The sequence below is a fragment of the Quercus lobata genome, chromosome 2 (genome assembly GCF_001633185.2).
Source record: "Quercus lobata isolate SW786 chromosome 2, ValleyOak3.0 Primary Assembly, whole genome shotgun sequence".
In the NCBI taxonomy this organism is placed as follows: Eukaryota; Viridiplantae; Streptophyta; class Magnoliopsida; order Fagales; family Fagaceae; genus Quercus; species Quercus lobata.
The window spans coordinates 99,285,827-99,416,043 of NC_044905.1; the positions used below are offsets into that span (position 1 = coordinate 99,285,827).

The following is a 130,217-nucleotide window of genomic DNA, read 5'->3' on the forward strand; positions in this document are numbered from 1 at the left end:
TTCTGAAAATTTTGCAAAGATATAAGAAAAAAATGTAATTTAATTGTAGATTTGTCAAACTCACATCTAGTAAAAGAGATATTGGGTGTATTTGTAGTTTTTTTGGTTTCCCAAGGTATCCCTAGGCTTCGCCTGGGACTAATCCTCCAAGGTACTGTCGGGTACCAAAGGTGGGGACTTCTCCCAAGAAAGTTTATTGCATCCACAAGGGCTCGAACTAGAGACCACTTGCTTAAGCGATCAAAGCCCCTTCCACTCATGCCAACCTTTGCTTGTAGTTTGTACTTTGTAGTATCTTTTAATTTCCAACTTCCGAGGAAATGTATATCAATGACCAAACAAAACAAAGTCCACTCGCATGTCCCTCTTCATCCACAAAAACCCTTCCACATGTTACAAAACTCATTCAATCAAACACAGCCACGTCAGCTAATGACGTGGTGTTCCCAATTTACATAAACACCCTCCACATACCAAGCAAAATACCATAAACCCTTCATTCACTCACTCACACAGAGTCTTCTCAGTCTTCTTCTTCCTCTGTTTCTCCAAAATACCTCTCAGCCTCTCTGATCCATTTCTCTCTTCTCCAATTCTCAATGTTGAATCCCTCTCAACCTTCACATTCCTCAAAGCTCTAGTCTTTTGACCCATCTCTTTGCTCTCTCTCTCAAATGGGGACGCTTCGTTGTAGATCTGGGTTATGGGTTTTGATCCTTGTGGTTGTTCTTCTGGGAATTTGTGAGATTGGCTCGGTTGTTGCTCAGAATCGAAGACCCAAAAACGTGCAAGTCGCGGTTCGGGCGAAGTGGTCTGGTACTCCTCTGCTTTTGGAAGCTGGGTATGTATACGTTACCAGTTTTTGTAGTTCTTGTTCTATTGTTTTTGGTTGTTGAATTTTGTTTTTGCTTTCATTTCTTGTTGTTTTTAGCAAAATCATGAAATGGGTATTGATGAATGTGACATCAATCACCAAAAAAAAGTAATCTTTACAAAAAAAAAAAAAAATTTACTCACATATTACAACAAAATGTAATTCAAACATTCATTGCTGTGGTGGTGAATATTTTTTTTACGTGAAAATTTGCTTAAAATTTGATATGGGATATGCTAGGAGGTGTGTTGAAAAGTTTTTGTTGGAATTTGTTTGTTTCAAAGTTGTGAACATGGCTGCACATTTTGAATTCCTAGCAATTCGTGCTAGCGCGTCCTTTCAAGACGGGTATTTGACCATATGGGATGTGTCGCGACCTGTTTGCTAACCTGATGGCAGTTTTGAAGAAGATGAAGCTCAGCTCAAAGCTTCATTTGACCATTTCATTGTGGCAATTTTGTAAACAGAACGTGTATTGGTTGCTAGTTCATCTCCAACTCTAAATGAGTAAAACAGGCAAATTTTTTTCCAACCATTTCTGATGTGTTTCCACAAATCAACCCCATAAGTAGCTCTAACAACACTAGAGCACCAATCACCCCAGCTAGCGCCATATTTGCTATTAATCAGCTTCTTCTGTAGTGAGTCGCTTTATATCATATAATGCCACAGCCATTAACCCAAAAAAAAAAAAAGTTGGGTTAAAGATCAAAACTTTTCTAACTCCCTGACCCCATTTTGAATTTATGCTCACCACCAATGCCACTCAGAGGATACCCAATGCCTGCTCAGTGGGGATGAGTCGGCTTCCGGGGTTTGCCCCTCAGGAGTGGTCCCACTGGCCCATACCTTGAGGGGGTTCCTCATCATTATAAAAAAGAAAAAAACCCACCTGAAAGGAAATCCAGTTGTAGCTGCTTCAATTTTTGTCAGGTAGTGGAAACAAAGACAAGAAAAAAGTAGGAAGACTAGAGAGCATACTCTTTATTAATGTGAGAACTCCCTTTGATGGATAAAGTCCTTCCACCCCAATAGTATCCTTTCCATTTTCTTTAAATGCTGTCCCATATGCTGCTTGCTTTGAAGTGAGCCCCAAGAGGGAGTCCTAAATATTTCATTGGGAGAATAGATGCCTTACATCCTAAGGTATGAGCCAAAGCTTTCATATATGTAACCATCCCCATTGTCATCATATAAGATTTAATCAAGTTTATCTTGAGACCAGTAATAGCAGTAAAACACAACAAAACACATCTTAAATGACAAATCTGATTGGCATCTGTATAAAAAATAATAATAAAATCAAAATATCATCGGCAAATAACAAATGCCGATATCACCAAAGTCTCATTATTGCGATTATATATGGAGAAACTATCTATACAACCTCCCACTATCAATCTACTAAAGGCCTCCATAACCATAACAAAAAACAATGGGGGAGGATCACCTTGACATGGTCCTCTGCCACTGTCAAAGAAACCATTTGGAGTTCCATTGATAAATACTGAAAAGCGGATGGTAGAGATGCAAAACTGAATCCATTGCCTCCATATTTCTCCAAACCCACATATTTGCCATATGTATAACATATTCTTCCAATTAATTGCCAAAGAATTCCAAGGATTCTGGATTGTTGGCAACTATCCAAACATTCATTAGCTATCAAAACTGAATCCATAATGCATATTGAGTCTTAGAAATGACCTTCCCTAACACGTGTTTGTCTATTTGTCAAAATTTTTAGCAAGAATTTTGTAGACACTACCAAGGAGATTGATAGGCCTGAAATCCCTCATATCAATAGCACCGATCTTCTTTGTAATGCGAGCTGTAAAAGAGTAAATTGATGCTTCCACCCCCCCTCTCCAAAAGTACCTTTTTTTGATAGGTAATCAAAGATTTATTGCATAAAAAAGGACATCATGTTCACGATGGTGAACACTCTAAACTTAAAACAGATACAAGTAACTCAAGTAGAGATACAAACTTAAAGGAGAAAATCAAAAATGGAAATACATTGTGTAAAACCCCAAATTCTGCCCCACCGAAATAAAGTCCCAACTAAAGTACCCGTCTCATGGAAGTAAAAGAAAAAAAAAAAACTTGTGATGTCTTCTTTCATTGCATTCCAACACTTCTGAAAAAAAAGTTATAGTGAAGCTGAAGCTGTCTGGGCTTGATGGTTTATCTTCATCTATTGATTTTAGTGCTTGAAGTACTTCTTCCTCCGTGAAATTACTTTTCAAATTTCCTGCATCATCTTCCTCTAGCATATCAAATAATAGCCCACCCATCTTTGGATGTCAACTACAAGGTTCTTGATAAAGATTTCTATAAAACTATAAAAAAACTTTCTTGTATTGCATCTTAATTATCTATGACCGTATCCCCATATTTTATGCTACTAACAAATTGTTTGTCCTATACGAGTTAGCTGGTAGCTGAAAGAATTTCATATTTTTATCTCCCTCTGTTAGCCATAGAGCTTGTGATTTTTTTCTTTAGCTTGTCTGGAACAAGAAAATTTTCTGAACCTAACATGACATGTCATTTCTACTGTATAAATTTATGCAAATGTAATATAGAAAGCACAACCAAAAATCATGCATTCAAAAGAGAATGAAAAAGCAATTAGAACAGTTCAGATATACAATGAAAGAAACCAAATATAGATTACATTTTTTTTTTTTTGGATAAGTAAATAGAGATTATGCTATTAAAGTAGTAAAGAACTTGACATAGCAATATCAGACAGATAATATTAAAGATCACCTATCTAATCAAGTGCATCAAAGTAACAAAAAACCAGGCAACGTCATATGGGTACTCGAAAAAAATCAGAATGGCCAATGAGCTTTAACTCAGCTGACAGCTCCTCCCCTTATAAGTGCTAGGTGGAGGGTGGGGTCATGGGCTGAAGGTCCAACAGGCGCGTTTGGGACTGAACATAGAAGTTATCATTAGTAACATCAGAAAACAACCAAATAGTCATATTAAAAAAAAAAACCCATTTAGACAACTCCTTTAAAAAAAGACCCATTTAATCCACTGCTTAATTTTAAAGAAACACTAGTATAGAATCAAGCATAACAAGGAAGCATGAAATGCACAGCAATAACATCATACAAACAGAAATATAAGATAAACTATAAATCAGATTAAATTATGTAGCCTAAGAATTAAAATAAATTGCCCTTCAACTCCAAGAAGAGCCAGGAGTTCCTTAGATGGGTTCTGGTTGTTAGTGTTGGAAGGTGAGCAGAAAGAAATGAACAGATTGCATTTTTTATCCTTTTTTTTTTTTTTGGGGGGGGGGTGGGTGGTGGTTTAGAATTTCCCAATTGGAAACAGAAAATAAATGTTTATCTATTGTTTGTTCACTTGGTTTAGATTCAGTAAAGATATTTCCTTTCCTAAGCCTGTAATGACTTTCATTTTTTTTTTTATATACAGTGAATTATTATCTAAAGAATGGAAAGACCTTTTTTGGGACTTCATTGAGGTCTGGCTTCATACTGAGGACAGCCTTGATTCTTCTACAGCGAAAGGCTGCCTTAAGAAAATATTAGAACATGGGCACTCTCTTTTAAGTGAACCATTGGCATCATTATTTGAATTCTCTCTTATGATGAGATCATCATCACCTAGATTGGTGCTTTATCAGCAACTAGCGGAGGAGTCTCTTTCTTCTTTTCCACTGGCTGATGAGGGTATCTCAAACAATGTCGGGGCGGAAGCTTTAGAAACAAATGCAAAGATGGAGAATAAAAAATCAGATCTCTTGCTTGTTGGTGTAAACCCGAAGAGCCCTGGTGGAAAATGTTGTTGGGTGGATACTGGTGGCTCTCTGTTCTTTGATGTTTCAGAAATGTTGTTGTGGCTTCATAATCCTACTGAACCGTAAGTTCTGCTCTGTCATTTTTTAATATGTGTTGTCCTTGTTTTTATTTATCTGATAATTATTGTTATTATCTGATAATTGGCATATATTGCTGTCTTCCCCATAATTATTTGCTCATTTCATGGTTGCCAGTGCTGGAGATTCGTTTCAGCAGCCTGAGCTATTTGATTTTGATCACATCCATTTTGGTTCAAGTGCTGGAAGCCCAGTTGCCATCCTTTATGGTGCTCTTGGAACTGATTGCTTCAAGAAATTTCATGTCACACTAGTTGAAGCAGCCAAAGAGGTCTATTACTTGTGTTTAAAAGTTTGTCACTATATTTTATGTTAAAGCAGTAGTCAATTAGTGTTGTTGGTTCTGTAGTTGGAATGACTTCTTATAATGGATTTGCAAAGGATTGTAACATAGGAAGCAGATGAAAAGCAGGGGCATGGGTGGCTTTTCCCATGAGCTTAAAGATGTCTTGGTTTTGTGTTACTGATCATCATTAGGAGATTCCATATTCTTTGATGACTATATCCCATTTATCTAGCAACACATTATAGATTTTGGAAGCTCAAAATTTTAGAATTTTGTGAAGGAATTTCCCAATTTGTCCCAATCAAAGGCAAAGAATTTCGGCTACTGGCAACTGCATTAACTAGAATTTATGGTCTTAGATGCCAATGAGCTATAACTCAACTAGCACCTCCTCTCCTTATAACTTACCAATCAAAGAATTTTTGGTCTTAAGACTTTCTATTACTTTCTACTTGCTACTTCTTTGTAAAGGAGGTTTTTAAAGATTGTCTACTGTTGATTGGTGTTGTATGTGCAAAAAGAAGGGGAAGACTATTAACCATCTTTACCTTCATTATGACATTGCATGCAATCTTGGTCTATGGTTTCTCTTTATTTGTAAATTTCTTACTCAGTGAGAGACTGCCTAGCTTGTTGGAGAGGTGGTATTAAGGGCCACAACACGGACATGCGGAACATCATTCCTCATTGTCTTGTGAGGTGCATTTGGACGGAGCATAATTCTTGGTCATTTGAAGGGATTGAATCCCTGTTGCTTCAACTGAAGTTTTTTTTTCATAGATCTCTTTATTATGATGAGTTGGATTAAGAACATTAGTAATAGTAGTTCTTCTTTTTTGGATTTTGTAGTTCTTTGTAATTTTTAGGTTTTAGTTGTATAGCTCTTGTATATTCCTTGAGTACTAGGGCTGCCTTTTTCTCCCTTCTCCCTTTAATAAAGTTTATTACTTATGCTTTTGTTTTGTTTTCCTAGGTTAGTGTGTCGGACTAAATTGATTTGTTTTTGATAATGGTATTTCCTTAAATACATACAGCCCAAATACGATTCTAGAAAGCCTTAAAACAGAGGAAGAAGATTGACTAACTTTTGTTTTTTTTGGATAAGCTAGTTTTGGCCTCAAGGGAACCTCCATTTTATGAGACATGGTCCCCTGCAGATTGTGCTACCCCTTAGGGTTAGATTGACTTTCTTATCAATCTCAAAGTCTGCTTATGAATTAGAAGTGCTAAGAAAGTTTTATTATAATTTAGTTTTTTTATTTAAATTTGAAGGTCAATTGTATTTTTATTGGTCAGTTGGATTTTATTTTAGGTCTTATTGGTTAATGAGGAAAATAATGCGAGAAGCACTAAGAAAATTTTATTATATTTTAGTTTTTTTATTTTTGGAAGTTGTTTGTATTTTTATTTGGATTTTATATCAGGTCTTATTGGTTAAATAGGTTGTTTGTATTTGTATTTAATTTCCTAGAGTCAAGGTTATTTTTGTAATTCAATAATTGGCTTTCTTAAGTCAACTAGAATGAGGGTTTAGTTCTAGTAGTCTATATAAGTGTGCTATTATACTCCCATGGAGACAAGGTTGATTGATTTATCAAATTTTTGTTGGAATGTTTCCATTGGTTTGGTGCTGAGTCCATCCTACCCCTGATATTAACTCATAGGTTTGTTCTCTCTTGCTCGGTGTTGGCTCATAGGTTATGTATATTTTTATTTTTCTGTTTTTCAATTTTTTCGTTTCATCATTTTGGTTTTGTTCGGCATCATTGTATTAGCTTATTTTCTAGTTTATTGTTTATTTGGTTACGTATAATTTTTTAAAGCCTCACTTTTATTTATTTATTTTTTTTTAAGGTATAGCTAAATTTCTGTATAATCCATCTCCTAGATTCTTCACTTCTGCTACATACTTGTATATTTGCAAGATGATTGCTGATAGATTGTCTCAATAACTTCCAGGGAAAAGTAAAGTATGTTGTTAGACCTGTTTTACCTTCTGGCTGTGAAACAAAAACTGGCCATTGTGGTGCTGTTGGTACAAGAGATTCCTTGAACTTGGGCGGTTATGGTGTAGAACTTGCTTTGAAGAATATGGAATATAAGGCTATGGATGACAGTGCAGTAAAGAAAGGTTAGAATGGTTGATTTATGTCATAGCCCCACTTTCATTCAACTTATGCTCAAACTTTAAAAGCTGGAGTTTTTTTGTCCAAGGCAAGCTGTATTGGGGAATGCTATCTTCTATTGTGATACTGATTGTGCTTTATTCCTTCCCCTTAAATTATATAATAATTCTTTTTGGTTTTCCTTTCAGTGTTTGTGTTAAGTCAATTCATGAAAGTCAATAATATCTGACCAGTTTCTGATTCAATTCATTCAAAGAAGCTGTTAGTTTTGGCATCTGTGAATATTAAAGTTACTCTTTCACTTTGCTGCTTCCTTCCTTCAAAGTTGTATTTGATACGGTTCTTGTTTTTTGATAGATATTTATATGCACACATGTTCCTTGTCTTTTTGGCCCACACCTCTACAGATATGTCCACTATCCAATTATTCTGAGTTAGGAGGAGATCTGAAATAACATTATTAGATGTGGTGAAGAATATGTTGGATAAGAAGGTGACACAGAGTGTGACTTTAGAAATTGCAGAATGATGGAAGGAATACATGTAATTGATCTTGATTAGTTGATAAGTATCCATAACTGATCCCAATTTACTTGAGATTAAGGTGTAGTTGAGTTGAATTCAGTTAAGTCTTTTTATCTTTGAAAAGATTGCCAACGATGAACGAATTGCTTTAGGATATATAAATATGTTAAGTCTTGCACACAGACACACACTTATAAATAGAATATAAAATCCTTATAACAATTTTTGACAGGATATTGATGCCTATAATAGTAATAAAAAGGTTTTATTTTGTGTATGTATTACCATGTTTTGGTACTAAGATTTTATTGGTTTATAATGTATGTGTTAAAAATGTATGGTTTGAGTTGCAGGTGTCACTCTAGAGGATCCTCGGACTGAAGATCTCAGCCAAGAAGTTAGAGGGTTCATATTCTCTAAAATTCTGGTTGGTTATCCTTTGATGTTACAAAATTGTTCAGATTATTTTTCATGTTAGAAATTATAACCACTTTCAGGACCCTTTGCCTTATCCTGAATACAATGGGTGTGTGGGGGTGGTTTGACAATATACGCTAGGATAGTATATTCATGAACAGTATGCTGTTATCTATTTTTATGGAGTATTATCTATGTTTCAACTGAAGTTGAACCTGGGAATTGGCCTTATGCTCATGGTGCTCAAGAGTTATCATGATTGTGAATTCTTGTTTTTGCATTTTATCATTTCTTTTTTCTTTTTCTTTTTGATGGCATACATCGTTTTTTTTTTTTTTTGATAGGTAATAAGACTTTTGTTGAAAAAATTGAACATCATGTTCATGATAGTGAACACTATAAACAAGAAACAGATACAATATAATCAAGAACTAAAGGAAATAGAGACTAAAAAATCAGATAAAGAAATACAATTTGTACACCCCCAAATGCAAGCCCAAAGAAACTAAGTACCAAAGAGGAGAGATTTTAGATGATCTAATATTCTCTCCTTGTCTTCAAAAGTGTGAGTATTGCGTTCTTGCCAAACTAACCACATTAAACATGCTGGGACCATATACCTACCTATCAAAAAAAAACATGCTGGGACCATATTCCAAATGGTTGAACGATGCTTTCCAAACCAGTTTCTACACATAAAGAAAAAAGAGCTGATTGACCTTGGCATTACCCATTGGATCCCAAACATTGCAAAAGCTTCGCACCATAAGGCGTGAGAAAACTTACAGTGAAGAAGAAGGTGATCTATTGATTCCCCATCACAGTAGCATAAATAGCACCTATTAACCAGAAACCTACCTCTCTTGACAAGATTGTCAATGGTGAGTATCCCATCATTAGCTGCTGTCCATAAGAAGAAAGACACCTATTTAGGCACCTTTGCACACCAAATGCACTCCCAAGGAAATTCATTGGTGTTAGGACTAGATAATAGCTTATAAAAAGAGCGCACATCAAATACCCCAGATGTAGTCAATCTCCAAACTAGGTGATCATCCCCCTCACCCCTCGACATAGAGGAATAAATAAGCTCAAAAGAGGAGTAAACAGTGTCTGCCTCCCAATCCTGAGGACCATGACGGAAAAGTAAATTGAAACTCCTTCTACCTCCTTTAGAAGTAGATATTACCAAGTCAGAGACCCATGCTTCTTTAGATAGAGAGCAAGCAAACATAGTAGGAAAGAGTTCCTTCAAAGGAATAGGCCCACACCAAGGATCATGCCAAAAACTAACACTGCAACCCTCCCCCACATTATATAGAATTTGGCTAAACAACTTCTTTGTTCCTTCCTTAATACTCCTCCACATCCCACACCCATAAGAACCTCTTACCCCTCATAGTACACCAGCCTCCTCTCCCCTCACCATATTTGACTGCTATAACCTGACGCCATACATCATGTACCTGTAAATAATTCTAGATGCATTTTTTTGCTCTATGAAATTAGAAGAGTAAGTTTGGTTTTTAAAAATAGGACAATTGATGTAGTAATTTAAAAAAAAAAAAAAAAAAATAATCCTTCTGTTTTTCTATGGAAGCACTCTTGGATGACACATACTAGGATATTTAAAGCTACTAGCACTTGCTTGTGCCACTAACCTTTTGAGGTGGGCTCAAAAGGAAGCTTATAGTGAGATTTTCTTAGTTATCAAGGTAGACAAGCATCAAGAAGATTCAAAATTCTAGAATTCGATGATAAGCTTGTAAACACACACACACACACAAAAAGAAAAAAACAAAGAAAGAAAGAAAGATTCTTCTTCTAAAAAAAATATCGAAAAAGAAAGAAAGAAATAAATTCTTTCTTTTATAATTATGTAAACCTTGACAAAGGCTTTGTTGAATCTAAGATACTAATGTTTGAATTACAATTTTGGATTTGAATTTCATAGCCTTGAGAGTTTCCTTGCCTTAGGTTAATAAGCAAAAGAAGTCTACAGAAAATAAAAGTAGGGAAGGTTGTATGGCTCAACTGAAGTTCCTGTGGGAACTTGGGAATCTGTGGATGATGATGACATAATGTGGTTTCTTAATTTAGCACAATTTTTACTTTAAAAATAAAAGAAAAAAGAAAAAGAAAAAGAAAAGAAAATAATGTTTAGCAAGATTTTAAGCATTAGAAGATGCTTTATGACTGGAAGAAAAATCATTTTGTTACTTATGAGGATAAATATTTTTGGTATCTATGAGAGAATACAAGTGATATTCTTATAAAAAAAAAGAAAAAAAGAATACAAGTGATATTCAAATATGCATCTATCATTGCACTAAGCCTTTATAATTATGCCCTACGATGAAACTCTTTGAGATAGTGATTGAGGAAAGGATATGATGTCAGGACGTTAAGTGCAAGATTAGCATCTTGTGCTTGGAATCCTGGGTGATGACAAGAATTTTTTTATTTTATTTTAAGGATGTTTGGAATTAGGAATTCATTAAGCTGAGTTGATTTCAAGCTGTATTTTCTTTTGATGTGGTGCATTTGCAAACAATTGCTGTTACGATAACACCACTTTCATAATACTTTAGTCTTTATTAATTTATTTAGTTTAGATGATTTTGATAACACCAATTTTATAATACTGTTATCTTTATTAATTTATTTAGTTTAGATGATTTTGAAGTTCCAATGTCCGCACACTCAATATAGTACTAAAGATGCATTTTGGTTTGTCCACTTGCAGGAACGCAAACCTGAACTAACGTCTGAGATAATGGCTTTCAGGGATTATCTATTGTCATCAACAGTATCAGATACTCTTGATGTTTGGGAACTGAAGGGTATTTACAATTTATGGTTTTTCTTTTGTTAATTTCATACACTGCAATTATTATAATGGTCTTTTCCCCTTGAACAGATTTAGGACATCAAACTGCCCAGAGAATAGTTCATGCCTCTGATCCTCTGCAGTCAATGCAGGAGATTAGTCAAAATTTTCCAAGCATAGTTTCTTCCCTATCTCGCATGAAGGTACATACTTTGTCACAGATTATCAGGTTGGATAGGTAAAATAGAAAGTAGCTGTTTGTTGGACAAAATATTTGCTGAAAGGATATCGCAAGCCATGTGTTTTCCTGATTAAACTGTGTAAATGTTTGGCAGCTCAATGATTCTGTTAAGGATGAAATTACTGCAAACCAGCGAATGATCCCACCTGGCAAGTCCTTAATGGCTCTCAATGGTGCTTTGATCAATATCGAAGATATTGACCTCTATCTGTAATGCTTTTGCTCTCACTGATATCTTTTTCTCTTTTCATGCTGAAGATCATGGCCATTCCCAAAGTTTTCATCTTTATTCAACCTACAATGCATCTTGTTGTCTTCTATTGCTCATTTTAGACTTTCATGTTTTTTCTGGTTGACATATTTGTTTAATTGAAAGGGTTTATAACCATTTATCAGGAGCATTATACTTCTATTAGTTCTATATAATTTTGGGTAGTTTTTGCTTTGATATCTGTTTATTATTCTTTTCAAGAAAATATACACGTATGACATTTATAAAACTGCTAAGAAGGCCATACAATATTATTATAGGCATGATTGAAGTTTGATAAATCCAGAAAATGGAAAACCTAATGTCCAAACTAAGGTTGCTAAGTAGACACTAGAAATTCCTTTTAAGTTTTCCCTGTGCATGTTCTTTTGTGTGTGTGTAAGTGTCATATGTTAACAGTTTACTCTGCACATGGGAAAAAAAGGAGGTTTTATTATTTTTAGGCCAGAATAGGACCTTCAGTTGAGGAATCTTGTCCATCTAACATTATGCCTATGCTATATGCACCCCCCTCCCTTCCCTAATTAAAAAAAGGAAATAAAATCTGCCTACGGGTAATTTGAATATGGCTTCAGTTGGTTGCACTATTTTTGCATCACATGAATTCTTTGAAATCCATACATTGGTGCAACATTGAATGTGATTTATTAAAGTTAACCTAATTAGGAAGCAAGGACACTTTATTTAGGGTCTCGTATCCGTGTCGTACCCATGTCAAAATAGTGTTGTACTGGCCGTTTCACGTTATAATTTTTCAAAAATTGCTCGTGTCACCATATCGTATCCGTGTCTGCGCTTCCTAGTAACCTTAGATGTGCTATGTTAACAACAAAGCATATATGGTAAGTTATTATTGGTTTTACTTGAATCTATCACTGAAATTATTTTTTTGCCAACCAATAACAACCTGTAACAACTTGCCACTTAGGATTTATTGTGAAAGTGTTGTGAAAATATTGTGGACATAGCATTTCTCTTATATATTAGGTTATAAATTTAGCATTAAGTCTTTTTTAGTATAAAATGTAATAATATCTCTTTACTGTGAACCATTTCTTATTTTACCATGTAGTTTTCAATTATTTTTTAGTGAATCTACAATTTATAATTGATTTAATCACAATCTTGGCAAATGGATGAACAGATGTTTCATTAATATTCATATGGCTTATAAATCATAGGGTACATGATATGTAATTTAAAAAAGAAGAAAAAATATTTATACTTATATAATATTCTTTTACATCTAAAAACAATTCAAAATAAAAAATAACATATAAAAAGAATTCTTCAAAGTATATACTTATGAATGATAACGACATAAACTTTTTCCTTATGTTTGTAGTTTTGTGCTGTTTAGATGCAATATATATAATTTATTACATAACATTATATATATATATATATATATATAAAATATGTAATTGATCTAAAACTTCTATTTTTTAAAACGCTATTAGATTGGATGTCTAGTGTAGAAAGCCATTCTATCTCTTCGATTTATGATTTGATGGATGCTTTTAATTTGTGTTCTTGATTGTATTGATCCCCAGCTGGCTGTATACGTTGTGTATACTTGGATGACTCTTCTTTTAATGTTTGGATAAAATAATTTTTTTATTTTTTTATTATTTTATTATTTTTTTACATATATATGAGATTAGGATTAATCGGGGTTCAAGCGATAGCCTAGTGGTAATGGCATCCTTTGTGGTGCCTAAGGTTTGTGTTTCGACCTTCCCCCACTATTTATCTATTAAAAAAAAGATTAAGATTAATCGTGCCCCCCCCCCCACCAAAAAAAAACCAAATTTTCTAACGTTGCCACTGAGTGTGACTTTGTTTCATTTTTAAGTTTGCTCAATAGATATTTATTTGCTTTTGTTGGAATGCCTACAGCTTCAAAGATTCAATAAATTTTTGGCTCACTCTCTGTTATTATGTCTTATCCTATTTCAGGTTGCTTGACATGGTCCATCAGGATTTATTGTTGGCTGATCAATATTCAAAGTTGAAGGTAAAATGTTTTAAAAATTTTCTTTGCTCAGCTGCATTGGCATTGATGATGAACTAATGTTGTGGTTAAATCATTCATAAGATGTAATAGTTGTGGTTGGACAAAAAATGCTCATTTTCTACATTTTTATACCTGATAATCTGTATTGTATATAAAAGTCTGAATAAGTTTGGAACTTTTTTTGGACAGAAATTCCTTAATATTTAGTTAAAATCCCAATATATCCAACTTCTAATAGATTGCATGCTATCAAATTTCCAATGAATCCTGTGTGAAGTTCTAGGTTAGCCACTGAAATACTGATTTCATGGTGACGCAGGACAGATAAAGTAGAAATAGAAATGACTGAAAAGATAAAGGATAGAACAAACCCTAGGCTTCACCACCAAACGGTTCTTGGAATCACCATCAAGTTTAGAGAAACATCTCTTAATCAAATTATTTGGTTGGCATCTTAAGGCGGATTTTTTGAGTCAAGTTTAGAGTCCTCCCTTTGTTTTTTAATTCTGATGGATTCAACTAACAAATGTATTTAAACCTCGTTATCCCTAGACTTGCACAGTCATTTCGAAGCTTTAAGTTTATACCTTACAAATTCAGTTAATGTGTTCTAGGCTATGTTTCAGTTGATTTTTTTTTTTTCTTTGGTATTACATATGTATTGTTTTTCATAAGTAAAACTTTTTTTTTGTAAGTATGAAAATTTAATTGAAAAGAGACTACTTCATGCAAAACGGCATAAAGTGGCCTTAAGAATTACTAACAAATATAAAAATTATATACAATGAAATAGATACTCAATAAACATGTGAACATAATCTCTATTCGTGCGTCCCCAAGCTTGTGACCAATCAAACAAAGTTCCAACAAAATGAGCTAGAAGCTAGTCTCTTGTACTTTCCATATCCTCAAATGTTCTCTTATTCCGTTGTCGCCAAAGAATCCACATCAAACAAAGTGGAACCAAATTCCAAATATTCAATGAATTTTTGCCAAACCAATTCCTCCAATCAAACAAAATATCTTTCACACTCCCTAGCAAAACCCAGGAAATACAAACAAATCGAAATACAAAACACCCAATTGATAAGCCTCCTATCCTTACAATGAATGAAAAGGTGATTTTCCCCCTCCCCACTATCCTGACATACAACACCAATCCAAAGAGATAAATAGGACGTGTACAAACCCTTTTCAAGAATACAATCACAAATAAAGTGTCAATAAAATCAGCAAATGACATTGAAGGGATGCTGGCTGCCGCCTAGAGCACGCATCCAATCGAACAAAGTCTGTATTGAGTTCAATTAATCGATAATTGCCTAAATTCATGTGCAGGGAAAATTAGTTTTTCTTGTTTTCTTTCAACGACCAAACTGAAAGTTATGAAAAAAACTTCAACTACAATAGGTGAAATATTTTTTCTAATCAATGTACAAAGAAACAAAAAACAGCTAAAAATTGAAACACAAGAAGATTAACATGTAAATAAAAAAAAAATATTGATCAAAGTCATAGTGATCCATAACAATCAGCGATGTTACAAAATGGACATATATACACTACCTTATATTTATGATTTGGTTATCATGTTTACATGGGCTATAATGAAACTAGAATGATATAAACAATATGCCAATTCCATTGTAACTATAGCAGAAAAAAGTTCTCTTCTTCTTCTTTTTGTAAAATTTTCTTTGCAAGAGCAAAGAATAAATTTAGGTTTCATTTGTCCTGAATTCTCTTTTACTTTGTTTAGATTATTTTAAAAATTGTTTACAATCTTATGTAAAGACACTATCTGAGTTTATATAAGGCTTTTTTCAATTTGTTATCCTCGTACTTTTCACTTATTTGCCTTCTCAAATCTTTAGAATTTTCAGTTATTTTTTTAACCCCATTAGAAATAAGGCCATTGCAAAGCATGCATGTCTTAGTTAGTATGTCAAAACCTCTACCTATCAAAAAAAAAAAAAAAAGTTAGTATGCATGAAATGAATATATTGTGTAAAATAGAAAATCAAGAAGCTGTGAGTAAAGGGGTATGATCTTCATGAAAATCAAATATTGGCATTATTCTAATTTCTATTTCTCATATATGCTTCACAAAGGAGAATCAATTTGTTGAAAATTGGCAGAAATTTTTATACTTCTAAAAATCTGTAGTTGTGTTCCTTTCAAATTTCCGCACAATTTTTTATAGTTAGCTTCTGACCAAGCCTGAATTATGTTAACTTATTGATGTCATTTATCACAGATTCCTCATCCCACCATTCGGAAACTCCTATCATCTTTGCCTCCTCAAGAGTCCAGTATGTTCCGTGTTGATTTTCGTTCAATGCATGTTCATTATCTCAATAACTTGGAGGAAGATGCTATGTATAAGCGATGGCGGAACAATCTAAATGAGGTAGTTCAATCCTTCTTTATGTCTCTCATCTTTGATACTGGGATGGTTTTGTAAGATTAGGTTGTGGATAACATGGCTTCTAAAATTTTAACTTTTGCAGATTTTGATGCCAGTATTCCCTGGACAACTACGTTATATTCGTAAGAACCTTTACCATGCAGTTTATGTTCTTGATCCAGCTACCGTTTGTGGTCTTGAGGCAAGTTTTATCTGCCAGTCAAATAATTGGATTTCTGTTGTGCATTGCATTGCTGGTGAGATTTTTAATATATTTTTTAATAATTATTGGAATCTTGCAGTCAATTGACACGATTACATCTCTATATGAGAATAATTTTCCTATGAGATTTGGGGTTATATTGTATTCTACAAAGTTTGTCAAGCATATGGAATTGACTGGTGGTGGGATTTATTCCTCTGTGAAGGAGAATGACAGTCAAAATGAGGATGACATATCTAGTTTGGTAATTTTCTCTTTCTTTTGTTCATTTTTCTATTTGTCTTGCATTTCCACTGAGAGTAAGCTTTTTTCCACTTTCATATTGTCTGTGCTGTCTGCACATGACATGTTATAATTTTTGTGGCAGATATGAACATTTTTTGTTTTGTTTGTGTGGCAGATAATACGTCTCTTTATTTATATCAAGGAGAACCACGGAGTTAAAACAGCTTTCCAGTTTTTGGCCAATGTATGGATTTGACTCTTAGCATGTATTATTTAACATTTATTCGTTACTGCAATTGACATGTAAACTTGATTATTTCTGCTTCTTTGTAAATTTTATGCCATTATTTTGCTCTCTTTTCTTTACTAATAATAGATAACTTACTAAAGAAAAGCAGTTGTACAATTAGTAGATAACTTAAAAATGGAAAGAGTACAAGCCATTCAGATAAGTAGCAGGATCGAAATAATTTTGCTAATTGTGTTGGTCAGTTCCAAATTTTCATGTGTTGAGGGTCTATACCTGACTCCAAAATTTTGGGACCAGGGCTTGGTTGCTATTGTTGTTGCCTGTTACTAAACCATTTGAAATTTGCAGATAGACAATCACATTTATTATAAGATGAGAGTAGATACATCATGAATGAAGTGAAATAGTTTTTCTTTGGTTAAATAACCCTTTTCTTGTGCATCTGTAATTACTGTTTTATGATGTTTTGTAATCTTAAGTAGGCCTTGCATAAATTAGCATATTAGGAGGTAATACATGTGGAGAGAATTTAAAGAATTAAAGAAGTGAAAAGATGCCTCTCCTTTTTTATTTTTTTTGAAAAATTCTTTATATCTTATTTGTAATTATAGTGGGTTCAAATGATCTGTTCCCTTAACTTGCTTCTTGTTTAATGGCAGCATGACATATTTAACATAACAAAATCTTTCCATGCAATGTTTTGACTTTTCATATACTGCACATTTAATGCTTTGGTGGTATCATATGATGAACTGTTTTTTTATATCTCGATAGTGATTTTGAACATATTTGGCAGGTCAATAAGTTACGGATTGAGGGAGATGGTTCTTTAGATGATGTGCCTGAAATGCACCATGTTGAAGGGGCATTTGTAGAAACAGTATTGTAAGTTAAAAGGATTTCTTAGGTTGATTTCACAACTTGTATGATTATGAGGAATGGTGTTTTCTCTGTTCTGCTTCTCTCCTCTCCACAATATGGGTTATCTTTATCAAATCTACTGAGCTTATATTAAGTGTAGTCATTCTGTTTCTGCAGACCAAAGGTAAAATCTCCTCCTCAAGATATATTACTAAAGCTGGAGAGGGAGCAAACCTTTAAGGAACTGTCACAAGAGGGCTCCATGTTTGTTTTCAAGTTGGGTCTTGCTAAGCTGCAGTGCTGCCTTTTGATGAATGGACTTGTCTTTGATTCTAATCAGGTATTGCTGAAGGTTCCCCTTCCCCAATATATGTGTCCCTTATAATTGTAAGTTGTCTCATTTCCCATTGATAGTAGTACATAAGGCCGGCTAGTTTCCTTGGCTCTTCAGTCATTAGCTTGGATTCCCTCTTTTATCCAGTCAACTAAAGTCTGATACATGTTACTTTTATATTATTCTTATTTCACTAGGTTTATTAAAAAACTTTTCTTTTTTCACTATAATTATGGAGACATCATTGTTTACCATGTGGTGTATAAACTCTTTCCTGTCACTGTATAATTCTTTTTCAATTACTTTGAACAGGATGCTCTTATAAATGCCATGAATGATGAGCTTCCCAGAATACAGGAACAAGTTTATTATGGGCATATAAATTCTCACACTGATGTGCTGGACAAATTCCTATCAGAAAATGGTATTAGTCGCTATAATCCACAGGTAAAGCATTTGAAAGACTAGTGTGAGAGGATAAATCTGTTTATTCGTATTATCTTTCTGGCGATATTTATGTAATAATGTTGCAATACTCAGTTAAATACTTCATGCTAATTTGTTGATGTAGATTATTGCTAATGGCAAGCCAAGGTTCATATCTCTGTCTACATCCATTCTTGGAGGAGAATCCGTGTTAAATGATATTAACTATTTGCATTCTCCTGAAAGTAAGCTGTATTAAAGATGGAATCTTTAGCTTCATGCTTAGAATCTCGCTGAGTCATTGTAGTCCTGACATTTGATTTCTTTGCCCAGCTATCAATGATTTGAAGCCTGTGACACATCTTCTTGCTGTTGATGTTGCAACAAAGAAAGGAATGAAGTTGCTACATGAAGGCCTACGCTACCTGGTTATTCTTCTTGACCAAGATGCTAGTCTTTTTTATGTTTTCTTAATTTATCATCATTTATCTCTGCTATGACTAATCATAATCAGTATCACTAACATTATCATCATTGATATTTTTGCAATTTGTGCATTATGATGCAGATAGAAGGTTCTAAAGGTGCTCGAGTAGGCATGCTATTTAGTGTGAATCAGGATGCTGATTTATATAGTCTCCTTTTTGTGAATGTGTTTGAAATCACTGCATCCTCATTTAGGTTCGTTAAATATATTAATGTTGGTTATTTGTAAATAAATCTTGTAAAATTGTTTTTATAAGTTATATGGTTTTGGATGCAAACTCAAGTACAAGTTTCATGTTAAATGTGTATGCCTGACTTATATGTTATCATGCAGTCATAAGAAGAATGCGTTGAACTTTTTGGATAACTTTTGCTCATTCTATGAGCAAAAGTACATCTTTGCATCTTCCAAAGCAGCTGACAACACACAAGCATTTCTGGATACGGTCTATGAGCTTGCTGAGGCCAATGGGTTACCGTCCAACACTTTTAAATCTGCTCTTACTGAAGTTTCCATCGACCAATTGAGAAAACACTTAAATAAGGTGTGTTATTGTTGCTATTTGGCTTCTAGATGTTTCTATTCTAGTGTATTAGCCACGGGTTTATTTATTTATTTATTTTTGGATGTATTCTTTTTTCTTGATTATAATTGGTCTCCTATGGGTCATAGCAAATGGCTGTTCAAGAGATGATTCTATCTTCCACTTCTTTTTCCTTTATTCTATTTTGGAATAGTATTGAGGTTGTATACATTAGTTTAAGGGTTCTTGAAAGTCTATTGCCACTGGGAAATTTAACCACTTATCACGGAATACAGGTGTCACATTTTTTGTATAGGCAACTTGGACAGGAATTTGGTGTCAATGCAGTCATTACTAATGGAAGGGTGAGCATTATGATCTCTCTTTCTTCCCTCCCATTTGATAGAAGTTGTTTATAAATCCTAGATTAGTTTCTGTGGGATGATTTTAAATAGCTGGATTTGTTGAATTTCTCATTTTACGTAATAATAGTGGTATTTTTTTTATAGCTTATCATCTTGATTTTATTTCTTTAAGAGATAGCTTGTAAATGGTGCTATAATAATTTCCCATATCCATTACGCAATTTCATCTTTTTAATATTATAGTTCGGTATTGGATAGGTTATGTTTCCCATTGATGAAAGCACCTTTTTGAGCCATGATCTACATCTTCTAGAGTCTGTGGAGCTTAAGCAGAGAATAAAGCACATTGTGGAAATTATTGAAGAAGTAAATTGGCAGGACATAGATCCTGACACTATTACAAGGTATGTTGGTTCTCTGCTCCTTGTTGATGATGATCTCCTCCATACTTCTCTCTCTATCTCTCTCTTGGGTGGGGAGGTTTTTGCTGGGTTTTCTGGTTTTCATGAAGCTTATTAAACCTGCTTTTTCTTTTTGGCTCAAATACACTATTAGCCCCTAAACTTTAGCCCTTGAGCGATTTTAACCCTGAAGTTTAAATTGATTACTTTTAGTCCCTTAGATGGCCAAATTAAAAACTAACACATCATCTCTTTGTTAGACACATTAGGGACTAAACACGACCACTTCTGGTTTAGGGACTAAAAGCAACCACTTTAAGTTTGTTAGGGACTAAAAATGATCACCTTAAACTTCAGGAACTAAAGTCACTCATGGGCTAATGTTTAGGGACTAACAATATAATGCAACTATCACAGAATAGTAATCTATATGTCCACTCTTGTAATACAACTCTCTCTTCACAACCTATTAGCATCTTCATCTAAGTCCCATTTGTTGTCTTTTACCATAATATTATTGAACAAAATGTTTTTCTCTCCCATCCCCTTCCAGCATCTTATTCTTGGTCTTGTCCTCGATGCCTTCTTTTACATCTCTTATTTAATTGTCTATACTACCATTTTATGTCATGTAGTTACGCTTTCTCTTGCTATAAATTTACAATCTTTTTTTTTTTTTGATAGGTAATATATATATATATATGTGTGTGTGTGTGTGTGTAAAAATCAACAATAGAAAATTTAGAAAGATTCCTCAAGGCTGATAGCCAGTCCAATAATGTTCTAAAAAAGAACAAAGTGAGGTCAGACATAGAAGTCTCGGTATCTTCAGAACTTCCTTTCCCTCCAAATGCACCACATCAAGTGTAACACCCCAAACCCATACCAAGGATTAAGATGCACGACCTGTCTTATAAATAATTAACAATAATATAATGGAACAGAGCGTAATTAAATATTCACAAATAAACTTCCAACCATCAAAATCTTTCCTATGAAATCCATATTATATAAAAACAAAAACTTTAACAATAAGTCTCCAAATACAATCTCAACGAGTTCCACAAATGCCAAACTCACTATCCTAATAAAATATACTAAAACAGTCCATCAACTAACATAGCTCCAAAAGAAGTCTTCAATATATGACTCCAATGATCTACCACCAAAAGATATTCCACTGCTCTAATCTGAAAGGGTGGAAAAAGGGGGGTGAGTTAGAAGCTCAATAAGAAACTACATAACATGAGGATGTCTTTCAAAACAAAATAATAGTATCATTGACAAAATATAATCTTTACAAAACATTTACAAATAGTTTTAACGGTAATATAATATATTCTATAAAACTGTTAGAAAGAAAACATTTACTATAACATTGTAATCAGTAAATAAAATAGTAACTACTTTAATAGGCCAAAATATACTAAATAGGTAGAAACAATATAATATAGTAATAAACAATTTTTCCACTTATAAAGGCCAATAACAATAAAATAATAGTTAGATATGGAAAACACTAAACATTAGCCAAACAAAGACATAAGCTGCTAAACACTCGATGGGTGATTCCCATGGGGAACAATAACACTAACCTCAAAGAGGCAACACTGGCTCTAAAGAGCAAACAATAACACCGCACCACACCACAGTAACACTACTTCGGCCGAAGACCAACACTTAACCCTGTGTTGGCAAAGGTTGCAGACTATCTAGCTGACCGTTCGAAAACATTCTTACTTTATTACAATATTGTCAATACCAATCATATGTCATATAACAAATACTTTTCTCAAAAATATAGTTTTGAGTCATTCTTAACATATATAGTTTCAAAGTAACATACAAGAAATAATAAAATTTAGGTATGTATAAAGCATTGACAATGGTATAAGTTTTTGAAATTTCACTTTTACAATTATGTATATATAAATATATTTTTATCAAAAATATATATAAATATACACGTCTTGAGAGACGTCATGTTCTGAAGTCCACTTACCTCTAGTGGCTAAACTAAGCTTCACCTCAACTGTTTGAATCAATGTCAACTAGAACCTAAATAAGGACAAGATGACTGGATAAGAATGGTTACACTAAGGCAGCAATGAAAATATAGATTTCTCTCTTAAAATTCGTATCTCACTACTTATTCTGAAACTACAGCTAATTTAGTACTCAATTGCTTTATCAAGTACTCCAAAAATCAATTCTAATGAGCCAAATATGTAGATCTCTTTGTTATTTAATTCTCCCAGCACAAGTTGACTTCCAAATAATCATAGGCTTGTAGATCATATTAACACAAAATAAATATATAGCATCCATAAAAACTCTAACCATAGGACTTAGTATTCTATAGCATGTATTGACAAAAATTTAGGAACTCGAAACCATGTTATAGATTACCAGGTTCATAAAGTCAGCACCACTAGTAATTAAGCTATGTAAATCCCAAATAACAAATCATCTAAAAGCTTAAGTCATGAGTTCGTATGGAAAAGTTCATGCAAGTCTAATATACTACACTAGCTTTATAGGTTATTCCCATAGATCTTTGAGAGAGAGGCATACCTGAACACACGGATGCATAAAGTTTCTTGTAATTTTGCAGTCTCTCTCTACCTTTCACATGATTGACTTAAAAGACCCAGTATATGTACCTCTAAAATAACACTCCAATTCAGCCTAGGGAGATCAATCCCACTCCAATTAGTACTCTTAAATAACACTCCTACTTGGACTAGAGCTTAAGACCCACTAAAACTTAAATAAGCTTCCAAGACTTTAATTCCCAAGTAAACTCAAATTAAGGTTGTTTAGATAGGCCAGAACTCTAAAGAATTCTAATAACACTTAAACTCCTAATCCAAATAGGTTTTTATCTCTTATCCTTTTCCTTAACTGATTAGGAGACTAAAAGTTTAATATGAATAATTCACAAAACAACTCTCACGTAACATCTTCTTTTATTTATTTTCTTTGTAGATACCATAATATAAAATAATTTCACCTTCAAAATAAATTAAATAATTCATCAATTTCATTCTAGAAGCAATTAAATTAAATTTAAGTGAGGCGAGTTTTACATCAAGTAATGAGGGATAACCATTTAAACATGACCATTCTGATGACGACCAAATTGACCTTGCCAGCAAGTTGATTTTGGCATCACCTAGTAAACTCCAAACAAACCCAAAATCATGGACCACAAGTGTGAAGGAATAAGGCAATGTAGCAATAGGTGATCTACCGTTCCATAAATGGTATCCATGAAGGTTGTCAAGGATTCTAATTCCCAGTTTTGTATGACCTGTACCACCTAAGAATGTGGATCACAACCAATTGCCCATTTAACAAGAGGGAATTTAGTCTCTTCCTCATACAACCCCGTAAAAATTTCCCCTGGAGTTTTTCAATTTGGCTATCCACATCTGAAAGGATAGGAAATAAAGAGAGAAAGTAGGTAGGCAAATTCAATAGAGTACTCTTAATTAAGGTGACTCTACCTCCCTTGGATAAATATAAATGTTTCCATCCTGTAAGTCTCCTTTCCACCACCTCTAAAATTGGATTCTATATCGTCCTCTCTTCGAAATTAGCACCCATAGGAAGCAAACCTTGCTTGCATTTTTGCACATCCACCAATTATTCCATATCAATTTACAATCTTTACAACGACCTGTATAGTCTAACAAAAATTCAACCCACTCTAAAAGGTTATCAAGGATGAACCCTTTTTCTTAAATCAAGCATTTGTCGATATCATGAACCTTGCTTGCATTTTAGCACATCCACCAATTATTCCATATCAATTTACAATCTTTACAACGACCTCTATAGTCTAACAAAAATTCAACCCACTCTAAAAGGTTATCAAGGATGAACCCTTTTTCTTAAATCAAGTATTTGTCAATATCATTTCATGTGCCATTGCTAAATTTAAGATAGTATCACCTATTGCGTTTGCTTCTCAATATGTCTGACCTCCATCTCCATGTACCCTCTCAAGTCTTTGGTTTTTCTCAACATAGCCATTTAGTCCTTGATTAAATGTGTTTTCTGTTTGATATTTTCCGAAAGAATGAAGTAATTTATCTGTATCTCCCCTGAAATTGTTGCTTAATGGATTCTTCTAAACGTGTTTGTGGAGCATAAGCACTCACTATGATAACCATCTCTTCTCCTAATACAGACAGGTCTTATCAACAATCCTATCTCCTGTCTTCTGTGACTTTAATCTACAACAGACTTATCTGCTTATCCATTTTTCTTTTAGTTTTATATGGATGTTATTAATTTGGTTAGCATTTTCTAGTTCTTCAGCATCTTGCCTTCTTTAGCGTGTATAACATTCCATGGTGATTTTCTAAATGTTACTTGCAGCAAATTCATTAGTGATGCTATTATGGTCGTGTCATCTTCAATGGCTATGAGAGATCGAAGTTCTGAAAGTGCACGTTTTGAGGTTTTGAATGCTGAATATAGGTGAAAGACTCTACTGCAACTTTGAGTTGGCACATTTTCTCTATTGTTTTATTCTCATCGCATACAAGAGTGATCATACTATGTTCTTTAAGGTATGAAATAAGGATAAATAGTGAATGAGCTCTAGCTCAAATGGCACCTCATCCCCTTCTAAGAGCAGGTAGAGGGTGAAAGTATAAGTTCAAGACCCATTGGGTGCATGTGTAATTACCAATAGAAAGATAAACAGACAAGTACATGGTTTTTAATGAAATAAGCATTTATTGGCTATAGATTTATAGAATCTAACAATTCTTTTGTACCCTAAATTCTTACCTTTTTCTTTTTATTCTTAACTGTGCAGTGCTGTTGTTTTTGATAATGAAAATTCAACTATTCATATCGACGCAGTTGTTGATCCTTTAAGTCCATCTGGCCAGAAGTTGTCTTCAATTCTTAGGGTTCTGCAGAAATACATTCAGCCTAGCATGAGGATTGTACTAAATCCATTGGTGAGTTAATGGTCACTTCTACTTGAATTTTTTTTTGGATAGGTGAAAAAAAGTTTGATTAAAACAATAGGATGGCCAAGTGTGAAGTACATTGATTATTTGAGATGTCTTGATTATCCCTTGCGTAATGCGTAATTCTTGTTTTAAACTCTTCTTACATTGGTGATATTTGAAACATGTTGCATGGTCGAATTCCCCTGTCCTTAGGCTTTGGGTTTTTTTTATAGAGGAGCCATCCTTCTCATCCAGTGTGCTGCAAGGGAAGGAGTTGACAGCTGCATATTTATAAAAAATGAAATGCAGTCCTTCCTTATAGATATTATACTCCCATTTTACCTTAAATGTCCTGACAGATTCACTCAGCTGTGCATGTTTCTTCCTGTACTTATATCAAATAATTGGGTAAAGTTGTATCTACTTTTTGAGGGACTAACATATTTATATTTTTATATCCTTGCAGAGCTCGCTTGTTGATCTTCCTCTCAAGAATTACTACAGATATGTAGTACCAACTATGGTATAGCCAAGGCTTGTGATTCTAAAAAATATCCTGATTTGAGTACCCATGCTTGGTGTCTTAGTTCTGTTCTGATTTGCAGGATGATTTCAGCAGTACTGACCATACAATAAATGGCCCTAAAGCATTTTTTGCTAACATGCCATTGTCCAAAACCCTCACCATGAACCTTGATGTTCCTGAGCCTTGGCTTGTTGAGCCTGTTATTGCTGTGTATGTTTCATACTTTTTATAAGTTATTGTTATCATTTCTTTGTTCTGTACAAATGTAGAAGGCTTTCATTTCTCCAACACAAGTTTTATCTATGACATTTCTTGACATTTTCCCTTTCTTATGTCGGTTTTAAATCTTCAGCCATGACCTGGATAATATTTTGCTTGAAAACCTCGGTGACACAAGGACATTGCAAGCTGTGTTTGATCTTGAAGCTCTTGTCCTCACTGGTAAGGTTGTTTTTGTTCAACTGAACTGAAATATGGTGATTTATGACTGAATAATGAGATGAAGGGTATGCTACCAGTTCTGTAATAGTCAAATTAATGAGCCACCTTTACCAGGTCATTGTTCTGAGAAAGATCATGATCCTCCTCGAGGCCTTCAGTTGATTCTTGGAACTAAGAGTACACCCCACTTGGTTGATACTATTGTGATGGCCAATCTGGGTTATTGGCAAATGAAAGTCTCTCCTGGAGTCTGGTATTTGCAACTTGCTCCAGGTAGGAGTTCTGAGCTTTATGTACTGAAGGATGATGGTGATGGAAGTCAGGAGAACCAATTTTCAAAACGTATCACTATTAGTGATTTGCGGGGTAAAGTGGTTCATTTGGAAGTAGTGAAAAAAAAGGGAAAGGAGCATGACAAATTGCTGCTTCCTGATGATGATGACAATTCAGAAGACGAGAAAGTGAGTCCTTGTTATCTTGGCTGAAAGTTGTCCACATCATATTAGTGAATAAGGTTTGCCAGAGAATTGTGTACTATTTTGTGTTGGTGTAGCCTTATAAAATTCCTTTATCAAATTTTTTTAGGGAAATGGCTGGAACTCCAATTTCTTGAAATGGGCTTCTGGATTTATTGGTGGCAGTGAGCAATCAAGAAAGAGTGAGAGCACTTCAGTGGTGAGGAATTTTTTTTTTCATCCTCCCCATCCTCATTTTATGTGAACTCACTTACTCTTATTTGGTTTGTATTCAAGCCGTCTACTGAATCATACAGATCTAACTATAAATCATATAATTCACCATTAGCTTTTTCTGATCTACAATTCTCATGGTAGCATTAGAACTTATTACCTCACCGTCCGCCCCTTATTAGAAGGAGATGCCACTTGGTAAAAGATCATTGACAAATTATGATATTGATCTGTCTTTTATTTATTTATTTATTTTAGTAGTGATAATCTTACCTTTTTCACTTCAGGAGCAAGGAAAGGGTGGGCGACATGGAAAAACAATTAATATTTTTTCTATCGCTTCTGGACACCTGTGAGTGTTTGTGTTCCTTTATCTTTCACTCTAATTGTATATAATTCTCTAAATAATTTTCTGCCTTATCAGTTTATTATTTTGACCTTATGTTTGAAATATACATACTTATGTATATGGAAGTATACATTTACATCGGGTTTCAACTTTAGTTAATAACTTTACTCTTATCAGTCTCATGTCTTTACATGGTAGAGAATACTATATGTGGCCAATCCCGATTAGTTTGTAGAGGATCCACAGCTGATCCCAAAAGTGATGGGATTAAGGATCTGCTTGATACAATTTATTTTGGAAGGTTTTATGAAAATGGGCTATTTGGAAAAGATGTGCCTAGGAAAAAGTGGGGTTAAGAGCTGTGCATTGCCGCCCTCTCAAATGGGCACTAATGCATTGTTGTTATATTCAAACTAACAATATTTGACTTATAAAAAAAATCAGATTGTTTCATTACCTAGTTTGGTTTAAAAGAGTCGGTATTTATTCAAGGGGAGCCTTAGTGCATTTATATTCCAAAAATGCACCTACACCTTTCAATTTATTTTTTTGGTATATTTTTCCAAAAAAATTTTGTGTGAGAGAGGAGGAGCCCTAGTGCATTTATACTCCAAAAATGCACCTACACCTTTTGATTTATTTTTTTGGTAGAGTTTTCCAATAACTTTTTGTGTGAGAGAGATGGAGAGAGAGAGGGCTCTATACCTCTGCTGATATTGATAGTTAATGATTTGAGGAGATGCAATTGTTAGAATGTTTGGCTTGTGATAATTTTCAGACCATGTGATTGTGTCTGAACAAACACACACACACACAGAAACCCACCCATTGCCAATGCAAATTTCTATGTGGCAGAGAAACCTACTTATCCTCCACAAAGATGACTGCACGCTTGTACAAATATTGAAATTCATACTTTATTTTATAAACTAATTTTTATGGTTTGACCAAGTGGTACTGTGTGTGTGTGTGAGAAATATGCATTGTTTTTGGGGATAACATTCTAATGATATGTTCTTGCAGGTATGAACGATTTCTGAAAATCATGATTCTAAGTGTCCTAAAGAACACACGACGTCCTGTTAAATTTTGGTTCATAAAGAACTACCTCTCTCCTCAGTTTAAGGTTGTGTATATCTAAGCTATATATATTGAAGGTGTCTTATGGTCATTCAATTTAATAAAGAAAAAATAAATCTTTCTTTCTCTCTCTTCGTTATTGATATACAATGCAGGATGTGATTCCACATATGGCACAAGAATATGGTTTTGATTATGAGTTAATCACCTACAAGTGGCCCACATGGTTGCATAAGCAGAAGGAGAAGCAGCGAATTATTTGGGCCTATAAGATCTTGTTCCTTGATGTTATCTTCCCTATTTCTTTGGAAAAGGTGTGAATTTTTCTTAGTTCTACTTTAGAATAGTATGCTTCATTGTTGCTTCTTTATCTTCTATCGCTTGCCAGCTTAACGCATATGGTATGCTAAAAAAATAATCAATATCTGCAGGTCATTTTTGTTGATGCGGATCAAATTGTCAGGGCAGACATGGGAGAACTCTATGACATGGATATAAAAGGAAGACCTCTTGCTTATACTCCTTTTTGTGACAACAACAAGGATATGGATGGATATCGATTTTGGAGACAAGTAGATTCCACTTTCTATATTAATTTTAATTCTTATGTAGATCTTAATTGTAGGTGTTTGGTCATTACACATAATTGTCTGTTAATAAACCTCAGTGTATTTATATTCCTTTATTTTCTGTGGAACAGGGTTTCTGGAAAGAGCATTTACGGGGAAGACCATATCATATCAGGTATGTTGCTACTTTTGTTTATTTTGTTGCTAAAATGATGGATCCTCAAAAATTCAGTTGGGCTTAACAATCCGCTATGCTTTTTCCAGTGCTTTATATGTTGTTGATCTAAAGAAATTCCGAGAGACTGCAGCAGGAGATAATCTAAGAGTTTTCTATGAAAGCCTTAGCAAGGATCCCAACAGTTTATCTAATCTGGATCAGGCAAGTGGTTAAGTTCAAGATGTTTTCTGTCTTCTTTTCATTTGAGTTCATTTTGTGTGCCTTAACAACCCAGTTCCTCATGCATCAGCAATATCATGTTTCCCATCATTATTGAACAATTACTAAATATTAGAATTAGTTCCCTCGTCTGGATGACTTGTGAAAATGATTAGTTCCGTTTTGTTTCAGTACCTTTTGAGTCATCTTGTATGCATCCTATAAATTAGTAGTTCCTCACATGTCAGCAATATCGTGCTTAAGTGGTTATTTTGAAGTAAAGCTCAATTAAAAAGGACTTATACACATGGGACCGATAAGCAGTTGTATAAGTAAGGGATTCACCTCTATATAACCACAATTTAAAGTGTCTGCAAACATGATGCCATAGTATAAACCACTTGTTTTAGGTCATAAGCAAAAAGAGTACTTGAAAGTACTGATAACAAATGGGGGCTAAATAATGCTTTAGAATAACTCTTGATTTTGGCTTTGCTTTTTCATTTTTTTTTTCCTGCCTCTGTTCAAAGTTCCTTTGCTGAATACCTATATTCTTATTTCAGGATCTTCCAAACTATGCTCAGCATACAGTACCCATTTTCTCATTACCGCAAGAATGGCTATGGTGTGAGTCATGGTGTGGTAATGCCACAAAATCGAAAGCAAAAACCATCGATCTTTGCAACAACCCCATGACAAAGGAACCGAAGCTTCAGGTAAATGTTTGTTCCTTTGAGTTATTTTCCTTCTTCCTTAAATGCTTGCACCATGGAATAATCAATGTGGTCATCTTTTCCCCCCAGAGATTGAGCATTTACTAACTTTTGTTCTGAATCTCACAGGGTGCTAGAAGAATAGTTTCCGAGTGGCCTGATCTCGACTTGGAAGCAAGAGGATTCACTGCAAAATTCTTAGGTGATGAAGTGGAACTCCAAGAACCATCTCCTAACCAATCGCAGACTTCTACAAGTAAAACTTTTTCTGAGGTAGACTTAGAATCAAAGGCAGAGAGTTCTTCCAAGGTAGACTTGGAATCAAAGGAAGAGAGTTCTTCTGAGGTTGACTTGGAAACAAAGGCAGAGTTGTGAATATAATATACAAACAATATCAGTTCAAAGTTAATTGAACCTTTTAGTGAGATCTGGAGGCATTCAGTAAACTTTGCCATCCTTGTACTCGACTTCAAGGTAGTGTTTCTTTCCACCAGGAGCTTAGATGGCAAAGGAGAGATTTTGAGCTCAGCAGCTATTGCCTTCAAATAAGCTGTGGAGATGTGCCATCCCCAGCTGATTTTTGCATAGGTTTGCCTCAGTAGTTACTTCCTAGAAAACAATAGTTCATAAATGAAGAATTTAGTAGAACTAGTAACTTGCTCATTTTATCATCTGCCCTTGGGCATATGATTCTTATTTGAGGTACTCGAAAGGCTCTCAGGAAACTCTTTGGAGTTAGTATAATGTGGGAGACATGGGAAAAATACAAGAAAATAGTTTCCATGTACAATTTGGAGGCAATTATTGTTGTATGCATCAAGCTAGCACATTTCCTAACCAAAATTAATTCTCAGTAGCGTGTTTCATTGGATTTCAGTTGGATTTTTGTTTCATCGCTAACTTTTTTTTTTCTTTTTTGAGAAGGATTTCTAAATGGCACATCCAAATGAGTTATAACTCAAATAACACATCATTACCTTATAATAGTAGGGCGCATGTGAGGTCGTAGGTTCAAGACTCACTGATATGTGTATCTTGCTGAGAGTATGTGTGCTTTTAGCCTTTCACATATTCCACCAGTGGGGGGTGAGTGAGAAGGAATCAGTCAGCCTAATGCAACAGGGACTCCTGCTACATTGAACTTCTCTCTGGCTCCTCACCCATCCAACGTAGCCCCGGGGCTTGCGATCTAACCTATAATCTCAGTTGCTCTTCAACTGAGGTTTAAACTTTAAAGAGCCTGGTGGCCTGGATTTTATCTTATGGAATGCCTGGATTTTGATTAGGCCTACTTTATTTTTTGGCGACCTGGGATGGGATGACTTTTTTAAGTTATGGTACCCACAAATATAGTAGTGGTTACCTCACTACCCTATCCAAACAAAGCATGCTTCAATTGCCCTCAAGAAGTGTCCAATGTTCATAAATTATCTCCCCTCAAATCACACTTCAGAGTGTTGTCACTTAAAATTTTATTTCATATATAAGAAAACTGATTTTAAATAATGGGGTATAAATATAATATGTATTTTTAGATTCATAAAAAACTAAATTTTCAGTGTGTTTAATGCCCATTTCAAAGACAAATGGAGATATAAATCAACCTCTCCCCCTAAAAAAACAGGAGAGAAAAGGGTATAGCTACACTAGATATTTGAAACATAAAGTTGTTAAAAGTAAATGATAGATTACAAAAGGTAATGGTGGGCTTCAAACAACTAAAATCTTTAACAAAATAGCTCTTCCATTCCATTTCCGGACTTGTCTTTCATCCTGTTTTGCGATTAAGATTATGCATGCATCTAAAATGTGTGAGTGACACTGATTATTTTTGTGTTGGCAAAAAGCTGAAAACCAATATTGCACAGGCCTGTTTGCTGCAATCATGACTTTCCCCTTGATATAAAGCTGCACGTGAGGTGAGGCACAGTTAAATTGCTCCTCATTATAAAGCATGATTATGAGAAAGGGTTAACTTCTTCTGTTTGATTCAATGTTCATAGAGCCAAGAAGCTCTCTTCTCTGATGATGGAGCCAAGTCCTTGTGATTACCACTCAAATGAATAATACACGGAAGTTTTTATTTGTGGCATCAAGGTCTTCACTGCTTGCATGCTTAATAATTGCTCTCAATTCCTCAATGTCATCAATGTATTGCCCCGGTGTCGCAAGAGTCAGATGCTACCAACTGGATATTTTAACCCTTTTTTTTTTTTTTTTTTTGAGGAAAAACTAGATATTTTAACCTAAGCTGATTCCTAGCACATTTGTCATTCCACAATATGCATCAAAAAATATTTATTGGCATGTTGATATGAAAAACAATTTGTCCCAACCTAAGAAAAAGTTAACCACATATGCGATATATCCCAAAACACGTAAGCATGAATTAATCAAGTTGTAATTGAGGCTCACCATAATCACCTTTATATATAGTCCAATCCGACCTACTAAACACCAGATCTAGGACTCCGCATGCGTCCATATAACACACACTTATCTAATCCAATTCACATAATTCCAGTATTTCATTGCCCACCATTTGTTGCTTGCCAACATGCTTGTGGGATTTTGACATTGTGCATACATGGTGGAAACATATACTTCAATCAAATGAGAGACAGCCAAAGACGTGTTGGGATCAATCTGCTCCTCGGCCACGATTTACCACTCTTGTATATGCAAGTCCAATGCCTTGTGTCTAATCAAACTACCTGAGGTTAGTGCACTTAAGAGTCAGCCACTTTGCCAAGAGGTACAAATATACAATCTGAATTATACCTTACAGGATTTGAAATCAGGAAATAAGAGCCAATTATTGATTGTCCAATCTTCTGTGTCATCCCAGATTACCAGAGTTTCAATGGTTCACTTGAATTGTTAATTGAGTTTTCAGCTGAATTTGCGGTAACAATGATTTGATATCTAATCTTTTTTTAGATATGGTAGAATTTATGATTGTTTATCATCAGGTTAAGACATTAGTTAGTTTTTGGTGTAGGCGGAATTTAAAATTTAGATCTCTTAATTCGATGACAAGAGACTTTACCAAGTGAACTAACTGATAATTGATATATTTGTACTAAATCATGATGTATTACAATTTAGAAACTTTATAAGGTCCCATATATGACAACAAAAGACTTTATCATAATTAATTATGATGGGTTTATACTAAATAGAAATAGACAAATAGAACATAATAGTACACGATACACAAAAATTTATACGATTCAGCCTTATAACCATATTTAGGGAAGTAGCACAACATTCTCACAAAACTCACTCTAAGTAAACTCTAATAGCTTTATTCATTAGAGGGCAAAGCTAAATGAATTGCAAGCTTTTGGAGGGGAGGTTGGTCAGGTTGGTTGGACTCAGTTTTTCATGCAAAGACCCGTCAATTGACCCACTAATTTCGGTTCCTGGACATGGAGATCCACTATCGACCTTCACCGACATCGAGTCAGACACTTTCGATTTGGGCTAGGCGGTTTGGGCAGGTAGGTCAGTTGCAGGTCAGACTTGGACACCACTATCTCTTTGGATAAACAAAAAATTATGATATATACTCTTATTTTTTGGCTAAAATATTATTTTCATTCCTAAACTTTATCAAAAGTTAATTTTTCATTCCTATACTAAACTTTATAAAGAAAATTTTCAATAGTTTAGAAGTGAAATATATATATATATATATATATATATATATATATATATATAAAGTTTAAGAACGGAAAGTGAAATGTTTTGATAGTTTATGGACGACCAACGAATTTTTTAAAAGTTTAAACACGAAAAACGAACTTCATGAAAATTTTAGGAACGAAAATAATATTTTAACCTTTTTTGTGATACAATAAGTGTATGTATATACAATACACTCTCACATGTGGGATTTCAGATGTGTAAGAGCATCTCCAATAGATGAACTAAAACCAAAATCCGCTCTATTTTTGAGAGTAAAACCTAAAAACACAACTCCAACAATCTCTTTAAAGTTCAAAAAGTGTTTTGCTAAAGAACCATCACTCTCTTTGTCTAGAGTGCTACTATTCATTGGCAAAAGAATTTATTTGAATAAAATATTCATTGGCAAAACAAATAAAAATTATTATTTTAAATGGAATAGAGAAATGAGAGAAAATTTGTTAGAAAATGTATTTAGAAAAGTAAGTAGGTAAAAAGTAAAAATTACTATTTACTCCTCAAACAATACAAAAATATAAAGAATATGTCAGAGATGCCTTAATATGTGGACTCCGCGTCTTACCTGCTTTTCAGGGATCCAAATGTGAACTCATATCCGTCATTGTAATCGACTCATGAGTCTAATCATCGGTAAGAATAGTAGCTCCCCTCCAAAGTCCAAAGCTTTCAATATTGAGGTCTTTATCCTTGTCCATGTCCACGAAGAAATGCATGGAGGTAATTGGCAAATGTATTGTTTTAGGCAAATAAAGTTTGTACTAAAATCATAACAAGGGGGTCCACTAGAGATCGATAATAAAATTTGTATGGATACATTTTTTTTGGATTTGTGAAAAATGGGGTAATTTGAATTTGACCTGTTAAAATGAAAGGTTGACATTTTTTAGGGGGGAAATTTTTTTATTTTCCTAACTTGGTTTTAAATTTGTTTTTTTCACAAATTTTCACTTGCTAATCTTTTTCTATATGCTTCACTTTCTCGGTTTCTTCTATTCACTATTCTTAATCTTTCTCTTTTTCTTTTTATCCGATGAGGGTTGATCTTTGTCTGCTAGCATTGACATTTATTTTATTTTTTTAATTCTCTTAAAAAAAATCTTTAATTACTCTTTTTTATTTTATTCTGAATTCTCATATTGAATTTTCTTTTGTTATCTATACTGCATAAAAACCTCTAATAAGTTCATTATGTAAATTCTCTATTTAAAAAAATATAGTAAATATGTTTTTTTAATAAAATTTGTGAAATTTCTTTGCTGTTGCTTATTTTCTATAAGATATTAGTTTCTTTTAAAAACTCTTTTTAAACATGTAAGGACACAATTCGGGGCGGACCGTAACAGTGTTGGGTTCGCACGTAAAAAGGCCCAAACAACATCATTTGTAGAGCGTGGGTTTGAAAGGTTAGGCCTTGATCGCCAAACGGTGGGTTTACGTGATATGCATACATGGTTAGGTTGTCTTCGCCTTAGGAGTCTTTCTCCTGGAGGCGGGCTAGGAGGCTCTGGTTTTTGGCAATTTTTCCCAGCCAGCCCTCTAGATTACTCACCTTTCCTTTTATACTAGCCTGCGTTCACTGTCCTTCGTTCACGTGTAGGGCCAAACTTTCCAAGACTGATACTTGTCCCATCAGCCCATACCCAAAGTCGTTGGGGGTGGTTGTAAAAGCCGAAGAATATGGCTCTGTCAGGTGCAGAGTATTGAATGGCAGTAAGGGCAGCTTTCCCTGGATATTTTAGATTTTCTTTCAAGCTTAGTCCTATACCGTTTTTGCCTCTCTTTCCGGTGGGACCTTGGGTCTGCCAAGGACTGCTCTGTCAGGTGCAGAGTATTAAATGGCAGTAAGGGCAGCTTTCCCTGAATATTTTAGATTTTCTTTCAAGCTTAGTCCTATACCGTTTTTGCCCCTCTTTCCGGTGGGACCTTGGGTCTGCCGAGGACTGAACGGTCCTCGGCTGTACCCCAAGGCTATCTTGTGCCTTATATTGTTGAGTTTGGGCCATAACTTTTCTCAGCTTGGGCTTTTGGACTCCCCACGAGTAAATGGGCCTGACCCGTTAACTATTGGGCCCCACAATAGCGCCTCAAAACCCTGCTGTCCGACCTCTTGGTTGGAAAGGGGGGTTTTGTAATACCGAACCTTTATTATGGCTCATTTAATTCAGCCTTTCATTGATGTTGGCGGTTCTCCACCTGCCCAGGAAATGTACCGGTCTACGAGATGTTCCTCTTAATTTATTCACGGCGCGCTCATGCCGTTTGGCTATCCAAAGCGTGTCTTTAATAGTTTCCCTTTACGAGACCTTTCAGATTTAATGGTTATTGATGATGTGGGGAAGCGGAACGGGCATATCCTTGTTTGCAGATTTCCTTGGAGATCTGAACATATTAAGTTCCTTCCGCTTCGCCCCTCATATAAAAAGAAAAGGCGAGAGTTGTTTCTCCCACACATGAACCCCTTTAATCCCCCCAAAATCTGAAACCCTTAGACTCCTCCCAGAGTTTACTTTTATCCTCTGGTGATACCTTAAACTGTGATACGTTCACCATAGTAATAAGCAATGAATGAACCATACCCCTCCCAAAAGCACCATGTTCCAGTAAAGCTCGAGATGGCTCGGTCAGGGCAAGGATGGCGGAGACTCAAGAGTTGTCTCACCTTCCTTTCAGCCAAAATCCGAAACAGGGACTCGTCACGTCAAACTTTCGGCGTGACTGAGTCGAAGACACCCATTATCAGTACCAACCGCTCTCTCATGAGCATACCTAACATGGCACCGGTGTGTTAGGAGTCAGGACTGAGGCAGGGACCAAGTGCCCCTGCTTCTTCCTCTCTTCGTTCACTGGTGCCTCCTTTTGCCTCTCTTTCTTCTTCTTTCCACCACCAGATCCATCCTGGTGCTTTTCCTTCTCCCTCTTTTGCTCATTTTTCTTTCTTTTTATCTCTTCTCTCTTCTTCTCCTCCTTCTTTTCATTCATCTCCTCCATCTTCTTCCGAAGAAGGCCCTTCTCTCGATATGGGCGTTACTGAGGCAGAGTTTGGAAGGACTTTGGAGACGAGTTTAAAAGAGATTTGATTGTTTACTTAATGTATTGCTTTTTTTTTTTTTTTTTTTTTTATTGTTTTGGCAATCTACTTTTTGTATAGGCTTGTCTAAGCCCCTCTTTGTACGTTGTAATACATCTTTATATTAATAAAAATTGTTATCACTTTACTTCACATGTTCTTTCTCTATATTTTTGAAATGATAGCGCAATGCATAGACATACAATCTTATGAATTCTTTTTATTTTTAAACCGTGGTTGACATCTAGGACCAAAGTCCCAGTTAATAAAAAGATCTCGCTCTGTGTTTATAAAAACAATCCGGCTTAATAATAATGATTTGAACAAGTGATACTTAGGGGTGAAACTCCCATTAGCCAGGAAAAGAAAGAACATTATGATGAGCTTACTGAGTCGGCCTGGCGCAATACCGCCGACCTTAGAGTTCAATACTTGGGGTCCTAATCCTTTATCAAAGAGAAAGGCGCTATTATGAATTTGTAAGTGTTGTTCGGCACAATAATATAGCATTTGAATCAATGACACCTAGGGCCAAAATGCTTGCTAAGAAAAAGATACCACCACAACTTTAATAGAGTTGTTTGGCACAACAATGCCGACCTGTGAAAAACGATACTTACCCCAAAACTAGCCGAGATGATAGCTCAATGCCCGATGCAGTGTAGGAAGTAACCATCCGAGGACATATCACCCGCAAAATGAACTGCCCCCCTATGCCACTGAATAATGGGGTGTTTCACCATCTTCTTAACACTCCTATTGGCACTAACCTTTTACAGTATTTGAGCCGAGGATTGAGTAACTTAGAATTATTATTAAGTAGCCATCCTTACAAAACTCAATCTTTTTCTCACCCAAGTAGTTGGTTTCCCCATAGGCTTGAGTCCGAGGACCATGCAATGCCTTGATTCTGTCCAAAACTTAGTTTTCTCATCCAAGTAGTTGGTTTCCCCATAGGCTTGAGTCCGAGGACCATGCAATGCCTTGGTTCTGTCCAAAACCCAGTTTTTTCATCCAAGTAGTTGGTTTCCCCATAGGCTTGAGTCCGAGGACCATGCAATGCCTTGGTTCTGTCTAAAACCCAGTTTTGATAAGTAGTTGGGGGAGTTATCCCCTCGGCTATGGCGTAGGATCTTGGTTTAAAGGGACCAGCCCCTCGGCCAAGCCCCTGGAACCAATCGTGCTATTGACGCTACAAAGCGTAGCCCCTAGTGAAGAAACGTAGCCCCTGGTGGGACTTTACTCTAAAACACTATATCCGACTACTGAAAATGACGTGAAGGACGGTATCAACCCACCACCAGTGCCAAGACACAAACCTTCCCACAGACGGCGCCAATTGTAAGGACACGATTCGGGGCGGACCGTAACAGTGTTGGGTTCGCACGTAAAAAGGCCCAAACAACATCATTTGTAGAGCGTGGGTTTGAAAGGTTAGGCCTTGATCGCCAAACGGTGGGTTTACGTGATATGCATACATGGTTAGGTTGTCTTCGCCTTAGGAGTCTTTCTCCTGGAGGCGGGCTGGGAGGCTCTGGTTTTTGGCAATTTTTCCCAGCCAGCCCTCTAGATTACTCACCTTTCCTTTTATACTAGCCTGCGTTCACTGTCCTTCGTCCACGTGTAGGGCCAAACTTTCCAAGATTGATACTTGTCCCATCAGCCCATACCCAAAGTCGTTGGGGGGTGGTTGTAAAAGTCGAAGAATACGACTCTGTCAGGTGCAGAGTATTGAATGGCAGTAACGGCAGCTTTCCCTAGATATTTTAGATTTTCTTTCAAGCTTAGTCCTATACCGTTTTTGCCCCTCTTTCCGGTGGGACCTTGGGTCTGCCGAGGACTGAACGGTCCTCGGCTGTACCCCAAGGCTATCTTGTGCTTTATATTGTTGAGCTTGGGCCATAACCCTCCTCGACTTGGGCTTTTGGACTCCCCACGAGTAAATGGGCCTGGCCCGTTAACTATTGGGCCCCACAAAACATATTTAAATTATTTGGGCTAAACAAACACTGTCCAACGTAACCTTTGTATGATCCTACCATGATTTCATTTTCTAAGAAAAATTTGAAATATTATCATTCTATTAACTTTACTTCACACTTTATACTATAACATTGTAAAATTTTATATATTATTTAACTTTTATATTTGAGTGTTTTTATCTTTATTTTTTCTCCTTTTTTTGTATTGAAAAAACAAAACAAAATATTATGCTCAAGTTTCTTTTTATTTATTTTATGTGAAAATATATGAATCATAACGGGTTGAACCAACTTGTCAAAAATCTTGAAAGGGTCATAAGATATGCGACCCATTTTAGTTTACTCAAACCCAATTTGACCCATTTGTATGCAAATAAGTCAAAACTGAATCCAACTAACTTGACCCATTTTTCAGGGCTACTACACACAAAGTGATCAAAATAACCTGGGAATCTCAAAAATGAACAAAATACCTTCAAAATTTTTAATATGATTGAAATGCATGTCATTAAAACCACCAAAGTGACAAATATATGCCCCAAAACCATTGACAATTTGATATCATGAAAATACCCCCTTGAAACCTCCAAAATGACAACCTTATACCTTAGAACTTTAGGAATCATCTCCAAACTTTTAAAAGTCACACACACACCAAAAAAAAAAAACTTTCAAGTTTCATATGGAGGGTTCAAGTGTTTGTAGTTATGCATATGAATATGTAAGTTTAGTTAAATAATTTTTGTTAAGTATTTTATTTATTTATGCTACTGCACTATTATTTTAATTGTGCTTATTAGTGTAATTTTCAATAATTTACCTTGATTTTACTTATTTATTAAGTTAATTTTGTTGTAATATATAAAATATGGGAACATTTGTGATTTTTCATAGAAGCCAAATGCCAAAAAAAAAAAAAAAATCTAGATAATTTGCATGAACACAGCCTAACTCCATGAAACAAACAATTTTTCCATTCAACTGAAAAATATTTCCTTAGAAAAAAAAATTATGGCAAAATAAACAAAACCTAAATCTTGTTGTGTGTGCTAGTATGACCAGCTTCTTTACTCAAAAGTGAAGTAAAAAGTGATTTTATTGGAATAAAATCACTTTTTGCCTAACTTTTGAGCAAATAAACTGACAATAAATAGGCTGATTAAATGCAACATTAATGATAGGAACATGACAATCCCTTTACATCCACAAGGTTCGGTTGCAACTTGCAAGTGTATTAATTTTTTCAAAAGTATTTTATATCCAAATCTGTTCGAATATCCGATCAATCTTTTGAGATTCCTATATTCTGATCTTATTCGTATTGGGGAATTACATGAACAAATCTCTAGATGACAAAGACAGCATGCATCTATGGTAGAATTGTACCAATCTCCACAAACACACACAAACAAAAAAAAAATGTGGTAGAACTGTACCATAAAAGGATTTTTTTTTTTTTTCCATGTCCTATAAAAGCTATAAAATAAAATAAACAAAATTAAAGAGCATGGGCCCTTTTCATATCAACTTGGGTGCATTTGTCAATTTTTAAAGTGAGCTTCCCGGCAGGTTCAACTAGAGAGTGGAGAATTTTAGTTGTCACCATCATTGCATTTTTAGATGTGGTAGTCATTACAATCAAAGCTGTCCGGCAACACCTTTTTTTTTCTTTTTTCTTTTTTTTTTTTATGTAAATCTCAACGCCCATGGCTTTAACCACTCCCTCTTTGATGCAATATTGCAATGGTATTATGCAAACTTTATAAGCTATTTTGAATCTTTACTGTAAGCTATAATATCAAATTGGCTTGGAAAGCCATTACTTAGCATTTAAATTAGTGATTGTATAATAGAAAAATGTGTCAAATGTAAATATTTAAGTTTCAAAATCACCATCATTAGTTAAGCTAAAGATCTGTAAATTTACAAAATTATTACAGTAACTATATAAATAACTGTATATACGGTTATTCTAGCTTTATATATCATTATTTTAATTTTTTTTTTCTCACCTTTTGTCTCATCAAATTTCTCTCTCTATCTCTCTATGAAGATAATAATAAGCAAATAATGAAAAATGATTATTTAAATAAAATAAAATATATAATATATAATCTGACGTAGGTGTTTTTGAAAAATGTTTGTTTAAAATAGAAAAATTATATAGTATTTTTATGCTAAAATAGATAGAGAATTTTACACGAGCCAATGCGAATGCTCTTAAGTTAATGTAATTACAAACTTTGGAATGCTAAAATAGATAGAGATTTTGATGTAAATAGTTTTAGTTTCTTAATAAATTTCCAGGCGTCTCGGTTCTCAAAAAAAAAAAAAAAAAAAGGTAATTACAAACTTTGGATTATACTATGATTATTACTATGATTAGGGGAAAATATACAAGAAAGTTTAACCTTTCTTTTTTACTGGTTAAGGCCTGTGATAAGTCTCGGATTTAGATAAACACTTTAAAGGCAGGGAATCTTATTTGTAAAAGTATTAGCCGACCAGTTTATAAAGGAAAAGATACCTTACTTTGGATAGATAATTGGGTTTTTGATAACTATCTGCACCTTTACAATAGTAACGAAAATATGAGGAATATTGATAGGGAATTTAAAAGTTAGTGATACTATTGAAATTGAAGACAACAAAGGGTGGAATGTGAATAAAATCAAGAGTATCAAAAGTAATTTGGTTAGAAGTAACTTTTTTGATTAGATCAAATTTATTCCCAACAAAATTTTCCTCCAAACGATGCTTCTATTCTTTATATATATGACGGCTTGAATGACTGTTCTTGTATAGTTTTAATCACGTCATCTATTTAAAAGTTATGTAACTTGTTCATTAAATGATTTAGAAGAAATAAACATGAATGATCATTTGAATTGTTCCATAATTCTCCAATATAGGTTGGAGAGTAGAGACCAAAAATCACACGATTCATGTCTTTATACATTGTGCTAGCTAATGGTACTGGTCAAAGATGCCACAGTTGTCCATGTAAGAAAAATAATTCAAATTTGTTGATTTGTTTTTGACTGTTTAAATCTATAAATAAATAATATGATAATTATAAATAAAAGAGGTCGGCGTAGGTGTATCTGTCAATTTTGAGGGGACGCCGACCATAATAGTTTCTTCTGGATAGTGAAATATAATAGTATTGTTTGTATATGATTGGAAAAGATTGTGGGAGAAAATATAGTCAATATTTATGGCAATTTCAGTTTAATATATATATATATTTTGAGGGAGAGAAAAATAAAAGTGATAATCAATTACCCTCTTTTTGGGTGGGAGAGAAAAAGGAGAGAAAGGAAAGTTTTTGGCATTTCTTGGTTGCTAAATGAACATTATTTTACTGTTACCATAACATTGAATGGACCATACGTGCATAACTAGCTTTCAATCTAGCCACCAACTTAGAAAGCTCAGAGATGGAAATAGGTTCAACCTTTATTACAAGAAAGGCCCATTGGACAGAATAAATTTTTTTTTTTTAATTTTATTTAAGAAATGGACAAGATAAAAGTTAAAACTTAAAAATACTTCCTTCAACATTTGAGGAAAAAAAAAAAAACCCATGTGTTACCTTTAACATTTTGTCTTCTGACTATTCCTTGATTTTATGCCTCATTGGATATAGTATAGATCAAATTAATATGCCAACACTACAACTCTACGAGTTAAAAGGTTAATTTGTTTTATCATGGTCTATGTTGGGCGGAATGGTAGCTCCCCTTGCCATGAGGACTTGAGGTTATTTATGTGCTTGTTAGTTTGAGTCTCGAGAGATGAGTTTGGGGTGGGAATTAGGTATAAGGATTTCTAAACTAAAAAAGTAAAAAATAAAAAGGTTAATTTGTTCCACAAGTTAAGGCTTCAAAATAAGAATTTGGAATCAGTAAGTAATCGCAAACATGATGTGTTATACGGTGTGGAGTTTGTTTTGGTGCATAAAAATGAGAATAGAGTAGCTAGGTTAATAGCTTCATATGCTAGGTTTTGTTGTAATGTTAATGTTTGGTTAGAGGATCTACTCTCTTGTTTTGTTGCTGCTTTGGCAATTGGTTGTACAAACTTAAGTTTATAAATAATGTTTCTAATCTTTTCTCAAAAAAAAAAAAAAAGAAGAAGCATTTAATTCATGAATATTATCAAAACTAAGTTTTGTAACAAAATGAGTAATGATATTTAACAGACTCTTTGATATTGTTTATCAAAAGAAAAAATATTCTGAAATTTAGTACATAATCAATTATAAAATTTCTTTTGGGATTTTAAAGAATGTCAAGTTCGATTTTGATATATTTGCCAAATCCAACTACTAAGGAGAAATGAAAATCAATCAATAACTTAATATGTTTCAATTGGCACTAGTTGCTAACATCCCAGCCTAACATGATTGGTTTAGATAGCAGATTAGTAGGTTCAAATAAAACCAAACTATACTCAATCCAGAATTAGCTATATAGTACACGTTTGATGGGGATCCAATGTCCCTATATCATGTGTTTTATAATTCAGTGACATTTTCCGATTTTTGTAATGATTAAAACCATGATTTGAATTCCTCTCTTCCACTTGATGCAACAAATGAATTTAACTTCAAAAAAAAAAAAAAGTGTTTCATTAACACAAAAAGACATCCCTACAATGAAACTTTACCAAATTTGTTTGTTCTTTTTTTTTTTTTTTTAATTTTATTTTATTGTAGGTCCATTAATCCAATAATAAGTCTTAAGTCACAAAGGGAGGCATTCCATCTCAATTATCTTAAGAGACCATATGAGTAACCTACCATTCCTAATTTCTTGTCATCCTCCTTCACAAACTTGACAGTAACATTGAACCAAGTCTCTTGACAATGGTCTCTCAATTATTATGCACATGTTTTGCTCAAATTATATTATCCTACCGACCGCGTAATAAGAGCTTTAATAATAGAGCTTTAGGGGTCAAAAAGTGCTTTAAGCCTATTAAAACTCTTTTAATTAAAATGTTGACAATTTCAATAAAGAGTTTTAAGTTAAAAAATTGAGATTTGGAGCTTTTTGAAAGAAAAAAAAATATATCTACATTTCATGGTTCACAAGGATGGAGCCAAGATTTTTCTTTGGAGGGGCCAAAGCATGAAATAATTTTTTTAATTTAAAATTAAGAAATATATTAAATTTTAATACTAAATTAATATATAAAAATAAAATTAGAATTCATTCAATATTAACAAAATATATATATATATATATATATATAATAAAAGTCTAAGTTCAAAGAAAATTCAAATTGATTTCAATTAGATTCTCAATTACACGCCATGTGTCCCATCTAATTTTAAATTTTTGTGTCAAGTGAATTATTGAGTGTAAAAATTGAAGAGTTCAAATCAAATTAGATTCTAAATTGGATTTTAGTGGGAGTCCAATTTTGCGCAACGTATCCATCTAATTTTTGTGACAAATTATTAGGTGTAAAAACTGAAAAGTCTAAATTCAATTAAATATATGTATATGTGTGTGTTTGTGCGCGCGCACGCGTGTGTATATATATAATAAGAAACCATTATATATTTAAGAAATGAATGGTTTAAAAAAGGTGTAAGTTAACACCATTTATAATTTAAACCTTTATTATAAAAAAATGAATAATTTGAACCATATAATTGTGATTATTTTTAATTATACTCATGCATATGCACAAGATTATACATTAGCATAAATAAAATCAAAATATATAATGATCGACTCTTTATTAATGCATTTGTACTCAATTATTTGTGATCTATCAAAATAGAATTCGATGTTATTTTAATTGCAAAAATCATTTATTTGTAATTTCTATACCAAATGCTGTATAATTTTAATGCACAAAATAAAAGAATTCTTTAGAAAACTATATTTTATTGCAAAACTTACTTTTGACAATATTCATAAAAAAAAGTACTAATGTCATCATTGCATTAGAAAGTAAGAGTAAGTAGAAGTAAAAGTATTCTACAAAGAAAATGCAACCATGAAAATTGTGTTCACAATGCATAAAACACACATTTTTTTTCTTAAAAACACATGCTTATACCAAACATTCAATTGTGTGTGTGTGTTTTTTTTTTATAAATATATATTATTAGAGGCATAATATCAAAACGACAAGTTCAAACCATTTTAAAAACTAATATTGAAACTCTTTTGCCAAACTGCCCAAGCTCCCACTGCTAAGATCTACAGTTAAAGAAGCCGTTTGGATTCAGCGTTTAACGCGTTGCGTTTTTAGTTTCGCAATTTTTTTTTTTTTTTTTGCATGCGTTTAAGTTGAGAGTGCGGCTACTGTTCATAAACAGTAGCTGCAAATGATGACTATTCCACGATGAATAGTGTATCCGTGTATTATTTATGGACCCACAAATTTCACTTTTCAGCAACTTTTTCATTAAAAATGAGTCCTACAATACTAATCATACATTTAAAAATTATTTTGCTATAATATTTTTAATTTCAACAAAAATAAACTCAATCCAAACGAATCCAAAAGCTCTATTTTTTTAAGAGCAATATCATATTGAACACTTCAACTAATTAAGCAACTGTGCAGAACTGCAAAACAGGCTGCCCCCACTAAAACGCGTTTTGCAGTGACTCGAATTAAAACGTGAATAAAGTATTTGTTACACTGACAATAACATTTATTGCAGGAGTTGGAGTTTCATGGAAACTAACCTAACTGAAAGCCTAAAATTTGGTGTGGGTCAGAAGCACCAAGATAGTCATAGAGCTGTCGGTGTAAATTAGCTTCTGTTTGTTTTAATTTAAAATTATCAAATATATTTTTGTCATTTTTTATGTAAATTAGCTTCTCATTTTTACACAATTGAATTTTTAAACAAAATAAAAATAAGTTCATACAAACCCTTTCTAATTCTATAAGACCCTAAGAGCACCCACACTAGATGTGGGATATGTGCCAAATGCTAAATATTTGGCACATATCCCACACCAAACCCAATTTTAGCCCATTTAGTAGATGTGGTATATTGTTTTTTTTTTGCAACATTGAACAGTACCGTGACAAATTTGCCACGGTACAGAAGAGATGTTGTATATTATTTGTGGTTTGTTAATTGTGTTGATGAGTAATAAATATTATTTTAATGTATAGAATTGAATTATAAAACATTTGATAAATGGGATGTTGTAAAATAATGTGGTAAAATAATAAAGTAGGCATTTGATGTGGTAAAATGACATAATTTTTGAAACATCTGCTACGGATGCTCTAACAACATAACAAATTAACAACTAAAGAGAAAAATATCCTGTTGATAATAGCATGGAAAGCAATTTTTTTTTTTTTTTTTTTTCTGGATGAACAAAAAAATGAGTAGAAGGACAACTTCAATTAGCGTATTTCACCTAAGCATAGCTATAATGACGTCTTATTCACTAGACCCGGGTCTGTGGGAGAAGAATAAGCAATTTTATCTTAATAGAGAAATTTTCATTTCATTTTTAATGTCAAAATTAAATAAAGTGAAGCTTATTACTTGCTGACATGCTGTGATGGCCATGAAAGGATGAATCTTCACCTTGGTGGCCATATTTCTAGTGGGGACTCATATCTCTTCCAATTAATTGTGGCCATGCAACATACACATTAAAAAAAAAAGGTTTTCTGGCACATCACACAATAAAGTTGGAATTATATTGAGAGAGAAAGAGATAGAGAGAGGGCCCTTATTGTCCTTACGCATGAACAAGGCCAAAAATTTCACACCCCCACCATTTCTATTTGAAATCTTATCACAATCACAAAGCAAATATTGATCAAATGCATGTTTTCCCATGAGGACTATTTTCTCTACACCTCAACTTTTTTCAGCTAAATAGTACTACTTGAGACTTGGGAGGGCCACAACCTACTCTTCCACACACAACAATACCATCACCATTCATCACAAACCTCTTTTGTTTCCCTCCTTCTTGGCCTTTTTCTCTTTCAAAACGATTCTTTAGAGTCCATTCCTATACATATTTGTCTTCAAAAACACACCAAGACTAGTTGTTTTGGAAAATGGAGATGAAGTTCAGTCCAAATGATCTTCACTTAGCCTCCTCTAACATGAAGAGGGGTAACCAGAAAGACCAACACAACGAGCTGGAAACTTCACAACATGAAGAAAATGATATTTCATCACCTCTCAATATGCGTAACTTGTCCAAGATCATCCTTCCTCCATTGGGTGCTTCTAGTTATAATCAAAATCAAATAAAGTCAAAAGGGCGGATTATTTCGCCAATGGATTCAAGATATAGGTACGTAGTTCAAGAAATTACCAACATAACAAAAAATGATTTCTTTTTCTTCTTCGTTTTGGATGAATGAAAAACTAAGAAAATTCCATTCTTGTTTGTTGGTTTTTCTGGGCTCATGTACATTTTTCATGTCATGGCCATATATTTTACATTTATATATATTAAACTGTTTTGAACAATTACATTTTATATACGTACGTACGTTTGTGTATATATATGTCACGTGACATAGATTTAAACATGTGAATTTAAACGAGAGTTATGTAATTTAATGACATTATCTGATTCTTTCGATGAAATTTGCCGTAAACTTGTAATTAATTGTAAAAAGAAAAAAGCATTCGCTTTGTTTAGGTAGGTAGAGTTAAACATGCTTAGCTAACTTGGCTACCGAGTACTGAGTAATCATGTTCAACAAAACTCATCAGCTTTTGTTGGACTGAGGACTAGAGTCATAGGATTATAATAAATGGAGTGAACTAAGTTATAATCACTGATAATTATTTTTGTTGATAATAAAATGGTAAGTAATAAATTAGCAAAAGGGTCACCTTTTTGTGGGAGAGAAATATAAGTTATATTACCTTCAATCCACTTTTAGTAACGTAAATAAAATAGCTACGTATACTAGCTTAATGTTCAAGTCTGAAAATGACGAATTTTTTGGTTTTATTATGTTTTTTAAGGATTTCTTGGAAGAGTGTAATAATGCTGCACTTTTTCAAAGTATAATTTTTTTAAATCCGATTTTTTTCAAAGATACATTTTTTTTCAAACAGCTTTTAAAAAAAAAAATTTTAAAAAAAAACTGTACTAATTTGAACTAGAGGTTAAGGTTGATTATTATTTTTTAATAAAATAATTTTTATTTAAAAAAAAAAAAAAGTAAAAGGCAAGCTAATACTATGGATAGTGGGTTTCATAAAAGTGGTATTCACATGTGTGCAGGATTTGGGAGGCATTTATGGTGCTTTTGGTTGCTTACTCAGCATGGGTTTACCCATTTGAGGTTGCATTTCTCAATTTCTCTCCCGAGAGAGGACTGTGGATTGCAGACAATATTGTCGATCTATTTTTTGGGGTTGATATTGTCTTGACATTTTTCGTTGCATATATTGATTCAAGAACTCAGCTTCTAGTTCGTGACTCTGGAAAGATTGCCAAGAGGTTAGTGTACAATATTAATTATTTTTCAAATCAAAATTAATTTGGCAGAAAATTTATTGGCCCTTACATATTTTATATATTGAGTAATGTATGCTTGGTTTTAAAAGGGAAACATGGAATAAGATTTTTTTTTTCTTTGTGGCCAATATTGAGTCTCTATTAATAGACTAATAGAGACTCAATATTGGCCAATCATCTCAAACAAAGAAAAATTGACTCAATATTGGCCAATCATCTCAAACAAAGAAAAAAAAAATCTTAGCCAAAAGTTTCAAAACTTTAATAAAAATGTAGTGTACAATTAAAAAATAAATAATTTTTTTGACCACTTTTGAGTTTTGAGTCTTTGACTGATTTCCCATCCATAAAGCTGTCTAGGCACTATTCTTATTATAAAATAAAGTGAAATAAAGTTTGATTTTGACATTTTTACTTTTTTGATTATGTGCTTGTTATATTGATGATTGGAAATTTGGAATAAGAATACCTTTTAGTTGGTAACGGGAGAAGCTTAAATTGGCTTTCTGACATGTGTAATTATTTTCATAGATTTTTGCTATAAAAAAAATAATTTTATTACAAACTCATTATTATATAGAAAAGATGATAGTGACAAAATTCGCATTCACTAACCTATTAAATGCGAGCTTTGAATGTAAAATAGATATATTAAATTTTTTTTTATAGGATTAATTTTATTATTTGATCCACCACATTTAGTAGGTTATTTTTTATTATTATTTTTGTTATGTGGCATGCAGGGTAATAGTTTGAGAAATAATTTTTATTTTTATTTTATAATTTAATAATTAATGAAAATCTGAACCTTAGATATTTTCGTTAAAAATAATAAAGAGTGATTGAGTTGAGCTATGTACAAGTCTATAATGCTTAACAAGAAATAAAATTATTAAGTTTATCAAAAGTTCAACACATGAGCCCTTAATAACACCATTATAAAATTATTAAGTTCACAAAACTAAGTTTATAATTTTGATTGTGTAAGTTTACATTTGATTGGATTTTTGCTTTTGAGGAAAATTTGAGAGGAATTTATTTATTTATTTTTTTGAATATAAAGTGTTTGTAATGTTTTATTTTGAAATATGCTTTAGCCTTCATATATATTTTAACAGTTGTTTTGACCAAGTATGATCATATGATCTATTGATCTGAATCGCGATTCTGTGACCATAATTAACATGAGGTAGTCTCATGTTTCATGTTAATTAACATAAGATAGTCTCAAATCTCAACAGTATTCATCAAAAAAAATAAAATAATTAACATGAGACAGTCAATGATTTTTTGTCCTTAATTACAAAGACAAACCGTTTGAGGCATTAATGGCCTCAACAAGGAAGTCAGGAAGATAGTATGTTCCTTTACTTGTAAAGGTAATATTGAATTTTTTTTAGAAAGAAGATAATATTGAATATGATTATTAAAGAGGAGTTTTATTCTTTACGTTATTCTACCATTATGAATTCATAGACAAACATTAATTAAAAAAAAAAAAATTATAGACAAAAACTAGATCAAATCTCATCACTCCCAATCATCAAATAATCAAAAAAAGACAAAATGTTTGAAATAACTCTACTTTTTTTTTTGGAGATAATTATAATATACATATACTGCTAATTTGGTAGCTCAAATATTTTTCCTACTTAAATTTTCAAGAACTTTATATACGGAGAGGTATCAATTAAGTTAAAAGGCTCTCGCCAAATAACTCCACTTTTAGTCAATAAAAACAAGAAAAAAAAAATTCTATATATATCTACAATGTTTCGAAAAAAAAAAAAAAAAAAAGGTTTGGTTCTACGAATCTACTTCCCTTTAATTAGCTTAGGATATAGCAACAGCCACTATTATTTTATATGTAAGTGGTATACTATCTTAATTTTGACACGGAAAAATTACACGTTAAATTGTACTGCATGTTGGGAAAACTTTCATAATATTCGATTTTTATTTTTAGTTATCTTTTTTTTTTTGGGGTACAATAATCAAGAACTTGATCGAACATAATTTTAACGAAAGAGTGACGCTCACTGCATTGGACCCCTTTTCTAAAGTACTTTTCTCATTATAAATCCTAACCTAGATCATGACCCACATGTAAAGTAAGTACAATCATTGCAAACAAGGTACAATTAATTGAAAATATAAGGTGGATACAAAATTACAATTCTTTTCGAAAATTCGCAATGGCAATCATGGTGTTGAGCCCTCAAGCAACTCTTGACTTGTGTTAAAGAATATCATAACTATGAAGAAAATAATGATCTTTTAAGGTGGTTTAACATGGTTTTTTTTTTTTTTTTTTTTTTGGTCCAGTTTGCTCAATTGGTAAAATTTTTGATAGTGGAATAAGAAATTTAAGATTCAATTTCCACCTACACCAAATACCGATTGGTGTCTTGGTCTGATAATAAAGAACTATCATCAGAAGCGGACGTCATAAGTTAAAATTCTAAAAAAAAAAAACATGGCTTTTTTAAAGATATATTTTTAAATTTTTTTGAATTTTTAGATATATATATTAAATAGTTAATTAATTACTTAATTGTCAAGAGGTTGTATTAGATATAAATTTTTAATGGGCAATTAGCATGCAAAACAAAAGATAACATGAGAGTAGAGTAGACACTAGTCCAGGGCATTTCGTGTGTGCTTATAGAAAAAGAAAATGTTAATAGTGTAAAGTGACTTAGATATGTAAACTTAGTATTAGTAAGGGACTAATAATCGGGTTGATTTAACTAAAATTTGACAGCCCAATCCAATTAAGGAATTAATATTGGGTTAGCTTGTAGCTAGACGAAAAAAAAAAAAAACCATTAGTTATAGTACAAACAACCAAACCAAAACTAACCATTTGTGGATGTGTTTTTTAATCTTTGATAATCCAACTTATATTTTTCCCCATTTTGTTCTCTCTCTCACTCTAAACACAAGGATCGCTAATTATTGTCTTCACCATGTGGTTGAGGTTAGCCATGGGGTAGCCGATCATGACTATTGAGTGGTTGATTTAGGCTGTGGAGTAGCCGATCATGACTATTGAATGGTTGATTTAGGCCGTGAGGTGACCAATCTTCAATGTGATATGACCAATGTTGGCCAATTGAGTTTTATAAATGATGTGTCTATTTTTAAATTTAATAATAAAAAAACTATAATTTAAGCATAGATTTATTTTATTATTAACGTGACATCAATTATATTAATTATCACATCAGTTTATTTACATTTCATTTACCAGCAGTATATATATCATAATATTAATGGGGACAACCTATGTTCCTAAAGTATTGGAGGTTCAAATTCATCTACCAAAGGAAGGATTGAAAAAATTTAGGTCTTAAGTCTAATAAACCATTTGCTCACCAACAATCCAATGGTTAAAATCAGTGGAACCCCAATAATTAAATTGTGTTGAAGATGATGATCACTAGGACTAACTGATTGACACCCTTGATATATATCCTAGGTATCTATCAACATGGTTCTTGATGGATGTGGCATCAACAGTCCCATTTGAGTTAGTGGGATACCTAATCACAGGCAACAGAGAAATGGGTCTCTCTTATTCACTCTTGGGCATGCTAAGATTTTGGAGACTCCGACGGGTTAAGCAACTCTTCACCAGGTAATTAGTGTTGTCCTAAAAATCACAATTAGACACGCATATTCTAAAATTAACTTGCTTTGGCTCTTTAATCTTGATAGGCTTGAGAAGGACATCAGGTTCAGTTATTTCTGGGTCCGATGTGCTAGGCTACTATCTGTAAGTTACATATATGATATATTTGCAAGCCTGAATCATTAATCTAAACCTACAAGATTTGCCTACTATAACAATTTAAGGATTGTTTTTCCCTCATTTTCCACATATTACATCATTTAGGTGTTAAAAAAATGTTAAACTGTGTATATAATTATATATGGAACATATTCTATTGGATATCATAAATGTTGTTGTTAGACATACATTAGTATGTTTCTCAAAAAAGAAGACATATTAGTATTAATGATCAAGTGATCCATGCCAATTGTTAGTCCATGTACTTGTAGGACAAGTAAATTGATCTTGGGTAAATCTATGGTTAAGCTAGGATTAGTCTAGTATTTTTTAGTATATTAACCCTTTATTGGGTTCATTGTTATAGTGGTTAATAGATAACAGTAATCATTGAGGGCATTTCACTGCAGATATAAGTTATCAGATTGAGCTATATAAACCTTTATGTTCCTTTTTTTCTCACTTTCGAATCTCTGTACAATTTTTGCTACAATATTTTTCCGTGAATGCTAATAACCTAATAAGAACAACAGAAACAACAAAAATGACATTAGATAGTCAAGCACAAGAACATTTGGTGGCTTTTTTATTTCTGGTGTAGTAAGCATAATTGTTGGCTTCAGGTGACACTATTTACGATGCACTGTGCTGGGTGTTTCTACTACAAGCTAGCTGACATGTACCCTCACAAAGGAAAGACATGGATTGGAGTTCTGAACCCGAATTTTCAAGAAACAAGCCTTTGGATTCGATACATTTCAGCCATGTATTGGTCCATCACCACCATGACCACAGTTGGCTATGGAGACCTCCATGCACAAAACACTGTGGAAATGGTCTTTATTATTTTCTACATGCTTTTCAACCTTGGCCTAACAGCTTACATAATTGGTAACATGACAAATTTAGTGGTTGAAGGAACTCGTCGTACTATGGAATTTGTAAGTACTATTATTTCACACCTCCTATGCTTTCATTCTTCAAATTTATTTGTCCTACTTTATCGTGCCGGAATAAGTTTATCTCCATTTCATTAAAAGTGCGAGAAAAGTTCATTTCATATTTAAAATTTTATTTCTTAAATCTAATAGTATACAAAGAAACGTATTATTTAAAATTTTAATGACATAACACTAAATATACTTGGAAAATTATTGTGTACTTCCGGAATACTAAAAATGCGTACTCCTTCCTCTCACATAAATGATAGTACTCTGAGAGTACTTAATAATTTTTCAATATACTTTCAGATTTTTAATACTTAATTTGTATCACAACTGAGGAAAATTATTAGGTACCCGGAGTACTATGAATGCGTACTCCCTCCTCTCACATGGATGGTAGGTCCCACCATGAATAAAATCTTTTCCTCATAAAAAAATAAAATAAAAACCCAAAAAATAGAAAAATGAAAAAACACATTACATATCGGAATTTGTGAGGTATGAAGTGAAATACTTAGAGTGAAACAGAGGATTTTTGTTCCTTTTCAAATTCACTATACATTTTACATAATTTATTGGTTTGTGTTTCTCGGTGGTGGTGGTGAATTTGACTGGCTTATATTGCAGAGAAATAGCATTGAAGCAGCATCAAATTTTGGATGCCGAAATCGTTTGCCTGCAAAGTTAAAAGTACAAATACTGGCTTATATGTGCTTGAGGTTTAAGGCTGAGAGCCTAAACCAGCAACACCTACTTGAACAGCTACCAAAGTCTATCTGCAAAAGCATTTACCAGCATTTATTTTTACCTACCGTGGAGAAGGTCTATCTCTTTAAGGGCATCTCCAAGGAAAACTTGTTGATCATGGTACGAAAATATAGTTTGATGCTGTTAAAAAATAAAAAATAAAAAATCAGTACAAGTCTAAACTAATTAAACTTAGTTAAAATATCTTCCATCTAAAGAAATTTTTTGCATGTACATTGTAGACCTTTCTATGTGTGAGAAGTGTTAGGGCCCATTGGGCCCAAATGTGCTGTTATAACCCTGATATTTGCAAGCTTGTACTTAGGATCAAAATAGGGTTAGACTAACTCCTCTATAAATATTCTCTAATATGTTGTATAGTATAGTGAAATCGATTTAATTTTCTCTCCTCACACACTATGCCTATGTTTGACCTATATATTTGTTTTACTTCCTAACAATATCTCAAATATAGTAATAGTAGTACTATAATAAATAAATAAAAATTTATCGATTATGTTATTGAAGTGACATTAATTATATTCATTGTCACGTCAATTTACGAACTTTTATTTGTAGTAAAATTGATAATAGTTTTAGTATTTTCCAAACAAACATACAAGCCAATCCTAATAAAATCTCAAAGTATACAAGATTTTGGTTGATTTTTCTTGCCAATCGTGCTCTGTTGACTAACATGTGGTATGATGAAATTGAATAGGTTGCCAAAATGAAAGCTGAGTACATACCACCTAGAGAGGATGTTATAATGCAAAATGAAGCACCAGATGATGTTTACATAATTGTATCAGGTGAAGTTGAAATTATCAATTGTAAGAATGACAAAGAACAAGTGGTTGGGACTTTGCATTCTGGAGACATGTTTGGAGAAGCTGGTGCTCTTTATTGTAGACCTCAAAGCCATACATATCGAACCAAGACACTTTCACAACTCTTGAGTCTCAAAACCTCTGCTCTATTAGATGCAACCCATACTAAACTAGAAGACTATAAGAGAATGTTGAAGAACATCCTTCAGGTCAGTAACTAGATAGAACATGTGTTAATGCTCTTTTCTCTTTCAACATTTCGATTTTTTTCCCCTTTAGAAGGTCTTATCCATAAGACTCTGTTTATATAAATGGGTTATTTCTTATCAAGCTTAAACAACATGATTATCAAAAAAGCTTAAACAACATTTATTAATTATTATGCCTCTTCAATTAGCTTCGCCTAGAACTATATTTTCAATTGTAGAAATCAACTTTTTCCTAGAAATATATATTCGGAGAAATCATAATTTTCCACCTTTTAAAAAAAAAAAGGAACTTTAAAAACTCTTGGAAATAATTAAGTCAACCAGTTTAGGAACACACTTGCAAGCACTAATAGACACTTTTCAGGTTACTAATGTGCTTTGAAATGTTTTGGTAAACAAAACTTCTATACATGGAGGGTTTTATTGCCTTTATTATCTAGAGTTCTTTTCTTCCCTAAATTTTCACATAAAAATTATTCAAACACATTGAAAACTAAGAAAATATAAAATGACTAAATTACAAATTACACCCTAACTTTGACCTATTTTAAATTTGGTCCTTTAAGTTTTTTTTAATCCTATAACTTTAATATATTTTCAATTTAGTTTTTTCATCTACCTTCATCTAATCTTGCCGTTAGTTTTAGTATTTTTCCACATTTCAAAACATCTCAGTTAATGCTGCAAATTGGATGGCAAAACTACAAGTCTACAACGGAAGTGAATATAATCAGTTAAATTAAGGATAGGAAAAAAAAAGTATCGTTTTCAAAAAAAAAAAGGATAGGAAAAAAAAAAAAAAGGTGAAACTTAAAGGACTAGTTGCATTGAAAACATATCAAAGTTAAATGGTATAATATATAATTTAATCTATAAAATTTACCGAAATATACATTTAAAGAAAATAATTTAGTAGGAAAAATAGATTATAGTTTTTAGGAAACGAACACAGCCTTATTAGGAAAATTTTGCAGCATAATAAAAAGGCCTTGATACTTTTAATCTTTACCTGATTCTTGGAAGAGTATATATTACATCCTGCTTCTTTTTTTGAGAAATATTCTTACCACCTGCGCGCTTTTGATAACTATGCTTTTGTTCTCTTTAATTAAGGACTCAAGCAGGTTTATTATATGGTGTAATGCAGCATCAAAAAAAACTAAAGGATCTAAGTATTGGAGATTTGAATGTGGACAATGGGGAAGAAGAGGGTGACCCAAACATGGATTCCAACTTGTTGACAGTTGCTGATACAGGCAATGCTGCTTTTCTAGATGAGCTTCTCAGGGCAAGGTTTGATCCTGATATTGGAGATTCTGAAGGAAGAACCCCATTGGTATGTTTTTCTGTTATATATATATACAATAGAATTTTTTATGTATTCGTTTTTTATAATTTCAAAAATATGTATAACTCTATAATCTAATTGAAAATAATTTAACAATTAAGGTAATAAAGGAAAATTGAGAAATTTAAAATTCAAGTACTTCAAATTCCATAAAATTAAGAAACACCATTTATATAGCACATGGAAAGTGGCTAGTGTTTAATTAGATTACCTATATATATAAAATATGTAGAAAAAAAAATTTAAAATAAAATAAATGAACATGCAACATAAGAATATTGATCAGATGATGATGATGTTGATTGTTATTATTATTAAAATTCTTGTAGCACATAGCAGCATCAAAAGGGCATGAAGATTGTGTTTTTGTACTCCTTAAGCATGCATGCAACGTACACGTACGAGGTAATATCCAATGCTTTTTAACATGCTTCCATTTTCTTTTTCTAGTTAAATTCTTGCTTACCTTAAGTTTATCTCTGGTTAAATTCTTGCAGACAATAATGGCAACACTGCATTATGGGATGCTATAGCATCGAAGCACAGTTCCATATTCCGAATCCTCTACCAATATGCCGCTGTTTCTGATCCACACACTGCTGGTGATCTTTTATGCACTGCTGCAGAAAGAGAAAATATAACAGTGATGGAGGAACTATTGAAAGAAGGAATAAGTGTGGACTCAAAGGATCTCCATGGGTACACTGCAATTCAGATTGCCATGGCCAAAAAAAAGGTGGACATGGTAAATCTACTTATGATGAATGGTGCAGACGTTATTGATATCAATTCATATGGGTTTCCTTCCACGACTCTAAACGAAATGCTGCAAAAGAGAGAGGTTGGGCACCGGATTGTAGTACATGATACCATGCCAAATGAAGTGCTTTTGGGGAGGCATGATGAAGGAGAGCAAAATTGCAAATGGAAAAAACCCAGTGGACCTATTTGTACTCCAAGGGTGAGCATTTATAGAGGCAATCCATTTGTGAGGAGAGAAACTTGTTGCATGGAATCTGGGAGGTTAATTAAGTTGCCAGATTCACTAGAGCAGCTCAAGACCATTGCAGGTACATACATATTCTCATGGGTACTAATGCTAAGCATTTTTTTTCTTTCAAAAATTTGAAAATTTTGATAAGATCTAATAGCATGATTTTTTTTTTTTTAATTTATCAAAATTAGGACATTTTTGTAAAATAAAAATCATGTCTCATTTTTAGCGTTTCACTTTATGCTTCACAAACTCATTAGAATCTTGACATATTATGTTTTTTTTAGCGGTAGAATATATATTTAGAATTGTTATCTATAATTGTTACATAAGTAAATGCATTATTTTTTAATGAAGGTCATTTAATTAAGGTTCCGATTGACCCCATTTTTTTGGGTTGAATGGTTCCAATTTGACCTTATTAGTGTATTCAATCAACTGTTATAGGTCAAAAGTTTGGGTTTGATGCAAGAAATGCTTTGGTAATGGATGGAGAGGGAGCAGAAATCGATTCTATTGAAGTGATTAGAGATAATGATAAACTTTTCATAGTTGAAGATTCAAATTCCCCAATGTAATCAGAATTTTTAAGCACTAATAATGTAGATTAGTTAACAAATGCTTGTCAAGAATATTCCATCATTCACTTCCAGAAAGAAAGCTCTTTCTTGAAGAAACGTGTATATTTTGGTGGAATCACATAGTCAATGGAAATATCTTTTGCTTTCCTTTTTATTATTATTTTTTTTTCCCTTTGGTAAAAATCAAAAGTGTGCGTGAATGTTTTCTTTATCATTCTTCATCATTTTCTTTGTTTATATTTTTTTTTTCTATGTTTATATTTACATGTTTTAGATATTAAGTTCTTTCAAACTAATTAATATTACAACCCTTAATAAGACTATTACATTCAAATATGTTATGACATAGAATAATAGCACTCAAAAGTCGGTGATGAACCCTCTTGACCAAATAGACTGGACCACTTAATTAAAATCGGTCATTTACTAAAGAAAAAGACCTCAGACCAACCCTCGAAAGTGAAGTGACCAAGAAATGCAAGTACAAACAATTAAAACTTCGTATATTTATCAAATAGATAACACCCAAATACCAAAACAAATCTTGTCATAATAAGAAAACTTAATCTCATTATTTTGTGATAAACTTGAATTATTCGAAAAAGTTTTTATAGTTGTAAGGACATGATTTGTAACGACCCGTAACAGTGTTGGGTTCGCACGTAAAAAGACTCAAACAATATCATTTATAGAGCGTGGGTTTAAAATGCTAGGCCTTAGTCACCAGACGATGGGTTTTTCATGGTGTTCGTGCATAGTTAAATCGTGCTCGCCTTAGGAGTCTTTCTCCTGGAGGCGGGTTGGGAGGCTCTGGATTTTGGCCATTTTTCCCAGCCACCGCTCTGGATTGCTTACTTTTCCTTTTATATTAGCATGTGTTCCTTATCCTTCGTTCACGTGTATGGTCGACTTTTCCAAGACTGATACTTGTCCCATCAGCCTATACCCAGAGTGGTTGGGAGTGGTTGTAAAAGCTGAAGGGTATGGCTCTGTCAGATGCGGAGTATTGAATGGCAGTAAGTGCAGCTTTCCCTTTGTCCTTGGTCGTTAAACTATCCAGGGTGTCCTTCCCTATTGACATAGATATTTTTAGATGTTTTCCAGACTGTTTCTGTTCCGTTTTTGTCCTTCCTTCTAGGGGGTCCTCGGACATGCCGAGGACCGAATCGTCCTCGGCTGCGTCCTAGGACTATTTTGTACTTGTATTACCTATCCTTGGATATAATCCTCCTCGGCTCGGGCCTTTGGGCCCCAATGAACAAATGGGCCAGGGCCCTAAATTACTGGGCCCCACAATAGTCATGGTCAAAATTATTTTGTGACAACTTGATTTCAAATTATTCATGGTCAAAATTTTCAAGTAGTTACTTACTTAAGTCAAGAAAGATATTTGATATGATAATCGACATACGATTATAATTTCCATTTGAGAGCATCGCAGCAGGTAATTCCATTGTCTATAGACTAATATAGGTAATTCCATTGTCATTGAATTTGAGCTCTGATATCAACAACAATGAACTAAAAATGAATCTTATCATAACGTACAATTTTACAACACCACTCATGGGGCAATTAATATTGGTTTAACTCCCACTCTCAATTAACTAACCTTGGATCAAATTTGCAAATCCTTTTTTTATTATTTACAAACGAAGGTATTTAGATCTCTCTTTGAGTAGTATCCAATTATTTCATCAAGTACTGTATGTAGTCTCCCGTCATAACAGGCACACCTTACCTTGACAATTTTGGTACCTCTCCTTTGCTCATCTGCTGAAGCCTTATATGTCACGCACAAACAGAAACAACAACATTGCATGAATGGAACTTAAGCAATTGTGTACTTTTTTTCCACAGACGACCGACCTATTTTATTTAGGCCAAGCAAGCCACTTTGATAGGACAATACTTTAATTTAATTCGTACCTAAAAAATTATATGATTCTGAGATATGATCATTGCCCTCTTTGAAATTGTATAGGGACTACGAAATCTTGAGTTTGGAACGTGACATTGCGTTCAGTTTTGCATATTAATGTTACTACAATTTGCTTTTTCTTTTTGACTTTTATTTTGGCATATCTATTTGTCTCTCTTTATTATATATAATATCAGTAATATTCTCATAGTCTCATACAATGCATGTGGAGAAGAAGAAAAAAAAATCACAAATTGAACAAAAAAATCATTAAGTTGAAGCCTACCGTGAAAGACCAAACTTTTGTTAATTAAAACTACATAAAATTACGGATGATGATTAAAGTAATTTAAACAAATATTTAATGAAAATTCTTTCAAACATTCCAAACCTTTACGAAAGTTTTTTTGTTGGTCATCAGTTGAAAAAGGTGTAAAATAAATGGACAATGATATTGTTCACATGACGAAAGGAGGAAAAAATATATATGGAATCCTCTTGGCACTCTAATTGCATATATGTTTATTATATACTATGTGATTAGTACTATGCCCTATGCGATGCACGAATTAATTATAAAAACTCATATATATATATATATATATATATAAAAGCTAAAAATAAATAATTTAATAAAAATGAACAAAAACTAAATAGTAGAGAAGAAAGTACGAAAATTACTTAAAATTTAAATGGTTGGAGCAAATAATGTAAGAACAAGTTCTTATTAAAAAAATAAATTATTAGATTATTTATAAAAAATTTAATGATTGAATTTTAATCATATCAGTATTTTAAAATTTTAAAAACTTTGGTAATAAAATTTCACTAAGAGTAAACTATGTTAATAAAATCTATATCCATTTATAGTGTATTACATGACATGTTGTATGATATGTATTACTCACGTTGAGTCCCACACAATGCAAGCATGACATTTAAGACCCAAATTTTATTTTTAAAATTAAAATTTATGGTAGATTGTTAAAATATTATAAAATAAATAATGTAATTTCTATTAAATTTAAAAAAAAATTAGTATTAGAATTCTGATTGGGATAGTTTTTTTTAAACTTCTTGAAACTTTAGTAGAGTTTTACACAAGCAAACTAAATGAAACAAACAAAAAAAAAATTTGGGAGGTGGTTGGGGGGGGGGGGGGTTGGAAGAAATTACATAAAAGTATCCTAGGTTTTTAATTTTATTAATTAAAGTCCAAAATTTAAGAAATTGTTTCAATTTGAATCTTATGTCAATTTCCATTTTTTATTGTCCTTATTCTAGGTACAAAACAGAGAAAAGCATGAAACCATTAATCAAAATATGCGTTTCACTTAGGGCTTGTTCTTAAATCAATTTGGCAACCGCTGAACAAAGAGGGTAGAGAGATAAATCTAAGTCTAGAGAGAAAATTTTTTGGCTAAAGTGAATAAATGATTTCCAACAAACAGAAGATGGTTACTTATATGGAAGACAAAGTTTTATCAACAGTTTCTCTTCTTTTTTTTCCTGCTCCATTACTATATAGAATAATAAAAATGAATATAAGAGATGGACAGTGACTTCAAATTGAATTTCATATGTCTAGAACTTTAATCAACAAAATTAAAGTCTTGAGACTTAATTTGAAATACAATATAAACTTTAGAAACTTTTAGTTTTATGTAAGTTCTCCCTTAAAATAAGGAAAAAGGGAGAACGTCTAAAACACAACTTTAATTATATGGTAAGTAATATGATGTGTCCACTTAATGTATAAGAAACCACTTTTATGATATAATATAAGTACATTATTTGAATGAAATTCCATTAAAATAAAAATCTTATTCCATAGTCCATCCAAAGTACAAAATAAATTTGGGCATTTCCCTATCTTAATTGCCTTGCGCATGTTTTCCTCACCCCAGAGAGGTGATGAAATAGTGATAGGTTTTGGCATTAGCTCACCTTCTCTCGAATGTGTATATATTTTGATTATTATTATATTTAATTCAATCCTTATTTAAAGATATATATATACTATTTATAATTTATTTTTTATCGCATACTCTTATCATCTCTCTCTCTCTCTCTCTCTCTCATTGAACTGTCTTGCTTTGTTGTCATCCTTAACACAAACGCATGTAATTTGTAGACACGACTAGTCTAGACTATGATATCAAGATCAGAATTTAAATTTAAATTAATGAATCCTTAATACTTTTCATACCTACGTATTTATAAAGACACTTTAAACCAGTTATCATTCTTTTCAATAAAAAGTCATAATTCATTTTCTGCTCCCAAGTGAGTTTGGTTTCCCCTGTGCCCAGCTCCCTTGAGAATTGCTTAAATTCAGACCTTTAGTGCTTGGGGCGCACACACACACACGTGTGTGTGTGTGTGAAAGAATGGACCATCATAGTTATCTAGATTTCTAGAATCAATGGGCACACAGATTATAATATTCCATTCCATGGGAATCAAGAATTTTAATGACTAAAGAAGAATGTAGGTCTAAAAGAGAGAGAGAGAGAGAGAGAGAGAGAGAGAGAGAGAATCTGCATTTGAAAACATAAACTACTCTATTACAGAGAAGCCCTCACCATCCAATTCCTTTCAAAAGAACCAAATCACAATAAAATACAACTTGTTTTGGAATACAACACCAAAAAGGTGCAATATGAAACGTGTAGAAAGATGGAGAAGGAAGAGAAAAGGAAGAGAAGCCAAATAGCACTCAATTTCGAAGGGAACCAAATCAAACTTGAAGAATGAGAAGAAAAATCTCAGTCAAAGTAGTCAGACTTATAATACGGAAACACAATCTAACATATCATATGATAAAGAGCTTCAAGATTGTTGATTTGCTTTCTAACATATATTCCTATATTATTTTTTTGTGTGATTTACTTTCTATTAGATATATTCACCCCCTAGGATTGTCCAAAAAATCAAGCAAAAAAGAAAAAGGAAAGAAAAAACAAAAAAAAAACAAAAAAAGGTAATAAGTCAAATAAAGAAAAACTGGAGAGAGCCCATGAAGTTCTCATGTTTCATATTATTCTCTCTCTTTACAATCTGATACGTTATTAATTATAAAAATGTAATTCAAACATTTTTTATTATGTCGGTGAAATGTAAACAAACATTTTTTATTATGTCGGTGGAATGTAACAGATCACAAATAGCGTTTATTTTGCCACATTAATTTGTAAGACTTTTATAGTAAAGTTGATAATAGTTAGCATTTTTATTTTCTCTTTCTCTATATCTCTCTCTCTCTCTCTCTCTCTCTCTCTCTCTCTCTCTAACTTTTTCGTTTCTTTCTTTTCATAACAGCCCATTTAACAATGAAACAGCAGATTCCCAATCATCTCCTCCACTCTATAGGAAACACCCATAATTACACCCAACAATGCTTTTAACTATATAGAAACCTGAGCTCCTGGAGCTACCCAGTACTTTTTAAATTTCGTCTTTAATTTTTCTTTATCTTCTAATTATATATACCCATCAATCTCCATCATCTTTTTCTCCCCTACCCACCATATATCATCTTTTTTTATCTTTCCTTCCATGATGGATCCCTCATGCATACCTTCTTCTGTCAATGGCTTCTACAACTTTCTCAACCAAGGACTCGATGATCTTGATCGATCCTTGCTCTCTCATGACTTCATGTCAACCCAGTTCCTTCAAACTGTGCTCTCTTCACTAAGATCCTTTCATTCCCAGTTAACCATTTTGGTTCAAAAGCTTCACTTGCCAATAGGTGAAAAATGGCTAGATGAGTACATGGATGAAAGTTCAAGGCTTTGGGAAGCCTGTCAAGTACTTAAATCTGGTGCTTCCGGAATGGAAAATTACTATTCAACTGGTGCCAATATAGCTTCCTCCTTTGATGGTTACCACCATTTAAACCCTCAACTTTCACGTCAGGTTTGTGTTTTAAAAGTTGGCACATCAATTTGTAACATTATCTCAACTGCTTAAGAGTGATATGCACATGTATTTCTCAAATATATTCAAATTTGTTTTCAAACTTTTAAAAAGTTGGCGCATCAGTTTATAAGGACTTACTCGATGTGCACATGTATTTCTCCAATATATTCAACAACAACAAAAAAAGTCAATTTTATTTTGTTATGATTTAAGTTTATGCATATATAGGTAGTTGGGACTGTATATATTATGATTTATAATAATTGTGTACAATTTATGCATAGGTAATTCGAGCTATAGGTGGTTGCCAAAGGGAAATTATAGCGTTGGAAGAGGATAACAAGAGCTTGATGGAAACAAGAATTCAACCACTATCATTATGTTTCAATGAGAACATCTCAACAGTATCAAAGTTCAACGGGTTCAATGGTTTTCGAGGTGTTCTTTATGCAATGAGAAATGTTAGTTCATTGCTTTTGATGATCTTGCTTTGTGGACTAGTTTACTGTTGGCCTGCATCGATGTTTTGCCAAGGAGGGTACGAGGGAAATGCTATATTTGGTTCAGCTTTCATGGTCTCAATTCAAAGATTGCAACAAAGAGTGGCAAATGAGATAGGTCAAATTGAAGGGCAGCCAGGAATTTTGCTATACGAGTTCCGGGAAGCGAAAAGCACCATGGAAGAGTTGAAGCTTGAAATGGAGAGGTTTTTGGAGTATGAAGCTGAGGTTGACATTCAAGAAAGGGCTGATAGGTTGAAGAATTGCTTTGGGTTGTTGAGATGTGGGGTTGAAACTATAATTGGACAGCTTGATGATTTTTTTGATGAAATAGTTGAGTGGAGGAAGAAGCTTTTGGACATGTGCACTCATAGGTAGAGAGAGAGTTTGGACACTTGAGCAACCCTAAATTGAGAGGAAAAATTTTAAAAGAATTTAAAAAAAAAAAAAAGTTCATAACCAGTGCACAAATCTCCCACTCTTCTAAATTGGCATTAATCTCAACCATCTCTCTCTTTCTCCAATTTTTTTTTTCTATCTCGAAGTCAAAAAGGTCCTATTCAGTGCACAAAAGTCCAGCTTTTTAACCAAATTGAAACTAATCTTAGTGCCTTACCCTTCTCTCTCTCCCCCTCGCTCTATCTTCTTTTTTTCTTTTTCTTTTTTTTTCCCCTTTTATATCTTCAAGTCACTTTGTTTTGAAGCTACAATAGTGTTGAAGCACTGAGATAGCTTTGTCAGAGCATACCCAGAAAGGAAAATTCTGAAGGAAAGAGAATGTGATACTTTGCTTTGAACAAAAGCAACATTACTATCCAAAGGAACAAGAAGAATATTAAGACAACCAATAGCTAGCTTGAATGGAAAGCACAATTTTCATATCCAAAGTCAGATTCTTCTCCTGTTAGAATGAGAAGATAACATAAATGGAGTAGAGAAAATGATGCTTCTTGTTTGTCCCACTGTACCAGATGTCACAGATAATTAAGTATTTAACATGTATGAGGTTTGCCAGAATTTTCTATGAAACAGTTTGAGAGTTACTAAAAGCACTTTAATTTTATAATATCTTCTTGTAGCTCTCTCTCTCTCTCTCTCTCTCTGCCATAAAATAGGTACTGTTTCACTACTTTATGGCATTAGTTTTTTCCGATTTTATATTTGAGCAAAGCGCTGAATTGACTTATGTGGAAATTTTTGCCTTAGTTTTTCATGTTATGCAAAACAATCAAGATGGATAGTTCTGATGGTTTTTTATGAGCTGAATTGAGGTTGTTTAGCTTGTTTGTGATTTGTGAATGTTTCTGTTAGTTTCTTTTTTTATTCCTTATTTAGTTTATGTTGGTAGGTAGAGCTCTAATATTTCTTTACTATATTACAAAGTCACAATTTCATAATTTGGAACATTCAGTCCAGCAGGAGAGACATTAATCATGCAATTAATAACTTTCTGCTGCAATTCCTTAAGAAAAATCCTAAAGCCCCATATTATTTTATAAACTTTTTTACAAACTGCTTGAAGCTTTAGCATCCAAATAAATAAATAAAAAATCAATAAGCTTGGGTACATATTTCTTCAAAAATTATTTCTTAAAAGGAGTGTGAGGAGTGAATTTCAAATATCTTTTTTTTTTTTTTTTGACTTATTTGCTTATGTACGTCCTTCTTTTTGTAAATACGACTTTACTTTTGTCCAACCTAAATTTTAAATAAAATAAACTACTCCTAAAAATAAGTTCTACCAAATCAAACTTTATAGAAAATGCAGCAATACCATACAAGGCAGAACATAAGACCAAGTGTTGAGGAGAAAGTATTACATGGATTTGATATATGCATCTTCTCTTTCAAAATGTGTCGGTCAAGTGATTTTTATTTGTAAGATAGAGGAAACTTATATCAACTACTATGTAGAATAATTATTGAACTTCCAAGATTGTCAACTGCCTTGAAGCAACAATGACTACTTAAAATAATTATTGAGCTCCCTTAATTGTCAATTGCCTTGAAGCAACAATGACTACATAAAAATAATTATTGAGCTCCCAAGGATTGTCAATTGCCTTGAAGCAACAATGAGTACTTCCCTAGTCAAGTTTAAGAAATATTTGTACCATAAAAGGAGATTATGCTACCTGCCCACAAGACAATCTAAAAAATCATTTGCAGACAATGACATTTCTTAATTAAGAAGAAAAGTTATCTTAATTTATTTGTGGGACAGCTTCTTACCTTCTTTTCAACTTTTCCAACTATAAGCTACTTGATTCATCATCTTCTCAAACAAAACAAAACAAAACGAAACAAAACATTAAAGAAAAAAAAAGTTGCTCGATTCACCTTTGATCAAGTTTAGATATAGAAATATCATAGCTCAAAATTTGATCCAATGTTTTTGTAAATTTCAAGAACAATATTCATCAACCCTGTAATAGATCTTGAGGCAAGATTGAATGTCTCATATCATGCTAATGTGTTAATAGAACTACTCAGTGCTGTTTGAACCTTATATTAGCTGCATGCACAAAGACAGATTCTCTTTCTACTCATAATGTGAAGTGTGGAAAGCTAGCACAGCAGTGCAAGTAGCACAGCCACTACTATTAAAAGTCCTTATCAACATGAGCCAAACAGTTAAAAATTCAGTGGCACTTGAGTGGAAAAAGGAAATGAAGCAAAGAATTAAGATTCCTATAATACTTCTTTTTTCCTTCCTCCTGATTTCCCATCTCCAGTCAGGAAAGATTGTACCCTTGTAATGGTGCATCCTTTTCTCTTAGCATATCTTTTACGGCTAAAATCAGTGGCACTTGAGTAGGAAAAAGAAAAATGAAGCAAGAATTAAGATTCGTAATACTTTTTTGTTCCCAATTTTCCTTCTCTAGTCAAGAAAGATTGTGCCCTTGTAATGGTGCGACATTCTTATCTAACATATCTTTTGCATTTTCATAGAGATTCTTCAGAGTTGTGATAGTAAATTACTAATCATTCCAGTGTGAAACAATGATGGAAAAGTGGGCTGATAGGACAAGTGGACATCAACAGAGGCAGAGAGAGAGAGAGAGAGATTGAGAGAGAGATTCCTAGGTTTGCTTTACTAAAAATTCAAAAAGCAGTTTTTTTCTATCTCAATGGAGCTTTTGTCTGATTCTTGTTTGGTTTGAAATGAAAGCAATGGTGTTAGCAGTCGCTGTAGTTGATGATGATGAAATGTCCCTCATGACTCATGAGTCTCTTAAGGCCAAGCACTGACATGTTTCCTGTTCATTTTGATTCCTAAGTTTTTATAATCTTTTTTTTTTTTATTCCACTCTTCTTTGTGATAATGTCTTCGTCCTTTCCCCATAATGAAATTATGGTAGTAATGAATCTACTTTCGGAATTGCACAGTTTTACCATATTAGTGCATGCATTTTTCACCCAATTCATCAAGTGTGATTTTGTATGGTTAATTTATTTGTTTCTCTAACAAGTAACAATCTTACCTTATGTGGCCTATACAATATTTGACCGCAATAGCAACTCTTAACTACAATTATCACCCTCACAAACAAAGAAAAAATTGTTTTTTTTGGGTCAAATTACAATAAGCCCACGTAGTTAAGCTTGTTTTTACCTTGCTTACTCATAATTCAAAATTTGACATTTTATCTATTTGAAATTAATTCTGTTTGTCTTCCGTAATCTACATTTATTAAAAACTAGTCACGAACTCGCGCATTGCGCGTGAAAATCATTTTTATGGTGGTTTAATTTATTTTTTATTTTTTACAATATAAACTAATTTAATAAAGAATAATGAATTTCATAATCATATTTTTATTTATTATAAAAAACAATCGTAAATATAATATAAGAACAATCATAAATCATAAATATAAATTTTATCGTACCAAAATGAAAACAATACAATTTTTTTTAGAAATTCAAAAGGCAAGTTAATGAAAATATTCATTTTTTAATAAAATTTATTTATAACATTTTATGAATCATTGAAAAGAATATAAAATTTAGAAATTATTCTTTTAGTTTTAAACAAACTTTCTCAATCCTTATTTTTTCTACCTACAATCCAAAATATCGAAAAACGTAACTAAGAAAATTAATAAACTTAACAATGATTAATTGGACCAATTAGGAAAAACAATTTGTTGTTGATAACCTATTATGGTTACTTTCTTTGTAGAAATAGTAATTTCATCCACCCAAAACATATTATCAAATAAACAATTATTAGCAAAATCTAAGAATTAAATTTCTATATATGCATTGTTATAAAATAATAATAACAATTAAAGTAAAATTGCAAAAGCTGAAATTTGTCACCCACATGATTATTTTCATTTGGATAACCTTTGCTTTTCTCTAAATAAATAACATTATAGAGTACTTCTAATACAACTTGATGGTGTTACAAAAAAGCACCAACTCCTAAACTCGTCCATATGGCTCGTCCATTGAAAGACAAATTAGGACGAACCAAGCACATGAGGTGATCATCCCAAGCGTCCTTAATGACCTCGTTCGTCTTTGGACAGACGAGGTCCCATGAGAAGCTTCTCCATCCTTATAATTGTTTGGACGGACGAGCTCTACACGAAATTTGGAAAAAGTAAATACACAAGGAAAAGTCGTCCCTAATGGCCTCGTCCGTCCTTAACAAAGGATGGACAAGTTCATTGGGTTGGACTACCATGTGCCAAGTTCTCCGTTAACTACTATGGAACACAAGTCCAACTGAGGTAACTTCCATGGCAGTTATGGAAGTTACCTCCAAATCCTCCGGACTCCTCGACAATAGGAACGGTTATTAAACAGATAACCGTTTCACACATGCTATATAAGCATTCTTCGATAAGAAGGTAAGGATTCATTTAGACATTTTTTTCAGAAATCACTTCCTTCTTACTGGGAATTACAAATTCACTGGTGACATATCAAAGATTGGTCAACCACATGTTTCGTCTGCAGATTGGGCGGAATGTGGAAGTCTTTGTAGAGTACATGCTGGTGAAGAGTCAGGGCGAGGGAAGGCATCTAGACGACCTACAGGAGACATTTGACACACTTAGACAGTATCACATGAAGCTGAACCCTAGCAAATGTGCTTTTGGAGTATCATCAGGGAAATTCCTTGGATTTATAGTCTCCCACAATGGAATTGAAGCGAACCCTGATAAAATTCAAGCAATACTGGACATGAAGCCTCCGCAAAACACCAAAGAAATCCAATCCCTCATTGGATGAGTTGCTGCACTTAACAGGTTTGTCTCTAAAGCCACTGACAAATGTTTGCCATTTTTTAAGGTTCTTAAAAAAGCATTCGAATGGACCGATGAGTGTCAGAAAGCTTTCGAAGATCTGAAGGCGTACCTTACCATGGCTCCTTTGCTAAGTCCATCCGTGGTGGGAGAAGAGCAAATTTATACTTGGCAGTAACCCCGCATGACGTGAGTTCAGCATTGATAAGAGAAGAAGACAAAGTGCAAAGGCCTATGTACTATACAAGTAAGGCATTGAGGGGAGCGGAAGGATGATATCCACAAATAGAGAAATTAGCCTTTGCATTGATAACCGCTTCCAAGAAGCTAAGGCATTATTTCCAAGCACATGTCATTAATGTCATGACAGATCATCCGCTCAAGAAGGCAATGAACAGACTGGAAGCTGCAGGGCGATTGATCCAGTGGGCTGTAGAGCTCAGTGAGTTTGACATTAGATATCAACCAAGGCATGCCATAAAAGCTCAAGTCCTAACAGATTTCATTGCAGAATTTACCCCAAATCAAGATGAGACGAAAAACAGTAAGAGATGGGTCGTCCATGTGGATGGTTCGTCTATACAGCATGCAGGTGGAATTGGTGTGGTCCTACAATCCCCGGAAGGAGACAAATTGAAATATAAGGTTCGTTTGCAGTACTAAACAACTAATAATGAAGTCGAGTATGAAGTCCTTTTCAAAGGGTTAGAACTGGCTAAGTCTGTGAAAGCCAAGTCTATACTCGTCTTGGGGGATTCTCAGTTGATCATAGGGCAAGTGAAAGGGATGTATGAAGCCAAGAAAGAACGGATGAGGAAATACCTTAGTAGGGTGATGCGCCTTATAAAAAGATTTGAAAAAGCTGACTTCGTACAAATCCCAAGGGAGGAGAACGTGGAAGATGATATCATAGCAAAAGAAGCCTCAGCAAATGAATCTATAGACGAATTTGATGAAATTCAGTATATGCCAAGTATAGATATCCCAGAAGTACAACAGGTGGAGAGCAGAGGAAATTGGATGACCCCAATTGTATCATACTTGAAAGACGGACGACTCCCAGAAGAGAAGGACGAAACCAGGAAGTTGAAGGTAAGATCGGCCAGGTACGTTCTTATGGACGAAGTGCTATACAAAAGAGATTTTTCTCAACCTTATCTTAGATGCTTGGCTTCGGACAAAACAAACTACATATTGAGAGAAGTTCATGAAGGAGCGTGTGGCAATCACTCAGGAGCTAGGTCACTTGTCCACAAGGTTGTCCGTGCTGAGTATTATTGGTCAAATATGCAAGCTGATGCTAAAGCATACGTCAAGGTCTACAACCAATGCCAACGGTTTAGCAACATTCCCAGACAACCATTAGAGTACCTCACCCCGATGATGGCACCGTGGCCCTTTGCACAATAGGGACTAGACATTTTGGGTCCCTTTCCGCTGGGCACAAGGCAGATGAAGTTTCTAGAGGTGGGCATCGATTATTTCACCAACTGGGTGGAAGCTGAACCGTTAGCAAATATCACACAACAGAATGTTAAAAATTTCGTGTGGAAGAACATTGTGTGCAGATTTGGAGTGCCCAAGGTATTGGTGTCTGATAACAGATGACAATTTGACAATGCACTCTTTAGGGACTTCTACGTACACTTCGGAATTCAAAATCATTATTCCTCACCCGCTCATTCCCAAGCCAACGGCCAGGCTGAAGTTGCAAACCGATCCTTGTTGAAAATCATCAAGACTCGACTTGAGGAGGCAAAGGGAGTATGGCCAGATGAGTTACTAAATGTTCTATGGGCGTACAGGACGACAATGAGAACCCCTACGGGGGAAACTCCTTTCAAGCTAGCCTATGGAAGCGAAGTAGTCATACCTACAGAAGTACATATGGCCAATCACAGGGTGATGATGTATCAAGATAAGGATAATGAGGAGCAATTCCGTTTGAACCTCGATCTAATAGACGAGGTAAAGGCAGACGCAGAGCACATGGCAGCAAAGTACAAGAACCTCATGGCTAGGCAATATGATGCAATGGTGAAGCCAAGGCGTTTCAACATAGGAAATCTTGTCCTGAGAAAGGTCTCTTTGGCAACCAAAAACCCAACTTATGGGAAATTGGGCCCAAATTGGGAAGGACCCTATAGAGTTATCAACTGTAAAAGGTAAGGATCCTACTACTTGGAGGCCCTGGATGGGAGAAAATTGGAACATCCTTGGAATGTGGAGCACCTAAGGAGGTATTATCAGTAAAAGTGAGCTCGAACGAAGTATTACTATGAACGAGCTTGGACCTTGTTTGTACTTACGTTCTACTTATGTTTGATGTTGTTTGTGTTTGATACTACTACTTTATTATTTATGTTGTGTCGTGATTATGGACGAAGTTGTGGAGTTTGCAGTTATTAAATAAAAAAGGCATTAGTATGCATGTGCCTTATCTGTAAACGATATTTATGTTATGTATAAAATGTTGTGTGAATTTTGAATCTCCATGCTATTTTCGTTCAAGCTAACCCATAAGGGGGCTAAAAGATTCAAGACGAATAAATTCTCTGGACGCAAAGATGTAACATCTAAATTTTCCTGAGTAAAACAAGGAAAAAACTTAGGCATACTCGTCCAACTCATGGACGAGGAAAAGCCTTATAAAGCATTTCCGTCCAATTTAAAGACAAGAATCAAAAGCCAACTGAAACAATCCAACCTTTGGACGAGTGAAAAGTTAGGCAAAAGAAACAGGATAGTATGTAAAATCAACTTGCAAGTCTTGAGACGAATAAAGTTGAACAAAAGTACTACCTGCAAAGACGAGTTAGATTAACAAAAATAATATGAAGAATATATATATATATATATATATTTTCGCCATGGACAAGCCAAAGCTGGAGTTGATACAGATAACAGCATTCGTCCATGCAGAGAGAAAATAAACCTTCATTCATTAACTAAAGGGTGGACATCCTACGTCCAAAAACCCTTGTTAAGTCAAAAAACTGAAATGATTGTTTAAAACCCCATCCTAAAAACATGGACGAGGTAAATATACTTGCTGTAAAAGTCTCGTCTTCAAGCAGGAGAGGCATTGACTTTGGGATCATCCAAGGGCAGCTGAGTGGTAGCATCATCTTCAATATTGACATCATCAGAGCCGGTCTGAATAAGAGAACTAGTGGCAGCAGCAAGGTTAAGTTTGATTGAGCTAAAGTCAACTTTAGAGAAGTTCCCAATAGCATCCATTCTAAAGTCCTCAAAACCAGCTACATAATTATGATCCAAGGCATCTGTGTACACTTTGGACGACTTGAATTAAGCCACAGCGTCCTCTTTTGCCTTGGAGAGACGAGTACTTAGCTCGTCGTTCATCTTTTGCAAATGGTCAATACGAGTATCTTTCTCCAATGCATCAGTCCTTAGCTCCTCGATCAGCTTTTTATGCTCAGTGACTTCCTCCTTAGCTTTTGCAGCAACCCCAGCCCATTTTTTGCAGTCGGCATTCACTTCTTGAATCCTTGTCTCCAACAGGATCCTCGTCTTGGCCTATAGAGAGGTAAAAAACAAAGGATGGTTAAACGAAGAAAAATTGTTAAATGAACAAGGACGAGAAAGGAATATGAACATACCTTAAAGAGGTCATGGACGCCAGAGTGTTCGAACTCCTTTAAGCCCATGTTATAACAGATGTTTATGTCTTCGTCCAAGACAGCCATCTGAAAACGCTCCCAAGTTAGATCTTCATTTTCAGTGATGTTTGTAGAGGCCTTTTCAGAAGGCTAGGACGAGCCAGGCGCAGTTGACTTGGACAAAGGAATCTTGGACGAAGGAGTTTTAGACGGGGTGGACTCAATCGGAGTGGATGAATCCACATCAACTATCTGGATGGAAGGTTGGGACTGGGGAGGTTTAAACTTAACCACCTTGGACAAGCTGTGCTTCACTCTTTTGTCTCGACGACTGGGGAACCCTTCTAAATCAAGATTTTTTGGTAAGAACTTTCTTTTATCCCCAGCCGTAGGACGAACCTGTGTTTGAAAGTCAGGACGATCCTGAGTCTGAGCCTCAGAACGTTTTCCCTCACCCACAACTTCTTTCCCTTTGTTTTCTTTCATTGTTGACATTCCTAAAATGAGATAATAAACAGATCAGGAATGTATAACATAGAATTTTCCAAAAAAAAAAAAAAAAAACCTTAACTTAAAACTTACTTTTGCGCACAGTAACCTCATGTGCAATAGCCTCGTCTGATGGCTCAAGACCCAAACCCCACTTGGTAAGATGTCTAAGAGTAACTAGAGAACGAAAACTCATGTCTGTGTGAAGACGAGCCATGTGGACACGGTTACGATGAAATTTGCTTAAAGACAAACATTTGACGGCTACAACACAATGAGTAAACAAAGGTTAGAAATTGCAAACAAATCAAATAGAAAGAGAAAGGTAAACAAGGGGAAGGGACGTACCTTCAGGACGAAAGTTCCCTAAATCCCTAGTATTAGGAGGAAAGGGATCTCTGCCAACGTCCACAGGGTTCCCTGCCAAAAAACCGGAGACAAAGATGTATTCCGTCTTCCATTTCTTATCAGATGAAGCTAGGGACTTGATTAACCTACAATCATTCCCCCTAACAGTGAATTGGTAGAAACCATCGGACTGACTTATTTCGAAAGGTTTATAACAATAAAGGAACTCGTCCACAGTGAGAGGACGATTCCCACCAAAAACTTCCCTCCACAAAATTTGCATAGAGATAACTAATTTCCACGCATTAGGATTAAACTGACAGACACCTAAGCCTAACCTAACTAACAACTCTCTAGCAAATGCGTTTAATGGAAACCTAAGGCCACCTAGGAAATAAGCTTCATAGACGCCTATTCCAGAACGAGGATTACAACACCACTCTCCACGGACAGGCAGCCTAAGGTTAAACTTGTCCGGAATTTGGTACCAAGATTTAAGATTACTAAGTCTTTGTTCATCCGTCTTGGAATGAACGCATGAACGCCTATTGCACAACTAAAGACTGTCTCCTCCTTGTCCGTCGAATTAGACAAGGGGACACTGGACGGGGAGCCAACTTAAGAGCCAGAAGCTCTCCTAAGTTGCTCCTGGATGACTTCAATAGGAAACCCAGGGGCCCCAGAAGAATAATCCTTGTCTGTACTTCCTCCACTAACGTCACTGGTACTGCTAGAACTAAACCTATCACTACTATCCTCATAATACTCGTCCATAGCCTTATCAATACTATCAGTAGACGAAGAAGCGACTGACATTTTTGACAAAAGAAACTCAAAACCTAAAGACGGAAAGAAGAAGAATACCTGGCTCTAGATGGAAGAGGACTCTAGATGCAAAGAAACTCCTAGACAAGGCTCTAGACGATGGATGTCAAGGAAGGAAATTTCTGAAATGAGAAGGGTTAAAGGAGGTATTCCACTATTTATAGGATGTTGATATGGGCATTTGAAACGACACCACCAATACAAGAATGACACACGACACCTACCTTGAAAAACTAAATCGACGAGACTAGTCGCCAATAAAAAATAACACGTGGCGCATTGATTTATTGACACCAGTTATGTACGTCCAAGGACGTGTTGGCAGGTCACTCAATTCGTTGGACGACCCATATGGACAAGGGGGCAACTGATGGTGTTACAAAAAAGCACCAACTCCTAAACTTGTCCATATGCCTCGTCCATTGAAAGACCAATTAGGACGAACTAAGCACATGAGGTGATCATCCCAAGCGTCCTTAATGACCTCGTTCGTCTTTGGACAGACAAGGTCCCATGAGAAGCTTGTCCATCCTCATAATCGTTTGGATGGACTCTACACAAAATTTGGAAAAAGTAAATACACAAGGGAAAGTCGTCCCTAATGGCCTCGTCCGTCCTTAATAAAGGATGGACAAGTTCATTGGGTTGGACTACCATGTGCCAAATTCTCCGTTAACTACTATGGAACACAAGTCCAACTGAGGTAACTTCCATGACGGTTATGGAAGTTACCTCCAAATCCTTCGGACTCCTCGACAATAGGAATGGTTATTAAACAGATAACCGTTTCACACATGCTATATAAGCATTCTTCGATGAAAAGGTAAGGATTCATTCAGACATTTATTTCAGAAATCAGTTCCTTCTTACTGGGAATTACAAATTCACTGACTTCATCATCGTAGGACTTTTGGCCGGTCCCCTCTGACTTAGTATTTGTTTTCAAGATCAAGCCCCAAGATCATCAGCGCCCGAGACTTATCAACCTACTGATTTCCAAGGAACTATCACAACTATTAAGAGTACTTTGTCCACCACAAAGGATTAAAAAAAAAATAGTAAAGTCTCATAGTTTAACATCTAAATTGAGCACTATAAAAAATCATGATGTGTAATAGAATAAATACCAAATTACAATAAATACCAAATTATCCAAATCATGCTATGTAATATAATAATATTATATTTTTATATGCTGTATTTAATTATTTATAACACAATAAGATAAAATTTAACAATCAAAGAGAACAAAATAAACAATAAATACCAAATTATCAAAATCATGCTATGTAATAGAATAATATTATATTTTTATATACTATATTTAATTCTTTATAACGCAATAGAATAAAATTTAACAATCAAAGAGAAGGAAAAAAACAATTTTAAAAACAAAACAAAATCACATTAACCTAAAGTATAGTTTTGAAGAATATAAAAAATTATCAACCTAAAGCAAAGATACAAGAAAAATTAAAAAATTAAAAAAAAAAATCCACCAAAAAATTGAGAGAGAGAGAGAGAGAACCTATTTTTTGTGAGGGAAAACTATGCATAGAATGGAAGAGGTAGTGACAAATTTATAGTAAGAGGATGTGAATAAGAAGAGACAAAAATAAAGAAAGATAAAGGGAAAAAAGAAGAATGATATTAATGTAGAGGGTGGTGGGGAGATGAAAAGGTAAGGAAGGGAGAAAGGTTGGAAAAATAATGGGAGATGAAAAGATAAGGGAAAGAGAAAGGTTGGAGAAGTGTAAATATTAAAAAATAAATAAATGTTACAAACAATTATAGGAAAACTAAAAATAAAAAATAATAATAACATGAACCCTGATGTGACTCAACTAGAGCGTAATAACAATAAATACTACGTTTTAACTTTTAGATATATATAGAATATAGATATGGGTAAATATGTAATTTTCCTTTCCTTTTATATCTCTCTCCGCCCAAAAAAAAAAATCTAAAAACAAGAGAATTTAAGATCTAAAAGATAGGGGTTTGTAAAAAATAACAAACATAATCTATATCTGATTTCCATCTCCTCTCCTCACAACCCATTTAAGTTTTTTTTATATCCAAGCCTTTCAATCAACTTTGTAAACTTCATTTTCTTCTCATCATTAGCACATTAAAAAATTGTTTTCCATGAGCAAACCTACCATTCAAGTTATTACAACTTTTAAAATGAAGGACCAACCTTCAGTTTTAGAGGCAAGCTCCTCACAAATCCCACAAAAACAAAAACCCATAAATCAAATAAATAAGTCAATTCAAAATCACAATCCACAAAGGCAATTGTAAAGGTAGCATGCAATGCACACAAACACAACAAGTCTGATACACACAAAAAAACTCATTTAATAATTTCAAGGAGCCACCAAGTGACCCATGGCTACAAACCCTATAAACACAAAAACTCAAAAAGCAAAAATTGAAATCCAGATTAAGGAGTGAGAATTCTCCATTATAACCAAAAAAAAAAAATAGAGCTTTGCTTGATTGAACCCTAACTTTTGGTTGAACGACAAGATGGCAGTGGCAGTGGCAGCGAACGACAAATGAGTTAGGATTCATGGTGGATCAACAGAGATCGGAGATTGGCAGCGGATCTACTTTTCTCTCTCTCTCTCTCTCTCTCTCTCTCTCTCTCTCTCATAGGGGTGGGGTTTAGGGAAAATCTCATCTCTCCCTCTCTCAGTTGTGTGATACCTTATGGGTTTGGAAATCAAATTAATGAAATTGATTGGTTACTTGGTAGTTTTTAAAACCATAACAAATGTGAATTATGAACCTAACAACAGGTAGGTTTACTTTAATTTACCCCTTTTTTTCTACTTTGGTTTGTAAGCATGTAGCCATGTTAGAGTGATGATTATTTAAATTATCCAGAATTAATTAACTTTTTATATATTTGAAGATTCCTAAAACGATGACTATAACTATACAATCTCTAAATTATTTACTAAAAAAAGCCTTGAAGATACTTGAATTATGGTCTATTTGGATATTACTTATTGTTGAAAACTGAAAATACTGTAACAAAATAATTTTTAAATGTGTGAATAGTATCATGGGACTTAGTTTTAAAGTTGATTTTGTAAAAAAAAAAAAAAGTACTTGCGGTTCCCATGAACAGTGCACAATACCCACCAAAAAAACATTGGACGTTGGACGCATTATCCAAACAATCACTTAGTATTAACTATGATCAAAATATAATTTATATTATTTTCCAGATCTCGCTAATTGACCACATAAATAATTTAGTTAGCTTTTCCAGATCCACGCCATGCCACGCCGCCAAGCGACTGTACCATCCACCACACGACGACACACCATGCTCCACCACGCCACGCCACCATGCCATCGGAACCTCCCACCATCGGATCTCTCTCAATCGGCCTGCAGTGGTGGGTTTTGCTTTTGGGTTTATTTGATTTGGGATGAGTTTTAAGGTTTGTGGATGTGGTGGGTTGTGGGATAGTTGTGGTAATGTTACTGTCATTGTGGTGGCAATTGGTGGTTGTAGTGGTTATTTGTTGGGTTGTTGTGGATTTTTTTTTTTTTTTAAGGTTGTGTTGGTGGATGTGGGTTTGTGCCGGTGGTGGCTGTCAGTGTTGTTGCGGCAATGGTGGTTGTGAGTTTGTTTGATTTGGGATTTGTTTTGAGATTTGTGAATGTAGTGGGTTGTTGTAGATTTTTTTTTTTTTTCTCTAGTTGTGTTTTGTTTTTTTTTTTTTTTTTTTAAGGTGGCGTTGGTGGATGTGGGTTTGTGCTGGTGGTGGTTGTCGATATTGTTGCGGCAGTGGTTGTTGGTGGCCATTGTTGCAGCAGTGGTGGTTGTGCCGTTGTTGTTGTTATTGTTGATGATGATGGAGAGGAGTTAATATATTATTTAATGTGTAGTAAATATTATTTTAATGTATAGAATTGAAGAATAAAACATGTGATGAATGAAAAATTATAAAATGATGTGATAAAATAATATAGTAGGCTTTTGGTGTGTCAAAATAGCATTTTTTATAGGAGAGCTAATGGGAATGCTCTAAGTACCAAGTAAATTATGGCAGGTTTATAAACATTAACGTACATGTTTCTAAGTATTCAAAGTTCAACTTTGCTCAAGGATGAAATAACACCTCAGTAATAATGTCATCTTTGTGATTCAAACCCACCTCTCCCTCCCTCACTGAAGAAAAATAAATAAATAAATAATCAGCCTTGCACTACCGAAAGCATTTTTGAGGTAATAATAAGTTTTAAATCCTCATTTTTTTTTCTACAGCTCTAACATTACGGAGTTCAAAGAAACCATACAAAAGTAAAGACCAATCCAGATTTTAATGTTTACTTCAGAAGTTCACCAATTCACTGAACAAGTCAGATAGAGAACGAAAGGAGAATGAGTATGGTGTATATCTTTCACATTATTTAGTAGAAACAATATGACAATGTTAACTGGATCAAGGATTATTGATCCAACATTGCACTTGCTGTATCTAACTGTATCAAAAAGAATTCATAACTCCAATTCATACAGATCAAATTCAAACTATTCTGCACACTCTCTATACATTAAGGTTGAACTCAGGTTTGGTTGATCCAGATTTGATCTTCTGTTTTTGACAGCTGACAAAATGTCCCAAACACCACCATACTCATTCATTGTTTTGCAGCCACCATTTTTTTCAACACAGCAGGAAGAATTAATTACCAAAACAATCCTCCCTTTAGCAGGGCAAAATCCTTGTGTACCTTAGGTAGTAAAAGGTTGGCGACTGCATCAACCATAGCCAAAAAAATCGCAGAGACACCAACCAAGAACACAAGGACAAACAGAGGACATAAATTTCGAAGGTAGCATGAGCAGCAGAGGTCTGTCAGGTATAAGAGGAGGATGACGGTAATCCTTCCAGTTACCTTTCCAATGTCGGATGGTAACCAGCAACCCTTTATATGCAGCAACTCTTGAACCCATTCAAATGTCAAATCCTGGCATTGCAAACTGTGTTGCAAAACTTTCAACTCGGGTCCGGAGGTCAACAATGTCCTTGTTACCTTGGAAAACCTTCAAAAAACCCTTCTTCCCATGCTCTCTCTGCACTGTACTAGCAATCTGTGCAGCTCTGAGGAGGAATTCAGCCATTGTCTCAAAATCAGACTCTAGACATCCTCTAGATGTCATAGCAGGGGTACCTGGCAGTATTAGGAGCATCAGTTATTATAACAGCACATTGTCCCTTGAAGTAGACATGTCAAGCTTAGAAAACTTGCAAATTGAAATGTAACGAAATTTTCACATACCAATTCTTACTCCTCCAGGAGTGATGGCTCCATTGTCACCGAAAATAGTAATTTTATTGAGAGTTATGTGACACATCTCACATACTTTCTCATAATTCTTACCTGTAAAAACACAAATAGAATAGGATTATAGAAGCTCAAACATAGAGAAATTGGATATGGAAAAAATAGTCTACACTGGGATCAAAATATAATTTGCATGTCCCAGGTAGGGAACAGCAACAGCCAGCCAAAAAGAGAATATGCTCCAAATTTTATTGGTCAATTATTTGATCCCTGATGAAAAACATAATTTGTATAAGACTATAATAGCAAGCAAAAATCACCTGTAAATGTATCCATTAAGGAAAGAGGATGAGAAAGCATTTTGCTTCAATATTCAAATGGTTATGAGTAATTACAAAATCAGTGTCAATGATGTCATTTTCTCAAATCCTTAAATGATCTTAATTAAACAACAAAGACCAGTTTCAGACTTCAAAGCACTACCTACTCATTGATGTGCTTATCTACCCTTCACTGAGATATTATTGTTCATGTATGCTTTGAGATTTGAAAGTTCTCTCAGATTTTAGTGTTTTCTCAGCATGCAATGACATAACAATTAATTTCCATAGACACCCATTGGTCAATTTATTTTTCAGTTCAGATTGGATTATTGGCCTGCTTTGAGCACCTGTTGAATTATATTTGGTAGAGGTTCTTAATGAAAATAAGCTCACTAGAACATTCACCAACAAAGATTGGAAGAAAAAATTTATGGCATAAATGAAGCATATGCCCAAAATTGTTATCTAAATTGTAAAAGGATATTGTTGTTACTATCTTCACAGATGATGCCACATAAATTGCCTTCTGGGAGAAAGAAGGGGGGGGGGGGGGGGGGGGGGGGGGGGAATGAGTAGGCCCTTTTTTTTAACTTTGATATTAATTCTTGACAATTGCCACAAATGATTTAAGACATTTTGTATCATGTTGTCTAAACTATGTATAGGATCCAAGAGTAATGTTATTTGGACAGTACTTGCACCCTTTTGATGTCATATTACGAGTAATGTTATTTTTCAAATACGTAAAAATAATGGCTTGTTAATTCTTTTTTTCCCTGGATGATAAGGTTATTAATGTGGTGTTATAACCAAACACAACTTCAATTAGAGAACAACTTTTCAACTTTATGGTTTACTTTTTTCAGCATTATACAAACATCACTTCTCAGCGATAACACCTCCAAAAAAAATGCAATAAAGAGAGAGGGGGGTTTGGGGGGGGGGGGCTAAGACACCATCTCTATTCTTTTTCCTCACCACACTATCAAGCCACATCATTCCAATTCAAGTGAATTTAGTTCATAATATAAGGCCTCTACCACCTCAACCTATCATCAATCATTCAGGCCTCTAAAAAAAGGAAAACTCCAATGCATACCGACCCCAACAACAATCCAGTCAAGTTTTCTATTGAAGCATCCTTTGAAGGCTAGCTAGAATGCACCCTAGAAAATGAAGCTTCAAGAGAGAACCTCCAATTTAAAAATTCCTATCAAAACAGACCATGACCCCAATTTTAACATTGTCAAATACAAGTATACCACCAAAATCCCTAGTCTCCTAGCATCTCCAACAACAACAAAAATTCTTCCGAAGGCTGTCTTATATGGACAAACCTCTACAAGCACTTTCAAACGTCTGTTTTGAAAAAATAGTGCAGTTAACCCACCCATACCTTTGGTAAGCAAACCAACTTTCAAATTTATATTTCACTCTCAATACACCCCAAACAAAGTCCTTCCAATCATTTGAAGGCTTTGGGCAGACATTAAACTAGGTGAAACAAAATTTTTGCCAGCATTTTTGGTAGATAATTTATATGCAAAAATGAAATAAACCAGTTTGCATCATAATGCATAGTAACAATATACCTGTTAATCCAAGAGGCCTTAGATCCCACAGTATCAAATGGTTGTCTGTGCCTCCAGTAACCAACCTGCATTTTCTTCTCAATAAAGCAGACGCTAGAGCCTGAGTATTTTTCTTCACCTGCTGCATGTATGCCTTGTACTTGGGTGTAGCCACCTGTTTTAATGCTATGGCAAGAGCAGCAGTGTGGTTATTGTGTGGTCCACCTTGCAATGATGGAAACACTGCAAAGTTTATCTTTTCCTCAAAGTCATATTGGTCACTTTCATCTCCTTGACTTAAAAGCATTCCTCTCTTCCTTGGCTTCAAACCCTTCCTATAAAAAATTATACCTCCCCTAGGACCTCGAAGACTTTTATGAGTTGTTGAGGTGACAATGTCACAGTAGTCAAAAGGGTTAACACACTCCTGTATAAAAGACACATTAAACAGGAGGATTTTTTGGTCAAATCAAACTTGTGTGTGTGTGTGTGTGTTTGTGTTTCCATACACAAACAAGGTAAATCCCAAAGTTTGCAAAGTAGTAGAGCCTTCAAACAAAATAATATAGAGGGATTAAATTTAATGGCATGACAAAATTTAATTTATTCAAGAATAAATATTAAGAATGTCCTCCACTCCCGTACCAAGTTAAAAGAGTATCATCCCCAAAAAAAACCCAAATATAACATTCCTTTTTGGGCACTTGAGATACAAGATTTCTCCCGTGTGCCACTCCACCCATTCAAACCCTAGCTATCCACTATAGGCACCAAGAAGATGTTTTAACAACAAACAAGATTTCAAATCCTTTACAAGGGACAAAACATAAAACTATCAGCATGTAGCCCATTCATAATGAAACACAAAACTTGTAGATCTTAAATACATGGTCTGGTATCACTATTTTACTACACTACTCTCTTTGACTACATATTTTGCTGGAGAGAAAGAAAGAGCAAACTAGTTGTTGACCTCATTGCAGAAGGTATTTCAAATTCTAGATTTTGAACCTAGTCAAAACAAATGTATTATAGAAGAAATGACATTGGAAGGGTGAATCATTTTGCATGTCGAAATAACCTGCCTTTTATCTAGGTTAGGATTACCTTCCTCCATCAAGAATTGTGGACTTCCTAGTGATGCAGCAATAGGGCAGGTACCCAGCTTCTACAAACACTTTGTCCTTTTTTCTTTTCTTTTTTATGGTCAATTTGTGAATTGCTGCCTAAAAACTAGAATTGTCTACCTAGTAAAATATTTCTAGACAATTGCATCTCGTAAAACATTTCTAGACGATTGCATTTTAAATAGTTATCACGTGGAAATATATGTAACCACTGTATGAATTACGCACCATTAAGAAACCCTTAGAAAACAAACCCCAGCTTACAAATCAAGTATAAAGCCAACACCAACTTAAAACAACCACATTATTACACCTTTCAAACTCTGTTGAACTAATAACCAAACAAAACATTCTTTCTTGGTTCCCTCACATACAGGATTACTTCTTGCCCACCCTACCCAGTCATGGCCAGAGAATCACAAATGACTCATCAAAATAAAACTTTTTTTCAAGTCCAATGAAAGTACACATTTAAAAAAATGGTCCAGCCAACTGAACTAAAGAGTGCTTTACAATTTTCAACTTTCATAAAAGCTTCTCGCTTAATAAATAAAAAGCCCAAAATACAGCGTTCATCTCCAAACATTAGCTCATGAGCAATTCTAGTCCCTGAAGTTCAAAGTAATCGCTTATGATTCCTAACAAAATTAATGTATCGCTTTAACCCCTAACAGACATATAAGTGATCTCTTTTAGTCCCTAATGTATCTAATGGAGTGTTTATATGGGACAAAAGGTGACAACTTTAAACTTCAGGGACTAAAACTGCTTTAGGACCAACATTGTTTTCTAGCCATAAAACCAATTAGAAACAAGCAGATAATACCACTACATAGCAAATGAAGCATTAATCTACAATTCATATACATACAAAAAAACAAAATTCAATACCATAACACACAATTCTCAATCTTAAACAAACAAACAAGTACAGCAAGATCGAATTCACACCTTAGCCGCAACGAGCCCGCTAATTTGCGCCATATCACACATCAAAACAGCACCACACCTATCCGCAACCTGCCTAAACCTTGCATAATCCCACTCCCTCGGGTACGAACTCCCTCCACAAATCAATATCTTAGGCCTAAAATCCAATGCCCTCTCCTCCAGCTTATCGAAATCAATATACCCAGTTTGCGGATTCACCTTATACGGCAAACTCTCGAAGAAAATCGACGCCCCCGAAACCTTCCTCCCGTTCGGGGTATAGTACCCGTGACTCGTGTTCCCACCTGACGGCGTGTCCAACCCCATAATCCGATCGCCGGGCAGCAAAAGCCCCGTGTAAACCGCGAAATTCGCCGAGGTACACGAATACGGCTGCACGTTGACTCCCCAATTCTCCGGTTCGAGGCCGAACGCCGCCAATGCGCGGTCGCAGCATAGAGTCTCGATGTCGTCGATGTATTGGTTTCCGCCGTAGTATCGCGCTCCGGGCATTCCCTCGGAGTATTTGTTCGTCAAGTGGCTTCCGAGAGCTTCCATTACCGCGCGACACACGAAATTCTCGGAGGCGATCAATTCGATCCCTTTGAATTGCCGCTGCTTCTCCTTCTCCATGATCTCGAATATCTCCGGGTCCGCCGCGTGGAGAGGCGCGCCTCCCCACGCGCGCACGGAGTTCCTTCGCGACTCGATCGACGAGGAGGAGGTGGTGGTCGTTTCGGGGTCGGGACGGCGGCGTTTGACGCAGTGGCCGAGGAGGCGGATTTCGTCGTCTTGGTGGTGGTGGTGGTGGTGGGGGGGCGAAACGGCGCCGTTGGATTCGAGGAGTTGGAGAGGGATGGTGGGAGGAGCGAGAGGAGTGGGTTCGCGGAGAGAGGAGTCGAGTTGGAGAGAGATGGAGTCGTCGGCGATTTGGGTACGGTGGTTGTTGTGGCGGGGCGAGGGTTGTGGTGATGGTGATGAGAACCCTAGAGAGAGAGTGGATTGCGGGTGGGTCAAATCCATTTTGCGAAAAAAAGACCCGAATAGTCTGTGAGAGTGTTTTTGAGAGAGAGAGAGTATGGGAAGTAACGAATGAATGGAATAGAAAGCGTGGGGGGGTTTGATGACGGCGACGGGTAGAGATTTTTTTAATCCAGAGGGGGATGTACCTGGACACTGTTGTTGTTGTCGTCGTTGTTGATGATGAGCTGGGTTGCTACTTTCTTTATTTGTTTGACTTGGAGTTGGGTTTTTTTTTTAGTAGGAGAGGGAGTGTGTGGGTTTTCAGTTTTGGGCTTCTTTTTCGGCCCGTGCACCATTTCTTGTATCCAAAAATTTTTCTTTTTCTTTTTTTGGGTTCAAGTACTAACTCTTTCAGAGTCCGTTTGAAAATAGCTTATTTAGTTGAAAGTGTAAAAAAAAAAAGTTAAAAGTTAGTTGAATAGTACAATAGAATTTATGACAAGTATCAAAAAATGTAATGAGACCTATGAATGTACTAAAAGGAAGTTAAAAACTAAATAAACTAAGGGAAACAAGCTCATCCCAAACTCATCCTTAGTCTTCCTTAACTTACGAGTAAATAACTAAATATTTAAAGGAAAATACTAACGAATGCCCTTAGGACATTAGTTAATAATCTATTTAAAGAAATTTTTTATGAGGAAAAAAAAAATTAATGTTTTGACAATTTTTTTCATTTCCCATTAAAATAATGTCAAAACTTTTCTAAAATAGATTGTTAACTAATGCCCTAGAACACCCGTTAGCATGACCCATATTTAAATTCCAAAATACTACTCATTAATATGGGAGAGAATCAAGGATTGGTGATAGAGCATTTGATAAATTACATTGAGACTCTTTTTTTTGTTTTTGGGAGTGCATATCACGGTGGAGTTAATGGAGGATATGTGTGTATTTGTGGTTTGATTGTTGGATAGTTGACCGCCTGTTACAACTATACATTGCCTCTTTTTCTTTTTTGGAATTTGGTACATTCATCTTTATTAAAGCAAAAGTCATAAAACCTATTAATTTTTGAGAAAGATTTATTAAATCCATTTATTCACTCTTAATTCTTATGAAATTACCAAATGAACATTAAACTTTCTTTATTTAAAACATTTAATTTTGGATGTAATGAAATTATGAACCTATTTTTGGTTTTATTGGAGGGTTATTATTTATTATTATCTCAATGGTTTAAGAATAATTACTTTATAATGTTAATATTTAGTTACAATTTCTTTTATTTTTATATTCTTAATAATATGTGAAAAATTACATAAAATTATTTATATATTTTTTAATTAAACATAATTAGTTTTAAACTTATTAGGTATTTATTTTAATAATTTAAAAATTATCAATTAAATATTAATGACATCACTGGTTCAACCATCGATTCGACCACCGTTAAACCATAAAACCGAAAACCACTCTTTTTTACTTCTTTGATTGGTTCAGTTTTTAAAACCATGCTACGAAGTACTATAACGTGAGTGTCCTAGAGTCTAGGACAATCAAAACATCCATCCAAACCGATTCACCGGTTCAACCTGAACCTACTCATTGGGATTCAATTGGTTTTTGATGATGATTGGCATTTGGCTATCATTGGTGGGTCCAATGTTTCAAAACCTGCCTCTTACTCCTCATGTTTTGGTTTCCCTACTTTGGAAATTTGACCCAACTCAAACCGTTCTAACCAACCACCCCTCACTTTCATTTTTGGCAATATCTCCACCCGAAGATGACAAAGATCTTTAGATCTTTGTCTAAATATGGCAAAGATCTCAAGATCTTTGTCTCTCCCTATCGCTACCAGTACCAAATAGGACTGTACAAAGTAGCACTGGAGCCAACAAGACCGACCAGCACCGACCTTCCCACACTGCCATTGCCATTGACCGACAAAGCCAATGCCAGCAATCAAAACGCAAACGGAGTTCCAATGCCGTTGCCGTGCAAACATCGGAGAAGGAAATCCGAAACTGAGTCTAGCCGAACCAAACTAATGAATGTATATAGTTTTCAGATGCTTGGATACGGCATCGTTTACCGAGTATCAATTTTAATTTTTTTTACTAAAACGTCGTCGTATTAGGTATTATTATAATTAAAAAAAATAAAAAACACAAAACGGCACCATTTTATGCTAGGTTTTCAAATTTCCCTAAGTATAAATTCACTCTATTCTCTCTCATAACCCTTAACTCTCTCTCTCTCTCTCTCTCTCTCTCTCTCTCTCTCTCTCTCTCTCTCTCTCTCTCTCTCACCTCTAGCCTCTAGCCTCTCGCCGGCCTGACGCCTCGCCTCTGAGCTCTCGCCGCTCGGCTCAGCTAGCCTCTGTAGCAACAGCCGCTCACAGTCACCGGCTCACCGCAAGCCCGCGGCTAACCACTAGTAAGCCATAAGCCCCTTTCCTTTCTCACCTCTTGGAAAAAAAACATATACAAGGCCTAAAAAGCAAAAAAAAAAAAAAAAAAAAAAAAAAAAAAAAAAAAAAAAAAGCAGTTATCCAATTAAATGTCATCTATCTCAAATTGTGAGTAAAAGTAGCAACTTGCAAAAAATTTAGAGGTATATATATATCCGGAATAGAGCTAGATGTGAGTGATTTGCAGAGGCCCCTCTCCTCTTTCACCTCTCGGCAAAAACACAGCCATAAGCTTATCATGTTTTTTAATTTTTATCACTTTTTCAGCACTTGTTTGAGTTTGTGTCATACTCATCTAGCTTGTAGAATTCTTTTTTCTCAAAAAAAAAGGATGGTACTATTCTTTTTGGGAAATAGATACAGTACATAATTTTCTTGAAGAATAATTTCAGTCACATGCACGAATGGTTACCGTGTAGTTAATTTATTTAGTTAGTTTTTAGTTAATAGAAATATAGTACATAATCTTCTAGTTAGTTTTTTTTAATAACCACCTGATATTCTAACCCCCAAAATGTTTTTTTTTTTATCAATTTTTCAGCACTTGTGTGTCATAGTCTACTAAGTAGTAAGTACTAACCTTTTTTTTTTCTTCAGCATTTTAATTTTTGAGGGGGGCAAGATTGAGAGCGTTCTCGCTTTCAATCCTTCACCGAGAGGTAATCACTCACTATATTCAGCATTTTCATTTTAAATTTTTAGTACTCAGTAACAACTGCTTTAAGTTTATATATATATAATTAACTTTTATTTTATATTTATATTGAGAATAATATGATGAATTCCTTGTTAATATCAGTGACATGAATTGTTGAGTAATGACTAATGATTGTTAGTCTATTATTGTTGCCTTGTTGTAACTAAACTAGTTAGTTATTGCTATTATTGGATTTGGTTATGGCATTCATTGATTGAGAGTGAGCTATTTGATATTATATTTGCTGGAAAAATTATAATTTGATATTGTTGTAGAAACTTTGTTTTTTTGTTGATTGGAAATTTTTTTATTAGATGGATGTTAATGCTCCACCTGGATTTGGTGCCCCTAAGGACCTTAACCCACCTCCTCTTGACCCTAATCAACCTGAACCTGCAGTACCAATTGGTTTTGGTGCATCACTTCCCCCACTGTCACGCATGAAGGTGTGTAAGAAGTGGCATTTTCCCCGTGATGATAAGCAAAAAACTTTGTCTTTCCAAACTAAGAGAGAAGGGGAAAGTGGTTCAAATGTGTTAGTGGTTGCATACTATAGTGAAAAGAGGATAAGGTTGGCGTTGGCAAGGATAATCATTATTGATGAATTACCTTTTAAATTTGTGGAGTGGCAAGGCTTTCAAGAATTTATGAAAATAGTTGAGTTTAGGTTTTCTATTCCCCATCGCACTACCATTGCAAGGGCTTGTATGAAGATTTATTCTAGTGAGGTGGATATTTTGAGAAGGGCTTTTGTTGGGCAACGAGTTTGTGTGACAACGGATACTTGGACGTCCATACAAAACTTGAACTACATGGTAGACACCGCACACTTCATTGATGGGGATTGGACCTACCAAAAGAAAATCTTGAACTTTTGCCCTATAGCTAATCACAAAGGGAACACCATAGGTAGAGTAGTTGAGTCATGTTTGTTGAAGTGGGGTATAGTCCAGCTGTTTACAATTACCGCGGACAATGCTTACATCCAGCTGTTTACAATTACCGCGGACAATGCTTACTTTAATGATGTGGCAATTGATTACGTGAAGAAGAAAATAAAAGAAAGAGATAATAGCATATTGGGTGGTGAGTTCATGCATATATGTTGTTGTGCGCATATCTTGAATTTGATAGTGCAAAGTGGGTTGAAGTTCATTCATGAATCAATTATCAAGGTTCGGAATGTGGTGCGATATGTGAGAGCCTCTCCAATAAGGTTTGAGAAGTTTCAAGAATGTGTTGAAAATGAGAAAATTAAAGCCAAATGTTTGTTGTCCCTTGATGTGCCAACAATCTCATGTTAGATTGTGCTTTGAAATTTGTAAGAGCATTTGATAGGTTGGAAGAGGAGGATGGACATTACAAACTTTATTTTTGTGAAGCGGATGGAAATGGGAAAAAGTCTATTGGTCCTTCTAACTATCTTGATTGGGAAAATGTCAAGACTTTTGTGAAATTTCTTGGCATATTTTATGAGGCGACGCTTAGATTTTCTGGGTCCTTGTTTGTCACTTCTAATACATATTTCCATGAGCTAATTAGCATTGAAGATCAATTGCAACAGTTGTGTAGTGTTGATGGGGATCCACTTTTGAGGAGTATGGTGGTAGAGATGGAAAAAAATATGATAAGTATTGAGGAAGTACAAATAATATCAACTTGATACTTTTTGTTGCTGTTGTTCTTGACCCAAGGTATAGATTGAAGTATGTCAAGTTTTGGTTTAGGGAGTGGTATGGAAAGGACAAAGGGGATGCAATGAGCTCTAAGATTCGGGATGCTTCGAGTTCTAGTGGTAGTGGTGCTTCATTGTCTAGGGACTCCAGGCCAAGTGTTGGTGATGCTTCATTGTCTGATTGCATTAAAAGCTATAATAATAGGTTTAAGCAACACTTGGCGGATGAGGACAGTGTGGAAAGCAAATCTGAGTTGAATAGGCATTTGTTGGAATCTTCTGAGGACCCTGATGTAGAAAATTTTGACATCTTAATGTGATGGAAAATGAATTCTTCTAGACATCGAGTCATTTCCCAAATTGCCCGTGATGTGTTGGCTATTCTTGTCTCTACAATAACATCCGAGTCTGGTTTTAGTATGGGGGTGAGTTTTGGATTCGTTCCGTAGTTTATTATCTCTTAATACAATTGAAACCCTTATTTTTACCCAAAATTGGTTGAAGGATGCAAAAAAATACGAATAAAGCTTCTAGAGTGCATGGATAATGTGGAGGATATGGATGGTTTTGAGATTGACACTAGTAAATATATATATGTGTTTATTTTTTTTTTTTGTATGTATCAATTGTTTATTTATTTGCTCAATGCTTAAGAAACATTTTGTTATGGGATTGTAGAAATTTTCATCGGTTTGCCCAATACCTATGGAGAAGGATCCAAGCACCGTTGTGTTGGATGATGATGAGTGATGTGCTGCTCTTTGCTTGGAGTTAGTTAGTAGTTAGTATTATATAAGTATACTTGCTATTATCATTTGTTTGTGTTAATTATAAATATTTTATTGTTCATAAAAATTTTATTGTTATTAACACGTGTTTATTTTGTTTTGTTTAGTATTTTGTAGGAGTTATAGAATGATGCATAGTGCACAAACTTACTGGACAAAGGACTTAGAGGAATTAGCATTCTTTTACCTAATGGTAGTTATTTAGGTATTCAAGGGTGGGCTTATCATTGGGGATATAAACAATTAGCATTCTTTTGTCTAAATGTTAATTTAATTTGTATATCTTTCTTTTGGTATTTGTGGACAGCGACAAATGGTTTTATAATACGTTATTAAATGAATACATTAACGCTTATTGTTATTGGCACTAACACACACAGTGACACTAATGATATTATATGCTACATGATAGTATTTTGGGAGTTGAACTCTTATTAAGACAATTTCAAAATATTTTTGCATGGTGAATGAAATGAAAAAATTTGGATAGTTTGTCATGTGTGAAATTGTTTGGCCAGTTTGCTGTGTAAAAAATTTGCACAGATTGTTTACATGTGAATGAAATGATGAAATTTGGATAATTATTGTTTATGTGTGAACATATTTGAAAAGTTTGAACATATTAAACAAATTGAACAGATTTTTGAATAGATTGAACAAGTTTTCGAATAGATTTTATGTGTGAACAGGTAGAACAGATTTTTTTATGAAGTTTCTGTGAAATTTGAACAGATTTTGTTACTGTTTTTTAAGCAGATTGAACAGATTTGTGTGAATAGGTTGAACATATTTTTTTTATGAAGTTTTTGTGAAATTTGAATTGATTTTGTTACTATTTTTTAAACAGATTGAACAGATTTTGTGTGAACAAGTTGAACAGATTTTTTTATGAAGTTTTGGTGAAATTTTTTGAACAGATTTTGTTATTGTTTTTTTATGAGATTGAATAGATTTTATGTGTGAATATTGAATAGGTTGAACAATTTTTTTATATAAAAAAAAAAATAGAATTTTTAATGTTTCAAACCGACCAAACTAATTAAAACGAGCTGACCAAACTGCATCGCTATAGGTCGGAAAATCAACTCTAAGCGGAATGCATCGGTTTTAATTATAAGAAAACCGATCCCTATTGGTTTGATAACAAATTTGAGAAAAAATCGATTTGACCGAACTGCACACACTCCTAGTACCAAATTGTGTCGTTGTTGTTGGATTTACAACTATTGTCGTCTTCAACCTATTTTGACATAATTTGTCTACCACTAGTGGACACTTGAACTATCAAACCTGTTGTTTATGTTCAGTTGATGACGAGTTCTATTGTCTTTCTCTCCTACTCAATGTGGTATGATTGAGTATTGTATTTAGGGATGGTAATTTTGCCCTACCCCGCTTGACCAGCCCCTTCCCATTTCACCCCACGCGAGTTTTTCCCACCTCGCAAAGGTTGTGGGGGCGGGGATGAGTTTAGACTTTTTAGGCTCAACCCACCCCGCCTTGCCCCACATTGATAATGGTTAAATTATAAATTTTTCATACCCTAAAACCCTACTATTTAAACAAACATATCATCAACTTATTTTATTCTACCAAACAAGGATTTCTGCCTCTCTTTTTTTCTCTAGCAAGGTTGGAAATAAGGTACTAATTTTAATATTTTCTTTTATCTTTATTATAAACAAATTTATATACTATTGAATCATTGGTTTTGTATTATAAGACTTTTGTTTTTGTTGTGATATTGTCTTATTAAACACTTTAATAATATTATTCAATTTTTGCTATAAATTAGTTTGATTTGATGGGATAAGTTTATTTTTAATTTTAAGTATATTTTTATTAACGAATTAGGTTTATTAAAAACAATTGCAATAGTTGAAGGCAAATTAATAAGAAGTAGAGTTTTACGGAGTGGCGTGGGGCTTTGCAAGGCCCCAAGGGGCAAGGATGGGGTAAGAAAATTTTTTACATCATGCGGGGCGCGCAGAGCGAGGATGGGTAAAACAAAACCATGCAGGGCGGGAGCAAAGACCCCATCCTTGGAACCCATCCCGTCTCATTGTCATCCCTAATTGCATTGACTCTACACTGAACTCAACTCGAATTGTGGATGCATTGCATTCAAGATCTTAGGTTAAGTTTACAACAACGAAGGAGATGGATTTGAAACATGGACATGTCTATTAAAAATAAATAAATAAATAAAAATAACACCATTATATTGGAAGAAAAATACTTTGTGGCCAAATGCCAAAATCATTATCATAGTTTTCCGTGTTTGTTTTTTTAGTCAAAAGGGAAGCTTTTTATGCCGTGAGATTATAGTTTAATACAACCAAGGATGACTACTCTAATAGCATACCACGAAAAAAGTTATAATACAAAAAGGTGGGGGACACTTGTGGTAGACTTTGTTGGGTCTAGGAAGTTCAGCACCTTCTTTTCAGCTAGCATGTTAGCACAACCAATAGCTCCCTTGTAGATGTGATGAATCTCTACAAATCATTCCTTAAAGGAGGTTGCTGCAATGCATCAAAGACAAGAATAGAAAGGACTCGTTAGAAACTTGAAATCAAATAAAAATTTACTTCAAATATAGAATCTTTACGACCCAAATTCAAAGTTAGTTGAAGCCCTCTCTAACTGGCAAACAATTCAACCATTAGACTGGTAGATTGCTATGAGTGTATGACAGCATATAGCAAAGCCTAAAATCCAACGATTTAATTGAAGGAGAAGCATGTGGAAACGCTTCTTAGCATATTGATTGTGGGCAAAGCTACATAGACCTTGGGTGGAAAGTGGAAACTTTTTGTAGAAATATAGAGGCTTGAGGAGGGCCATCCCTCCCCAAATTTTCCATATAATTCAATTTTTACCTATATATCTAGTTAAAAATTTGCATAAGAATATATCTAGTTAAAAAAACTCTCAAGGGCTATATTACTATTATACGAGAGTATAGTACAAATCCTATATTACAATGAACATAACATGAGTATATATAAAAGTCTAAATTCTAGACTTTTAGTATAAGTAGAAGACTTGTCTTGCACACAAAGGAGGATGAATTTTGACATATACTAATGGGCTAATATATCTCTAACCTATCTCTAAATAGTCTCCTGTCCTCACTTCTGAAATTTTTACTCCGCCTTGAACATACTAAAAGATTAGTAGTTGCTCGCAAATATAAACTAATAAATATGAAAGGTGTTTTCGCATTGTACACATTGAAACTTCAGATAAACGAGGAATAGGTGTTCTCAACTTTTCAACTTTGTAATATACTAGTGCCTAGGTATTGACAAAAATTATTCACGGAGGAAACAGCATGATTTAAGAGTATATATCATAGTATGGTGACTGCCAAAGAAGTTAATCAAGTTTCATCGATATTGCTTGATTTTGATTCATGGAAGGAACCACCAAATTTTTCTTATTCATTTTATTTGAACAATAAGGACAAATTATAATGAACATTTTTTGTTTTTTTTTCGATACATTACAAGATTGATGCTGAAGATCATTTATATATAAGTAATGTTGGCAACTTCAACAATTTGTTTGAGTCCTTGAAATAAGCATCACAAAAATGACAAATTTGGATCATTGTAAGACTAAGTTCATATTGATCCCACAATTTGGATGTCAAGTCCTATGTTGATCCTAACTAAAGATTTGTTGTAATTTAGACTATTCAATAATAATTATACAATTGTAGGATTCTATTGTTCGGACCAAAACAACAATGGTTTTTGCTTTTGAGGTTATTTGCTTAACTTTGGTGAGTCCTGGTGATATATGGCATGTTTTATAATTTGTGAAACAATTGAGAGTATTTTTGGAGGGGGGTGTTAAGCGTTACAATTGGGCTAATATGAGGGAAGCTTGCAATGTTTTTAAGAGCAAAAACTTTAAAAGAGCTCTTATCGTAGCTAATCAAAAATAAATGTCAGTTCTAGCTCTTCGCAGTCACAGCCTGGACAATATGGAATCAGTGGAATTGGGTTCGCCTTAACCAGCCCGCAGAAGCACTTCACCAACTTGCTCACCTCTCAAAAGTTTGGTTAGATGATTACCATGGCAGACAAGTAATCCCAGCTACACCAGTGCAGCAAATTCGTCACTCTGAAATGTAGGGAATTTAACCAAAAATTCCTAACCTGTGAGAAACAAAACAAATAGAGAAAACACACATCAAAGAAAAATAATCACACGCACAAGACAATATTTACGTGGTTCGGCAATTTGCCTACGTCCACGGAGTTGCAGGGATTTCACTATTATCAGGGAAAAATACAATAGTGCACAAGAACACTCTCAAGAAACCCAAATCCCAATTACACCCTAGCACTCTCTCACAGAAAAATAAGAATAAAAACTGACTGCCTCTCTATTCTCTATTTTCTCTCATGTGACTGCTAACTAGGTTAATTGGAATTACACATTTTTTCTTTTCTCTGCAATGTAGCCGCCTATCTCATAAAGCAATATATATATGTTACTTTATGTAAGTCGGTCAAGTGGGATTCTTTTTCAACTTGTATTAGGTCACCTTTTTGGCCGGATTGGGCTTGGTTGGCCCTTATGGGCTTGTGGCATAATTCAAGCCACACTAACAAATCTCCACCTTGGCTTGAATTGATCAAGCTTCACGAGCAAACTCCTCCATCAGCTCCACCTTAGCCCTTAAGGTCTCACAAGCTGCAAACATCAGCCACAATCCTCCATAACACAATCCCTCATCCCTGCAACTCATCCTCCTGTCCTCAAGCTAGAAGACCAATTGAAGCTGCGCACAGCTTCAACTTCTCAATAGTGACACCCTTAGTCAACATGTCTGCCGGGTTCTTAGATCCACAAATCTTCTCAAGCATTACCAGCTTATCTTCAACAAGGTAACGGATAAAGTGGTATTTTGTCTGTATGTGCTTCGACTTTGAATGAAAAGCCGAATTTTTGGCAAGGAAGATTGCACTCTGACTGTCACTGTGTAGAATGCCCATCTCCTGCTTCTTACCCAATTCATCTAAGAAACCATGTAGCCAAATCATCTCCTTTCCAGCTTCAGTTGCTGCAACATACTCAGCTTCTGTACTAGACAAAGTAACAATCTTCTGTAGATTTGAAGCCCATGATATAGCTGTACCACCCAGAGTAAAAACAAACCCAGTAGTACTTTTTCTACTATCAATATCACCAGCAAAATCAGCATCTACATAACCCTGCAGTTTCAAACTTGCACCTGTGAAGTAAAGACATGTATCTGATGAACCCTTCAGATATCTCAGAATCCACTTGACTGCCTCCCAATGCTGCTTTCCAGGCCTACTCATGAATCTGCTCACAACTCCCACTGCATGTGCAATGTCTGGCCTTGTACACACCATAGCATACATCAAGCTGCCAATAGCTGAGGCATATGGTACCTTGCTCATATGGTCTCTTTCTACTTCTGTCTTCGGTGACTGTTCTTTGCTTAGTTTGAAATGACTACCCAAGGGTGTGCTCACTGGTTTAGCTTCATTCATGTTGAACCTGCTGAGAACTTTCTTCAAATACTCTGACTGTGAAAGCTTCAATGTACCATTAGCCTTGTCTCTAATGATTCTCATACCAAGGATTTGCTTTGCAGCTCCCAAATCCTTCATTGCAAATTGTTTGGACAATTGCTTCTTCAGATTATTGATCTCCTCAATGCTAGACCCTGCAATAAGCATATCATCCACATATAACAGTAATATGATGTAAGAATTGTCAAAAAACTTAACATAGCAACAGTGATCAGCTTCACATCTCTTGAACCCAATTCTGTGCATAAAACTGTCAAATTTCTTGTACCACTGTCTAGGAGCTTGTTTTAGGCCATACAAGCTCTTTCTCAGTTTGCAGACTAAATTCTCTTGTCCTTGAGCAATGAACCCTTCTGGCTGAATCATGTAAAGGTCTTCTTCCAAGTCACCATGAAGGAATGCTGTCTTCACATCTAACTGCTCAAGATGTAAGTTTTCTGCAGCCACCATTCCCAGTACTAGTCTGATTGTTGACATCTTCACAACTGGAGAAAATATCTCTGTGTAGTCAATTCCTTCCTTCTGCTGGAACCCTTTAACAACTAATCTGGCTTTGTAACGTTTGCTACCATCATGCTCATTCTTTATTCTGTATACCCACTTGTTGTGCAAAGCCTTCTTTCCTACTGGCAATTCAGTTAGTTCCCATGTTTGATTCCCCAACAAGGAATCCATCTCATCCTTTATGGCTAACTCCCACTTGCTTGAATTCTCATCTTGCAAGGCTTCATCATAACACTCTGGCTCACCACCATCAGTCAACAGGAGATAATTTAAAGTGGGTGAATAACGCTGTGGAGGTCTAATGTTCCTGGAAGATCTGCGGGCTTCAGCTACAGGTGTACTCAGATCTACCTGTGAATTTACATTCTCCTTATCTTCTTCACCCCTTTTCTGGACAGTACCTTCAGTCAATTCATCTAAGTTGACAAACTTAGATTTCTTTTGATCTATCTCTGTAACATCTGACACTACAGTTGACCTGTCCTTGTACATAACCTGTTCATTAAATATCACATTTCTACTTCTGATGATTTTCCTGTTTTGTTCATCCCAAAACCTATAGCCAAATTTCTCATCACCATAGCCAATGAAAAAACATATTTTAGACTTTGCATCAAGTTTACTACGAGCATCAGAATCAATATGAACATAAGAAACACAACAAAAAACTTTTAAGTGTGAAAACTTTACCTCTTTACCGCTCCAAACCTCCTCAGGAAGTCTGAACTCCATGGGAACTGAAGGTCCTCGGTTTATCAGGTAAGCTGTAGTGCTAACAGCATCAGCCCAAAAAGTTTTTGGTAGTCCAGCATGCAACCTCATACTCCTAGCACGCTCATTGAGAGTTCTGTTCATGCGCTCAGCCACACCATTCTGCTGTGGTGTCCCAGGAATGGTCTTCTCCATCCTAATTCCCTGTGCAGCACAATACTCACTGAACCCTCCATCTATGTACTCTCCTCCATTATCTGACCTCAAACATTTTACTTTCAAACCTGTTTCTGTCTCAACCATGGCCTTCCACTTCTTAAAAGTTTCAAATACATCAGATTTATTTTTCAGAAAATAAACCCATACCTTTCTGCTTGAGTCATCAATGAAAGTGATGTAGTACCTTGAACCTCCAAGAGATGCAACCGGAGAAGGCCCCCATAAATCAGTGTGTACTAACTCCAATTTTTCAGCCTTCGGTGTCCTGCCAGTTTTCAAGAAGCTCACCTTTTTCTGCTTTCCTAAGATGCAACTTTCACACATGTCAAAATCAATGGACTTCAATTCTGGTAGTTTTCCTTTTGACAGCAGCATCTTCATCTCTTTCTCACTCATGTGACCAAGTCTGCGGTGCCATAGGCTTGTATCAGTACTTGCATCAGCAACTGCAATTGTGTCTCTTGGACTTGAGGTCATGTACAGAGTACCAGTTTTCTTTCCACGAGCCAATACCCTAGCTCCCTTTGTAACCTTCCAAGTACCACCAACAAATAGTATTGCATGTCCTTCATCATCAAGTTGTCCAACAGAAATCAGATTCCTCCTCAGGTCAGGAATATGTCGAATCTTCTCCAGTAACCAAACAGACCCATTGGGCAACAATATTCGAACATCTCCCATACCCACAACATCCAAGGCTGAACCATCAGCCAAATACACCTTACCAAAATCACCTGCAACATAATTCTGTATGATTTCTCGGTGTGGAGTGGTATGAAACGAAACTCCTGAATCCAAAACTCAATCATCAAGTGGACTGTCTACTGCAAGAAGTAATGCATCTTGTACCTCTTCTGTTACAGCATTAGCAGAATCATCTTCATTCTTCTTCTTAGGACTTTTGCATTGATTCCTAAAGTGACCTGTTTTCCCACAATTCCAGCATTGTACTTGTTGGCCTGATCTAGATTTACTTCTGTTCCGATTAGAATTTCTGGATTTTGATCTGCCCCGATTTGAATTTCTGTTATTACCTCTGCCTCTTGTCTCAAGGTTTATGGCAGAACCAGATCCTGAGGTTTCGCCTGCATCTCTTCAGCGAATCTCCTCAGCCAGAATTAAATCTCGTATATCATTGTACTTGAGCTTTTCTTTTCCTGTAGAATTGCTTACTGCCATCCTCATTGCCTCCCAACTGTTTGGCAAAGAAGCCAAGACGATCAAAGCACGAATCTCATCATCAAAATCAATTTCTACAGACGACAATTGATTTGTGATAGTGTTAAATTCATTCAGATGTTGTGCTACTGATGCATTCTCTGCCATCTTCAGATTGAACAGTTTCTTCATCAAGTGCACTTTATTGTTTGCTGACGGCTTTTCATACATACCAGACAAAGCCTTCATCAGATCTGCTGTGGTCTTCTCCTTTACAACATTGTGTGCAACAGACCTAGACAGAGTTAACCTAATAACTCCCAATACCTGTCTGTCAAGAAGAGCCCATTCCTCAGCCTTCATAGCCTCAGGTTTTGTCCCCAAAAGAGGCAGATGCAATTTCCTCCCATAGAGATAATCTTCAATCTGCATCCTCCAATACGCGAAGTCTGTGCCATCAAACTTTTCTATTCCAGACGCCTTTCCTGCTTCCTCTGCCATTGCTCCCACTCAAACCTAACCCTAGGCTCTGATACCAGTTGTAGGGAATTTAACCAAAAATTCCTAACCTGTGAGAAACAAAACAAATAGAGAAAACACACATCAAAGAAAAATAATCACACGCACAAGACAATATTTACGTGGTTCGGCAATTTGCCTACGTCCACGGAGTTGCAGGGATTTCACTATTATCAGGGAAAAATACAATAGTGCACAAGAACACTCTCAAGAAACCCAAATCCCAATTACACCCTAGCACTCTCTCACAGAAAAATAAGAATAGAAACTGACTGCCTCTCTATTCTCTATTTTCTCTCATGTGACTGCTAACTAGGTTAATTGGAATTACACATTTTTTCTTTTCTCTGCAATGTAGCCGCCTATCTCATAAAGCAATATATATATGTTACTTTATGTAAGTCGATCAAGTGGGATTCTTTTTCAACTTGTATTAGGTCACCTTTTTGGCCGGATTGGGCTTGGTTGGCCCTTATGGGCTTGTGGCATAATTCAAGCCACACTAACATGAAAATCATTGGAAACCACCACCATCAGAACTTTACAAAATTAATTTTGATGGTGCAGTTTTTCCACATGATAGAAAATCAAGCAGAGGAGTCGTGATTAGAGATCACAGAGGCCGTGTAATAGCATCATGCTCAAAACCGGTACACCAATAGCTATGCAGTAATGAGATTGAGGCGATAGCTGCGGGTTGGGCTCTTTCTTTTGCACTGGAGGTAGGAGTAAAATGAGTTGTCTTGGAAGGTGATTCTTTGAATGTCATTAATGGCTTGTTTGGAAGTTTAGAGAGGGAGTAGAGGGGAGGAGAGTAGTGGGGAGGAGAATAGAGGGGAATGGTTCCCCTCCATCTTGTTTGAATGTTTTTAAAATTAGTAAAGGAGAAGGGAGTAATTAGCCCTTCTCCTTGTTTGGATGTTTTAAAAATTAGGATGGAGAGGAGAGGAGAGGAAATGATTAAAATAGACAAATTTACTCCTATTTGAAAATGGACTTGCAACATTGGTCTATTATTAATTTAGAAAGGGTAAATTGGAAAATTTATCTAGTAAATAATTTATTTACTCTACTCTCCCTCCAAATCTCTCCAATTTGGGGGAATAAAAAATAAAGGGTTAGAGGTGGTTGAAACCCCTCCAAACTCCTCCCCCTCATTCCTTAAAAAAACTTCCAAATAAGGTAATTGAATTACTCTCCCTCCCTCTAATCTACTCCCCCTCTTTTTTTAAACTTCCAAACAGGCCATAAAAGATTAATGGAGGAGAAAAGGCTGCTGGTCCCACTGGGTTTGTTGATTGAGGATGCAAAAAACTTGTCACAACGTTTCGATGAATTATTTTACTCTCATACAAAGAGGGAATGTAATACTTTAGTTCATAGTCTGGCTAGATATGCCATAGGCATATCAAATTTTTTAGTATGGATGGATGAAGTTCCACCACAATTTCAAAATGTACTTCAAGCCAATTCATTAGGCTTATTTGAATAAAAGAAGTTCTATGGTTTTCCCCTCAAAAAAAAAAAAAAAAACCCTAAAATAATATATAAAGATGCTCAATATATATTGATTAATGGTGTTTTGGCCTAATTATAAAAAGCAATCATTATGGAACGGACGTTATAAGTTTGAGAAACAAACACACACACACACACAAAAGAGAGGGAAAAAGATTCTAACACAAAGACATATCACAAACTCAACTCAAAAGTCATTATAACTTTTAAAGGAGATTGGGACAAGTCATGCTATACACAACACATCCTCTTAAGCAAACACTAAGTAGTTTCTTATACTTCAAATTTTGAGCATATAGTACCTTAAATATTCCAATCTAATGATGCAAGTAAAGGAAATTCTTTGGAATACTTTAGGCATATTATGTACTTATCATTAATTTTAATGATTGATGCTTATTTTTCAAAAACAAATAAGGAAATTCCTTGCTCCCCTCTCTCTCCATGACCAAAATCAAACCACGAGATAACTAGGGAAGGCAATTTGAGATCTATTTCAAGTAAAATGAATCCATGAATTGAAGTTATCTGATTATGATGATTGATGAATGAGATCAATGACTTTGAGCTTCTAGCAAATGAGATGATGCTCCTCATAGCAAACAAGAATGTAGATTTTGGGTTGTTCAACTATCGTTTTGAATTTTGAGTGAATTAAAAACTTCAAAATAGAAGATCAAATTTCACCAATATATTTTTCAATGGATTAACAAAACTATTGATCTAAGGAAAGAAAATGAAAGTTGATTGATAAAAAACAAAGTTTAGCTTCAAAAATGTTTGAAGTTTTGGATTCTAACCACCAATAAGAATATGACATTTGTAATTGCCATGTGATTCACTTAATCTAACCAAACAAGCGAGTCATGGGAATTGCACATAACAGGACACATGCCATCTTCTTATTAGTGGTTGGAGCCCAAGACTTCAAACCCTTTTGGAGTCAAACCTTTTCCACTAATAAATTTAAGACTAATGATCAATTTAGGTTAATTTAGTCCGATTTTTTTTTATAAATGAGAAAATTTAGAAATTTTCGAATATTTAACTATTCCCTCAAGCATATGCATCAACTTCCATCCTAGACATACTAAGTTATTATAATATAGAACTCTTTGAAGATGACTCCGAGATACTAACAAAAAATTCCAAGTCTAAAATCATATGAACATCTTGGGAACGTAAGAACCACTTCCAATTTTTAAAACCATGATAGCCAGTAATTTTATAGTTTAGGCCACTAACACTCAGCACTAAGCAAAGATGAGTCACCATAGCACTTTTCCTCTGTATATGGCCGTGTAGGCTCAAACGTGTAAGCACTGCCTACCTCTTGTCCAAGTGCTTGAGCCTTGGTTGAACCAAAGCCGCTCACTTTTCAGAGAGTGAGTGAGCCCCCACTTGACCCCACCAGCCACAGAAGTTTTTAAAGTGTCGGACACGTGGCAAACCCGCGTGCTTTTCGTGGGGTTTAAGAGTAAAATTTCACTGCTTCACCATCCACAATAACTCACCTATCTAATTCGGTTGCTGAATTAGATAGGTGGACAGGTGAGTATTAGATAGAGCGACTAGTTTATGTTTTTCGTACTCGCAGCGTGTGGAATGTCATGTCCGAAATTAGAGGAGACGACTTTTGGATGACGTGGCACCGCTCGTTGAAAGGACGTGTCACGTCACGGCGAAGCGTCACATCTTTTTATCGGTGATTCGGTGGCCTCCGAAAGTTATTGAGGAAAAAAAATAGTAATTTATCTAAAAAATAATAAAAAAGAAAATAGTAATGAATTATTGTGTAAATTTACGAACAAGAGAATTTTAGCATTTGAAAATCCAAAAAAAAACTTATTTTTGCATCTTTAAACATTATTTTATTTATTTTACCAATTTATTTTACAACTCACTCTATATCCTAATTTTTATTTTTACATACAATCCAATAAAATAATAAAAAGTATTTTTATCTCTCTCTTTCCTCCCACTATCTTTTTCTATTCACATATAAGCACAAGATTAAATATTATTTTTTTCTTTACAACCTATTCATAGGTTGCAAATTTTTTTAGGTATACAAATCCAGATGAAGTGAGTTTTTACTGTCTTGGGTTGTAAAATGGCAATTAGAGGGTATTTATACCCTCAATGCTAGTGCTCTAACACTTTGATATTTCTTATTAAACTTATTAACAATTCTAAATTCTATGATAGACATTTTATTTTTTATAATTTGACAATTAATGAGAGGGGATTTGAATTCGATGTCTATATTGAAAATCGCCAAAAAGTTCTGTAGAGTCATTGGTACAATCATAAGTGTTGAAATTGAGCTTGATGCTAAAGCTGTGATGGGTTGGGTGTTAGATAGTTCTTGCAATAACTCTGTCCATTTTATTCTCATACTGGATTGCATGCAACTTATGAGACAGATACCCAACATGAAGATTAAACAATACTATTGGGAGGCAAATTAGTGCACAGACAAGCTAACAAAAAATGTATGATTCATTTGGTTTGTTTTCTGATTCTTATTAATAATAATAATAGGGTTATGTTAACGAGTATCCTTAGAGTAATTGTTAATAAATTATATTAGAAATTTTTTTAACACTACTTTCATGAAAAATATAAAAAGTTGTCAGAAAAATTATTTACTTTATTATTTTCTCCTAAAATTTTTATAAAAATAATTTCTAAACCAATTCCCTTAAGTCATTTATTAACATTTCCAATAATAATAATAATAATAACAACTTATGATTCTTACTATTATTCCCTAATCGAGAAGTATATGATGTAAGCGGATTTATAAGATAATTTCCATTCTAAACTGGGTTATTTGGACTTTCTACTTTCATTGGTTTAACCAAATATTAAGGGCCCGTTTGGTTATAGAGTTTAAAAATTATTGTTTAAAAAGATGTGAAAATTGTAGTTTAAAAAGTGTTATTGAAATACATGTTTTTAGTATTTATAAAACAAAAAAATGTGTTTGGTATCATGGTTTAAATAACATGTTTTAGTGTTCAAAAACATAAAATATGTGTTTGGTATGTGTGTGTTAAATGATAAAAAAAAGTTGAACAAAGTACAAAATAAATATTTTTTAAATCAGTAAAGTACAAAATAAATATAAAATATTTTTTAAATGCTGCCGGTTGTGTCTGTGGGCGTGAGGGCATTATTTCAAAAAGCTGACTGGTGGGCTTTAATATTGTTCAACTTAATTACAAAACTGCCACTCAGCAATAGTTTTTGTTGTTCAAAATCAACCTGAAGGTGATTTCAAAAACTATTGTTTTAAACATATGTTTTGAGCAATATTTTTCAAACAGCCCTGTTCCAAAATGGTTTACCAAACATATTTTTTTTGTTTTTGAACAATATTATTCAGTGTTTAAACACTGAACAATATGTTTTGAAATCAATGACCAAACACCCTCTAAAAAGTCCAACTATTTCTTTTTTCTTTTTTCACTTTTTCTTTTCTTGATTCTTTGGTTGGGGCCAGGCATTGCGCATTGGGTGAGATTGAAGTCCTCTCTGCTTTTGCATTTTCAAGGGACAAGTCAAGTATGGCAGCATAAATTCACAAAGCTGTATGAAAGGCAAAAGACCCTTGAATTCCACAATTTACATGCTTTAAAGCGTTGAAAAAGTGTGATATATACAAGTATTTTTCTTTCCATTAATAACCTGAAGTGACTCTTACCAACAACAACTGTGGCCCAACAGGATTGTACTTTTATTTTTTATTTTTAATGAAGAGTATGTTTGGATTCGATTATTTTATTAAAATTGAAAAAAAAAATTTATAGAAGTATTATAGATAAAAATAAAAGTTAATTAAAATAATATGGTTGGACTTATAAATAGTACTAAAAAGTATAATGGAACCTATAGATAGTAATAGAAATAAGCTAAATATAAAAATAAATTGACAAAAAATAAGCTATCCAAACACAATCGAAGACATATTTTCCTTAAAAAAAAAAGGGTGATAGTAAACAGTTGGGTTATGTTTATTGGTAAATTATATAATTATATCAAGTCAATTTTTTGAAGACATATTTTCACTTGTTATCTTACTTTTTTTTTTTTTTTTAATAGATCATTTAGAGTATCCCATTTGAAATTAAGGTGCGGTTTGGATAGTTGAAATGTGTTCAACATTTTGCATTTTCAGTTTGTTTGTTTGTTGTTCTTTTTTTTTTTTAAGCCAACGGCTGTTGCACTGTTCATGGGACATGAACAATGTAATTAGGCAAATGAACAGTACCCAGCCAATGAACAATAACTTTTTTATTATTTTTTTATTATTTTCAGTTTTTAGCAAAATAAGTTGTATCCAAACGGATCTTAATTTGGGATTACACTTAAACATCCATCATTTTCTCATTCTTCCAACTTAGCAAAAATAATAAATAAAAAAAGATAACTAACTAAAATCATTTAAATAAAAAATTATTGATAGCACAAAAAGAAAAGGTTTAAAACTTGAACGCTTGATTGCTACAAAAAATAAAAACCTTGAACACTTTTTTTTGGAGAAAAAAAACCTTGAACACTTGACTAATTCTTGAATGCATGTAGTTCTATTATTCTATATACTTTGAATAGTTATCTATCCAATAAAATCATTGAAAAGATCTCATAGATAACATGCGCAAAAATAAACCATTAAAAACATGTCATTAAAAGTGTCAATTAACCTAAAAGTCATTGCGTCTCTTAGGATTAATTTATTTAGTCATTTGATTAAACAAAAAGTTCAAAAAACCATTTAAATTGAGTGAATTATAACAACAGTCTGAAGTTTAGCCAAACAATTTTATGGTTCACAAGTGAAGATAATGACATCTTAGTTTCCTCAAAAGAAAAAATAAAAATAATAATAATAATAGTATCATAGGAGAAGCCACGTAGGTTTAGTGGTGGAACCTAGTTATTAATGATCACTTCTTTCTTTTTATTTTTTAAATAATTAATTTGAAAAAGGAGATCGAATAAATACTTATTAGAGATAAATAAACCCAAGAGGAATTTCCTAAATCATCCATAATCCATTGCATTACTCAATCAAACACACTTTATACCATTATTATTATTTTGAGAAAAACTTTATACCATTATTGGTAACTTGATGTGAGTTTTTTTTTTTTCCTCCTCTTTTCTTTAACTAAACGATAAACTTGTACAATGAATCATACACATATTCCTGGATCCAAGGCAAGTTGTAAAGGAATTGTGTAAAAGACGATAAAAAAAAAAGTCAGATCAAACTGCCTCAACTTAAGATTCTCTCTAATCATGGACCTTTAAGCCTAATTTGTCTTGATTATAAAAAAGCTTTGATAACATCATGAGTCATGACTTATCCTTGCGATAATCGATGGAAGGAACATTATTGCATCAATTCACCATGACTTTTTCATGAATCAACAGTAATTTTTGCCTTGGAAGTTGGTGATTGTTATAGCATAAAAATGAATAAAATTAAAATCACGTCTCACCCATTTCACATTTGATCATTGATAGAAAATGCAAACCAGAAATAACAAATACCACAAATTTTTGTGATTCAAGGAATCACACCTACTTGGTTTATAAAGAATGTTTAATTATTAAGGAAAAGGTAAAGGTAATGTGGCATGCACGTCTATTTAATTGGTTCCCAATTAGAGGAAGAGGATGAGGATGGACTGTAGTGGCTAGGGAGCGGAGAGAACCAAACCATTATTTGATTTGATTTTATATACACAAATATAACGAAGATGTAACTGGGAAGAGCTTGTGTCGAATGCATGAGTTGCACTGGAGTCCTGGATACGTTAGGATGTAAACATGTGTCTAGTTTTGGATACAAGTTAGTGTTTGATATAACTTTATGACCTTATTTACTTTCTTTCAAATGTGTACAAGGTTAAATTAGCAAAGGAAAAAAAAAAAAGTACAAAAAAATCAAGATAATGCATGTGATCAAATCAATGAAATCATAAAGAGTTAGTGATTATTAATTGCTATTAACAATTTTGTTTTTTATTGCAGTTTATGTATTTATTACGAGAAGATCTATGCTTTTCCAAAAGGGTGTTGATATTGTCATATTTATGTTGGCAATAATGATTATTGTAGCTTGAGTGTTACGCATTGGTCACACATGGGAGAAAGCCATTTTCTTTGATGAACACCATAAAGTATGCATGCATCTATGATTTTCTTTCAATATTATTGGTCAAATCTTAAAAAAAATTATGAGGTAAAATGCTGATTATTCAGTCTTAGTTAATGTTCTCGCCAAACATTACCTACTAAGGCTAACCAAGAAGAATTGTGACCCAAAACTTCAAGGGATTTCATTTGCTGCATCATATAAAATGATGAATTCATTTGATTTCATACTTTGAAGTTAGAATAGAGAAATAAATATATTGCCTTTCAATTGCAAGATGTTATCCACTTAATATTGAATAAATGTTTTGCTCTCTCTCTCTCTCTCTCATGGTGATTTGATTTAGTGATAAATAATATTAAATATATGAATGGTACAAGAGAATAGAATAAAAGATTAAAAGATCATGTTAATCTTTCCGTATCATTGCAATATTGAGCTAAGACAAAATGGAAGTAGGTGATATTCTAATACTAAAAATATTTAATAGTGGTGAGATGCAGTATCAATTACTTAACAGGGAATTAGTATTACTTGCGAGTTGCGATGTACTATTTATTCCAATTTCAATTAACAACTTATCGAAAGGTTTCTTAATGGTTGAGTATTTACCTAACAAAAATCGAATAAAATAAGCAGAGAGGTTTCTTGAAAAAGTTTAAAACTATATATATTTTTTGAGAGAGAAAAAAAAAGTTGAAAACTATGGGGGAATAAAGTTAAAAGAAGAATAAAAAATAATAGTAAAGTCGTTGGTACTTGGCGTAATTCAGTGGATTGCAATGGATACCCAAAATAAAAAGAAAGGAGAGGAAGAAGAGAAAATAAAAATAGTAATTAGATAATTAGTATTATTTTATACTTTTTTTAAGAATTATTTTATTTATTTATCTATTAAGAGTTAAGACAATCTTATTCAAACTATTTCAGTCCAACGTGATATATATATATGTAGAATTATGGCTTGTGTAAGATAATTCTTTTGACTAGAAGCACTTATAAATGTAAGAATTTTTTATATTATCTATTTGTTTAGATGGAAAATCATGTGTGAAGACAATTTTCTGCACTTTATAGTATTTGGTAGTATCATAAAAAATGAGTAAAAAAAAAAAACTATTTTTAATCAATATAAAAAGTATGACTTATTTTTAGAGGTTGTTTTTCACTAAAATTTTTTGGAAAACAACTATATGTATTTCATGACAATCTAAATAAGGGCAATTTTTTTTTTTTTTTTTTTGAGAAAGTAAATAAGGGAAGTTAGAAGATCATTTTCCAACTCATTTAAGGTTTCTACCAAACATAGCAAAATGAGATAATTTTATAGAAAATATGCTTTGAAAAATGACTTATTTTCTAAAAAGTATTGGTGTCAAAATAAACAAAATGTAACGCTACCCTTTTCATCTCAAAATAGATGTGATGATTTTAAATAAGATACATTTATGTCAAGTTGAAAAATATTATTATTAGTATTATTAAAGGAAGAAAAAAGGTGTGTTCAAAATTGAAAAGAAAAAAAAGGGTTCAAAATGGAGGTACACTAGCTATAAATATGTGTTGAATGGACTTAAAAATTTTAAATTAAGGGTCATATTAAGACAGTTGTTAATAAACAATTTTAGAAAAGTATTAACACCATTTTTATAGGAAATAGAAAAAACTGACAAAATATTAAATTTTTTTTCTTTTTCCATAAATTTTTTTCTAAAATTCATTATTAATAAATGTCTTTGGGGCATTCGTTAAATTAATTATGGTAAAGATTTTATATATATAATCTTCTAATCCATTCAGATTTGGTTCATGTGCAATTATGATTTGATCTCAAAGAGATTTGGGGGGTCAAAACAAATGCCAATTGATATAAAGAGAAGGTAATAATTTTTTAGATAAATTACGAATTACATCTCTAAAGTATAAGGGTGTTTGGATACATCCCTAAAGTTTGGAGGTGTTCAAATTTTATATCCTAAAATTTCAGAATTTGGATTTTACCCCCTAAAGTGTTAAATGTTTGAATTTTACATTCTAACGTTTCAAAATTTGGATTTTACTTCCTAAAGTTTGGATGTATTTGGATTTTATACTTTCAAATTTAAAATTTTAAGGTGTAAAATCTAAACACTCTCAAACTTTAAGGAATAAAATCCAAACACCCCCTAAAATTTAGGGGGTAAGATCTTAATTCTGAAACGTAAGGGTGTAAAATTCAAATACTCCCAAATTTCAGGTGGTTAAATTCAAATTTTGAAACGTTAAGGTGTAAAATCCAAATACCCCTAAACTTTGGGAGTATAATTTGCTACTTACCTCTTTTTTTTCTTTTTCTTTTTTTCTTTTCTTCTTGAGAAAAGGAGAAGGTAATATAATATGATATATATAAAAAAACACCATGTGCGAAGAGTCAAAGACCTTTTTTTTACAATATTAAATTACATATGATATGATGTGGAAGCTAATGGATAATAGCTTTCACTTTGATTATTGTTATATTATATATTTTATTAAAAGTTTAAAATTAAAATATTTTATCCTCTTCAAGACAAAAAAGAATGTCTTCCATTCTCCTCTGAATATCTTTTACAACATGTGACACGTGTAACCGTGTTACAACAACTAATGCAACCACTACCTAATTTTTTCCTTGCACCGACTTAACGAACATTAAGTAAAAGAATATTATTTTAGATTGACATTGCCTGCTCGGTTTCTAAATTGAATTCAATTACATTATTTTATTGACTAACGCAACAAAAATAATATATGTTTTATAAAAATAAATAAGTTTAAATACTAATTTAGTGGTAAACAGATGGAAATGATTCAATTTAACTGAATCATGTCAGATTCAACTAAAAATAACTTGTAATTTACATTTATTATTATAGTTTTTTTTTTTAATATTCAATTTTTGAAAATTATTTTGTTAAAAAGTTTTTATTGTAACTTATTTAGTTATATAGCATTTTTTGAAATTTGACTCTCTCAAGATATAGTTTAAACTATAACTCAATTTTGTCAAAGTAGTAAATGGTAAATCTGAAACTCGTTTTTTTCAAACTTGAGTTGAACATTCTATTAAGGTAAAGAATTTGATTTTAACGAAATTAAGTTTCAAAAAATGCCACATAATTAGTTAAGTAGGTATAAAAGTTTTGTAATAAAATAATTTTCAAAAACCAAATATTTAGCAAAAAGAAAGCCTATTATTAATTTATGGAATTATTACCATCATTATTTTGACAAAATGGTGAAAAAAAATAAATAAATAACAAAACACAAGGCGCTGAGGCAGGGGGCCAGGGGGGCATTGAAGTCAAAAAAAGGTAGGCCCGGGGTATTAGCAGTCCACAAACAACAACTGAACTAAGCAAAGCAATTCAACCAAGCAACGCAACCCAAAGCTGAAGGAATTAAGGACAAATATATATATATATATATATATATTATTAAAAAAACCGAAACAGAAACAGAAAAAAAATAATAAAAAATTACAAATTATGCCGAAAGTTTGAGATATTTAAATTTTATATTTTAATTTTTTAGAATTTGAATTTTACTTCTAAGTTAGGGGTTTTTAGATTTTGAGTAAGTCTAGTCACTATTAATTTCACAATTTTACCATGTGATGACTCATGAGTGGTAGAATTATAGACTTACTGTTTTATTTCCACAATTCATAACTCATCACGTAAGCAAGTTGTGGTAAAAATTGTGAAAATTATTGTGATAGTAGATTAATCTTAGATTATACACCTTAATTTTTCAGAATTTGAATTTTTACCCTTTAAAATTTAGGAGTGTTTAGATTTTATACATCAAATTTTGAAATTTCAGAGTGTAAAATTTAACCACCCCAAACTGTTGAAAGTTAAATCCATAAAATTTAGGAGTAAAATCTAAATAAAAAAAAAAACTCAAATAGTGAAATTTAAATTCTAAAATTTTAAAGTGTAAAATTTAAACAACTCCAAATTTTAAATGCATAATTAAAAAAAAAAAGAAAAAAAGAAAAGAAAAGTAGGAGCAGATAGAGTACCGTTGGGGCCTCTGTCAACGTGGCATGGATAAGTAAAGTATTTCACACAACACCCAAAGAAAACAAATCTCTTTCTTTATTACAAAAACCAAACCCAAAACCAAACACAAAACCAAACTCTCTTTCTTTTCTTTTCTATTTCTATTTCTATTTCTATCTCATATTTTGAAAACACCAAACGCAGCCTTTTATAAAAGAAGAGTTGTGTTGCTCAGTCTTTCGTGATCTTTCCACAATTATCGTTATCGATCTGATTCTCTTTCTCTATATATATATATATATAGAGAGAGAGAGAGAGAGAGACTGAAACGACGTCGTTGTGATCGCGAGAGAGAGACTGAAACGACGTCGTTGTGATCGCTTTTGCGTATCGATGATGGCTGGGGGAGTGGAATCGTGGTCTCCGTCGTCGTCGTCGCCGCCGCCGCCTCCTGAGGGAAGAGGAGAAGGGAAAGTGGTGGTTGTTGGAGGAGCGATGGTAATGGACTTTCCGTTGGATGACAGTGGTGCGACGTCGTTTTCGTCCTCCTCTTCTTCGCCCAAATTGCCTCGCAGGCTTCGCCGGAGACTCTCCGAGTCCAAGTCCCCTCAGAACTTTACTGTCGAAGATATCGAAGCCAAGCTCCGCCACGCCGATCTTCGCCGCCAGGTCTCTCTCTCTCTCTCTCTCTCTTTTTGGTGTGTGGTTCTTGAATATGAAGACTCTCTCTCAACTTTACTCTTCTCAGCTGTTGTTTTTTTTTTGAATTCGTTTAATTAATTACTATTATCACTAACAAAAAGTTGAAATTGAAGACTCGACTCTACTGTTCTTTTTTCTTTTCTTTTTTTTCGTTAATTAAATACAATTATCATAATGTCATGTTAATTACGATTAATTAAAAAAAAAGTCGGTTTGTTTGTTTTCTCAGAAAATTGAATTTTGAGCGTTTTTTGTTGTTGTTAAATTGATGATTATTCTGAGATTTTGGTTATGGTTTAATTTCTTAACTTTTCGATTATTTACCGAGAAAATCAAATTCAAAGGAAAGAAATAACTAGAATTTCTTGGTTTGTGAAATTACTTGGAACTTAACTGAGCCAATTAATTCTTCAGGTAGTTAAAGATTCTTGTTTTAAACGTGCGGATTAGTTAATTAAACATTTTGAAGACTTATCAATCTGAGTTTCATTTACAAAAAATCTTCAGAGATCACCAAACGGTGTGATCGTTTCATAAAAGTTGGTACAGTCTGTAATTTTATCAGGAGCCAGATCAAAATTCTGATTTTTTTTTCTTGGTAACCAATAGGATTTGGATATAAGCTTCTTGAATTTCAAAGAATCATGAGTTATGTTATTTATTTATAAATAAAATTTTTTTGGGAGGTTAAAAGTTAAAACCTTTGTATTGAAGGTTTTTTTTTTTTTTTTTTTTTTTTTTTTTTTTGGGGTGGGGGGGGGGGTTAGGTAAAGGTGGGTGCTTCTTCTGTTTGAATTTTTTCTGTTTTGCACTTTCTGGTCTTTCCTTTTCACATGTCTGGTGGGCCTCTCTTTGTTCCATTTTCAAATTATTTTGCTTTTTAACATTCTTTCCTTAAAAAAAAAAAAACATGATTACTTCTTGAATTGAATTTAAATTTAAAATAGTTTTTTGTAATCACTATCTTTATTTCCATGAAAAAAATTCACTTTGCAGGCATTTCTGTGTTTTCATTTTCTGAATCCTACATTGGTTTTTTTTTAATTTTTTAATTTTATTGTTCCTAGTCCCTCTGAATAGTGAATCTTACATGAGCTTTATTCTGTCATGTTGTTTTGGGTGCAGCAATACTATGAGAAATTGTCAAGCAAGGCTCGAGCGAAGCCTAGAAGCCCATCACGGTCCTCGTCTAATGAGGAAGATCTTGGTCAGCGCCTTGAAGCGAAGCTCCAAGCTGCAGAGCAGAAGAGGTAATATTTTTGTATTGCATAACTTATTTTTCAGCCTTTTGAAAATGGGGTTGTTTCAGAAAGCTTCACCTAGGAAAAAATTGAAGTTTAAAAAAGCTGTGCTTTGAAAAGGTGTGGTTAGAAAATGCATTACCAAACATGCATACGTTTTTTTATCTCAATTATACATTCTTCTGTATTGCGCATCAACCTTTAGGCATTGTTTTGTAGAATTTTTGTGCATGAATGCTTTTCTGTATTTCCATTTGATTGTCTACTTGTTCATCCAAATGGCTTATATGGAACTTTTGAGTTGTCTCCAATAGCCTCATCTCTAAGTTTGTCCTTTATAACTTTGCCACTCTACTATGATATAAATTTCTGTTCCAGATGTGACATCATTGTCCTTTCTTCTTACATGAGATATGAGAACAAAATATTTATTAAAAAAGAGAAAAACCAAGATATTAAGAAGAGTTTCAAACTCAAAATCTGATTTTGTGTATGGGGAATATATGGTGCATTTATTATGGGTGGGAGATGAGAACACATAAATACTCCATCTCAATGGAAATACGTTTCTATATATATTTATCATCACTAAATTGGGATGTATAACTCTGAACCACATTAACCAAAATTTTCATCCTCATTGTATTATCGGTGTCGGAAATAACTACCTGGCTGTGACTTACTATGTCTTGCCTTGGCATGCATTCGCTGCTTGCTCACATTTGTCAATTACGGAACTTAGATTAAAAGAAATACTTGGAATTCAAAAGAGATCATTGATTGTTGATTATTGGAATTGGATATAAAGGTGGATTAAGTTCCAGCAAAGACTTACAAATATGTCCTCCAAGTGATTCCTGTGATTCTTATGTTTTCTTAGGTAAATAAAGAAACATTTTCCTTACACTGATGAGAACCAAAGTATGTTTTGCTTGTTGAAATTCTAGGATGTTTGTTCTTTTAAGCTTACTTGTTATCGAACCAACAGGTTGAGCATTTTGGCAAAGGCCCAAACGCGGCTAGCTAAGTTGGATGAGTTGCGGCAAGCAGCTAAAACTGGGGTACAAATGCGTTTTGAGAAGGAACGTGAGAAGCTTGGCACAAAAGTGGAATCACGGGTTCAGCAGGCAGAAGTAAATAGAATGCTTATCCTCAAGGCTTACAGGCAAAGAAGAGCCACACTAAAGGAGAGGTCATCTCAATCATTATTGCGAAGGATGGCCCGGGATAGCAAGTATAAGGAGCGTGTACGTGCTGCAATTCAACAGAAGCGTGCAGCTGCCGAGACAAAGCGACTGGATTTGCTGGAAGCAGAGAAAAAGAGGGCACGTGCTCGGATGTTGCAAGTGCGACGGGTGGCTAAATCTGTCTCTCACCAACGTGAAGTTGAGAGAAGGAGAATGAGGGAACAGTTGGAAGATCGACTTCAGAGGGTATGCATGTTGCCTGAAGTTATATTATATTATATTTATCTACTTTTTCTTGATGTGGCCTTCATGGGGCTTGATTATCTTATTATTTCTCATAATTTGTTTTGATTAGTATTGTTTCTCATAAATTATTATGATACTTAGGCAAAGAGACAAAGAGCAGAATATTTGAGGCAGAGAGGAAGACTAAATAATCCTGTTCACACCAAGTGGAATAGGATGCACAGGCAGGCTGATCATCTCTCCAGAAAATTAGCATGGTATATTACCCAACTTTACTAATACAGAATTTTTTCCATATGCAAAAAGGAAAAAACTGCTACAGAATTCTAAAGCATTTGTTGTTAATTTTTATTGTGCATTCTTGAGCTGGGTTAGAAACTTATAGCATTTAGCTCTGTATGGGCGTAGTTGCTGATATTTTTTATTTGTTATGTGAACTTGATGGAGTTATCTAATGCCTGCAATATCTGGTCTATGCTTTTGAGATGAATGACAAGTTTGTTACATGTCTTTATAGCATTGCAGATATCGATATGAAGAAAATATTTCTATTTTCAAGAACTTATTGATTTTTTAGGACAACAATAATGCCACTTTTTAAAATTTTTATTTTATTTTAAAGAGGAAATAATTTTTGAAATTTGCATTACGTGATGCTTTTTATGAATTATGATATTATTGCAATTTAGTATGTCTGATTTGAAGTTTTTTTGACCAAAAGTCTAATTTGAAGTTAATGCATATTCAACTGCCTAATGGCATTGCTTGAATTCAGTGCTCAAATAATTTTATCAATTTCAGAACTTAGTAAATGAAGTTAAACATATCCAACACTTTTCCTTTTTTTGGAAAAAAACAACATATTTTTTTAAAATTAGTTGTCCTGCAATTTTTCTCTCTTGGATGAAACTGAATGTTTCTTATCCTAATATGTTGCTCTATTAGGTGTTGGAGGCGATTTCTTAAGCTGAGGAGAACTACCTTAGCCTTGGCAAAAGCATATGATGCTTTGAAAATCAATGAGCAGTCTGTGAAGTCAGTGCCTTTTGATCAGCTTGCTGTTCTGATTGAATCATCTGCTACCCTACAAACAGTGAAAGCTTTGGTTGACCGGTTTGAGAGCCGCTTGAAGGTCTCCAGGGCCGTTTCTTCTGCTAATCATGCCATTTTGGATAACATTGACCACCTTCTTAAACGAGTTGCTTCCCCAAAGAAAAGGGTTACTCCCAGGACTTCTATGAGGAGCAGAGATGTAAAGAAAGGAGGCTCTGTCAGGGAGGCAGCCAGAAGCCCAGAAAAAATATCTAGGTATCCAGTGAGACTGGTTCTTTGTGCTTACATGATATTGGGTCATCCAGATGCAGTTTTCAGTGGTCAAGGAGAGCGTGAAACTGCTCTGGCCAAGTCTGCAGAGGAATTTATTCGAGAGTTTGAGTTGTTGATTAAGATTATACTGGAGGGGCCCATGCAAAGTTCTGATGAAGAGTCTGACTTTGGATTGCAAAAACGTTGGACCTTCAGGTCTCAGCTTGCAGCATTTGATAAAGCTTGGTGCTCCTACTTAAATTGCTTTGTGGTGTGGAAGGTTAAGGATGCTCAGTTGTTGGAGGATGATTTGGTGAGGGCAGCCTGTCAGCTTGAGCTCTCTATGATTCAAACTTGCAAGCTGACTCCAGAAGGAGAGAGTGGTGCTCTTACCCATGATATGAAGGCTATTCAGAAACAGGTCTTGCCCTTAGCCCCCCTTTTATTAATAATCTTTTCTGGAGAAATCATCAAACATGCAATTATTGTTTTAGGCTTTTGTAAAGCATTGCAGCATGCAACTGCTGGAAGTTACCATTAGTCAACTTTGTTTTTTGTCACTAAAAACAGGCTTTTAAATGACTCAGAGAAGATGTTTTCCTGATGCAGGCTAATTTTGTAAAATTTTGTTGTAGGCATTGATATTGAACTGTTCTTTTGATAGGTTTTAGTTTTGTTCATAGATTTTACTAATGGTTATGTTTGGATGTTTGGAAATGCAGGTTACAGAAGATCAAAAACTCTTGAGGGAAAAGGTGAAACACCTGAGTGGAGATGCGGGGATCGAGCGTATGGAATTTGCTCTATCTGAAACTCGATCAAAGTACTTCCAAGCAAAGGAAAATGGAAGCCCAGTGGGATCACCAATCACACGCTTCATAACTCCAAGCCCACCTAGTTCCTCAGCTGGTCCTTCTTTTCCTAGCTCAGATAACAGGAGTAATCCAATTGAGGGTGTTGAGAAGCCAAGCCGTGTAGTTCGCTCCCTATTTAAGGAAGATGATATTTCCCCAGTGAAAGGATTTGATGTCTCTACACATAGTAGCAGTTTAGATGGTCAACTGGGTTCTTCAGGTAAAAGGGTGATCACGGAGAATGAACTAATTGTAAATGAATTCCTTCACAAGCAGCGCTTTGCTTCTTCAGATAGCCCAAGTGTCACTAATGAAGATCAAGAGAGTATTAAGGTTAGTAATAGAGTATAATGTTTTTTTTTTCCTTCATATTTATCAAGAGAATGATGGAGGACTCTGTATGTTGGTTCTTCTTCTGCTGCTGCTGCTTTGCTAGAGTATTGAGTGTAGGTGTTTTAAAGTTCACTAAACTTATTTTCTGCCATGCCCTAACAACTTGATACTCATATTTTGTGACTGAAACATATTATAACCCCAAGACCCTTTTATATATTTATAGTCACTTATATGGTAATTTTTTACTCACCTGGAAAAAAAATGCATGGTATATCTGCCTGTTGTCAATATGCAGAAACATGAAGTTCACACATTGCTGATTGTTATTATTATTATTTTGGGTAATTCATTTTCTTGCCTCATAATTTTGCAGGCAAAGATAAGAGCTACAATGGAGAATGCTTTCTGGGATGGCATCATAGAATCCATGAAACAGGATGATCCTGACTATGATCGGGTCATTCAACTCATGAGGGAGGTGAGGGAGGAACTGTGCGAGATGGCTCCACAGAGCTGGAAACAAGAAGTTACTGACGCTTTTGATATAGAGGTGCTCTCTCAGGTAATTCCATTGCTGCAGCCAGTAATTGATATTACTGTTAAAACCATCATTAATAAACATTAACCCTTCTTTTCTTCCCTCCTGAAGGTGCTGAAGTCAGGTAACCTGGACATTGATTACCTTGGAAGGATTCTAGAGTTTGCATTGGTAACTTTGCAGAAGCTTTCCGCACCAGCTGGTGATGATGAAATGAAGGCCAATCATCAGAAGTTATTGAATGAATTATTTGAGATATGTCATGCCACAAATGAGTCAAAATATTCATGTGTCATTGCAATGATCAAGGGTCTGCGCTTTGTCCTAGAGCAGATTCAGGTGTGTTTTCATGCATTCTCTTTCATTTGTTTTTGATTTGTGGTTTGATCTGGAATTATCCTTAAAAGGGAAAATAAAAATTGCATTTTATCATGTTGGTTGCCTACTTGCTTAATAAAGCATATTTATAGACATATTCAAGTAAAATGTTGGGAGTTTGGGATTGGATTTCCTTATTTCCATGCTTAGCGCATATGCGATCCCTACTTGGGAAGGGAAATATGCATCATATATGGCCTCACTTTCTTCATCATAATTTTTTTTTGGTTGCTACAAGATGCTTCAGCCCTGTAGCCCCAAAACAGATTGTGTCTGTTACCAGTCATAGTTGACACTGCTTTTATTTTTTACTTGTTACAATATTGGTCCTTTATTTTCACTTGACAATCGATGGTTATTTTTATGGTTCATGTGTTGAAGTTGTCTCAGTTCCAGTTTCCCTTTTTTTTTCAGCATGATAAACTCTTACTGATGCTGCTAGAGTCTTCTATAGCCAAGCTTTTATAAAATGAGTGGTTGACCTAGGATTGGTGATTACCTACTACACCAGTTGTTATGGTTAATGGTCATGCCTTGGAAAGTTTACCTATATCATCCAAACCACTTCCTTAGGATAGTTTTTGCACCTTACCAGTGGCAGGTCTTTGATGTTTTAAAATGAGAACTGCAAAGAATTTGAACTGCATGATCTGCCCTTGTTTAGTTTTCATTTATATATTTTTGTTCTTCTGCAGAGATACTTGTCAAAAAGAATTGTCTTTTTTGGTGTATTGCATGTCTGCTAATGTAACTGCATTTCATATAATGTGTTCCTTTTCAACAGGTGCTTAAGCAAGATATAAGCAAAGCACGTTTAAGAATCATGGAGCCTTTGTTAAAGGGTCCTGCAGGCTTGGATTACCTTAAAAATGCTTTTGCCAACCGCTATGGATCTCCAACTGAAGCATTTACCTCTCTGCCATTGACAGTGCGGTGGCTTTCTTCCCTTTTGGATTGCAAAGATCAGGAATGGGAAGAACACACAAATTCTCTTGCTGCTTTGATGAGCAATGAAAATTCAACACATGGGTTTCTTCCTTCCACCGCCCTTAGAACTGGTGGAAATTTTCCAGTTAAAACAAATGGAAGCCTTGCTGAGAAGAGCACTGGTATGATTTTGGATTCAATATTTAGTTATTTTCTAATGGGAAACTATAACAAAGGATTTTGAGCATCCAAAAAATGGAAAATTTTAAATCGTGATGAAAAAAATTGACATTTCATAATGAAACTGAGAAGAGAAATATGTTGTTACAGATTTGGCATTGACGTTTGTCTTGATACACTTGGTTTTGAGCATGCAAAAAATGGAAATGTTGAATCTTGATGGAAAAAATTGACATTTCATATTGAATTTGAGAAGAGAAATAAGTTGTAACTGATGTCACATTGAGTCTTTATAAACTTGGTTCTGTCCTTGATTCAGGAAATCAACAACCAGAGTGCAAGGGAGGGAAAGTTGACTTGCTGGTGAGGCTTGGCTTGTTGAAGTTGGTAAATGGAGTAGTAGGTCTAACACAAGAAGCTCTGCCGGAGACTTTTATGCATAACCTCTTAAGGTTGAGGTCTGTTCAGGCTCAAATCCAGAAGATTATTGTAATTTCAACAAGGTAAAAAGGCTTGCAATATCATATGGGAATGTATGTATTGATTATTTATATATAGAGAGGGTAAAAACACATTCAGCATCGAATTTTGAAATTTCTTCAATTTTTTGAATCACAACTCAAATGGTTTAATCCTCTATATATTACAACAGTCTTTCGTCATTAATATTGTTTGTTCAATTTTTCGAATGAGTTGCTTACTTATGTAAAGTTATGTAAAATGCAGCATTTTAATCTGTCGACAGACCCTCCTGAGTGAAAAAGTGATAGCCAGCCCTGCAGACATGGAAAGCATAGTATCAAAGTGTACTGAGCAACTTTTGGATCTATTGGACCGTGTTGAAGATGCAGGTATTGAACAAATTATTGAAATAATCAGTGTCTTCCCAGAACATGGTGATGAAGTGGTAGACACCGAGAAGCTTCAGTCCCGGAGGGTAGTAATGGCCAGGATGCTAGCAAAGAGCTTGCAAGCTGGGGATCCCGTGTTTGAAAAGGTGTCTCGCGCTGTTTATTTGGCTGCTAGAGGAGTCGTGCTGGGTGGGAGCGGACTTCGTGGAATAAAATTAGCAGAAACGGCATTGCGGCAAGTTGGAGCTGCTGTGTTGACAAAGAGGGTGGTGGAAGCTGCTGAAGTTTTAGTGGTGGCTGCCACCGTGTCAGTTAGTGTTCATGAGCCATGGTATATAAATCTGACTGCCACTATGTGATGGATTTGGACGAAGAGAAGGTGTAGTAGTACAGAATAAAATAATACACACTTGTACATACTAGTGTGTGTAGTATCTAGATGTATGTACATGGATTGGAAGCGTATAAATAATTATGGAGAATTCTTTGATGTAAAAGAACAAGATGTAAATAGTGTTTAGACTAATTGAAGGGTTTTTTCTTTTGTTTTTAGTTGTCTTTGTTTCTGTTTCACTTGGTTTGCAAAAATTGAGGCCAGCTATGTGGAAGTTGTTAGTTATGTAAGTTTTTAGTTATGTATATTTGTTCTAAATAAATGACAGCATGTCGAATTGCACTATGCTTTTCTTTTAATTGAATTCAGTGTGTTAAAAGGCACCTGGGTACCATGGAAAAATTTTTAACGCAAAAATCTTATGCTACAGGGGCTTCGTGCGGAAGAAAGCAGAGTACTTGCTTAAGCATACTTGAAAAGTTGAGATGAATTAGGTTCTTCTCCATTTGAAAAATTGTTTCATGTTTCATATCAAATATAATAAATAAAGGTGTATCTAATATCATGGAACTTTATATACTGTCAGATTTTGAAAATAAGGTCTTAAGAACTGTCCATCTTCATATTAGATCCTGTCTTTTAGATCTCAAAAAAGCAACTTCAAAGTCTTAGAAAAAAATGCCTTAGAATATATGAAGTTTGATCGGTTGAACTTAAGGGCTTGTTAGGATTGAGGGGAGAAGGAGGGGGAGTGGAGGAGAGTAGAGTAGAGTTCTACTCTACTTTACTCCCCTTTCTTCCCTCCTCAGTCCAAACGGACTATTAAGTGTCGAACGGTCAAAACTCTTTTCTTTTTTCTTTTTCTTTTTTAAATAAAGGTCTTAATAGATATTTGTTAGGGTAATTTTAAGCAGCAAAATGAAGCTATTGATCTTGCATTGCATCCTTTTATTTTTCTCACTTTGTTGCATATATATATATATATATATATTTTTTTTTTTTTCTTTCTTTGGGATGATATTTTAATTTTAGTAATAAACCGGGTTTCTTTTTATTTTTAAATTTTTTTTTTTGGGGAAAAATAACTACAATCATGGGTCCGTTTGGATTGAGTTTATTTTTGCTGAAACTAAAAACTAAAACTAAAAACATTATAGCGAAATAATTTTTAAATGTGTAAATAGTACTCTGGGATCCATTTTTAATGAAAAAATTGCTGAAAAGTGTAATTTGTGGAACCCGTGAACAGTACAAGAGTGCACTGTTCACGGAAGACTTAGTCAAATGTTGCGGCTGACCCAACAAAAAAAAAAAAAAAAAAAAAAAAGGCAAAACGCGAAAGCTAAAACGCAATCGTAGCTTTTAGCCCAATCCAAACACATACCATAGATACAAAGGTTATAGTGTACAGCATCTCATCATCAATATTAGTATTAACATTTGCTTACCCAATACCTCATTTGCTTTCATGGGGTTCGATTCCATTTTTCTTTTCTTTTCTTTTTTGAGGAACAATTTAGACAATTCTTAAACCATGGTGAATTAAAAATCAATATATATATTATATATAAAAGCAAAGAGTTCATGTGAGAATGCATGAGGTCTTGCCATGTGGCGCTCTAAGCTTCCATTTAGTTTTTTAAGCCCTTTTCATTAAGTTTTTAAAAAAACTATTTCCCAATAACTTATAGTAACTTATTTTTACTATTAGTTATTGATATGGGCTAAGGTTAACAATTAGACCAAATAAATGTAATTATTTAAAAACAAATGACTACTTTCTCAAAATAGACAAAAAGCCCAAACCCAGCCATTATGGTTTATGACCTAAGTCTAAACTCTCTCACCCACATGTAGCTCAAAACATACAAGGTCTGGCCCACCTCCATAGTTGTGTACATCAAAGGTTAAACCTCTACGTCTATCGTTTATCCTCAAAAAAGGTTAAAGCTCTGTGCAGCTAAATTTTGTATTATTAAGTGGATTATAAATATTTAAGATAGTAAACATTTAGAGTGTAGACTGTGGAGGGATTTATCTTTATTTTTTTTTCTTTTTGTATGGTACTTTACTTTCAAGTAGGGACGAACCTACAGTAAGGTAGAGGGGGGCCATGCCCCCTCCCCCCCAACAAAAAAATTAAAAAAAAAAAAAAAACCAGTATACAAAAAATTAAGATTTTCCCTTAAATATATATATATTTTTGGCTCTCCTCTAAAATATTTAGATAGTGACCTACAAAAAAAAATCAATAAATAAAATTCATGCCCCAACTACAAAATAAAAAAATAAATATGGACTAAACAAAAATCACACACAAAACAATAAATTCTAGCAAACCTAAATTACAAGCCCAAAATTTCTACCTCATTCTTCCTCCACTCAACCTCAATGCCTCCAATTCTAAAAAAAAAACCTCAACACCTCCATCACTGCCATCTACTGTTGCTGCTGTGTTGTTTCTCATATCAAATTCGATTTACAATTGGTGGCTTGCTGCTGTTGCTGTTCCTCAGATCCTCGATCTACATCTGCTGGTGTTCACACTCACGCACGAGTTGAATCAGCTAAGGTATGGTGAATCTGAAAAATTTCTCTCCTCTCTCAAGTTCATATTTGTGTTTTTTTTTTCTCTGCTCTATTGCTTTGCCTCTACCCTTTGCGTTTTTTAGGGACTGGTGTGATTTGTGACCGTAGTTTGGGTTGTGTTTGACTGTTTGTGACTTTTTTTTTTTTTTTTTTGGTTTTATACTTTTATTACTTTATCTATAAAACTTTATTTGAGCTTATGAGTACTGCAAAACTTTGTCTAAGCTGGCTAGTAATAGAGACATAACTTTATTACTTTATGTGAGTACTGTATTTGAGCTTGAGAGCAAAGTCTTTGGTATTGAGTCATTAAACTTTGTCTTTGACTCTTTGTCACTTTGTGTGGTGTGGGCCGTGTGGCCAATATATTATATATATGAACTTGTGTTTGTCTCTTGTGATTTAATTTAATTCTTTGTGTGGTTGTAATTTAAGTCTTTGTGTGGCCAATAGTCAATAAATTCTTTTTTTTTAAGAGAATAGTCAATAATTAGATAGCATTAAATGACTATTTAAATCATGGCTTTAGCAAACATTATAGAGAGCAGAAACATTGGTGTCATGTTGTGGGCGTGGTTGTGTAATTGTGTTCCATTCTTTTAGATTTTTTTTATTTATTTTTTTGAGAAGTCCATTTCTTTAGTTGGTAAATCTAACACATGATTAACAATTTAACATTAATATTGTTTAAGAAACACTTATTTTGCATGTTATACTTTGTTTTTTATAATATGAAATGTTTAAGAAATATTTATTTTGTATGCAGTATTTTGTTGAATATGAAATAGATGTTAGTTTTTATTTTTATAATTTTTTGGCTTTAAGCTTTGCCCCCCACCCCCAATATTCGAAATCCTGGTTCCGTCCCTACTTTCAAGAAATAAAGTATTGGATAAATTTTTTTTTCTATTGTAAATTTTATATTATTAAGTGGATTATAAATATTTAAGATAATAATTAGTATTTAAAGTGTAGATGGTGGAGTGATTTATCTTTACTTTTTTTTTATTATTCTTTTTGTATGGTACTTTAATTTCAAGAAATCAAGTACTGATAAATTCTTTTTTTCACTTTTTTTTGTTAATTTTATATTATTAAGTAGATTTAAAATATTTAAGATAGTAATTAGTATTTAAAGTGTGGACTATGGAATGATTTATCTTTATCTTTTCTTCTTCTTTTTTCCTTTTTCTTTTTGTATAGTACTTTACTTTCAAGACTATAGAGTGATTTATCTTTATATTTTTTTTTCCTTATTTTTCTTTTTGTATGGTACTTTACTTTAAAGAAATCAAGTACTGGGTAAATTTTTTTTTTCACCTTTTTTTTCTTTTGTAATTTTTATATTATTAAGTGGATTATAAATATTTAAAATAGTAATTAATATTTAGAATGTGGATTGTGGAGTGATTTATCTTTATTTTTTTCTATTTCTTTTTCTTTTTGTATGGTATTTTAATTTCAAGAAATAAAGTACTGGGTAATTTTTTTTCACTTTTTTTTTCTTTTGTAAATTTTATATTATTAAGTGGATTATAAATATTTAAGATAATAATTAGTATTTAGAGTGTGGACTGTGAAGATTTTTTTTTTATTTTTTTTCTTTTTGTATGATACTTTACTTTCAAAAAATAAAGTACTGGGAATTTTTTTTTTCTTTTGTGAGTTTTATATTATTAAGTGGATTACAAATATTTAAGATAGTTATTAGTATTTAGAGTGTGAACTATGAAGTGATTTATCTTTATCTTTTTTTTTTCTTTTTGTATGGTACTTTAATTTCAAGAAATCAGGTACTGAATAAATTTCTTTTTTCACCTTTTTTGTCTTTTGTAAATTTTATATTATTAAGTAGATTATAAATATTTAAGATAGTAATTAGTATTTAGAGTGTGAACTGTGAAGTGATTTATCTTTATCTTTATCTTCCTTTTTCTTTTTCTTTTTCTTTTTGTATGGTACTTTTTTTTCAAGACTATAAAGTGATTTATCTTTATCTTTTTTTTATTTCTTTTTCTTTTTATATGATACTTTAGTTCGAAGAAATCAAGTACTAGGTAAATTTTTTTTTTTCACTTTTTTTTTCTTTTGTAAATTTTATATTATTAAGTGGATTATAAATATTTAAGATAATAATTAGTATTTAGAATGTAGACTATGGAGTAATTTATCTTTTTTTTTATCTTTCTTTTTTATGGTACTTTACTTTCAAGAAATCAAATACTAGATAATTTTTTTTTTTGTACATTTTATATTATTAAAGTGGATTATAAATATTTAAGATAGTAATTAATATTTAAAGTGTGGACTGTGAAGTGATTTTTCTTTATTCTTTTTTTTTTTCTTTTTGTATGGTACTTTACTTTCAAGAAATAAAGTACTAGGAATTTTTTTTTCTTTTGTAAATTTTATATTATTAAGTGAATTATAAATATTTAAGATAGTTCTTAGTATATAGAGTGTGGACTTTGGAATGATTTTTCTTTTTCTTTTTCTTTTTGTACAGTACTTTACTTTCAAGAAATTAAGTACTGGGTAAATTTCTTTTGTAAATTTTATATTATTAAGTGGATTATAAATATTTAAGATAGTAATTAGTTTTTGGAGTATGAACCATGGAGTGATTTATATATATATATATATATATCTTTTTGTATGGTACTTACTTTCAAGACATAAAGTAATGGGTAGACTTTTTTTTTTTCTTTCGTAAATTTTATATTATTAAGTGGCTTATAAGTATTTAAAATAGTAATTACCATTTAGAGTGTAGACTGTGGAGTAGTTTATTCTTATCTTTATCTCTCTTTTTCTTTTCTTTTTGTATAGTACTTTACTTTCAAAACTATGGAGTGATTTATCTTTATCTTTTTTTATTTCTTTTTCTTTTTATATGATACTTTAGTAAGAAGAAATCAAGTACTAGGTAAATTTTTTTTTTCACTTTTTTTTTCTTTTGTAAATTTTATATTATTAAGTGGATTATAAATATTTAAGATAGTAATTAGTATTTAGAATGTGGACTATGGAGTAATTTATCTTTATCTTTATCTTTCTTTTTATTTTCCTTTTTATTTTTTTTTATGGTACTTTACTTTCAAGAAATCAAATACTAGATAATTTTTTTTCCTGTAAATTTTATATTATTATGTGGATTATAAATATTTAAGATAGTAATTAATATTTAGAGTATGAACTATGGACTGGTTTTTTTTTTTTTCTTTTTGTATGGTACTTTACTTTCAAGAAATAAAGTACTAGGAATTTTTTTTTTCTTTTGTAAATTTTATATTATTAAGTGAATTATAAATATTTAAGATAGTTATTAGTATTTAGAGTGTGAACTTTGGAATTATTTTTCTTTTTCTTTTTGTACGATACTTTACTTTCAAGAAATTAAGTACTGGGTAAATTTCTTTTGTAAATTTTATATTATTAAGTGGATTATAAATATTTAAGATAGTAATTAGTTTTTAGAGTATGGACCGTGGAGTGATTTATATATATATATATATATATGAAAGGACACGATTTGGTGACGAACTTAATAGTATTGGGTTCACACGTAAAAGGCCCAGACAATACAATTTTTAGAGCGTGGGTGTAAAGAACTAGGTTAACTGTAGTACTTCCCTCCAAGATTTCCCTTAAACCTGTTTCAGGTACAAGGTCGGTCTCACAAATATTTTTCTTCTGTGAATCCTACCACTTTCCTTTCTTACTTTCTTCTCTCTTCTTTTTCTCTGTTTCTTCGTCCTTCTCTTTTTCTCCTTTCTTTCCCGATCCGATCCCCTGTTTCAGGTTCCTCTTTTAGTTTATATACTTCCATTTGCGCTTCATCCTTGCCGCACACGTGTAGGTTGGGTTCGGAGGATTTCTTTCTGTCCCATCTGGCACCTCCTGGAACTTCCTATGGGCAGCTGTAAGGCTGCCTTCCCACTGTTCAGGTATCACCTCCACATTAATGCGGCCAGAGAGTTGGTTGAGAGGTCATTAATGCGGAGGTATCTGTAGCTTCAGATATTTGTTTGCCTTATCTCTTTCACTTTTAGTCGGATACTCTACCCTTTGAGATGACCGAATTCGGAGCTCTGATCGTAATGAGCCCACGTCTTGATCGTCCTCGGAAACGATCGTCCTCGGACGAGTTATGCCGAGGACCAGGGTATCCTCGGACGGATATACGATCTCTGATGGGCCGCTGGCCCAACAGTCCTGACCCCATTCTGAACCCTAGGGGCCCATCAATCGAACGGTCCCCACAATAGCCCCTCAAAATCCTACTTTTCGACTCTTCAGGAGAAAAGGTGGATTTTGACGTCATAAGCCTGCATCTGTGCGCGTTTCGGGGCATGCCCCTGACGCTTCAGCACCCCGGTTTTGGTAGCATTAAATTCTGACAACTCCCTTGTCTCCCACGTTCAACAGCGAGATCTAAATCTAACGGTAGGGGGTTTCTCTTATTTTGTGAGCGGGAATTTTACCGCTCACAACCTTCGCATGACTATAAAGGTGCTCCCAAATTGAACCTGTACCTTATCCCTGATGATTATGCAGTTCCAGAGCTCATAAAACTGAATCTGCCTTTTTCCAGCCTTCTCTGTTCTCCTGGCGACCACAAATAATCACACATCGTCTGAGATCCTTCCTTTGAACCTGTAAGTCCTCTTAAAGCTTTTGCTATTGTTATTCAATCACCAAAAAGTTTCTTTTCTACTAAGCCTCTCTAGAAAAATGGGGAAACAGCGGAATCCCTTTCGGCGTCTCGTTGACTCCGAGGAGGGTATTAGAAACTTTCGCTCTAAGTACAATATCCCACCAACGGTAGGGATGAGGTATGCAGCCCAAGGGGAGTGGGTTGACGCCAGGCAAACTGGGGAAGTGGTTATCCCCATGATCGCCTTTATCGAAGGTGGGATGACCATCCCCATGGGCAGTATCACTAGGGGTTATCTTAGTTTCTTTAGGTTATCCCCCACCCAATGCGCTCCCAATATGTTTAGGATTCTGGGTAGTATAGACGCTTTGAATCAGAGAATGGATTTAAACTTATCCCATCACGATGTGAATTGGGTGTATAGCCTTCACCGCTTAGCTGACCAGGATTATTATCTCAAGTCGAGATATCCTGCGGTAAGGCTAATTCAATGCCTCCTTACTTCAAATAAGCATTTAAAAGAGGATTTCCTTATTTTTTCTAGGGAATGGCACGATGGTCTACCTTGCCCGACAGTAGAAGGAACACCAGGTGGGTGCAAAATTGCAAACCTACGCCATTTAACTCATGAACACATTTTACTAACTTTTATTATTTTCGGGCCTCACAATTTTAACTTTGAAATTAACGGTTTTGCAGACAAACGCTACACGAAGCCCAATCTCAGATTAGTCAATAAAGCGAGCCTAGACAGATTATTGGGAGCCGAAATATACGTGAACGAGGCTGATGGTCAATTACGGGCAGCACATTTAATCCTTGGCTACACCCCCCTTTCTTTCGGCTTTCAGGCGCCGAAGTACGTGATTAGGGCACGCGACCCTCGGCTTCGCCGTATCAGTGTTGCTTACGAAGGGTTCGTCGTTCCAGAGGGTATTCCACTTCCCAAACATACACCTCTCACAAAGCCTCTTTTGGTGGCCAGCATCTCGGCTGGGCCCTCTTTACCCTTATCTTCCCTCAAAAAGAAGGGAACCAATAGAAAAGGGAAAAAGGGAAAAAATAAGGAAACCGTTGTAACAGTGTCTGAATCCACAGACGACTTAGAGGTTCTCGATCAGCCCACAAGTCCCGAGGAAAGTTCTGACGAGATGGGGGCACACAGAAAACCCCAGAAAAGTTTGATGGAGCTAATGGAAGGTCAACAGGGAAAGGCTGCACCTGCCCAGACAATACCATCCCCGGTTTCATCTCTTCCAGCCAGGTCTCATCCTACAGTTCCTCGACACCCTCCCCAATCACCTCCGCAACCAGTGCCAATTAATGCTGCCGAGCAAGAAAAGCACAAAGAACGGAAAAGTAGGGAGGCGGTAGATGCAAGTAGACCTCGCCCCGCTCAAGAGGAGGATGCCCAACGAGCTGTAAAGCAGCAGAAAATTAGGCACCCCGCTACACGGGGTCAAGAGAAACCTGATTCCCCACATCCCGACTCACAGGCGTGGCTGCCAGCTCCTATGCTCGGTGGGGAGCCCCTGCGAAACGATGCCTCTATAAGGGACTTCAATGGCGGCATTGGGTGTCACGTAGCCTCGGCCATAGAGGAGGCCTTATTGCTCCCAAAGGATATGGCTGAGATAAAGAACGTGAGGAAGAACCAACTCATCCTTGACAATAAACGATACTTGGGCATGGTGAGAAACTATTTTTTTACACTGTTTCATTGTGCGACTGTGGCTTACTAATGCGCGTTTCCCATTAACTAGAACGCTAATTCCCACCTCGTTTCTTATAGATCATCCAAAATACTTTCAAGCTCGATGAGATGCTCAACGCTTGCTCCACCCAACTTGACGGTGAAAGGAAAAGAAGGGCATTGGCTGTACTAACCTTGTCCAGGTCCGAACAGGATTTAACCGTCGCAAGGAAAAAACTACAGGTCGAAGAAGAAGATCGCAAGAGTGCTGAACTGGCATCAGAAGGTTACCAGAAGCAGGCCAAGGAACAAACCAAGCTTCTGCATGAAGCGAACGCCGAGCTGAAAAAGACTCAGGAGCAAGTTCTTGTTCTTAAGAAGCATCTAGAAGAGACTCAGAAGCTAAGGGAGCAAGCTGAAAAACTCAAAGAACAAGCCGAGCAGAAGGGCTACGAACTTGGAATAGCTGAAACTGAGAAAGCCCTAAGAGCCGAAGTTCCAGAAGTGTGCCGCATCTTCTGCGCGAGAACCTGGAATGAGGCTCTTAACCGCGCTGGGGTTGAAGCCTCATCTGAACTACGCAAGCCAGAGAACGTGTATTATCCCGAAGCGATACGCTCCTCGGCTCCTCAATCATACCAGGCTGATACCCCTTCCCCAGCTATTAACCCCCCTAACGAGGAGGTTCCGTCTTGCAATACTCCCAATAAACCCATTACTGCTTCCAAATCAGAGACAACCTTACACGATTTTCAACAAGAATTGGACTCCACCGTCCAATCAACTGGGGGCATTACCAATTAGCAGAAAAATATAGAAATTATTTTGTAATTTTAACTAGAAATGTAATGGAGTACTTTCTCATTTAGTTTCTTTTCATTCTGATGACTCTAAATTATCTTCACCCGTACTTACTTTGTTGCCGTAATTTTCAAGGGGTCCATCTCAATCACCTTTTTTCACTATACGCCATCCTTGCATTCGAAGCTTTCTCTTTCTGACTTCTTTATAAAGGTCCATAAGGCATTATTTCCACCAAGTTTATGATTTAGAAAACTCATCACCGCTCTGTTTACCGTTTAATAACTCGATAAACCACTTAGCAGGCCAATTTTTATCGAGTTTACGGTATGAGGACCTGGCATGATCTAATTTCTGTTTAACAATTTATTATGAATGGTAGGATGTTAATTTCCACTAAGCTTGCGATCCAAGGACCTGGCGTAACTTAGCTTCTGTTTAACAATTCAGTATGAATGATAGGATGTTAATTTCCACTAAGTTTGCGATCCGTGGACCTAGCATAACTCAGTTTCTGTTCAACAACTCAGTATGAATGATAGGATGTTGATTTCCACTAAGTTTGCGATCCATGGACCTAGCATAACTTAGTTTCTGTTCAACAATTCAATTTGATAGGATGTTAATTTCCACTGAGTTTGCGATCCGTGGACCGGGCATAACTCAGTTTCTGTTCAACAATTCAGTATGATAGGATGTTAATTTTCACTAAGTTTGCGATCCGTGGACCTGGCATAACTCAGTTTCTGTTCAACAATTCAGTATGATAGGATGTTAATTTCCACTAAGTTTGCGATCGATGGACCTGGCATAAC

General features: G+C 34.2%; 5 protein-coding genes across 6 annotated transcripts; 4 read left to right on the forward strand and 1 right to left on the reverse strand.

Moving 5' to 3' along the window:
• The first annotated feature begins 490 nt into the window (after positions 1–490).
• On the forward strand, positions 491–30,600 carry LOC115977493 (UDP-glucose:glycoprotein glucosyltransferase). The gene is made up of 37 exons (XM_031099370.1): positions 491–841; positions 4,331–4,777; positions 4,911–5,064; positions 7,039–7,210; positions 8,084–8,157; positions 10,894–10,990; positions 11,068–11,180; positions 11,313–11,428; positions 13,449–13,506; positions 15,764–15,916; positions 16,017–16,115; positions 16,216–16,380; positions 16,537–16,605; positions 17,408–17,496; positions 17,650–17,812; positions 18,119–18,253; positions 18,378–18,477; positions 18,566–18,660; positions 18,801–18,913; positions 19,053–19,263; positions 19,539–19,607; positions 19,866–20,011; positions 24,395–24,496; positions 24,840–24,987; positions 25,448–25,504; positions 25,587–25,717; positions 25,860–25,948; positions 26,063–26,409; positions 26,534–26,623; positions 26,925–26,989; positions 28,010–28,112; positions 28,222–28,380; positions 28,498–28,638; positions 28,767–28,810; positions 28,900–29,014; positions 29,575–29,727; positions 29,854–30,600. Exons 1-37 carry the CDS (start codon positions 675–677, stop codon positions 30,097–30,099), a joined length of 4,995 nt encoding a protein of 1,664 aa, XP_030955230.1. The 5' UTR covers positions 491–674; the 3' UTR covers positions 30,100–30,600.
• A 15,670-nt stretch (positions 30,601–46,270) lies between these two features.
• LOC115977494 (potassium channel AKT2/3) lies at positions 46,271–57,584 on the forward strand. The gene is made up of 11 exons (XM_031099371.1): positions 46,271–46,793; positions 47,742–47,960; positions 51,460–51,618; positions 51,699–51,756; positions 52,395–52,712; positions 53,343–53,582; positions 54,184–54,501; positions 55,649–55,837; positions 56,179–56,254; positions 56,347–56,919; positions 57,291–57,584. Exons 1-11 carry the CDS (start codon positions 46,552–46,554, stop codon positions 57,419–57,421), a joined length of 2,523 nt encoding a protein of 840 aa, XP_030955231.1. The 5' UTR covers positions 46,271–46,551; the 3' UTR covers positions 57,422–57,584.
• Positions 57,585–62,709: 5,125 nt separating this feature from the next.
• LOC115963226 lies at positions 62,710–64,906 on the forward strand. Its single transcript, XM_031082158.1, has 2 exons — positions 62,710–63,266; positions 63,554–64,906. Exons 1-2 carry the CDS (start codon positions 62,904–62,906, stop codon positions 64,145–64,147), a joined length of 957 nt encoding a protein of 318 aa, XP_030938018.1. The 5' UTR covers positions 62,710–62,903; the 3' UTR covers positions 64,148–64,906.
• Positions 64,907–78,654: 13,748 nt separating this feature from the next.
• LOC115977495 (serine hydroxymethyltransferase 7-like) lies at positions 78,655–84,792 on the reverse strand. Its single transcript, XM_031099372.1, has 4 exons — positions 83,601–84,792; positions 81,544–81,949; positions 79,623–79,724; positions 78,655–79,514 (listed from the first exon to the last, which is right to left on the reverse strand). Exons 1-4 carry the CDS (start codon positions 84,600–84,602, stop codon positions 79,297–79,299), a joined length of 1,728 nt encoding a protein of 575 aa, XP_030955232.1. The 5' UTR covers positions 84,603–84,792; the 3' UTR covers positions 78,655–79,296.
• A 25,911-nt stretch (positions 84,793–110,703) lies between these two features.
• Positions 110,704–119,880, forward strand: LOC115977496. Of its 2 annotated transcripts, XM_031099374.1 has the most exons (12): positions 110,704–110,885; positions 110,936–111,252; positions 112,411–112,535; positions 113,515–113,959; positions 114,101–114,216; positions 114,905–115,685; positions 115,987–116,451; positions 116,828–117,016; positions 117,104–117,331; positions 118,155–118,479; positions 118,797–118,980; positions 119,204–119,880. In XM_031099374.1, the coding sequence occupies exons 2-12, from the start codon at positions 110,977–110,979 to the stop codon at positions 119,685–119,687; spliced, it is 3,618 nt and encodes a 1,205-aa protein (XP_030955234.1). In that variant the 5' UTR covers positions 110,704–110,885; positions 110,936–110,976; the 3' UTR covers positions 119,688–119,880. The 2 variants fall into 2 exon arrangements, with proteins under 2 accessions (XP_030955234.1, XP_030955233.1); XM_031099373.1 differs by lacking the exon at positions 110,704–110,885 and having other exon boundaries at positions 110,898–111,252.
• The last annotated feature ends 10,337 nt before the right edge of the window (positions 119,881–130,217 follow it).

Bases quoted from the DNA above. Each gene is read 5' to 3' on its own strand.
- LOC115977493 (XM_031099370.1), top strand. From the start codon at position 675: ATGGGGACGCTTCGTTGTAGATCTGGGTTATGGGTTTTGATCCTTGTG. The intron at 26,624-26,924 runs GTGAGGAATTTT...TTTTCACTTCAG, and splicing joins AGAGTGAGAGCACTTCAGTG to GAGCAAGGAAAGGGTGGGCG. The intron at 29,728-29,853 runs GTAAATGTTTGT...TGAATCTCACAG, and splicing joins CAAAGGAACCGAAGCTTCAG to GGTGCTAGAAGAATAGTTTC.
- LOC115977494 (XM_031099371.1), top strand. From the start codon at position 46,552: ATGGAGATGAAGTTCAGTCCAAATGATCTTCACTTAGCCTCCTCTAAC. The intron at 47,961-51,459 runs GTTAGTGTACAA...TATATATCCTAG, and splicing joins TCTGGAAAGATTGCCAAGAG to GTATCTATCAACATGGTTCT. The intron at 55,838-56,178 runs GTATGTTTTTCT...AAATTCTTGTAG, and splicing joins CTGAAGGAAGAACCCCATTG to CACATAGCAGCATCAAAAGG.
- LOC115963226 (XM_031082158.1), top strand. From the start codon at position 62,904: ATGATGGATCCCTCATGCATACCTTCTTCTGTCAATGGCTTCTACAAC. The intron at 63,267-63,553 runs GTTTGTGTTTTA...ATTTATGCATAG, and splicing joins ACCCTCAACTTTCACGTCAG to GTAATTCGAGCTATAGGTGG.
- LOC115977495 (XM_031099372.1), bottom strand. From the start codon at position 84,602: ATGGATTTGACCCACCCGCAATCCACTCTCTCTCTAGGGTTCTCATCA. The intron at 81,950-83,600 runs GTGTGAATTCGA...TCTTTTATACAG, and splicing joins GCGGGCTCGTTGCGGCTAAG to GAGTGTGTTAACCCTTTTGA. The intron at 79,725-81,543 runs GTATATTGTTAC...GTGTTTTTACAG, and splicing joins AAGGCCTCTTGGATTAACAG to GTAAGAATTATGAGAAAGTA.
- LOC115977496 (XM_031099374.1), top strand. From the start codon at position 110,977: ATGATGGCTGGGGGAGTGGAATCGTGGTCTCCGTCGTCGTCGTCGCCG. The intron at 114,217-114,904 runs GTATATTACCCA...TTGCTCTATTAG, and splicing joins CTCTCCAGAAAATTAGCATG to GTGTTGGAGGCGATTTCTTA. The intron at 115,686-115,986 runs GTCTTGCCCTTA...TTGGAAATGCAG, and splicing joins TGAAGGCTATTCAGAAACAG to GTTACAGAAGATCAAAAACT.